The sequence below is a fragment of the Antennarius striatus genome, chromosome 21, assembly GCF_040054535.1.
Source record: "Antennarius striatus isolate MH-2024 chromosome 21, ASM4005453v1, whole genome shotgun sequence".
Lineage (NCBI taxonomy): Eukaryota > Metazoa > Chordata > Actinopteri > Lophiiformes > Antennariidae > Antennarius > Antennarius striatus.
Window position 1 is genome coordinate 60,001 of NC_090796.1, and position 112,500 is coordinate 172,500.

Genomic DNA, 112,500 nt, shown 5'->3' on the forward strand with positions numbered 1-112,500 from the left:
GATCTGAGCGCACACTACCGAAAACTCCATGACAGCATTCTAAACAAGATACGGAATCGCTTTCAGGACCATAACATGTTGATGTTTCTCTCCCTCTTCGACCTCCAGCACTTTTACACTTACAGGGAAAAAAGCAGCCTTTTCCAGCTTAATGCAGAGCCATGGAATACTGTTTGATTTCCCTGACTTAAAACAGAACTGTCTGATTTTGAAGGGAAAAGTCCCGCTGATCTCCGTGATTTTCTACGGATCAAAAATCTAAGTGCGAGTATGGGGAAATTAACGCATCGGCCTCTTTGGCTGTAACCATTAATTAAAAGTCATTGAGGTCCAGTTATAAAAATTTGCTCTTAGTAAAAAGTCCTAACCCAAGTCCAGTTTGTGTCTTACAGCCGGTCTCTATGTCCACATTATCATTTATTATCAGTTTGCAATGCAGGATATGTTTAAGTGAGTAAACAGCTAGCTCTTTGACCTCACCATAGATAAAAGTAGACCCAGGAAAATACATGTTAAGCCTTTATGTTAGACTGAAGAACACACAAAACCTCAGGTATAAAAATTAAGTGCAAAAAGAGCTGAATAATCCTTTTTCTCGTAAATTAAAGACATCCCAGCCTGAAGAACTGAAGGACGACACTTCAAGTAAAAAAACATGAACATGTTCAGAAAGCATGAATAAACAACAGCTTTTAAGCACTTCTTCACAACTGCCCCATCACTAAAAGATGTTTCTGTTGCCCCAAACTCCACCATGCCTTTAGCGAACATCCGTTTGCATTTTTCTGGGTCATTTTGCCCTCAGCTCGGACTTCAGGGGATAATACTGCGCAAAAGCTCTGTGCTTTGTTTCATAGTGACGCTTCATGTTATTAATTAATTCATGCTACGTGTTCAGACCACATGAGGTCAAATGTTTTGAACTGCCTGATGGAGGAATAAACATAAACTTGGTCCACTCATTGTTAACCAGAGGTTTTCCTCGTTCACCTCCTTCGTTTGGAGCTCTGCTGTCTCCCTTCCTCTGTGCTCCTGTAGCGGTAAACTCACAGCGGCAGAGAGCTGTCTCACTTCCTGGTACGCTGTAAGCAGGTAGACAAACGATCTGATTGGCTGAACTGAGTGGAGCTATTACCGTATTAACTGGAGGAGCAGCGCCCGCCGTCTGTAGCCGCGAACTGCAAGTAAAAATGCACCAAGAAAATCTACTCTGATGAATTTATCATGGAGTGGTCACGGGTCTGGACAGAACCATCACGTGGTCCGGATCCGGACCGCGGTCCGCCTTTTGGTGACCCCTGGTCCACAGTGACAAATGACTGTGATGAAATGGTGAAATGATTCATGTTTAATGCTTTTTGCTGTGTCCACTTTTACCATACCTCACACGGTCTTGGCAACAAAAACTACTTCTAGTTTCAATTTTCAAGTTTCAAGTTTATTTATTCTTATATAGCCCAGATTCACAAAGAATCTCTCAAAGGGCTTTACAATCTGCACATGGACGATATCCCTCTGATGTTTGTGCACTGCAAGCAGTGCGACCCTCACATCGGATAAGGAACAACTCCCCCCAAAACCCTTTTAACAGGGGAAAAAATGGATGGGAGAAACCTCAGGAAGACTAGAGGAGGGACCCCTCTTCCAGGAGTGGACAGACGAAGCAATAGATATGACATGTACAGATTAATAACACAGTAATAATAACAGTAACAATAATAAATGTATGATAAAGACACGCTGATCCATCCAGTAGAGAGTCACCACCAGCCGATGAAGCACACAGAGGTCACCGATTGCCGAGGATCCACCACTCTGAGGACAGACCAAACAGTGCCTAAGTCATTCAGCTCAAAAAAGTTATAGTTTAAGGTTACTCTGCCAAAACCCCAAAACCACAGCAGAACCAAATGAGGCAGAACCAGCACTCTCCTAGTGGATGGTGAAACAGGACCATTGTGCAGCTTGTTTTATCGCCAGCCATGGAAGCAGACAGAGGTAGCCGATTGCCGATGATCCACCACACAAAGGCCTGTGAGAGAGAACAGCAGAAGAAGGGAGAGAGACAGAGAGAGCAGGGGGAGAGTGGTGCTAGAGGGACCAGAATAGCAGAGGATTAATGGGAGGCAGGGGCCTAACTAAGAAATCCTATGACTCGTCGGCAGGACTAGGCTAAACCTAAACATTGAGACCGCCATCCCCGATATTACTTATATGTTAGGTCGAACAGATATGTTTTGAGTCTAGATTTAAAGACATTTACAGATTCAGACTGTCTAATACCTATAGGGAGGTTATTCCACAAGAAAGGGGCACGATAGGAGAAGGCCCTCTGGCCAGCTGACTTCTTTTTAACTCTAGAATTATGTGGAGGCTTAGCTCCCTGACCTTAATCCCCCATCCCCTGAACTAAACTCTGATTCTGACCTTTGAGTGTACATTTTCTGTTGCTGTTGGTGAGATGATTGATTAGGATGATACTCTAAGACTCACAAAGTGAAACTAGGAGATAAGAGAGGCTAAATGACTTTGAGAACAGCAGAGTTTTAGTAATTCTCAGGGGTCCCGACAGCGAATCAGTTGCCTCCAACTAACCCTGTCTTCTGCATCCTCTTCAGAATGTTTATTTGGCCCATATCAACCATGAGAATGTCTTCACACTGTAGGACATCTTTGTAGGTTCTCATTTATTCAGGCCATGGTTATTCACACTATATTTACAAGATGAGACTGAAATAATGAAATAATAATGAATTAACAAAGAAAGCTGCTGTTGAGGGTTGAAAGATGTGCTGCAGATGATGTGTTTTAAATTTGTACATTTATGTGGTTTAGAGCAATCACATTTATCAATTAGAATAATTCATGAACTTAAATGACCACATTAGAGTCAGTTTTGTCCCCTAAGATATTATAAACATTACATGCAGGGAACTGGTTTCTATTAGCTGGATGAAAGGAAAGACAAGTTAACAAGGTGAAATATCTTTGTAGTAAAAACATGCATTGGGAACACTGCACATTATATTCTAAATCAAAACATGAAGAAAAAAGCAGAAATTCTTTAAGTGCTTTACAGAAAATGAAGAAAAATGAACATTGGGCTGTTCAAAAAAATAGCAGAGTCTGCATTTTACTTTACAAACTCAAATATTTACTGTATAAACTGAAAAATATCCAAGATTCAGCATTCCTATGAATCACTAAACTAATATTTACTTTTATAGCCACTGTTTCTGAGAACCGCTTCACATCTGTGTTGCATGGAGTCGACCAACTCCTGGCATCTGAACAGGTATTCCAGCCCAGGATGATTTGACAACGTTCCATAGTTCCTCTGCATTTCTTGGTTTTGCCTCAGAAACAGTATTTTTGATGTCACCCCACAGTTTCCTATCAGATTAAGGTCCGGGGATTGGGCTGGCCACTCCAGGACTTTAATTTTGTTGGTCTGGAATGAAGAAGCTGCTGGCTTACTGGTGTGTTTGGGGTTGTTGTCTTGTTGAAACACCCATTTCAAGGGCATTTCCTCTCCAGCATAGGGCAACATGACTTCTTCAAGTATTTTGATGTATCCAAACTGATCCATGATCCCTGGTATGCGATAAATAGGCCCGACACCATAGTAAGAGAAACATCCCCATATCCTGATGCTTGCACCACCATGCTTCACTGTCTTCAGAGTGTACTGTGGCTTGAATTCAGTGTTGGGGGGTCGTCTGACAAACTGTCTGCGGCTTTAGACCCAAAGAGAACAATCTTACTGTCATCCGTCCACAAAAGGTTTCTCCGTTTCTCTTTTGGCCAGCCAATGTGTTCTTTGGCAAATTGTATCCTCTTCAGCACACGTCTTTTTTTTGACAGTGGGACTTTGCGGGGGCTTCTCGCTGATGGATTAGCTTCACACAGGCGTCTTCTAATTGTCACAGTCCTCACAGGCAACTTCAGACTGTCTTTGGCCATCCTGGAGCTGATCATTGGCTGAGTTTTCACCATTCAGGCTATTCTTCCATCCATTCCAATGGTTGTCTTCCGTTTTCTCTGGTTTTGCTTCCATTTTAAAGCGTTGGAGATCATTTTAGCCAAGCAGACCATCATTTTCTGCACTTCTTTATGTTTTCCCTTCATTAATCAACATAAATTGTTCTTCTGAAAAATGTCTGGAACGACCCATTTTTCTCAGGTTTTCAGAGAGAAATGCATGAGCAACATGTGCTGGTTCATCCTTAAATCAGGGCCACCTGGTTGACACCTGTTCTTTCACAGATTGAATGACTTGACTAATTGAACTCCACACTGCTATTTCTTAACACGCCCCTTCAATTCATTATTCAATTACACAGACTCAGGAGTATACATATCATGAATGTTGGCTCTGTTGGTTTTCTATGACCCTACTACAGAAACTGGTAAAATATTTGCCATACAGTAATATAATTCTTACCAAAAACAGGTTTTTCATGTTGGACTGCTATTATTTTGAACAAAACTGTACGTGATGACACTTACTGTAATCGCCAGAATCACAGTCAGACTTCATTGCAACTGAATGTATAATATGTTTCAATAAATTGTGGAGCTTCTTTCCATCATGTGTTGCTTCATGGGTAAACCTGTATAAATCCTGTCAACCTGACCATAAAGGATTGGTTCAGACTCTGATTGTTGTTCAGGTGATTCCATCAATAAACTTATGTCGCTCTTATGCTTGTACATCCTTTATTTTGTTCAATACAAATTTTATGCTGGTACAGTGGTACCTCTACTTACAAAATTTCTTCCAGAACCAATTATTTTCGTAAGTAGAAAATTTTGTAAGTAGGGACGCGTTTTCCATGCAAATGCCCTAATCTGTTCCAAGCCCCCCAAAAATTCAGACAGAAATGTTTTATAAAGCATAAAAATGCATCAAAACATGTAACAAATACGTTACAATTAGATTATTACACAATAAATGAGAGTTGTGCATAATGTAAAAAACAGAATAAAAATGGTCATTTACCTTTTAACTGCGGTCCTCATTGTTTTTTGCCCTCTTTGGTTCATGCCTTCTTGCCCCCCCATGAACAACAGAGTGAATTTCAGTCCTCCTTCTGAACTTCTCCAACCACCCACGCGACGCCTTAAACTCCTTAAACTTCCTTTAGTTTTAATAACGTGGTGATTGTAGATGCATTACGGCCATATTCTTTGGAGAGATCAACCAAACGCATCCCTTTTTCAGGCTTTTCTATCATCTCTTGCTTTGTTTGTACGGACAAAAAAACTCTTTTCTTCATCTTTTGTTTTCCTCTTTTCTCCGTCACTTTCTTGGGGTCCATAGTGAATACTCTAAAAGTTAATATATTTACGTAAAACTATCAGAACACCTCACGGGTCGAGGGCCGAATGACGAGGACGCTACATAGACACCTTTCTAGCTCCACACAGAGGTCCCTCTGAGCCAATGGGATGCTAGGAAGATGCCAGGTAATAGCCAATGGCAGAGCAGCTGAAAGAATGTTGCGTTCAGGAAACTTTGGAAGCTGCGAGTATCAGCCCATACTGTATTTTTATCTTTCGTATCCTGGAATTTCTTTCGTAATAAGAAGCAATATTTTCCTGTTGAGGCGTTTCGTAACTTGAAAATTTTGTATGAAGAGACGTTAGACAGTAGAGGCACTACTGTACAGTGCTACATGCATGTGCACGTCATTGAGATGTCAGTACAAGTAGGTGAAGAATAGATTAAATGGACTCAAAAAAGGAGTGTGTGGAGAAAAGAGGAAGGCCGACAAAAGCTTCAGAAAGGCACAGGGCTTTATTTATCAGAACATACCACTAAAGATATGCCTCTCCACAAATAGACAGAGGAGGAAAGAAAAACACAAGATGGAAACAAGGGTAAAGAATATTTGGTTAACTGGTTAAACCAACACAAGTAACCCAACAGAGTAAAGCTGTGTGCTACCACAGGTTTACAAAGTCATATTTTTGAAGGCAGGTTTTTTGCGCAGCTCCCTGTATGTGATGTTGGTGGCCCACCTCCTCTTCTGATTGGCATCCAGAAGAGGAGGTCTTTGTCTCAATAGAAATGTATGTGGTGGAAACTCTGATTTTATATTGTGCATCATTTAAACTTACATGCATGTTTAGCAGCCTCATTGAACTGTTCTCCATATTTCTTTTTGAATTATATGCACTGAATTAATACTGAATTAGTGACACACTTTAGTTAGAACACATGCATCTATGTGTGTGTGTGTGTGTGTGTGTGTGTGTGTGTGTGTGTGTGTGTGTGTGTGTGTGTGTGTGTGTGTGTGTGTGTGTGTGTGTGTGTGTACAGACCCTGAACACAGAAAAACACACACATAGAGGACCTGTAAGCATGTAAGCATGTAGAGGGAGGTAGAGTGGAAGGCAGCTCCTTCATGGTGCGCCCCAAATGAGCAACTTGTAAGGGGAAAGGCACCTTGCTCAAGGGTGCCGTGGCAGTGCTCCGGAAGTGAGCTGACACCTCCCACTGTCAGCTAACACTCCAGGTGTTTTTGGGCGTGAATAGGGATTTGATCATCTACGGTCTGTAATATCATCAAAAGGTCAAGAGAATCGGGAGGATTTACTGCACCTAAGTGGTAAAGCTGAAAACCAACATGAATGCCAGTGACCTTTGATCCCTCAGGCGGTAAGGCATTAAAAACCATCATTACTGCGTGAAGGATATCACCACATGTGCTCAGGAACACTTCAGAGGAACCACTGTCAGTAACTAGTTTGTCGCTGCATCAATAAGTGTTAAAACTCTAGTTAAAACTCTATTATGCAGAGCCAGAGCCACTAAACAACACCCAGACGCTGCCGGCTTCGATGGAAGCTCATGTAATAAGGACTGATGCAACATGGAAAAGTGTTCTGTGGTCCGACGAGTCCACACTTCATTGTCTTTGGAAATTATTTTTGTGGAATAATCTCCCTATAGATATTAGAAAGTCTGAATCCATAGATATCTTTAAATCTAGACTCAAAACGTATCTGTTCTCCCTAACATATAACTAATATTGGGGGGGGCAGTCTCAATGTTTAGGTTTAGCCTAGTCCTGCCAACGAGCCGTAGGATTTCTTGGGCCCCCGTCCCCCATTAATCCTCTGCCATTCTGGTCCCTGTAGCACCACTCTCCCCCTGCTCTCTCTATCTCTCTCCCTCCCTCTCCTGTTCTCTTTCTCAGGCCTTCGTGTGGTGGATCATCTACAATCGGCTACCTCTGTCCGCTTCCTTGGCTGGCGATATCAAAAGCTACACAATGGACCTGCTTCACCATCCACTAGGGGAGTCTGGTTCCATCTCATTGGGTTCTGCTGTGGTTTTTGGGTTCTGGGGGTAATCTTACACTAACTTTTTTGAGAACAATGACTTAGGCACTGTTTGGTCTGTCCTCAGAGTGGTGGATCCTTGGCAATTGGTGACCTCTGTGTGCTTCAACGGCTGGTGGTGACTCTCTACTGGATGGACCAGCGTGCTTTTGTCATACATTTATTATTATTGTTACTGTGATTGCTATTGTGTTGTTAATCTGTACATGCGATATCTATTACTGCATCTGTCCACTCCTGGAAGAGGGGTCCCTCCTCTAGTCTTCCTGAGGTTTCTCCCATCCATTTTTCCCCCTGTTAAAAGGGTTTTGGGGGGAGTTGTACCTTATCCGATGTGAGGGTCGTACTGCTACAGTACACAAAGGTCAGAGGGATATCGTCCATGTGCAGATTGTAAAGCCCTTTGAGACATTCTTTGTGAATCTGGGCTATATAAGAAAAAAAACTTGAAACTTGGAAAATGTGGTCGTCTTGTCCTTCGGACCAAAGACAAGAACCACCCGGACTGTTATAGGTGATAAGTTCAAACACCAGCATCTGTGATGGTATGGGGCTCATTAGTGCCCCAAGCAAGGGCAACTGACACATCTGTGATGGTATGGGGTTGTATTAGTGCCCCAGGGATGGGCAACATCTGTGAAGGCACCTTTAATGCTGAAAGGTACATGCAGGTTTTGGAGTAACATGTTTCCATGCAAGCAGTGTCATTCCTCATAATCATGACCACCAGAATGGTAGACCAGCAGATCGTCCCATCCATGACCAGCAGAATCCTGGGCCAGAAGATCTTCCCATCTATGTAATCATCTGGGACAATGTTAGTTTCCACCGCACCATCCAGGTCAGAGAGTCGTTCAACATCAACCAGCAATTTATCAATGTGTGTCTGCCACCCTACTCTCCATTTCTAAACCCCATAGAAGAGTTGTTTTCATCATGGCGGTGGAAGGTCTATGACGGCCAACCCTCATCAGAGAACCTTCCCACGGCTATGGACCTGGCCTGTGATGATGTGTGTGTGGAGGCGTTCCAAGGCTGGGTGTGGCATTCCAGGGCATTCTTCCCACGTTGCCTGGCCATGGATAATATTGTAGATGGGCTATTTTCACTAATTCTTGCTGTAAGCATTTTTTAATTTATGGATATTTGATTTTGTTTTGTCTCAAAGTATGGTCCATGGGTGTTTTTTGTGTAATACTGTACAGTAAAATAAAACACATTATACCCTGAACATTGTGTTTTCAATTGTTGTATGTATTGTGTGCAATGGATCCTCCATGGTGTTTACAGTGCTATACATTTACATTGAGTTTGCATTTTCTTCATTATGTAACTATTCCTATTGTAAACACACAAATCTAGAGTACATGCCCAATACATATTTGAAAATATACGTATGTACCAGTTTCTAAAAATATGTCCTGGCAGTTGTGAAACTGTAGAAAGAACAGTCGCACACTCTGAACATTGTGTTTTGAATGTTTTTGGTAGTGTGTAATGATGCTCAGTAGTGTTTACATTTTTGCAGGACTTGAGAGGTATTGTGTTCTCAAGGTTGACTTTTAAGAAGATGTGAGACTTTTGAGCATAGTTACAATTGTTTTGGTGTGCTTGTGTGACTTTGAACATTTAGGCAACTGTTTTGGAGTTTATGGGTTGGTTTTGAAGACACTGCAGTTGTGTGAATAGTGCTTGAGAAAAGTGTTTTGTGTTTAGAGTTGTAGGAAAATAGAGGGCAGTATGGTAAAATGTGTTTTAGCAATAGAGAAAAACTGTAAAGGTACTAAGTCATGATTGCAAACTCCATCTAGTGGACGGATAGCGCAACTACAGCTACAGTTTTTCTATTATGATTTTTTTATCGCATGCGACTTATAATCCAGTGCGTCTTATATATGGAATAAATTATAAAATAAACAATTATTTAAAAGGGGCACCTTATAGTGCCTTATAGCACAGAAAACAATATGTAAAATTTACTGTTAGAATGAAAATAATTTCAAAAATTCGAAAAATCACGAGGCAGATTATTTTTACAATTTAAATTGAAAAGTGAAATCATACTAATTTCCAGATTTAAATCAGGTAAATTATTTTACAACCTTAACTGACTTATTTCTGGCATCCTGAAATTGATATGGGGAAAATGTCATCTGCACAGAGACGGTGAGTGGATGGAGTTCAATGAGGCTGCTGAAAATACGTGAAGTTAAATGATGCACATATAGATTATTAAATTTCCATTTCTCAACTATTGAGACTCACTCCATCTGGTACTGCTGCTTCCTCAGTTCTCTCACCTGGTCCACCCTGAAGCAGGGGGGAGGCGGTGATTGGGGGTGGGGGGGTGAAGGCAGGCTGTCTGAAATAAAAAGGGGGGGGCTTGGAAGAGGGAGGGGGAGCTAGGATAGGTGGAGGGGGGGTTTTGATGGAGGTAGGAGGTAGGGTGGGAAGAGGAAGGGGGCTCATGGGTGGAGAGGTTGAGGGAGGCTGCTCCGCCGCTGCAGAGGGGAGGTCGGTAGGTTAGGAGGGGAAGGGGGGGCTGGGGGGAAGAGGGATGGTGGGGGGGCTGTTTGGTTGTTGCGGATGGGAGGGGTGGAGAGGGGTCACTTTGCTGCTCTGGAGGGGGGACGAGGGGGGTGATGGAGAGTGGTGTGTGGGGGCCTGGCTGAATCTATTGGTTCAGGTGGTTGGCTCTCTGTCCCCCCCATGCTGGTCCAGGCTTTGTGTCCAGTGATGTTTCTCACACCACTTTGGCTCCCTTTAACACATTTAAGAAAAAAAATAATGAGACAAATCTGATATGAACTTGTACTGTACAGTGGTATGTATACATATGATATGTGTATATACAGTGGTGCCTCTACTGACTAACGTCTCTTCATACAAAATTTTGAAGTTACGAAATGCCTCAACAGGAAAATATTGCCTCTAGTTACCAAAGAAATTTCAGGATACGAAAGGTAAAAATACAGTATGGGCTGATACTCGCAGCTCTCACAGGTTCCTGAACGCAACATTCTTATAGCTGCTCTGCCATTGGCTGTTACTGATCATCCTGGCATCCCATTGGCTAAGAGGGACCTCTGTGTGTAGATAGATCGGTGTCTCTGCAGCGTCCTCGTCACTCGGCCCTCGACCCATGAGGTGTTCTGATAGTTTTACGTAAATATATTAACTTTTAGAGTATTCACTATGGACCCCAAGAAAGTGACGGAGAAAAGAGGAAAAGAGGTTTTTTGTCCAAAAGAATATGGCCGCAATGCATCTAGAAACACGTTATTAAAAGAAAAGGATGCCATAAAAGCTATAACTCCTTCCAAAGGCCTCGCTATAATTTTGAAGAGGAGGTTGGCAGTGAACAATGAGACGGAGAGGTTTTTACTCGTGTGGATAAAGGAGAAAGAGATGGCTGGTGACACAATGACCGAGGCCATAATTTGAGAAAAGGCAACTGTTATTTTTCATGACCTCGTGAAGGAGGATTCAGGCGAGGGAACGTCAGCGAAAGAACACCGGGAGTTTAAGGCATCACGTAGGTGGTTGGAGAAGTTCAAAAGAAGGACTGGAATTCACTCTGTTGTTCATGGTGGGGCAAGAGGGCATGAACCAAAGAGGGCAAAAAATAATGAGGGCAGCTGTTAAAAGGTAAATGACCATCATTTTTATTCTTTATTCTGTTTTTTACGTTATACACAACTCTCATTTATTGTGTAATAATCTAATCGTAACATGTATTTGTTACATGTTTTGATGCATTTTTATGCTTTATAAAACATTTATGTCTGAATTTTGGGGGGCTTCAAACGGATTAGGACATTTGCATAGAAAATGCGTCTCTACTTACATAATTTTCTACTTACGAAATCTATTCCAGAACCAATTAATTTCATAAGTAGAGGTACCACCTTAGATGTAGTCACTCAGTGGTAGGACATTTAAATCACACCTAGACACATTTCTGACACCATTTTACCTCAGCAAAGGTAACTTTGCAGCTGTAGTCACTCATTGTTCCTGATGGTCATCTCCCCACAGTGTTTGATCCGTCGACTTTCTTTGTGGAGTTTGCGTACACGTGTTTCCACTTTGTTCCACATGTAGTGCTCATCAAAGCTAGAAATACACAAGATGATAAAAGCGAGGGATGTATAGATATTCTTCTTCAGTCAACTACAACATCTCAACCTGTTCCAGGGATGAAGGAGGTTGAGTATCATTCAAGCATCTCATTCAACAAATCTAGATATGAAGCATTTCTGCAAACAATTTGGTGTGGTATCAATAGCACTGACTCCTCCCCAAACCTCATTATCAAAGGTATTATTCATGAGTCAGAGCCCCTATAGGTTCATCCGACACACATGGTCGCCATAAATATTTGTCTCTGCAAAGAGAAAGCAGGAAGGACCTTCACTGTATGTGGGACACCATGAAAGGAAATTCGTTTGAAAGACATAAACTGTCATGTAAGTTCTTCAGGATTAATAAGTCATTAATCCATTAATGCATTAATATTAGTTCACAAATAAAGAAAAAGTTAGCTTTCAAAAGCTGGTTGTGTAAAGGCAATAACTCTGATAGCAGCCTCCTCTGCTACAACAGTCTCTATAATGACATTCACTAACCAGGAGCGTTACCTACCCTGCCAGAAGGTGGAGTTCTCTGACTGTGACAAGCGGAGATGGGAGGCTGGTAGCTAACCTTAAGATCAAAAATGAACAATGTGACAACTGTTGTTGTTGACATACACCACATACAGTCTGGGCTTGCGCTAGCCATTCGCCACTTCGCCATAGGCGAAGTAAATTCCAGATTGGCTACAAGGTTTTTAGACTGTGTAGCCACAGTGGCGTTCTTATTTTTATGGAAAAAAGGCTAAAACTTAATACTTTTTCGCTCGCTAGAGCCGCTATTTCCGCCAGCACCACAATTTCCGCATGCCGACCAAATTTAGCCGAAGCATGCCGACGGAAATAGCCGAAGTGACCCGAACGCTCCCGATCATTAAATATGCACTCGGGTCATGACCTCCTCTTGTTCAATGAAAAACAAAAAGATCTGCGAATTGGTGTACGACAAGGCGAGGACGATCGATTGAAAGAAATTGAAAATGGAGTGTTTTATAGTAGATTTTGTGTTAAAATTCTAATTGAACAACAAATGGTGAATGCTGAGGAGGGAGGAGTGGTGACAGACCGATCAGAAGGTCAATGAAAGATATTATCAATACTTATTAGTAGTCTTAGACTTTTGTTCCCTCTGACCAGCAGGAATAACCAGCGATGATGTAAATGTGTTTTCACCTCGCTTGATGTTTTATATGTCTTTTTAAATTGAAATGAAAAATAATATTATCGAATTTAAAAAAAAAAAAACTATGACATACCAATGGTGTTGTCTAAGTCAAAGTTCAAATGTCTTCTAGTCTCAGTAAACTACCAGTAAACACTGAGTAATATTTTGTATGACTGTATCTTCAGAGTAAATGAAGTTTTCAATGGTTGAATCTCACATTCATTCCTGCATAAAGTAGGACAGAAATAAAGAGAGTTCAGCTCCAGCTGTTGGCTTTAGTGGATTTTTGTAGGTAAACTGAACACAAGATTTTGTCCTCAGAATGCAGGAAAACAACCCCGTTTTCTAAAAAATTTCCCGGGGGGGCCCCCGATCCCCCACGGGGGGTATCCCTCCCACGCACTCCTATGACAAGTGTGGTTTTACACCCCCAACAGTTGAAAAACTTGCATTCACGATGTGAAGATAGTCATGCAAAATATTACTCAATGTTTACTTGTAAGTTTTACTTGCTATTACAGCAAGCCGCTGTCTTGGACACAGAATGTGGCTTTTTGTGGCTTACCCAATTATTTTACACTGAGCCACAGTGGCTTAGTCACACTAGCTCCTGGTGTAAGACCAGACAGTTATGTCCATAATAATAGAAACGTGTCTAAATACGTGAGTAAACCTCAAAATTCCTCAAATAACTTTGATTTTAATGCACACAAATGCATTGGAGACACTCCACATTCTATTTCAAAGCAAGAAATACATTTTATAATATTTCACAGAAAGTCAAGAAATGTAATTTTAATTTGGCATTAAAAACCTTGATCACATCGTTGTCCCAGTGGAGTTTTTGTATTGTAAATCAAATAATTTATACATTTAACAAGCTTACTCTATAAACATTTCAGCTTGACATTGTGAACCATGTAAAATCACACGAACTGTATATTTAACTATGCTACATTTTGATGAGTAAATCTCCTAACTTATACTTACAAATTCTATGTTGCCACACGGAGGTGAGAACACAGGATATGAGGACAATGAGAAAAATATCCCGAGTTAGGTATCTAAAAATATGAGAATAAAACATCTAACATTAAGTTCAGTAATCCAAGCCAGTATTTAAATATAGAACTCACCCAAATAACAGTCACCCAGATAAAACCATATTAGGGTCCAGATTTTTTACTCAATTCAATTCTTGGTCATTTTGTACATAATTAAACAAAAGGCTTGGTGGCATTTTAATTTTTTTATTATCAGCAATGGGGACTTAGAAAGCCAGCCTGGCCACAGCAGACTGGATGAACATCTCCAACATCGTCCTCCGTACATTGAAGGATCTCAGCTTCCTCAGGCAATAGAGTGTCCTCGTCTCCCTCTTGTGGACGGCGTCGGTGTTGCATTTCCAGTCCAGTTTGTTGTTGATCTTCACGCCCAAGTACTTGTAGTCCTCCACCTCGTCCACAACCTCTCCCAGAGTGCACAGTGGGATAGGTGGGTAGATAGGACTTAAACCACATCAGTGCTGATCCCGTAATACCAACCATTTTGTCCTGTCGTTTCAAAAGAATATTATGATCGATAGTATCAAGAGCTGCACTAAAGGTCAAACTACATAACTTAATAACCCTAACCTGCTGCACATCCTTCCCATCTCAATCCCTCTGTCTGGCTGACCTGTAGCTCCTTCATGGGACCAACACAGCAATGACTGACTTGTCAAATCAAAAATCCTTACAACTTGCATTTTTGTATACTCAGGTTACATTTATTTTAAATTTGTATAACTCAGTTCAGTGTGAGATACACACAAAAATAACAATAGTCCACTACTTTTTCATAGCACTGTATGGATGAGTTTTTTGTGTCTTTGCATGCTATTGAGCTTTGAGAAAGCCTTGTCACAGATATGGCAGACAAATAGTTTCTCTCCTGAGTGTATTTTAGCATGTGAGCTGAGAATACACTTCTTTATGAAGCCCTTTCCACAGACATCACATTTATATGGTCTTTCTGTTGTATGGTGTATAAGGACATGCCTCTTCACTTCAGCAGTTGACTGAAGTCTTTGTCACAAACAGGTTCTGTACATTGGAAAGGTCTCTCTCCTGTGTGTATCAGTTTATGTCTAGCAATGCTGGATGCAGAGATCATCTTTCCACAGTATGGACACAGATAATGAAACAATTCATTTAAGTGTTTTGTCCTCTGGTGTTTTTTAAGGGCTCCTTTCTGTTTAAAGGATTTCTCACACTCAGAGCATGAATGCTTCTTCTCATTTCAAGACCCACTGTGGATGAAATGCAAGTGGCGCAACAGGTTGGACTTATGGGAGAAAGTCTTACCACAGACAGAACACAAGAAGGGTTTCTCCCTTGTGTGGACTCGTATGTGGGTAATGAGATCTGCATCAGTTTTGAATCTCAAGCTGTAATGAGCGCACTGGAATGGTAAATGACCATTGTGTTTCCATTCATGAGCAATTAACATGCGAAGCTTGGAAAAGGTTTTTGGACAATGGTTACATTTAAACGGTCTGCTGATTTTATGGATGTTCTGGCAATGTTTTAGCAAGGGCTTGAAAAGTATGAAGGACTCCTCACATCGGTTACACTGAAACCGGGTGTGAGAAGCCTGGTGCCTTTCCAGCATTGCTTCATCTTGTAACACTTTCCTACACACACTGCAGTAAAGTTTGTTGTGGGTCCATTTGTGTCTTTCCAGTGCAATTTTGTACCTGAATGCCTCCTCGCATTTATCACACCTGTAAAGATTCATATTCCCTTGAGGCTTCTCCAGATCTACCTGGAGCTGGCTGTACTCAAAGCAGGTTCTGTTCAAATGCAGCTTAAAAGATGAATACAGCTTAAACCTGCTGTCACATCGTGGGCAGGCAAAATCACCAGTGGGAAAGTGGGTTTTCATGTGAGTTCTTCCCTGAGTATTCACATACTGCTTGCAGATAAGGCAATGAAATATATGAGTCTTTCTTGTAGCAGTAATGTGGATGCCCTTCTTTTCGGTGGGCGCTGATACATTTCTAGGACAAACAAGAGTAGGCGTTTCATTTGAACACCCCAACAAATCATCTTCAGACTTGGTCCTGACTTGAGTTGCAAATGAACATTGATTTTTTAAGCAGTTGGACCATGAATCAACCATTGCAGGACTACAACTAGCAGTCTTTTTGAAAGACTGTTCATTTGAACAGTCAGTCAGGTTTGAGTCTTCTTCACTGCAGTCACTGACAGGAGCCATGAACGAGTCCCTGCTGAAGCAGTTTGGATCCACTTTGCTCTGGGTAATGCCTAAACTGGCTCTTTTCTTCTTTGAAGCTGATTTACACTCAATGAAGCCAACTTCACAACGACCCTCTTCATCAATCAAAAGGACTTTTTTCATCGTCAGGCCTCTGTTTGGTCTCACAGGTCGGGACCGCAAAGATGATGGGATGTCAACTCGTTGTAATTGAACACTGCATTGTTTCAGACTGCCGGATGTAATCTGCACTTGACTTTGAATAAAGCCTCCATTTTCCATGTGTCTTGTGGTACCATCCAAAAGCACAGCTGTTTCATTTTCGCCCCGTGTACAATTAATTTCATTTACCTTTATCGCACCTATGTGATATTCTACGATTGAGTCTGTTTTCACTTGTATCACATGAGGCAAAACTAGGGAAATATTATCCACATCTGATGTAAATGACCCTAAATCACTTCTGATGTTTGCTTGTGTTTCTTCAGTATCTTTCTTCATCTTTCCAACAGAAGGAAGTCTGAGAGCAGAGTCAATGCAGGCACCATACCATGGACTATCTGGAAAGAGAGAATACATCATTCTAAAATGGTTTTAAATAATACTCTAAAATAATCTGAAGTTGTCTTCATCAGTGCCATGTTTTGTTTCCAATATTGAAAAAATGTGAAAAGTTTCCTTATTTCAACTTCGGCTAATCTTTTTCAGATGTTAAAATAATTTTTGGTCATCAAGAGATCAATGACTATGATTTTCAGATTAATAGACAATTAAAACAATTATTAGCTGCAGCCAGAATGTAATCATCCTAAGGCTTGTGCACACCAAAGGTGTCCACAAAGTTGAAAGAAAATATTTGCGAGGAGGAGACCAAAACATTTGCAGTTGAGTCGCCAGATGAAGTTGTAGCATGTATCAGATAGACAAACTGTGGAGGATGAAGTTGATTTGGGCATGCACAAACAGAGCTGTAGTAAATGTAGTTGTTTACAGTGGTGTTGTTCCCACACTGCATTTAAACAGTGGTGATGAGGATTCCACCCATACCACTGAAAGCAGCACTCAGTCATCTGTCATCTGTTCAAACTGTGAGGCATTCACTCGCTCCATTGAAAAGGTAGTCATTTATTTAGAAAAAGAGGGCAAAAAGAGCAGGGTAATAAAAGAGCACATGTGGTGAAAAGAGCAATGCCTAAAGTGATGATGAGAGCTTGTAGAATATCCATGCAGTGCAAAAGGTGAGAACCAAACAATGTCTTCAGGTGCTCATTTGAGAACCTGAGTAAAAATAGTAACCCTAATCCTCAATTCAAACAAATATCTGGTCTGGATGCCACTGAAATAGAAGAGACTGAAGGTTACTGTTAACATTTGAATAACATGTTGTGTTTGTTGTATACAACACAGTGAATTTGATTCACCAGGCATCTTCTACAGCTTCAGAATGTTTCAATGACTCTGAGTACTCTGACGCTGAAACATATTCTGCTATCATATGTAGTCCCCTCCTTTTTGGACAGCCACTGTACTGTACCTTCTAGCACTGAGCCAGATTCACGGACCGGTTTAAGGTGTGTGGTTTTTTTTTTTAATCTTACAGTGCAATGGTGAGAAGACAGCAATGAGAAAATGAGTTATTTAAGGGAATTAGTAGCTATGCAGACTTGCCATTGTGATCCAGTTGGTTCAATTCTTTTTGATACCGCAGCAGAGTTTTGAGGTCCTCATGCTGAATCATCATAAACTCCTCCAGAACTGAAGACTCCTCACCCAACATGGTGGAAACCTAAAAAGGGAAGGAAACACATCTCTATGAAACTAGAAAAAGTGCCACCAAAGTGTCAAGTTTCACCAAAATGTGTATGCACCTGTTGGAAACTTTGAAGAGGAAGAAACCGTTCAAGCCTGGACAGAAACATCCACATCAAGGTATGAAGTGCTTCATCGTAGGTGGAGCCAAACTCCACAGGGAATATGTTCTGTAAATGTATTTAGTCGTTAGAAACACCTGGAAGCCACAACAACTGACTTCATTCCAGGACCAGGGGTCAAAAGATGTGAGGTTCACAAACACTCGCACCACATGGGGGAATGGGGAATGTACTCAGTGGCAGAGCACATGCTTCACATGTAAGCTGCCCCGAGTTCAGTCCCCGGCATCTGCAGCCCTACTGTAGGCCAGTCCCAAGCCCACGTGAATGCAGAGGGTTGTGACAGTAAAAATCAACATTGCTAAAGAAATATTCATTCATCTAAAATGGAAAAAAATGGCACGCTTCTAGCTTCTTCAGGAAGTTACTTCATTGCATCCTACCTCATGCTGTTCAGCAGCAACGACTGAAGTTACTACAAGACCACTGACCTGAAAGAAGTGCTCTCTTTCATCGGGACAGTTCAGCATCTTCTTAACAAGATCCACAAATTCTGACTGTGGCGCCTTCATACTTGCAGCACCAACCTGCACGGCATGACAGGAGTGTTATAAAGCAGCCAATACTCGTGATTGACGAGTACAGGTCACTTTTAATCATAGTCTTTTTACTGCAGATTCACTGCTTAGAAGCAAGCAGACATACAGCAGAGACAAAATTTGTAAATGACTTATAAGGTTGTCAGAATGCAGGTACTCTCAAAGCAGGTCCTTTAACTTCTGTTCCTCTCTAACTTGAGTTATTGCCTCATCTCACTGATACGAGAATGAATGAAACAAATACATTATTAATGGAGTTGATCAATGTGTACGCAGGAGACAGAAAGCCTTTCTACTTGAACGTCACCTGCTTGACAAAGTGCAGAAAGTCACTGAGTTGCATCTCCAGTTGTCCAAAAGTACATTCTGTGAAACAACACCTTGCAAAACAGGACAATCGGATGCAAGAATATTTTGTACGTGCTCGCACACAGTCTATTTTACGTCTCACCCAAACGTGAAGACAAAAGTGTGGAAGGCTATCCGTGGATACATACTGAAATGAGAAATTGGGACGTTAAATTTGCTCCCATATTGCCACAAGAATGTATTTTTTTCATGTCATCACACTTTTAACCCCAATGCCAGAGGCTCTGTCTAATGCTGATGAGGGGGGGGGACTACAGGGGGCAAAAGGCTTCCTGCAGTGATTTCAGCATCTTACTGACTGTGCAACAAACAGAGTGGATGGTATAATAAGACTTAAACCACTTGGAATGTGAAGCCAGTTAGATGGTATCAAGCTGAGCCCACAGAGAGCACTACTGCATGAGCACAGATTTCTCTTCTTCAACTTGAAGTAAAAAATACTTCAAACTCACCTCCTCCACCCACGCATCGAAGAACATCTGCATTCTCTCCAAGTATGACTGCACAAGGTCAAAGTTCGCAGTGCCGTCAAACTGACACAACTCCAGAATTAGCTATAACAAAAGGGTGGATATGTTCTCACACACACACACACACACACACACACACACACACACACACACACACAAAAATGAGGTGATATCATGGACAACAAGAGTGAAAAACACGATAAAAATAAGAGTGAAATACGTAGTAATGAAGTTATTGAAAGTTAAAAAAGTTCCAGACTATGGCAATTGGTTGGCAGAGCATGCGTTCACATGACGCATGTAAGATAAACGCATGTGAACGTGAGGTAGGGTCATTGATAGAGGGAGGTCAGAGCCACACCCATTAAAGCAAGCCGTTCAGGGGCAGAAGTGATTTTATCAATTTTCAATCAAAGATATTGAGGACCACGGATCAGTTTGGGGAAGACATTTCAAATTCAGTGTAGCTGGACATCTGGCAGCTGAGTAAAATGAATTTAAAAAAGCAGAATATGGGACGTCCGCGGTGCACTGGCGTCGTGCCTGGAGTTTCCCCTGCCTCACGCCCTCAGTCAGCTGGGATAGGCTCCAACTCCCTGCCACAGCGGATGAAGTAGTTGAAAATGAATAAATGTAGTTGAAAATGAGTAGAAATATGTGACCTTCAATAAGTTAAAATATTATCTACATTGTCCAGTGGTAAAGTGTCAGATCCAGCAGCCTGTGTGAACCCACTGGGGGCTCTAGTGGCTCCTCACCCGTCCCCTGAGGCCCAGGATCAATTGAGTCCTCTGGTGAGTGGTGAGAAGCTCTGGGAGAATGTCTGTGACCATGGAAACAAACTCCTCAAGCATCCCATAATCAGCCACAACTTTCTGCTGGATGGTTTTCCAGATCGCTGCTGAGACAAATCGGATTGGTGGAACCAGAAGTTTCAGGGCAGAGAGGGGAAGAGGGCTACCTGGATCAGAAAGCAATGGAGTTCTATTAAACACTGACTGATTTACTTTGATGTCTTTGTAAAGCCTGAGACAGATCATCGAACACAGACCACCAGACGCTCTCAGTGAACTCCTGTCCATCATGTTGTCCTGTGTGATTCAGTTCTTTGGTTTAAAACGTGGACCCGATATCTGGAGGTTTAGCATCACATCTACACGTCTAAACTGAGCACACACCTTCCTGACAGCGTCTCAGTCACAACTTCTACCACTGCCGACTTTACAAGGTGTATGTCGGATTCATGTGTTCATATTAAAACTTGTTTTAATAGTGACATCCTTGTTGCTCTAGTCTTCATTCACGTGGAGACAGCCCTGTTCTTAGCGGTGTCAATGAACAGCTGTCATATACAAGAGCTAACGCTAGAGCTGCTGATGTTTTATTTTACAGTAAGGTTAATGCTGAAGTTTTATTTTACAGTAGGGTTAATGCTGATGGTTTTATTTTACAGTAGGGTTAATGCTGATGGTTTTATTTTACAGTAAGGTTAATGCTGATGTTTTATTTTACAGTAGGGTTCATGCTGATGGTTTTATTTTACAGTAGGGTTAATGCTGATGGTTTTATTTTACAGTAGGGTTAATGCTGATGGTTTTATTTTACAGTAAGGTTAATGCTGATGTTTTATTTTACAATAGGGTTAATGCTGATGGTTTTATTTTACAGTAGTGTTAATGCTGAGGTTTTATTTTACAGTACGGTTAATGCTGATGTTTTATTTTACAGTACGGTTAATGCTGATGGTTTTATTTTACAGTAGGGTTAATGCTGATGTTTTATTTTACAGTAGGGTTAATGCTGATGGTTTTATTTTACAGTAGGGTTAATGCTGATGTTTTATTTTACAGTAGGGTTCATGCTGATGGTTTTATTTTACAGTAGGGTTCATGCTGATGGTTTTATTTTACAGTAGGGTTAATGCTGTTGGTTTTATTTTACAGTAAGGTTAATGCTGATGTTTTATTTTACAATAGGGTTAATGCTGATGGTTTTATTTTACAGTAGTGTTAATGCTGAGGTTTTATTTTACAGTACGGTTAATGCTGATGTTTTATTTTACAGTACGGTTAATGCTGATGGTTTTATTTTACAGTAGGGTTAACGCTGATGTTTTATTTTACAGTAGGGTTAATGCTGATGGTTTTATTTTACAGTAGGGTTAATGCTGATGTTTTATTTTACAGTAGGGTTCATGCTGATGGTTTTATTTTACAGTAGGGTTAATGCTGATGGTTTTATTTTACAGTAAGGTTAATGCTGATGTTTTATTTTACAGTAGGGTTAATGCTGATGGTTTTATTTTACAGTAAGGTTAATGCTGATGGTTTTATTTTACAGTAGGGTTAATGCTGATGGTTTTATTTTACAGTAAGGTTAATGCTGATGGTTTTATTTTACATTAGGGTTTATGCTGATGTTTTATTTTACTGTAGGGTTAATGCTGATGTTTTATTTTACAGTAGGGTTCATGCTGATGGTTTTATTTTACAGTAGGGTTAATGCTGATGGTTTTATTTTACAGTAAGGTTAATGCTGATGTTTTATTTTACAGTAGGGTTAATGCTGATGTTTTATTTTACAGTAGGGTTAATGCTGATGGTTTTATTTTACAGTAGGGTTAATGCTGATGGTTTTATTTTACAGTAGTGTTAATGCTGATGGTTTTATTTTACAGTAGGGTTGATGCTGATGTTTTATTTTACAGTAGGGTTGATGCTGATGGTTTTATTTTACAGTAGTGTTAATGCTGATGGTTTTATTTTACAGTAGGGTTGATGCTGATGTTTTATTCTACAGTAGGGTTAATGCTGATGGTTTTATTTTACAGTAAGGTTAATGCTGATGTTTTATTTTACAATAGGGTTAATGCTGATGGTTTTATTTTACAGTATGGTTAATGCTGATGTTTTATTTTACAGTACGGTTAATGCTGATGGTTTTATTTTACAGTAGGGTTAATGCTGATGTTTTATTTTACAGTAGGGTTAATGCTGATGGTTTTATTTTACAGTAAGGTTAATGCTGATGGTTTATTTTACAGTAGGGTTAATGTTGATGGTTTATTTTACAGTAGGGTTCATGCTGATCGTTTTATTTTACAGTAGGGTTCATGCTGATCGTTTTATTTTACAGTAGGGTTAATGCTGATGGTTTTATTTTACAGTAGGGTTAATGTTGATGTCTAATGTCGGATAAATGTGATTTAATCTTTAAGACAAACCAGCCAGTCATCTGTGAGAATGAGTGATCTGATTGGTCAGCTGTCTACATATCAGTGAGTTAACTTCCTGTTAAACACGTGATAAACGGTAACTACTCACAGCTAACCCGTGATAAACCCGTGATAAACAGTAGCTACTCACAGCGGTCCTTTGCCGACAAACCTTCCATCCCGTTAATCCACCAGACACTACCCGACTCCGGGGGGACACTTCCGGGTTGTCACGGAGATCCTTCTCCTGAAGACCCGGATGCGGACTGTACCCGAGGGGCGTGGTCTGATGGTGTTTACAGATGTAATTGGATATTGTTTTCACGTGACTTTGCAGTTGGTCTCTATTGGCCAGGCCCGTCTCGGCTGACGCAGCAACAGACGGATTGAGCTCCTCCCGTCTGGAGGTGTTCGGTTCCACCTGGAGCTGATTCAGATTGGAACGCTCCTGATTGGAACGCTCCTGATTGGAACGCTCCTGATTGGAACGCTCCTGATTGGAACGCTCCTGATTGGAACGCTCCTGATTGGAACGCTCCTGATTGGAACGCTCCACTGAACGTTTTATGAAGTATCGTCGTTGTCCTTGATGCCAGTTCCGTGCCTGTCACGTAGGGTCTTTAAGATTTATTTCAGAATAAATAACCATAAGCAAACAGTGTACAATGACTGTGTAGCAATCACCGGGGGGTAATATACCAGAACATTACACATTCAAATAATTTTTAAGTGATATTAAGATATTTAAAGTTTTTAACACCTTTTTTTTCAGTGAACCACAGATTAATTTTATTCATGCCAATATATTATTTAAAAAGTCTGAATGCAAGTCTTAATTAATCTGCTGATTAATTTTTACATATATGGCTTTCCCCTCTGCCAAAACCACTGAGAGGTTTATAATAAAACATTTTCTTTGCCTTCTAAAATAGCAAAATACTACAACATTTTCTGATTTTAAGGAGTTCTACTAGAGTTCATGAATGATGACCTGCTGAAGTCCTTCCATGATATAGAATGTGTGCAGATGCAGAAGAGGTGCTGAGGGCTCTCTGGACGGTTTCTGCACAATGAACAGTTTACATCAGTGTCTGTTGAATTTTCTTATAGTGATTTGTAGGGTAATGTTTATGAATAATTCTAGATGAAATTTCTTTCACTTTATTTGTCACCAAAACGTTATTGAGAAGTGTCCATAGTTGATATAATTTACAAAAACTTATAGCATGAAATGACTTGTGGAACAGATACAGTCTTTTTGAAATAAAGAGTGTGTTTTCCTACTCCTGTTTTTAGGATGAGTCAAACAGATTTTTCCCAACTGTTTAGATGAAGGTGCTTCTCTGTTGGGAGAAGGTGGTGTAGGGGGGGGCTGGTGTTGTTCATGATTGCCTTAACTTTAGATATGGTCCTGCTCTCCAGAAGCGTCTCCACAGAGTCCAGGCTCAGACCGACCACTGAGCCCGCTCTGTGGATGAGTCTGTTCAGACGGCCCATATCTCTTTTCCTGGCCCCCCACCCCAACACACAATGGCGTATGACAGCACACTGGAGACTACGGACTGATAGAACATGAGAAGGAGCTTAGGACAGATGTTGAAGGAGGCCAGCCTCCTCAGGAAGTACATCCTGCTCTGCCCCTTCTTGTACACACAGTCCCAGTTGAGTGACCAGTCCAGTCTGCTGTCTAGCTGCAGTCCCAGGTACTGATAGTTTCCTACCACCCCCACCTCACTGCCCTCCATGATCACTGGCTGTGGAGAGGGAGGTGCCCGCCGGACATCCAGCACCATCTCCTTTGTCTTGGAGACGTTGAGCTCGAGCTGGTTCTGTTGGCACCACTCCACGAAGTCAGCCACCAATGCCCTGTACCCCCCCTCATCACCCTCCCGGATACATGCCACTATCGCGGTGTCATCGGAGTACTTCTGTATGTGGCATGTATCCGAGTTGTGCTTGAAGTCTGATGTGTAGAGGGTGAAGAGAATGGGGGAGAGAACGGTCCCCTGTGGCGCCCCCGTGCTGCTGGTCACCATAGAAGACAAACAGTCCCCCATACGGTCGTACTGGGGTCTGTCCGTTAGGTAGTCCGTGATCCAGCTCACGAGGTAGGGGTCCACAGCCATGGAGGTCAGTTTATCCTGCAGGAGCCGGGGCTGGATGGTGTTGAAGGCACTAGAAAAGTCAAAGAAGAGCACTCTGACGGCACAGCCCCCGGCGTCCAGGTAGGAGAGTATGCGGTGGAGAAGGTACAAGACAGCGTCGTCAACCCCGACCTTGTCCTGACAGGCGAACTGGAGAGGGTCCATAGCACCCTGCACTACGTGGGAGGTAAGAGCGACCGGTCGGTGGTCATTGAGCTCAGTAGGGCGTCCTTTCTTGGGTACAGGGACGATGCAGGAGGTCTTCCACAGTGACGGGACCCTCCCCAGCCGCAAACTGAGGTTGAGCAATTGTTGCAGGGGGTCCCCTAGTTCCGAAGCACAGGCTCGGAGGAGTCTTGGGGAGACCTTATCCGGTCCAGCCGCCTTATAGGGACGGAGCCTCCTAAGCGTTGTCGTCACCAGGTCTGCAGTGATGACGGTCTCCGTCGTGGTGGGAGCAGGAGGTTGTGGCAAGTCCAGTGGTTGAGGTGGGGCCGTTGAGCTTCGCAGTTCTTGGAGTGGGCTCGGGAGAAGTGGCAGGGGTGGAAGGAGAGGAAGCACAGGAGGAGGGAGCATAAGTGGAGCAGTTTCTAGGACCGGAAGAGGCCTGGGACGAGGAGCCGGGAGTGGTGGGGGAGCTGAACCGATTGAAAAAGCTGTTTAGTTCATTCGCTCGTTCACTGTTCCCCTCCACAGTGGTGCGTCCTTTCCCGTGTCCGGTGATGGTTCTCATCCCATTCCAGACCTCCCGCACCTGGTTGCGCCCCAGCTGCTTCTCCAGCTTCCTCCTGTACGCCTCCTTGGCTTCCCTCAGGCAGAGTCTCACTTCCTGCTCGGCCTTCCTCATCTCCTCCTCGTTCTTGCTCCTGAACGCCCACTTCTTCCTGTTTAGGACAGCCTTGACTTCCTTGATTACCCATGGTTTGTTGTTGGGGTAACACCTGATTGTCCTGACAGGGGCCACGGTGTCCACACAGAAGTTCTGTAAAACACTGAGCTGCCCCCTCAATGTCCTCCCCATGTGAGCCCACAATAACATCCCAGTTGGTGGTCTGGAAGCAGTCCCTCAGCATCTCCTCTGCTTCCGGGGACCACCTCCTGACCTGTCGTGTTGTTGCTGGCAGCCGTTTCACCAGCGGGATGTAGGTGGGCTGTAGGTACACTAGGTTATGGTCTGATTTACCTAGTGGGGGGAGGGGGGTGGCGGTGTATGCCTCCTTAGCATTAGCGTAGAACAGATCGATGGGTCTGTTCTTCCGTGTGGGACAGTCTACACACTGGACCATTGTGGGGAGAGATGAGTCCAAGGTGACGTGGTTTAAGTCACCGGTGATGATGACGAGCGCCTCCGGGTGCCGGTTCCGAAGAGCAGAGGTGGTCCCACAGATGGTCTCTCGTGCAGTCTCTGGGTCCACACGTGGAGGGATGTAGACGGCGAGGACAATGACGTGTGAGAATTCACGCGCCAGGTAGTAGGGTCTGATGCTAACAGCTGTTAGCTCCAGATCGCGGTTACACAGTGTTGATTTCACCGTCACATGTCCCGGATGGGGGCGGCACGGTGGCGCAGTGGTTAGCGCTGCTGCCTCGCAACACGGCGGACCCGGGTTCGGGTCCCGCTCTGTGCGGAGTTCGCATGCTCTCCCCGTGTCTGCGTGGGTTTCTCCGGGTTCTCCGGCTTCCTCCCACCTCCAAAAGCATGCGCTTCAGGTTGATTGGCCAGTCCCAAATTGACCATAGGAGTGTGTGTGTGTGTGAATGGTTGTTTGTTTGTTTCTATGTAGCTCTGCGGTACACTGGCGTCGTGCCCGGAGTGTCCCCCGCCTCACGCCCTGAGACTGCCAGGTTAGGCACTGGCTACCCCGCGACCTGCGTTAGCGGATTAAGCGGGTTGGAAAATGGATGGATGGATGGATGTCCCGGATGGCACCATCTATCGTTGGTGTAGATGATTAATCCACCTCCTTTCTTCTTACCGGCGGTGTTCGTGTCCCGGTCCGCTCGTACGGAGGAGAGGCCGGTTAGTCCGACGTTAGCATCTGGCACGTCGCCAGTTAGCCACATCTCAGAGAACACCGACCAGCTGGCCTCCCAGTAGCGCTGCTCAGTCCTGCACAGCGCCATTAGTTCGACCAACTTGTTCGGTAGCGAGTTCACGTTCCCCATGATGACGGAGGGGACGGAGGGCTTGACTCTCCTCCGGTTAGCGGCTCTAGCCGTTAGTCTAGTCCTTTCAACGCAACCCGCTCAGCATCTGCGATATCTCCGTCGGAGCTCAGGGGGATGAGATCGCGTGTTGCTGGGTCTCCTTTGGCCCTCATGGACATCAACTCCTCCCTGGAGTACACCAGCATATTACTATGCATTATCTAAATTTATGTTAAAAAAATACACGCAGAAACATAGAAAAAAAACGCAAAATTATGCATAACAAACTCGCTCTTAGCAGAGGAAATTGCAGCCTGCTCTCGCATGCGCAGATGAACTACATCTGTAGATGTTTGTACAGCATTGGGGAGAGGAACAGTGCCTTTTTTCTGACCTCTCACCTGTAATCTGCCCAGTATGGATGAACCTGCCAGGGGTTTAAAAGCCCCCCCCCCCCCCAGTTTAGCCTACAGGGTCCTTGAGGGATTGAAGCCTCCCCACCACCACAAGGTGGCAGCACAGGGACAGTTTTGGTTTGTTTTGGTTTGGTTTTTATCAAGTATGAACCAACAAAACATTCCTAAAACCTCACATTCTGATCATATTTGCTCAAAGATCAAGAATATTTCAGTTTGTGACACCAAACGTTTCCATCAAGTTGTGGGAAGTTGTTGGCTGGTTGTGGAACTCTTTCCTGTCAAGCACCTGTCTGCCCCAGGAGGAGATTCCAGTGTCAGTGTGTAGCTGATGCCTCCACCTGTGCAGACTGAACCCCGGGTCTCTGAACTGGATTCATTTCATGTTTTTCTCTCTCTTGACTGCAGCAGAACAACACGGTAACCACACAGGACTGGTCTTTGGTCACTCTGGAGCCCGAGTCTCGTCCCACTCAGTGTGGGATTCTGATGGTTCACCATATAGATGCTGCAAACATTTTTCATTTGATGCTCTCCCCAGAACAACTCTCCACCCCACCTCATGAAGATGAAATTGAATTTTATTGTAATTTAAAATGTGCATGGTCTCTCACTTTCAGTGAGCCTGGGTTGAAAGATGATTAAATGATATTTGTTCTCCTGTTGGGCAAAGAATCCTGCTCAGGTGTTTCACCTGAATAATGCCTAGGCTGGTGGGGAAAGTAAGTCAAGCCCAGAATGCTCAGGGCCATCTTAGTGGCTGAAGGAAATTCTCAGGTTTGGTAACAACACTAGTCAAACATGTGGGTGGGTATAAAATAAATTACAGCACCTTACGTAGTCCCTCAAGTTCCCACACCACCACCTCCAGAGATGAAGACACAACTGGACCTGAGGGAGAACTGCAGTAACTGGAGCTCTGGTCTTTCTGTGTGTCATCTTGCTGACTACTGTATACAGTACATACATTCTTTGTTTGAAATTGTGATAAACTATATTATATGTAACAGTACTTGGTTTGGTGTTCTAAAGTATTTTTTAACATAAAGAATAAATAGTTTGTAATAAGCCAATCTCTGCAGCCACCAGATCAGTCATCTCACATACTGATTAAACTTTTGCAGTAAGATTTTTATAGTAATGTGCTTTTGCAATTTCACGTAATGACTTGTGACACACTGCTGTATAATCAATACTTTTGTATGAATGAAAAGAGGCTACATAGTGTGTGAATTTAGAAGGGATTAAATGTAAACTGTCTTTTCTACACTTTTACATTGAGCCCCTGATGCATAAACATGTGTCTTGTGGGTATAGTGATTTTTTTTCTGAAAAGTGATGTGCTCGTGTGCATTCTGTGGCATCACCATTTAGTCTTGCACTGAGATCACAACTGCACTGTCATGACTGCTGATCTGTTTGGTGCTTTTGTGTAAATTTAGAGACTGCACATCAAAATACCAAGTTATTCTCCTGATTCTCAGGTTAATGTGTGAACACATGAAGCCACTCGAGGTTTCCACCCCCAACTGACAAGCCTTGCCCATTGTCCAGGTTCAAATGCAACTAACCCTGACCCTAACCCAACTAACCCCTAACTCACTGCAAACGAACGCCCAACTATCCATAGTGCTGTGAATTTAGATAAAGGAATTAGGATGTTTGGAGTAAAGGTTGCGCCTCTGGTTCTGTTACACTGAGGATTTGTTTGACAATGACAAAGTACCATAACATTAAAAACTCAACACCCAACTATTTATTCCCAAAATGTCTTTATTGTAGCGGCTTCATCATGCTAAAGCTCTACAGAATTAAAAGGAAACCTGGAACGATGAGAGAACTGAAGCAGGTATGACATGTACAGGTAACAGCGTTTGTAGATTGTGCTCAGGGAGTTTTATTTCTACAATTATCCACAGCACCCAGACACTTCTACAGACCATTCAGTGGAAACCAGATCAAAATAAATACATTGGCACCAGTCGTACAACTGAAAGCTTTCCATTTGGGTTATGATTAACATACAGCACATCACCAGTGGGTTCGCTCATCTGAATGATGAAATGTGTGGAAAACCATGTTTACTTACAGGTGACATAATGTTCCTATCAGAGAGGTGGGAAAGATGCCATTTACAGCAACCAGAGCTCAAGTATGTCCTTTCAAACCTTTGCTTCTGTTGTGTTATTTCCAAGGTAACACAATGCAGACTCGCGCTTATCAATTCTGAAGACATTTAACAAAAAATTAACTCTTTTTTTGTAAAGAGAATCTTAAATGATGGTGTATAATTTTTTTCTCCAACATAGGTCTGGAACCGTACAACAGACTGTCTTTATGCATAGTACTAAAATAGAACAGCAAAACATTAAACCGACCGCATACTTATGAGGATTAAACAAATTATTCCTAAAATTGATTCAGGAAAATCAATGTACATTTATTTTGATGGTGATTACTATTACAACGCTCGGGTCAATAATATACCACCACAAGAAGTCCGCTTCAACATCATACTATGCCAAAGCAGAGGCAATTTTATATCTTCAGCGTACATTTTCTGTAGAAAATGTTTCTCGCACTTTTCTCCTTCCTTTATACAGAGCAATAAAAAAGGTGAGGCAAGATGCATCAAACAGAAATCCGAAGGCCGTGGACTGGAATCTGCAGGATTCTGATTCCACCGAGTCTGGATCAGAAGGAAGCCAGCAGCTCCCACTCGCTGTCTGTCTCAGGCATCTTACGCTCAACGGAGGAGAGAGGAGGCGACAGTGGAGGGGGGGTGGCAGGGTCATCAGGTGTCCGCTACCACTTGTCCTCCACTCTGACCCCCCTCTACCAGTCTGGGAGAACACTCCTCTTTGGCACTTAAGCTGGCAGACTCAGCTTCTTTCCTTTCAGCACTGAAACGAGACAGAACAGCTTCATTAAAAGGGTTCAATCTGACAGCGACCCATTTCCCACTGTTTTAACATGAATCCAGGGCTAGCAGTAACAAGATAATCATGATAACCCTCTCCAGTCAGTGAGGTGACCTTTTTTGTGAGTTACATATATATTATTGAGAAAAACTGTCTAACATTAATGCTTTTCTCAATGCAATGTGTTTCCATATCCATGAGCTTCTGGCAGTTCAACCAGTTAATAATAACAGTTAATAATAACTACCCACTGCACAGTGGGTAGTTAGTGCAGTGGGTAGAGCTGTTCATACCCGGCCTGCTCTGTGGGTTCTGTCTGGTTGTCTCTAGGTAAACGTGTACAGCAGAAATATTTCTCTTCTAACAACCAAATCCAAGTTTGTGGTGCTCTCTACATGTTTGCAACACAACCCAAAACCAGCCAAAACTCACATAGTCACATGCTTATTGGACTGATGTCAGCTGGGCTTTCAGTTGTATTAAAATAGGATATTATATCATATTGATGTGGTCTGAACTTCAAGATTCGTTCAGGATAAGAACCGCTAGAGACGGATTATCATCAGGACCCAATCCAAAGTTAAATTCTGAAGTAGCAGCAGTTTACCCAGAACACACACATGGTTACCAGTTTAGTTTCACAAAGAAAAAAGATGCAGCCCTCACCTTTTGTTACGTACAAATAGAAGAAGTCGCAGTAAAGGATGGTTTGCACCACCCCTGCGACAATGGCGATCATATCAAAGAACCCCTCGAAGTAGAACCTCCATATCCAGTTGATGAGGTAGAGGGCTCTGTAGAGCCCCAGGAAGAACAGGTAGTGGGTGGTGATGGTCTCGGCCTCGCCCGTCTTGCTGATCATGAACAGCTGGGGCAGGATGGCCACCGACTCCAAGTAGATGGAGAACGTCCAGAGGATCTGAGGGAACAGGTGTGACTGTTTGAACAGTGCTGACAAAACCAACTATGACTTGTCTTGCAGGTGGCTGACTGTCATGTCATTACTACTGAACACTTCAAGCCAACGAAAGCGGTTCATTGGTTACTATGAGCTTATTAGTTTTGCTGCTGGAACCAAATCCAGTGTGTGTTTAACGTTCACCAAACAGACGCTGTCTGAGGAGATGTGAACCGGGAACAAATCATGCAACAAGTGGTAACCGTTTACTGCAGGAATTAAATATGATCGTCTCATTTATTTTTAGTACATGGTGAAATTAGTTGAATCTGTTCAATTTATTGCATAGTGTGAAAACATGACAGGTAGTTAGGCTGTGTAAAACTGATTCTTATAAAACAGTGATTAAGTTACAAAGGAATTATCAGCTAAGTTTAAAATAGGACGTTTTATTCCTAAAATTGTTGTGTGAATTAATGAGACAGAATGCTGTGTGAATGCAGACACAGAACCAGATGTTAATGCAGATTATCAGCGGCACAGCAGTGTTTTAGTCCTGACCTCCAGGGGGGAGAAGTCGTGGTTAACCAGGAAGGCCAGCCCCCCAACAGGGACAACCAGGAACTCCACTCTGAAGGTGTCGTGGTTCCCATCATAAGTGGCCTTGAATTTAAGGTAGATCAGGTATACCGTGGCATACGCACATCCAATGTAGATGATCTGAGAGACAGGTGACACACAAAAATGAAACATGAATCTGCACCAATCCCAGTATGTACTGGTCTGTTGTTAACCCCAGCCAACGCTGGTCTGTTGACTTTGTCTGAAAAGTGTAACGTGAGTGTGTCACCTTCATGCTGGTGTTGTAGAGGGAGATGAAGGAGGTGAGCAGGTCCAGGTAACGAGTGGTGAACACCAAGGCAAACAGGATCTGACTCTTCCCAGAAATACCTGGAAAGGACATGCAAACACTTTTAAAAACAATGTTTGCACACGGCATCAGAGAGGTGTTCTGTCGTTTCATTATAATTTAACACGTGTCTTTTGCTCAACCAGGTGCAACACCCAGAGCGATGTTTTTTTTAACTGTGATTAAAATTCAAGTCATTAAAACTTTACTGTCATGTCTTTACACGTACCAACAGAAAACCACTGAGGTCATTCACATCACATATGCTATTCCACCTTTGAATGGCGTAAACAAGACTCATTCATTTATCAGTCACATCCCTCAGTCAGGCTACATACACACCACTACGTACACACCACTATGTACACACCACTACGTACACACCACTAGATACACACCACTACGTACACACCACTACATACACACCACTACATACACACCACTAGATACACACCACTACATACACACCACTACATACACACCACTAGATACACACCACTACATACACACCACTACATACACACCACTAGATACACACCACTACATACACACCACTACATACACACCACTACATACACACCACTAGATACACACCACTACATACACACCACTACATACACACCACTACATACACACCACTACATACACACCACTACATACACACCACTAGATACACACCACTACATACACACCACTAGATACACACCACTACATACACACCACTACATACACACCACTACATACACACCACTACATACACACCACTACATACACACCACTAGATACACACCACTACATACACAACACTACATACACACCACTACATACACAACACTACATACACACCACTGATGAACACACAACACCAGAAACTGGAAAAATAAGTAAATTTAAAAAATAAAAGAAACAGAACCCAGTTTTACTGGACTGTTAGCAACTTTCAGACTTCACATAAACTTATTACCATTTCCTTCCAATTATTAGCAATGTAGGTCTGAGACAACTGCTCAGAGCCATTGATCAGGCAAGAGCCATTGATCACAGTATCACCACCATCAGTCTATGATCATGTACTGCTCTCCGTCACAACACAAAGGAAGCAGACTGAAAAACTCAGTGACACACAGGCCCAACAAGCAGCGCTTAGGAACGGGGTTAGGGTTAGGGTCTGGTTTATCTCTGAAAAACGGGGTTAGGGTTAGAGTAAGCCTGACTCAGAGCAGTCTGGTTTATCTCTGACAAACAGTGATAATGACTCCAGACGTGACCGATGGAGACCCAGAACACAGACCCATGCTGACAGCTCTTCGGGCAGATGCCCCCGCCTCGGGTCCTGACTGTTTCCATGGAGCATTCAGAGCTGCCACGTCACAAGGTCAGCCCAGGCTGCTGTGAGCGGGCTACCGGAGGGAGTACCGGGGGGCTGCTAGGGATGACGGCTCCGGTTTGTGACGTCGGGGCTCCACACGTTAACCGAACAACCCTCTGGTCCCCCGGAGCAAGTTAGTTTTACCGCTGCAGGGGCCTGTTTCCGGTCAGCTGGCGAACAGTCAGTCCTTGTTAGCTGGTTATAACGTGTCCTCATTCAGTAAGACACACTAATAATAATGATAATAATAATAATAATAATAACAATAATAATAATAATAATGCTACATGTCCACACTTAATGACGTTCTCACCGGTTTAAACACCCGTCAGTGGCTACTGCTACGAGCTAACCTGCTAACGTTAGCTACTGCTACGAGCTAACCTGCTAACGTTAGCTACTGCTACGAGCTAATCTGCTAACGTTAGCTATTAATACGAGCTAACCTGCTAACGTTAGCTACTGCTACGAGCTAACCTGCTAACGTTAGCTATTAATACGAGCTAACCTGCTAACGTTAGCTACTGCTACGAGCTAACCTGCTAACGTTAGCCGAGAGCTAGCTAACGAGCTCCAACTTCAGAATAAGTTAATCTAGAGACGGTTCCGGTGCCGGTAACGTCTCCCGGTAAAAGGAACAGAAGCCTCCGTGTTCACCGGCGGTGGAGACGCGCGGCTGACTTACCGGCACAGGAACGGGTTTTCCATATCTTTAGCAGCAGGATGATGATGGCTGCTAAATGGGACAGATCGCCGGTTAGCCTGAAAATGTTCATGTTTCTGTGAGGCCGGAAACTGGAGAACCGGGATTAAAGTCCTGAAGTGTCTCCGGTTAAACACGTTGCCGATCCGAGTGACCACCGAACACTTAGATCGACTATTTCTGTATTAAACAGGAAAATGGCGAGCAGAGAGCGACGTGGCTTGGGGACGTGGCCAAGACAACAGCGTCCAATGCGAACCCGAAGAACTGTCGTGCAGGCAGCCAATCAGGAGAGAGGAAGTTTGATTTGCATAGATGACGTAGAAATGCTGCCTTCAAGGCCCACGACTAAAATCGTATCTTGTGAAGTTTTACTAAACGCCAACATGTGTAAGAAAATAAGTTGATGTAGAGAAAACTGATCACACACGAAAAACCATCTTTAAGAACCGAGTGTGAAATCAAACCAACTTAAACCATCACCTTCATATAAGATTTATCAGATTTATGACAGATGTCACAAATGTTGTTCATTCATTTACTGTATATATTCTATTTATTCTATACTCTACATCATACTCTTTCAGTATGATCTACTCCAGCGGTTCCCAAACTTTTCAGTCCGCGCACCCACTTCTACCTCCCGACTTAGCTGACGCCCCCCAATGCCCAAAACACGAAAAAAGAGAGAAAGAACAGGCGTAGTCTTTATAGCCATATAGGTATCAAGTTTAATAATATAGGCTCCTGTTAACACAGAATAGATTGATCAATAATGGGCCTAATGATCTCTCACTTTAGAAACGGTGAGGAGAATAATAGTAACAATATAAAAATGACAATAATATTTTAAGTCAAAATGGTCGCCGAGCGAGGAGACTACAGATGAGTGATAACAGCAGTTATTACTATGCAGGGCTCCAAATTAACTTTTTTTTCTTGGTAGCACTGGTGCTCCCAGACGTAGAAGTTAGTAGCACCAGCAAAGACCTCAGGAGCACCCCCCCCAAAAGCAAGGCAGTGACGGAGGGAGGGAGACGCTCCGTCCATCTCCGTTCCTCCTCCCTCCCCCAGGAGAGCAGCCGCAGCTGCGCTCTCATTGGTTCCTGGCAGGACCGCAGGAGCGCCGTCTCACAAAAAAAGGCGCTCCAGATTTTTCCCCTCGTCGCACCGGTGCTCCCAAATATATTTAATAGTCGCACTGAGAACAATTTGGGCGCATAAGCGACCAAAATGGGCGCAAGTTCGAGCCCTGCTATGTAACAAATAGGCCTATTTAACAAACTAACAGTTATTAAATGCTAACAAACATGCTACTCTGCCACAAAGAATCAAAATAACATAGGCCCAAGATCAACATCATGTTTTCTCTTTGGAGTACGAGTCTCATTGTGTTCTTTACCCCCTTCTCCCGATGAAGTGTCCGGGTGAGTTTTCTGTGTTCTGTGCTCCTCGTTTTCAGTTTCCCTGTCTCGTCATCATCACTCTCTGTTTCCTGCTGGATTTCTTCATCCTGGTAGACCTCACAGCTCTCAGTTGGGCCAAAGTATCCTGTCCTCTTTCATTTCTCCCTGATTTAATCCCCGACAGACTGCCCGTTTTCAACCAGTTATGCATTTCAGCATATTATTGTTGTTGCTATCACAACAAGCTAGCACGTAGCTAAGAGAAAGCCAAGTGCATTTTAGGTATTTTTTTATTTATTTAAAATTTTCTCAAAACTTTTTTTAATTGAAAATTACAAATGATTTACGTGAATGAATGTAAATACTTAAACTGTTAATCCTCCATTAAAAAGTTTAAATTATTTATTTAATTATTTATGTATTTCAAGGTGCTCAGCTGCCATTACACTCGCGCACCCCCTAGCGGCAGCTCGCGTTCCACACTTTGGGAATCCCTGATCTACTCGATTGTTTCACAATACTGTACTGTACAGTATAGTCCTTGACTGTGTAAATACAAAATTGCAAACCAGTTTGTTAGGTAATTTCTTTACTTGTTTAATGAACTCCCTTGATATGTCAGTATTTTTTAGCCTGCAATATTACCTTCTCACAATACTGTAATATAACCCAAATGTATCTTTAAATGTAATACAATAATAGTCACTGATGCACACTATTGGACAAATTCCACAGACTTTCCAGAAGGTAAAAGGGCCTCCTAATATTTTATCATCATAATGGGGTGTCAGATAAAAGCCTCACACTCATCCTGTGTAGGGTCATGGGGAGCAGAACCTTTACCTGGACAAACTGGCACACAACCAACAATAATTCACACCTACAGTTACTTTAGGCACAGTTCACTTATATCACGTGCTTTTGTTGGTGGGGAAGTCCGACAGCCCAAAAAACAAGTCCTAGGTTCTAATGTGGATTTGACCCAGCACCCCTGTGCTGTGAGGGGGCAGCACTCCCCAGTGTGCTGCCCAGCATCTCAAAATATTAACACATAATCTGGCCAATGTAATCTGGCCAATCGCTGCCTATGTGCCATCAGTGTAACAACTATCCAAATCACAGGTCGGGGTTGGTGGATATCGGGGCACATAGTGCATAAAGATAGATAGATAGATAGATGGATGGATGGATGGATGGATGGATGGATGGATGGATGGATGGATGGATGGATGGATGGATGGATGGATGGATGGATGGATGGATAGATAGATAGATAGATAGATCATTAATAAAGGTGGTTAAGTTTCTGCAGAGCCGTTGTTACTGACCTCTCAACTTCAGAATCGCTCAACAACAGTGTGTAGAGAGCCTGACAGCTAATCAGCCGCATCCTCACCGTACATCACCAGTCACGCTTCTCCATTCAGCCGTCTCTGGACTAGCCTGGGTTTGGCGGATGCAAAGAGGACGATGACAGTTGGACTGCCAAGTGTAAAGTTTGCTGGAGGGGGGGTTGTGGTCTGGGGTTATTTTTTTAACATCCTTAGTTCCAATAAAATTAACTCTTAATGGTTCAGCATATCATTGAGAATTTCATGCTCCCAGTTTGGAGATGACTGGTTCTTTTCCAACATGGCTGTGAGCCAGACCCAGACTCGGCTGAGATGGAAGAGTTACTGGTCTGCACAGAGTCCTGACCTCTACTGGGTGGAACACCTTGAGGATGAATTAGCATGGAGACTTCAAGCCAGGCTTCCTCATCCAATAATGTGTGACCTCACAAATGCTCTGCTGGAAGAACGGTCAAAAATTCCCACAAACACACTCCTAAACCTTGTGGAATGTCATTCCAAAAGAGTTGAAGCTGTCAGAGCTTTAAGAGTGGACTGACATGACATTTATTCCTGTGTTTTAACGATGGGAATACCACTCAAGTTCATTTGCATGTGAAGGCAGGTAAGTAAATCTGGTGTTTCCATGTCTTCAGTACTACAAATATTGAGCTATAGCCGCTCAAATACTCCAGCATTCGTGTCAAGAGCACAAATGAGCAACCAGCGGGTCATTTTGTGTGGAAAAGGTCACTGGGTTTTCCTGGTTTATACGAACATAGGTTAACTGGGCTTGCACTAGGAGCTAGTGTGACTAAGCCACTGTGGCTCAGTGTAAAATAATTGGGTAAGCCACAAAAAGCCACATTCTGTGTCCAAGACAGCGGCTTGCTGTAATAGCAAGAGAAACTTACAAGTAAACATTGAGTAATATTTTGTATGACTATCTTCATATAGTGAACAGAAGTTTTCAATTGTTGGGGGGTGTAAAACCACACTTGTCATAGGAGTGTGTGGGAGGGATACCCCCCATGGGGGATCGGGGCCCCCCCCGGGAAATTTTTTAGAAAATGGGGTTGTTTTCCTGCATTCTGAGGGGCAAAATCTTGTGTTCAGTTTACCTACAAAAACCCCCTAAAGCCAGCAGCTGAAGCTGAACTCTCTTTATTTCTGTCCTACTTGATGCAGGAATGAATGTGAGATTCAACCATTGAAAACTTCATTCACTCTGAAGATACAGTCAGACTAAATATTACTCAGTGTTTACTGGTAGTTTACTGAGACTAGAAGACATTTGAACTTTGACCCCCACCAACACCATTGGTATGTCATAGTTTAGTTTAGTTTATTTATTTTAATTCAATAACATGATTTTTCATTTCAATTTAAAAAGACATATAAAACATCAAGCGAGGTGAAAACACATTTACATCATCGCTGGTTATTCCTGCTGGTCAGAGGGAACAAAAGTCTAAGACTACAAACAAGTATTGATAATATCTTTCATTGACCTTCTGATCGATCTGTCTCCACTCTCCCCCCCCCCTCTCAGCATTCACCATTTGTTTATTAATGAGGACTTTAACACAAACTCTACTAGAAAACACTGGATTCTTTTGATCGATGGTCCTCTCCTTGTCTTACACCAATTCGCGGGTTCAGCTTGTAAAAAAACAATATTTTGTTTTTCATTGGACGAGAGGAGGTCATGACCCCAGTGCATATTTAATGATCGGGAGCTTTCGGGTCACTTTGGCTATTTCCGTCAGCATTCGGAGCCAGCGGAAATGGCGGCGCTGGTGAGAGAAAAAGTATTAAGTTTTACCCATTTTTCCGTAAAAATAAGAACTGTGGCTACACAGTCTAAAAACCTTGTAGCCAATCTGGAATTTACTTCGCCTATGGCGAAGTGGCGAATGGCTAGATCAAGCCCAGGTTAAGCTGTTTCTGAATGATCCTGCAGAATGGAAAACATTTCCTCCTTGACAAAGCGGTCCAGACCCCCATTTTGTTTGGATAAAAGAAATTTCAGGGATCTAGGTAATCTCCTTTTATTTTATGTTCCTCCAATATGATAGGAAAGTCTGACCAACTCATGTTTGTCAATATGTAACACGAAAAAAGAAAAGCAAAGGCTCAGGTTTGTGATGATATCGGGCTCTAGTCCCACATTATCTATCAACAAATGATTATTTATTACTTTTAATCACAATGTTAACAACTGTGGTAACATTTTAAGCTCTGCAACCCCTCTATCATTCATAACTTTAAATAATCATTGAATTAAAATAGAAGCCCTGTTTAAACTGATTAAATTGTATGGACGCTCATAAAAAAAAATCATGTCACTGACAGTCTTTGAATGATTAAAACACTTCCAGCAGAGACTGTAGACTGCACAGAACAAGCACTTACAAATGGTGACACATATGTATGTCACAAGACGGAATCTTCAGTGCCATCCATTCATTTATGGCAGCACTACTGTCACTCGAGTCAGGCTGGGTAATGTTAACCACAGGACCTGAGCTTTACACCTGACTCAAGAAAGAAAGAGTGTTTTACAAATGAACACTATGAGAACTGCAGTGAACCCCCCCCCCGGAACAAACCAATGAGGTGCATCAGCATCAGACTGAACTACCCTCTGAAGCCTTGAGAACAAACACGGCATCATCAAGAACATAGTAATCATTGTACATGTCGCCTTCACAGAGATACGGCAGCCGGGTCACCGCCTCCACCTCAAACCCCGCCTTCTGGAAAACCTCATTGGACAGGACGGTCACTTGCTCCTCCCATGTTTTCCCCTTTACTTTCAGGTATTCTTTGGGACGCTGCCATCGACCTCCTGAGAAAAAGACAGAAGATGGCATGTACAGGATGTAAGATACACCGTATGTGTACACTGTGTACAGATACACTGTGTACAGATACACTGTATACAGATACACTGTGTACAGATAAACTGGGTATAGATACACAGTGTATCTATACACTGGGTATAGATACACTGGGTATAGATACACTGGGTATAGATACACTGTGTACAGATACACAGTGTATCTACACCCAGTGTATCTATACACTGTATAGATACACTGTGTATAGATACACTGTGTATTGATATAGATACACAGTGTATCTATAGTGCTCAAATATACACAAGGGGCGGGTCACACTGGTTCACCACTGACCCACTTCCACGTAGGGCTGGAAGGGCAGCACGGCTGCCAGCAGGAGCCTCCCCGTGTCGGGAACCAGCGAGCTCCTGATGTCCCCCAGCAGACGGAGGGGGTCGTCACAGCGGTCCAGCAGGTTCAGACAGCTCACAACATCATACTGGAAACCAGTCTGCTGCCACTCATCTGCGCTCAGAACCCTGAGAACGACAAAACAGCATTATGGGATGTTACTTCCAGTGGGTGAGAAAATCTCTTTGTTTTGTACATTGTAAAAAAAATGATTTTATCAGTGAGTAATCCTGAGTGTTGTTACAGAATGTGTTCATTTATTATTTCTACTAACTGCTCATTTAGTGACTGTAAATCAAACTCAATGCTTCCTGCAAATATGAAGAACAGATAACCGGGAATCAGCTAGATTATACCAGTGGAACAGGAATCAGCCAGATTATACCAGTGGAACAAGAAACAGACAGATTATACCAGTGGAACAGGAATCAGCCAGATTATACCAGTGGAACAAGAAACAGACAGATTATACCAGTGGAACAGGAATCAGCCAGATTATACCAGTGGAACAAGAAACAGACAGATTATACCAGTGGAACAGGAATCAGCCAGATTATACCAGTGGAACAGGAATCAGACAGATTATACCAGTGGAACAGGAATCAGCCAGATTATACCAGTGGAACAAGAATCAAACAGATTATACCAGTGGAACGGGAATCAACCAGAATATACCAGTAGAACGAGAATCAGACAGATTATACCAGTGGAACAGGAATCAGACAGATTATACCAGTGGAACAAGAATCAAACAGATTATACCAGTGGAATGGGAATCAACCAGAATATACCAGTAGAACGAGAATCAGACAGATTATACCAGTGGAACAGGAATCAGACAGATTATACCAGTGGAACAAGAATCAAACAGATTATACCAGTGGAACGGGAATCAACCAGAATATACCAGTAGAACGAGAATCAGACAGATTATACCAGTGAAAAAGGAAACCGCTAGAATATACCAGTGGAACAAGAATCAGACAGATTATACCAGTGGAACGGGAATCAGACAGATTATACCAGTGGAACGGGAATCAGACAGATTATACCAGTGTAACGGGAATCAACCAGATTATACCAGTGGAACAAGAAACAGACAGATTATACCAGTGGAACAGGAATCAACCAGATTATACCAGTGGAACAAGAATCAAACAGATTATACCAGTGGAACGGGAATCAACCAGAATATACCAGTAGAACGAGAATCAGACAGATTATACCAGTGGAACAGGAATCAGACAGATTATACCAGTGGAACAAGAATCAAACAGATTATACCAGTGGAACGGGAATCAACCAGAATATACCAGTAGAATGAGAATCAGACAGATTATACCAGTGAAAAAGGAAACCGCTAGAATATACCAGTGGAACAAGAATCAGACAGATTATACCAGTGGAACGGGAATCAGACAGATTATACCAGTGAAAAAGGAAACCGCTAGAATATACCAGTGGAACAAGAATCAGACAGATTATACCAGTGGAACGGGAATCAGACAGATTATACCAGTGGAACGGGAATCAGACAGATTATACCAATGTAACGGGAATCAACCAGATTATACCAGTGGAACAAGAAACAGACAGATTATACCTGTGGAACGGGAATCAACCAGATTATACCGATGATTACCCATTTCTTCCTGTATGACATTATTAACGAACTGTATTTTATTCATCCTCCAATGAAGTCATGGTTCTGTCAGATTAGTCAAAAGATGATCTTTATTTTCTCCAAGAATCACTGAAAGGTGACCGGGTGTGTCCTGTGTGTCCAACAATGATCTGAACATGAAAGAACCAGCCCATAAACATCTTTAAACTAAAACTGAACTCAATAACACAACAGAAATCTGACACAAAGCTTTAGTTGCGAACAAAGGCTTCAGTAGAGCGCTGCTGCATGATCATCTCTATAAATGGTTATTTGGTTATTTCTTGGTTATTTCTCAAAACCAAGATTAAGTGCAACAGTGAAGTATACAGTCCATGAATGTAGTGCTACTGCAGTGCAAATCTGGATCGATCAGTTATTTTTGTATAATAACTTATTAAGTCATCCTGTCCATCCTGTCTTTATTATTACACGGCACACACAGATTACACAGTATCTAGTGAAAACATTTTGAATGTAAATCTAAATTGCTCAGGTGCTGCACCTCCAGACTGAACGAGTGTCTCGTCTGTTCAGGTTTGTTCAGCGGGTCTGACCGGACCTGAAGAAAAGTCTAGAGAAAGCATCGCACGATAAACACACAAATGGTGCCATGCCTGAAAAAAGGCTTTCAAACAAGGGAGAACATTAATGGCCTGTCTCTTTTGTGACGGTTCCCTGTATATTATATTATATTTATATTATATAATATTATGGTATGGTATGTATGGGTAGAAAGCTAGTATTGGGCGGTCTTTGGTAGTATATGTAATTTAAGAATTACTTTGGTTAGGGTTGGTTTGGTTATGTTGTATTTGAATATAATTTCTGGTCTCCCCGTTTCCTTTAGTTGACTGGGGAGCAGAGCACTTGATGACGCCAATCAGCCAAGTGTCGGCACCTGGGCCCTGTGCCGACGCCCTATATAAAAGCCTGCTTCCCCAGTCCCTGAGGAAGGAGTTCTGTTCAGTTTGGTTTTCTCTAGCTTTGGTTCGGCACCGCTCCCTCATGCACCTTTTTCCAACATTTGGGTTAATACACTCAACATGCACCCACATAGAGTACATTCCACTCATGCATGCACACAATACACCACTGATTATTGACTTCCACACCTCATCTGTTTGTTTTGCTTTGATTAATTTGTTTGATTCATTCTTTTTGGCATGTTTAATAAATTAATTTACTATTTGTGCACTGTGTCTCCCCTGTTTTGTTTGTTGTGTCTTGGCACCCCTAGACCAAGGTATAACACTTGGGGATTCCAGTTCAGATGCTGTTCAACATGTAACACACATGTTTGTGTTGTACCTACTGATTCATTCATTATCATGACAAAACAGGCTTTGAAATCAACCATCCTGAAATCACCTTACACAAATATAATACACACAGATGAACGAAGCCAGGTGGTATTTTCTTAAGAGGAATTAATATATCAGTGTTGTGACTGAATGGATATTCATGGTTTTGTTTTCTTCTTGCAAGAAATCGAAACGGTCACAAACAGACAGTTTAGAGCTTCTGGAATTGAAGGGGATGAGCGTTAAAGCACCATTGTCGTCACTCGTGTCACTGATGTGTCGATGTATTATTTTAATTATTATTGGCAGATTAACTCAACAAAACAACAAATGCATGATTCAAACTCAACTGTGACGTTCTACTCACGTGTAATTTCTCCTCTGAAGATGCCACTTCATGGGCAATGAGATCTCAGTGGCATAGACCTCTCTGAAATGGGCTCCCATCACTTCTGTGACCCCCCCATCCCCTGCTCCGAGGTCCAGGAGCCTCTCAGCCGTCCAATCAGGTTGGATTCTGAGCAGACGTTGGAACTGCTCCGAGGAAAACACAAACATAGAGCCTCGACCGAGAAACCTGAGACAGGCAGCTCATCAGAGGAGGACACGAGACAGGTGAAGCACCAGCAGGTGTGTCGCACCACTCACCCGTTGATGGACGTGCGAGACACCAGAGGACTGAGGACGGTTGCAACAAAAGAATGGTAGAGCTGAGTGAACAACCAGGTGGACTTCTCCACGCTCTGCTTCAGGAAATCCTGGGTGTCTGAGTCCAGGTGGCTCTGGATGAACAGAGGCTGCACCGACTCTCCCAGCAGGTCAGGAGAGCAGCGGTACCACTAGAACCCCAGCAGAACATTAGTTACTTCAACGGTACCACTAGAACCCCAGCAGAACCCCAGCAGAACATTAAAGTTACTTCAACGGTACCACTAGAACCCCAGCAGAACCCCAGCAGAACGTCAGAGAAAGGAACCTTCTAGAGGGGGAAATTGATGAGCTGACATGTCTTTGGACATTGAGGTCTAGTTGCTATTTTTTCACTCATCTCTTTGGATTACAATAATCTGGATGAAAGGGAACATATAGAGATAAATCAAACTAATAATGATACCAATGTAGTAAAAAATGCAGTGAAAATTCCACAGTTTGAGCTTGTAATGAGGAATGAACTCCTGTGATTGGGTGGTACTGCGTCTCACTGCAGATAATAGAGGGGAGTGAGTGGGTTTGTGTTCTGACTGACGGCTGGGTCTAATTCCAGTGATCTTTACATAGACGACCTTAAACCAGATTCCATTTAAAATGAGACAACGAGCCTCTGATCGGACTCAGCCTGGTCTGCACCAGCTGATTGTCTTCATGACTGTAAAACACTTTAACATCTTAATAAATGAAATTGTTCTTCATTGACTTGTGACTAATTCCCACCTCCTGTGTGTCAGTGGTGTCTCTGTCAGTCACCATGTTCACCAGCAGAACCCGGGCCACGGGGCTCCGGACACACCGGCCCCTCAGCATCCTCCTGACGGACAGCAGGACGGACACGTAGCCCAGGAGCCAGGCGGCCAACAGCAGGGCCCTCAGCTGGGGGGGGAAGGGGGGGCACAGAATAATAATAATAATAATAACAGCAGGGCCCTCAGCTGGGGGGGGAAGGGGGGGCACAGAATAATAATAATAATAATAATAACAGCAGGGCCCTCAGCTGGGGGGGGAGGGGGGGGCACAGAATAATAATAATAATAATAATAATAATAATAATAACAGCAGGGCCCTCAGCTGGGGGGGAAGGGGGGGGGCACAGAATAATAATAATAATAATAATAACAGCAGGGCCCTCAGCTGGGGGGAGGGGGGGTACAGAATAATAATAATAATAATAATAATAATAATAATAATAATAATAACAGCAGGGCCCTCAGCTGGGGGGCGGGGGGCATAATAATAATAATAATAATAATAATAATAATAACAGCAGCGCCCTCAGCTGGGGGGCGGGGGGCATTATAATAATAATAATAATAATAATAATAATAATAATAATAACAGCAGCGCCCTCAGCTGGGGGGCGGGGGGCATTATAATAATAATAATAATAATAATAATAATAATAGCAGGGCCCTCAGCTGGGGGGGGAAGGGGGGGCACAGAATAATAATAATAATAATAATAATAATAACAGCAGCGCCCTCAGCTGGGGGGGCATTATAATAACAATAACAATAATAACTAAAGGACAGTCCTGACACACACACGGTCCCGGTGCTGTCGGTGAATTAAATACTGTAAATGTGACCATAGAGAGGCGGAGGGCAGACAATTGTAAAGCAGCACGTCAGACCCAAACAACAAACAAACAAACAACAAACAAACAACAAACCCGAACCCACACACCTGCGGTGTTCTGAACGAAGCCAGCTGTTATTGATTCTCTTATGATCCCCACGGATCCATCGTGTTTCTGTCTGATCAGCCTTTAGCTGCGTGTTTTCCGCCCATTTTAACAACACACACTTCCGCATTGCTCATTTCCGCATTGCTCACTTCCGCATTGCTCACTTCCTGTACCAACCAACGTGTCCGGAAGTGATGAAAGAACCAGCCCATAAACGCCAGTGCACCGCGGAGCCACACAAAGACACACACACTCACTCCTACGGCAATTTGGACCGGCCAATCAACCTGAGGTGCTTTTGGAGGGGGGAGGAAGCCGGAGAACCCGGAGAGAACCCCCCCAGACACGGGGAGAGCGTGAGAACTCCGCTCCGGGACTCGAACCCGCATCCGCCGTGTTGTGAGGCGGCAGCGCTAACCACTGCGCCACCGCGCCGCCCTGAGCTTTTTGTTTAATAAAAACAGATTGAAATAAGGCGATATGATGACCTGTGAGCAGGATAAACTGTGTTTTGTAAAGTGCGTCTGTGATGAAACTCAGCGATTTCCTATTTTAAGAACGGTATGTGTATATATATGTATATATATGTATGTGTATATATATATATATATATATATATATATATATATATATATATATATATATATATATATATATATATATATAAATATAGCATTACGACAGCGTCAGTTTAACAGTGTCCAACATCAGGAGATCAATAACCAGCTTTCACACCTGCAACTGTTTCTCTGGGATTCATTTCAAATGTGAAGAATTTACATTTACAATTTTAAGAACGGTATGTGTATATATATGTATATATATGTATGTGTATATATATATATATGTATATATATGTATGTGTGTATATATATATATATATATATATATATATATATATATATATATATATATATATATATATATATATATATATATAAAATATAGCAATTTACTTTATAGCAATTTACTTTACAATTCACATTTCTCTGGGATTCATTTCAAATGTGAAGAATTTACCCTCTCCAAGGAACCATCACCTTACCGTGGTGGAGAGGTTTGTGTGCCCTAAGGATCCTGGGAGCTATGTTGTCGGGAGTCTTGTACTCCTGGTAGGGTCACCCAAGGCAAACAGGTCTCAGGTGAAGGGCCAGACAAAGAATGGTTCAAATATCCCATGAAAAACGGAAAAGGGAAAACTGTGACCCTGCCCGGAGGAAGCCCGGGGCCCACGTCTGGAGCCAGGCCTGGACGGAGGGCCCGTCAGCGAGCGCCTGGTGGCCGGGTCTGCCACGGGGCCCGGCCGGGCTTAGCCCGAAAAGGCAACGTGGATTCTTCCCACCCCTGTGGACCCACCACCCGCAGGGCAGACCGATGGGGTCGGGTGCGCTGCCATATGGGTGGCAGTGACGACAGGGGGTCACGACGGACCAGACCCGGGCGGCAGAAGTTGGCTTTGGGGACGTGGAATGTCACCTCACTGGCGGGGAAGGAGCCGGAACTTGTGTTGGAGGTGGAGCGCTACCAGTTGGATCTGGTGGGGCTTACCTCCACGCATAGCCTCGGTTCTGGATCCAAACTCCTGGATAGGGGTTGGACCTTGTTTTACTCCGGAGTTGCGTCAGGCGTGAGGCGCAGGGCGGGTGTGGGGATACTCACAAGCCCCCGGCTGAGCGCCGCTGTGTTGGAGTTTACCCCGGTGGATGAGAGGGTCGCTTCCCTACGCCTTAAGGCTGTGGGGGGGAAAACTCTGACTGTTATTTGTGCATATGCACCAAATATCAGTTCAGAGTATTCGGCCTTCTTGGGGTCCCTGAATGGGGTCCTTGAAGGGATCCCTGCAGGGGACTCCATTGTTCTCCTGGGGGACTTCAACGCACACGTCGGCAATGATGGAGACACTTGGAGGGGCGTGATTGGGAGGAATGGCCTCCCTGATCTGAACCCGAGCGGTGTTGTGTTGTTGGACTTCTGTGCTAGTCACGGATTGTTCATAACTAACACCATGTTCGAACACAAGGATGCTCATAAGTGTACCTGGTACCAGAGCACCCTGGGTCGGAGGTCAATGATTGATCTTGTGATCGTATCATCTGATCTTCGACCGTGTGTTTTGGACACTCGGGTGAAGAGAGGGGCAGAGCTGTCAACTGATCACCACCTGGTGGTGAGTTGGGTCCGTTGGCGGAGGAAACCTTTGGATAGACCTGGTAAGCCCAAACGAGTAGTGCGGGTGAACTGGGAACGTCTGGAGGAGGACTCTGTCCGTGAGGCCTTCAATTCACACCTCCGAAGGAGCTTCTCGTGCATCCCTGTGGAGGCTGGGGGCATTGAACCTGAATGGTCGATGTTCAAAGCTTCCATTGCTGAAGCTGCAGCTGAGAGCTGTGGTCTCAAGGTCTTGGGTGCCTCAAGGGGCGGTAACCCTCGAACACCGTGGTGGACCCCGGTGGTCAGGGAAGCCGTCCGACTAAAGAAGGAGGCCTTCAGGGGCATGTTGTCCCTGGGGACTCCTGAAGCAGTTGCAGGGTACCGACAGGCCAAAAGGACTGCAGCCTCGGCTGTGATGGAGGCAAAACAGAGGGTGTGGGAGGAGTTCGGAGAGGCCATGGAGAAGGACTATCGGACGGCACCAAAGTTGTTCTGGAGGACTGTCCGACACCTCAGGAGGGGGAAACGGGGAACCATCCAAGCTGTATACAGCAAAGATGGGACACTGTTGACCTCGACTGAGGAGGTTGTCGGTCGGTGGAAGGAACACTTTGAGGAACTCCTGAATCCAACTACCCCAACTGACCCGTCCTCTGTTGCAGAGGCAGAGCTGGAGGATGATGGGGGATCAGAGTCAATCTCTCGGGGCGAAGTCACCGAGGTAGTTAAACAACTGCACGGTGGCAAAGCCCCGGGTATTGATGAGATTCGCCCGGAAATGCTGAAGGCTCTGGGTGTTGAGGGGCTGTCGTGGATGACACGCCTCTTTAACATTGCGTGGAAATCTGGGACAGTGCCGAAAGAGTGGCAGACTGGGGTGGTGGTTCCTCTTTTTAAAAAGGGGGACCAGAGGGTGTGTGCCAATTACAGGGGCATCACACTCCTCAGCCTCCCTGGGAAAGTTTACTCCAAGGTGCTGGAAAGGAGGGTCCGGCCGATTGTCGAGCCTCAGATTGAGGAGGAACAATGTGGGTTCCGTCCTGGTCGTGGAACAACGGACCAGCTTTTTACTCTCACAGGGATCCTAGAGGGGGCTTGGGAGTATGCCCATCCAGTCTACATGTGTTTTGTGGACTTGGAGAAGGCATATGATCGTGTCCCCAGGGATATACTGTGGGAAATACTGCGGGAGTATGGAGTGAGGGGGCCTCTTCTCAGGGCCATCCAATCCCTGTACGCCCAAAGTGAGAGCTGCGTTCGGGTTCTCGGCAGTAAGTCGGACTTGTTCCGAGTAGCTGTTGGCCTTCGCCAGGGCTGCGCTTTATCACCAATTCTGTTTGTGATTTTCATGGACAGGATATCGAGGCGTAGTCGTGGTGAGGAGGCTTTACAGTTTGGTGGCCTGAGGATTGCATCACTGCTTTTTGCAGATGATGTGGTCCTGTTTGCGTAATCAGCCTGTGACCTGCAGCGCTCACTGGTCCGGTTTGCAGCCGAGTGTGAAGCGGCGGGGATGAGGATTAGCACCTCCAAATCTGAGGCCATGGTCCTCAGCAGGAAACCGGTGGAATGCCTTCTCCAAGTGGGGAATGAGGTCCTTTCACAAGTGAAGGAGTTTAAGTATCTTGGGGTCCTGTTCACGAGTGAGGGAACAATGGAGCGTGAGATTGGACGGAGAATTGGGGCAGCAGGAGCGGTATTGCAGTCGCTTTACCGCACTGTTGTCACAAAGAGGGAGCTAAGCCGAGAGGCAAAGCTCTCCATCTACCGTTCAATCTTCGTTCCTACCCTCACCTATGGTCATGAGCGATGGGTCATGACCGAAAGAACGAGATCACGGATACAAGCGGCTGAAATGGGCTTTCTCAGGCGGATAGCTGGTGTCTCCCTTAGAGATAAGGTGAGAAACACTGCTGTTCGCGAGGAGCTCAGAGTAGAGCCGCTGCTCCTTCGCGTGGAAAGGAGTCAGTTGAGGTGGTTTGGGCATCTGGTGCGGATGCCTCTGGGACGCCTCCCTAGGGAGGTGTTTCTGGCACGTCCAGCTGGGAGGAGACCTCGGGGCAGACCCAGGACCAGGTGGAGGGATTATATCTCAACACTGGCCTGGGAACGCCTTGGGATCCCCCAGTCAGAGCTGGTGGATGTGGCCCGGGAAAGGGAAGTTTGGGGCTCCCTGTTGAAGCTGCTGCCCCCGCGACCCGATTCCGGATAAGCGGTGGGAGATGGATGGATGGATGAAGAATTTACAACACTGTCTGTCTGTTGGTGTGTGTCTGTCTTTCTGTTGGTGTCTGTCTGTCTGTTACTTCCTGTTGGTGTGTGTCTGTCTGTTTGTGTGTGTCTGTCTGTTGGTGTGTGTCTGTCTGTTGGTGTGTGTCTGTCTGTTGGTGTGTGTCTGTCTGTTGGTGTGTGTCTGTCTGTTGGTGTGTGTCTGTCTGTTGGTGTGTGTCTGTCTGTTGGTGTGTGTCTGTCTGTTGGTGTGTGTCTGTCTGTCTGTTGGTGTGTGTCTGTCTTTCTGTTGGTGTGTGTCTGTCTTTCTGTTGGTGTGTGTCTGTCTTTCTGTTGGTGTGTGTCTGTCTGTCACTTCCTGTTGTTGTCTGTCTGTCTTGCTGTCTGTTGGTGTCTGTCTGTCTGTCTTGCTGTCTGTTGGTGTGCGTCTGTCTTTCCACCCCAGTGGTAACGTCTGACTGTTAACCAGTGTTTTTGATGGTTCTTGTCATGGTTTGTCTGTTCTTGAACCAGTCTGTTTTTCACTCCACCTCCTCCAGCTTCTATATATCTTCTAGCTTCTATATATCTGAACATTACATTGTTCAACAAATCTGTTAGACCTTCTTTCACATCTGTCTCTGATTGGTCATAACCTTGTCAAACGCAACACTACAGAATGAAGTAGAAATCATTTTGTATGTCCAACTTTGAAATTATTTATTAGTTAAAATATTAATTTTCATATTACCAAAAGGTTTAAACAAAGCTGTGTCCAAAATAATTTCATTCTGTTGCCTCAGACCTTGTGTAAAATGTGAAAATCTCTACAAGTAACTCTGTGTAGAGTATAAACCTAAAAAAATAAGATTGTGTTTGAATTTAGATGAGAATGTGTTTGACATGTTACTTAAGGTAAGAGTAAAGTTTGAGTTTAATTATTAAAACACCAGGAGGCTTACACATTAGCCCATCAGATGGATTGACATCAGTAGTGAAATGAACGCTGATTTTTTTTGTTCTGTTCCAGAAATAAGTCGTGGCCACCCATAAAGCCCACTATTTATATTGTTAGAATTACTGACACAATGGACAAAACAGACTAATAAGATAATGGATACACATACAGTAGCAGGAGAGCATACACTGGCCTCATTTGTAGATTATATTTTTGTGCATCTTTCAAATACAACATACCTATCACTCCAAGGTTAAGCAGGAAATAGACTAACTGTGTTTTACACACATAGAAAGAAGAGAAAAACTTTGAGCTCCAATAATAACAGGGTTAACCTTCTGTCATAGAACAAAGTAATATCTAGGTTATAATGTGATATACATTGTTGTCTCTCATACTAAAGTATTACTTATTTGTTATTTACTTATCTTTTTTTGTCTCTTCACAGTAAGTATCTACTTACTAGACACTGAATTAATCTGCCATACTGGGACTTATTGCTAGCTACATGATGCTAGTCCTCTCCAGCTAATCTAGAAAAATGCCAGATCAGTTGGTTTGTATGAACCTGAACACAAACATAATGTACTAAAATGTGTGTTCTTCTGATTGTCTGCTGTACCAGCAAAAAGGAGTGGAATATGACATAAAAATCAAAATTATCAGTCCCACAATTTTTGGTGGATCATGACTTGGTAAATGGAGCGTGAGATTGGACGGAGAATTGGGGCAGCAGGAGCGGTATTGCAGTCGCTATACTTCACTGTTGTCACAAAGAGGGAGCTGAGCCGAGAGGCAAAGCTCTCCATCTACCGTTCAATCTTCGTTCCTACCCTCACCTATGGTCATGAGCGATGGGTCATGACCCAAAGAACCAGATCACGGATACAAGCGGCTGAAATGGTCTTTCTCAGGCGGATAGCTGGTGTCTCCCTTAGAGATAAGGTAGAAACACTGCTGTTCACGAGGGGCTCAGAGTAGAGCCGCTGCTCCTTCACGTGGAAAGGAGTCAGTTGAGGTGGTTTGGGCATCTGGTGCGGATGCCTCCGGGACGCCTCCCTAGGGAGGTGTTTCTGGAACGTCCAGCTGGGAGGAGACCTCGGGGCAGACCCAGGACCAGGTGGAGGGATTATAACTCAACACTGGCCTGGGAACGCCTTGGGACCCCCCAGTCAGAGCTGGTGGATGTGGGGGGAAAGGGAAGTTTGGGGCTCCCTGTTGAAGCTGCTGCCCCCGCGACCCGATAAGCGGAGGAAGATGGATGGATGGATGGATGGACTTGGTAAAACAATTTTTGTTTCTTTAAATTATATTTTTTAATCCCACACAAACTTATATTTGACATCTTTCATTTTATCTTTGTAAACTGCATTAAAATACTCTGCCTCCGCTGCTGACAGCTGGTTTTTCCAGTCACCCACGATTCCTGAAACACAAGAGGCAATAAAAATGATTAAACAATTGAATGGATGGATTGTGTAAATCTATCCTCGTTTTATCACCATGATGGTCTTGATGTTTAGAAATACAATATGTGACCTGCTGCACCATGTACAGCAGTAAACAATGTAAACAATGTCATTTCCTGTTTCCATCCTGTTTAACTGAAACACAACTACAGGATTAATTTAAACTCACCTTTCCTGAGAAATTCAGACTTTGTCTGGTCCATGATTTCACGAGGAACTGAAGAATAATTTGACATGCTGTTCTTCTTCATGTTTTTGAACAGACATCGGTTTGCTATCTTCCCCACCACCTCAGTGTCCAGAGATTTCTCCAAGAATTGAGAAATTCTGGACACAGAATCCTTCAGGTCCTGCAACATGGAGAAACACACAGCGCTTTGTATTCCTGCCATGATTTGTCAGATGTTAGTTTGGCAATTTTGAGGGTTAATCTCACCATTTTCATCTCTTCATAGGAGATGTACATGATGTGTTCTTTGTCCTCAGCATTCAGCCAGCTCTTTACATGATCAAACCATGAGCCAAACATAACTAGAAGAATGTAAATATACAGGAAGTCTTTTATCATTTCAGAATCAGAATTAGAGTTTAATCTCTTTCTGCGATGTATATTTCATAAGTAAAATGAAGTAAAAGATGCAAACCACCTTTTCCGTCGAGGAACTTGTGGAGGAAGTCACTTTGGGGGCCTGGGGGCACTGTAAAAGATGCCATCCCATAATAGTGAAAGGCAGATGTGAAGACATCTTTAGGGTTCCTCATGACGTAGATAACCTGCAGTGATAATTTGTGGAACATTGACCATTCAAACCTTTCTTTCTTTAAACACAAGATTGAAATAGGACTTTTTGTTATGGTGTGTATGCATTCGCTGGTCACCTTATTAGGCACACCTCTCCATCTGCTCTTTAACGCAAATTTATTATGAGCAAATCACGTGGTTGCAGCTCATTATACTTAGGCCTGTAGACATGTCACAATCCGCTCCTGGTTTTCCTTTCATCTGCCCAGCTCTACCTGCCTTCCACTTCCACCTCATTGGTGCAACTACCTTCACCTGTGTTTCCTCACCTGATTATCACCTGCCAGTTCAGTACATATACCCTCCCATTTCTCTCAGTCTCTGCCAGATTGTCTTTGTATCATGCAAAGCTCTCTTGCGTTTATCTCCGGACTGCTCCCTCGGTTTCAACCCTGCCTGTGTTCGACCCGTCTTCCTCGTCTCTGCCCCGGTGTTGGACTATTCCTGCTCTGGTCTCAGTCTGTGCTGTACTTGGGTCCAACCTCAGACTGGTTACAAGACATGGTGAAGACGATCTGCTGCAGTTCAAACCCGAGCATCAGAAGGGTGATTTAAGCGACTTGTTTTCGGTGCCACACGGGATTGTCGGAGTATTTGAGGACTGCTGATCTATTAGGATCCTTACACACAACCATTTCTATGGTGTACAGAAAATGTTCCAAAAATATCCACTGAGTGGTGGTTCTGTGGGCGCAAATGTCTGCTTGATGGCAGCAATCGAAGAAGAACCAAACTGGTTTGAACTGATAGAAAGGCAACAGTAACTCAAATAACCAGTCGTTACAACTGCGGTACGCCGAAGAGTATCTCTGAACACACAACACGTGGAAACCTTGAGTCAGATGTTCTCCAGCAGCAGAAGACCATCCCTGGTGACACTCCTGTCAGTTAAGAACAGAAAACTGAGGCTACAACTCACACAGGATCACCAAACTAGGACAATAGAAGATTGGAAAAACGTTGCGAGGTCTTGATGAGTCTCGATTTCTGCTACAAAATCTTTGGATGGATCAACAACATGAAAGCATGGATCCATTCTGCTTGTGTAAATGGTTCTTGGCACAGTTTGGGCCCCTGAGTACCAACTGAGCATGGTTGCAATGCCACCACCTTCCTGTGTCTTGTTTTTGATCAAGTCCACTCATTTATGTCCACAGTGAACCATCTTCTGATTGTTACTTCCATTAGCATAATGCATCATGTCGTAAAGCTCCAATCATCTCAGACTGGTTTTCTGAACATGACAATGAGTTCACTGTATGTAAATGGACACCACTCTCACCAGATCTCTGTCCAATGGAGCAGCTTTGGGATGTGGTGAAACGGGAGATTTGCATCATGGACGTGCAGCCGACAAACTTGCAGCAACTGTCATGGACCAAACTCTCTGAGGAATATCTTGTTGAATCTATGCCATGACGGATTAAGGCAGTTCTGAAGACAAAAGGGGGTCCAACCTGGTAATAGCAAGGTGTACCCAATCCAGTAATTGTAGAGGCTCTGCTTTTGTAAGGTTGAAAACCACGGTGTAGAGTTTTTAGTGTGAAATAAGCAATCGCTCTTTTTTTTTTCGAGAACATTATTGAGAGATACGTTAACAGGGTGACTGGAAAGCATTCATGACGCCCGATCAGAGGGTGGCGCTCTCGCGCTCCTGTGGATCAAGGGAAGTGGCTTCTTCCCAAACTCTAGGTTGCACGAGTCAGTAATTGGCTTGTTGAGACACTAATCCTGTGTGTCTCCTCATTGACCTGCAGGTACAGTAAAAACACTTTGAAACTCTCTGGTTTATGGCCACACAAGTGTAAAGAGTGACAGACGACTGTTCTGTGTTAGGACGACTGATGAATAGAGACTGTTTTGCTGAGTAGTCGGCTGTGCTTTCCTGCCAAGTGCATAAACGCAGTTGACATGATAGTTCACATGCCTTGTGCAGTAAATGTGATGCAGTTAACTTAACTCTGTTTGCAACTTGTTGTGCAATTGTTTATCTGTTATTTTGCACATAATTGCTTGTTTTTTGTTGGTGAGCATTTAAATATTTTTGATGTTATGCAGAAATAAAACTGCTTGTTAAGACGCTGTGTCTCCTCATTGATTCCCAGCCAGTGCACCACCGATTCCCAGTGCTTTTAGCCTGTGATCACATGTGTCGGTCCAGATACCCTATGTCTGGCGTCAGTTACACTTTCATCTGGAACTTGGGCATCACTCACTGGTGTTCACTGGGACAATGCATTAGTGGAGCCGCCTCAATGATAGATGTTTGCTGCTAAAAACGGGGTTTCCCTACTGGAATAAAGAAACAAAGAAACATGGAGAGAGCTAACAGCAATAGTTGTGTATTTGTCGGGAGAAAATTGTCTTTTCAGTATGCTAACAACTCCTGCAGGACACTAGATCTCCAGCAGTCTGCTGCAATACTACTACAACCTCCATGGTCGGCCCGAGCCTGAACAGCTGCTCGTCATTAAAGTTCAGTGTTTATAGATCAATGACATCTCTGAAGCGACACAAGGGAGAGCCAAAATACTATTGTGATCATCCAATGGCTTCTACTCCACAGGTATAAAGAAATGACTGTGCGGTACTCTGGTCTGTTGAGGTCAACCATCTCATTGCCTTGAATGTCTTATTGATCACACACACTACATGACAGACTCACCTTTGGCTTGACTTCAGAGAATGATGTTGGCATCATGTTGTACTGGTAGTGTGTAGCAAACATGCGCGGAGATGGCATCTGTTCAAGGATTAGTTCAGCTGACTGGACCTCCAGCCAGGGAACACGTTGCCAGTTTGGGAGAGTCTCAACAGAAGCTGGATCTCCTCCACTCATGACCAGGGGGACAATCTCCTGCATCCAAGTTGTACCTAGCCACAAGGAAAACAGAGTTTTCTAAGAATGTGAGTATTTTATTTAAATGTTCTTATTACTCCATAGGCCATTGTTATATTGTGCCCCGTTTTTCTGATAAGGTATATACCATTCAATATCTAACTTCAGTTAGGAATCGATCCCTGTTCTACCAGGGTCATCGAACCAACCAACGGGAACAACCAAATCTGTCAACGTTAAAAAAAGTGTAAAAACTAAATCTTGGGATTTTCTCTCAAACACAGCACTTTATGTTTGATTACTCTGTTAATCCCATTGAGTTTCTCAGTTAACTCAACCAGTAGTTACCATCAAATAGCAAAACATTCAGAATTCACCATCAAGCTCTTAATGCTTCCCAGCTGTCACCTAACCTGGTCAACATTGGTTCCTCCATCATTTAGTTCCTACAGGAGGACAACCCCAACAATAATAAAATATAAACCTGTTTTAGCATTAAATAAGAATGTTAATCTGGTCAGAATTTAGGCTCATAGGTTTATTGATTGGTATGGATTTAAAAAAGGTCCTCCTGTTCATTTTGACAAATTGCACCTGACTATATAGTATGTCTACCAGCTCAGCTTGGTTCCTCATGTGACGCTTAAAGAAACTAATCTATATACAGTGATCCCTCGTTCCTCGCAGTTAATACGTTTCAGAATACGTACCTGAATGCACTCATATCTGAGACAAAGTCCAAATACTAGCGTGTCTTGTGACCAGTTCAAAGGTGACAAGTAGGTTCACTATTCTCCTACTGTATAAGCAAAAGTGTAAAGTAAAACTTGAATGCACATAGAAAAAGCTTTCCTTGTTTTTTTAATTACACTACAAAAACGGTTAGGTTTTTAAGGAAGCAGTTGCAAGTAAAAACAAATAAAACACTTCAACACAAAATTTCTCTGGTGAACATAAATTTCTATAATACACTCTTGTCTTTCTTTTCTTCCAGCTTGTCTCACATTAGTTCAGCTTATCAACTTTTATATTAACCAAGCCTCCCTCTGCACACAGTGAAAGTGTCACATTGCAGTGACATCACCTCTGTTATATATTACTAGAGGAACATTTATATATGACGTTCCATAAAAACGAGCCAGTTCTGTGAATAACAGGATTATAAAACAATTAACAACAACACGTGTAACTCAGCTTCATACACCGTAAGGCTTACCAGACTTGGGGTATGTTGCAATGATAATGTCATCAGGGCGAAAACAAAACTCCTCGTAGTACTTCAGGTGGTCTGGAGGGTGCAGACTGGACAGCATGTAGACTCCCTTGTACAGCGTGTAGAGTTCAGCCTCAGTCATAGTGAACAGGAAATGAACCAAACCTCTGGCTGGACTGACTCCTGTACACGCTGTCCACCGACCTGCAGCCAATGAGGAGCCCTCGTTCTGTTTATGCTCTCTCTCTCTCTCTCTCTCTCTCTCTCTCTCTCTCTCTCTCTCTCTCTCTCTCTCTCTCTCTCTCTCTCTCTCTCTCCCATCCCCCCCCCCCCTCTCTCCCCCTGCACAAACACATTTAGCAATCTGTTGTGTAATATAATATTCAGCAGCACAAGTTGGAGCCAGCTGATCACCAGGGAGGATCTCCACACATGTTTACTGTTACATTCTGATCATCTCTTACACCAGGATTTCAGGTTAAGAATAGTTATACTCACTGGTATAGTCAGTCATTCAGTCAGTCAGTCAGTCAGTCAGTCAGTCAGTCAGTCAGTCAGTCAGTCAGTCAGTCAGTCGTGGGCAGTTGAGGCCTGTAAGACCTTCTTGTATTGTAATGCATTTATCTTACATATAAGAAAAATGCATTCATATCTGTGTATACAGTATATACATACTGTATATAACTGATCTACTGCGGTACACCGGCGTTGCGCCGGGAGTTCCCCCCGCCTCACGCCCTATACCAGCTGGGATAGGCTCCAACTCCCTGCAACCCGTGAAGGAACATGAATGAATGAATAAAAATAGAATTTTCAGTGCAAGATATTTAAAATAGCTGATTTTTAAAACATAAACACATTAAACTTTAACTTTTTATATACAGTCTTTTGTGTTGGAAATTTTTTTCCACAAAAATAATATTCAAAACAGTTTAAATTGTGACACAAAATGATTCTGACTTTATCAAATTTTTAATATGAGCATTTGACCTTCGCTTTCAAAATTTCAAAGCAATATTATTAATATTATTAATTAAATTCATTTGTTTTCTTTCTATAGTTTTTAACACACAGGCTTTTAAGGTTATTGGGTCTTAATGCCGCAAAAACGCAACGTCGTTTTTTAGTGAGTTTGAACTTATTTTTATGTTGAAAATACAATAAAATTTCTAATTTGTTCATTTTTGTGTTCTGCGCTTCAAGTATGTTTTTGGGTTTTTTTGGAATTCACAGCTAAATTTTACACAATTATATGTAAAATTATATGGCAAACATCAATTTCCTGTTGTTGTTTTTTGATTCAAATGCACTGGTAATATGTCTTCCAAGGGTCACAACATCAGTTCCAGGTATTTTATATAAATCTAAGCATCATGCGGGAGTTCATTTTACCTCCAGAAAGCAGTACATCCTGGGATGCACTTCAATAAATGTGTGCATCCCAGCATGACGTTTATGCATCCCAAAAGTAATAACAGAATATACAGTAGAAGCTACATGCAAAGATTAAGTTTTGCAAATAGGACAATATAAAATCTAAAAAACTGTTAATTTGAATTTTTTCATTAATTTCATTTAAAAAAAAGTTTTAAATTTTATACATCGTTATAATCCCCGAAAGGAAATTAAGAATGCTGCTCTAGTTTTTGTTAATCACACGCATGCAGTGTGTACAGGCCCCTGTAATACACACACAATGTCATAATGCTGTCATAACTGTTAAAGTTAGCTTCAGCCTGCGCCTCTGCCTCTGCCTGCCTGCCTGTTCGTTACCAGGCTAAGTCGGTAAATTTCCTCCTCCTTTCTGCTCGGCTCCGCAATACTGACAATGAAATTCTTTCTTGTGTTGTTTATTGTGCCTTTGCTTAGGAGATATGGATCAACTTTTTATCGTTGGAGATGTGTACCAGAGGAAGAACATTCTCCACCGGTTGTGCCAAACGCACATACCCCATACCTTGCCTCATGAATCGCATGGACATATGCAGAAACGTTTTCATGCGACTCCTTTAAATTCCTTTGAGTTGCTTCGCCTTTTGTGCCTCACCGTTCTGAAAAGTTGTTTTGTGCTTTCTGAGAATTCTCTTGTTGAGTTTGTAAATATAGTACATTTTAATAATGAATCTCCCTCTAGGGTTACAAAGCAGAGATACTTGATTGTTCTTTTATTGTTAATCTCCGGTAACATACAGCCCTACCCTGGCCCAGTTGATGCTGATATTAGGACTTGTAAGACTCCAGCCGATTTTAAGTGTAGGTCTGGTTTGTGTATTATTCATCTGAACATTCGTAGTGTCCTTTCTAAAATTGATTCATTCATTCATTCATCGTCTAACCCGCTTAATCCGCAAACGCAGGTCGCGGGGGAGCCGGCGCCTATCCCGGCAGTCTCAGGGCGTGAGGCGGGGGACACTCCGGGCACGACGCCAGTGCACCACGGAGCCACATAGAAACAAACAATCATTCACACACACACTCACTCCTACGGTCAATTTGGGACCGGCCAATCAACCTGAAGCGCACGCTTTTTGGAGGTGGGAGGAAGCCGGAGAACCCGGAGAAAACCCACGCAGACACGGGGAGAGCATGCAGACTCCGCACAGAGCGGGACTCGAACCCGGGTCAGCCGTGTTGTGAGGCGGCAGCGCTAACCACTGCGCCACCGTGCCGCCCCTTTCTAAAATTGATGTTACGCAAATTTCCTGTCAATGTTGTGCTTTCTAAATCTGTCAGTAAACAATTGGAGTTCCTTGCCCTAAATATTGTGGTTTCGAAAGGGTGTAATATTACTGTAGTCGGGTGCTATAGACCACCATCAGCAGTTGTTGGAGCTCTCCCAACACTGTGGCAGGTGCTATCACAATTGCAGTACAGTGAGATCATTCTGACAGGTGATCCAAATTGGGATTGGTTAAAGCCTATATCCAATGATTTTAAAGACTTCTGTAGCTCTCTGAATCTTACTCAAATCATCAAGAGCCCTACACACCCTTACCCCAAGTATCCAGAGAAATCCTCTTTAATTGACTTATTTTTATGAAATGCCCCCCACAAGTACTCTGAGACTGGTGTCTTTGTAAGTGATGTGCTGCAATTAGAAATGCCAAAATTCCCAAGTGCAAGCCCCGTTTTATTATCAAACGTGACATGAAGCACTTTTCTGACCAAGGTTTTCTACATGAATTATTCTGTTATGATTGGGAAAAAATTGATCTTGTTGATGACGTTGAAAATTCTTGGAAACTTTTTTATGATTGGTTCTCGCATATTTTAAATAAACACGCACCTGTAAGGAGATTTAGAGTAAAAGGTTGAGCTAATGCTTGGTTCTCCCCTGACCTTACAAAGTTACTCCGCAAGAGAAATCCGGCTTGGGCAAAGGCTAGAAAAACAGGAACAGAGGCAGATTGGCTTCATTTTAGGCAACTACACAATTGTTTTGCTTTATTTTTTAGACGAGCCAAATCTGAATTTTATTTGTCTGCAACAACCGATAATTTAAATAACCCTAGAAATTTGTGGAAAGTTATTAAATCCATTTCATCTACTGTTACTCGTAATGAATTGCCCCTTTGCATTATTAAGGACAAAGTATATATCTCTGAAAGGTCTGTCATGCTCAAATGTTTTAATGAACATTTCATCGCCTCAGGTTCTCTGTTCAACCAGTCCCCACCCTTAAAACACTCGCCTTCCTCGGATATGACAGATGAGTTTATTTTTAATGGTCAGTCCTTCCATTTTGTTCCTTTTTCTGTGGATGAAGTTCGTAGAGCTCTCCTCTCGCTTGACACTAAAAAACCTGCAGGTCCAGACAATTTGGAACCATGTTTTTTAAAACTTGCAGCTGATTTTATTGCAAAACCTTTAACAAGCATTTTAAACCTCACTCTCACTCAAAATGTCATCCCAAAAGTGTGGAAATCTGCCCATGTACAACCGCTATTAAAAGGAGGGGACCCTACTTCACTCAACAATTATAGACCTATTTCCAATCGATCTGCTCTGTCGAAGGTTATTGAAAAGTTGGTAAGTAATCAATTGAAGGACTTCCTGAATGCTAATAACTCTCTCCCCGTACCAGTCTGGATTCAGAAAACAACATAGTACCATCACGGCATCCTTAACGGTTGTCAATCATATAATTGAGGCATTGGATAATAAGAAATTTTGTGTTGCTCTTTTCATCGATCTTTCAAAGGCCTTCGACACTGTTGACCACCTCATCCTAAAGCAACAGCTGCTCAACATTGGGCTGTCCGAGCAGGCTGTTGGCTGGTTTGAAAATTACCTCTCTGAGAGAACTCAGTGTATTAAATATGATAATATTCTCTCTAGTGAATTACATGTCACATCAGGGATCCGCCAGGGTTCTGTCCTGGGTCCACTTATATTTACTATTTATGTTAATAACCTGGGTGATAAGAAGCTTAAGCTTAAACTAGGCTTCTATTTTAGAATAAAATCCTGTTTTTCCTATGCTGCCAGGAACAAATTGATTGAGGCGACGTTCCTCCCTTTGCTTGATTATGGTGATCTGCTATAGATGGATAGATAGATAGATAGATAGATAGATAGATAGATAGATAGATAGATAGATAGATAGATAGATAGATAGATAGATAGATAGATAGATAGATAGATAGATAGATAGATAGATAGATAGATAGATAGATTGATACTTTATTAATTTATTAATCCCGGAGGAAATTGTATATATCCACTGCTCAGGCATTACATAACGAATAATATTGGATAAACACCAGGAGAAAAGGAAACACTGACATCACAGGACATACCACAAGACATACATTACACTAACAGACAGGCACATGCAGCACTAACAGGACTTATATACTAAACTATAACTAAAATATTAACAGTATAAAATTAAAATATAAACAGTATATAATGTAAAAAAATATAACAGTATTAAATTAAAATATAAACAGTATAAAATTAAAATATAAACAGTATAAAATGATTTTTTTTTAAATATATATATATATATATAAAATATATAAAATTAAATTAAATTAAATCCATTCAACCTCGTGCTGACCTCGCCACCTCCCCCCCACTCCTCCTGAGAGAGTCATTGTACCCCCTGATGGCACGGGGCACGAAGGAGGACCTCAGCCTCTCTGTGGAGGCGCTGTGTGACAGCAGTCTGCCGCTGAAGGTGCTCCTCTGCTGGGAGAAGGTGTGTAGGGGGGGGGGGGGCTGGTGTTGTTCATGATAGCCTTAACTTTAGACATGGTCCTGCTCCCCAGAACTGTCTCCACTATCCTACCTCTGCGAATGAGTCTGTTCAGACGGTCCATATCTCTTTTCCTGGCCCCCCCACCCCAACACACAATGGCGTATGACAGCACACTGGAGACTACGGACTGATAGAACATGAGAAGGAGCTTAGGACAGATGTTGAAGGAGGCCAGCCTCCTCAGGAAGTACATCCTGCTCTGCCCCTTCTTGTACACACAGTCCCAGTTGAGTGACCAGTCCAGTCTGCTGTCTAGCTGCAGTCCCAGGTACTGATAGTTTCTACCACCTCCACCTCACTGCCCTCCATGATCACTGGCTGTGGAGAGGGAGGTGCCCGCCGGACATCCAGCACCATCTCCTTTGTCTTGGAGACGTTGAGCTGGAGCTGGTTCTGTTGGAGCTGGTTCCATATATGCATGCCCCTGCTCAATGCTCCCATCGCCTGGACACTGTGCACCACGGTCCTTGAGGTTTGTCACACGATGCACAGCTCTCACTCACCATTGCACCCTGTAAGCCAAGGTTCAGTGACCCTCCCTGACCATGCACAGACTTACACATTGGTACAATTTTATTTATAAGTCTATCCTTGGTCTGTGCCCCTCTTACCTTTGTGGGTATATTTTATTTAAAACCAGTAACTATTGTCTGCGCTCCAATGACATCCCTTTATTGACTGTCCCTAAGGTTCAGACTGAACTTCACAAACAGGCTCTTATGTTTTCTGCTCCTGCAGCCTGGAATCATTTGCAGTCAGAACTACAGCTTCAAGAGCTGATCCCGATCAGGGATTTTAAAATTTTGGTGAAGGGTATGGAGGCAGATTCCATTGGAATCTGTACCTGCTTTCCTTCTTAGACTTTGATTATTTTTCCCTGTTATTGTATGCTTTATAATGTATCTGTTTAATTTAATTGCTGTATGTAACTGTAACTGCTGCTGCTGCCGTCTTGGCCAGGGCTCCCTTGATTTGTAATCTCAATAGGATTCACCTGGATAAATAAAGGTTAAATAAAGAAATAAATAAAATAAAGTAAAAAGAAAGAAGTAAAATTATATATTAGTTTACTGTAAATGTGTGTTCAGTTCCTGATCCGGTTCCTGTAATCATCTGAGGTGAACCATACCACCCAAACAAGACATAAAGAAGGTCATTTGTTCTTAGTTTACTGAGTTATATAAATATTCATTATCAGTATCCACTTCATCCACTGTCGTTGGTTGTGGCGTTGCTCGAGCCTGTCCCAGGTGACTGGGGGTGTGAGGGCATAAGGCCTCAGGGGACACACCTATGCACAACTTGAGACCGGCCAATTCACCTGAAGCTCATGTTTGTGGAGGTGGAAGCTGGAGAACCTGGAGAGAACCCACGCAGACACAGGGAGAACATGCTAATTCCACACAGAGCGGGACTCGAACCCAGAACCTCCTTGCTCTACAGCAACAGCGCTACACACTGCACCACCGTGTTATATACACACACCAGTTATATTAATAACAGACTGTAATTTATCTTCACTATGTACAGGCAGGATGGAACGGGTGGAGGAAAGTGTCAGGTGTGATGTGTGATAGAAGAGTTTCAGCTAAAATGAAAGGAAAGGTGTACAAAACTGTGGTGAGACCAGCAATGTTGTTTGGTCTAGAGACAGTGTCCCTGAGGAAAAGACAGGAGACAGAGCTGGAGGTAGCAGAGATGAAGATGCTGAGGTTCTCTCTGGGAGTGACCAGGAAGGATAGGATCAGGAATGAGTACATCAGAGGGACAGCACATGTTAGAGGTTCTGGAGATAAAGTCAGAGAGGCCAGACTGAGATGGTTTGGACATGTCCAGAGGAGAGATAGTGAATATATTGGTAGAAGGATGCTGAGTTCTGAACTGCCAGGCAGGAGGCCTAGAGGAAGACCAAAGAGGAGGTTTATGGATGTAGTGAAAGAGGACATGAAGGTAGTTGGTGTGAGAGAAGAGGATGAGAAGACAGGGTTAGATGGAGGACACTGATTGGCTGTGGAGACCCCTGAAGGGAAAAGCCCAAAGGAGAAGAAGAATAATTTATCTTTACTATCCTACCTATATCTGATGTTGAGCTAGTTTTAAAATTTACAATATCAAGCCATGCTGCTGAGTAAACTGATTTATGTAGTTATTGACTTACAAGAAAGTATTTGAAATTAAGTTGAAATGAAATTTGGAATTAAACAAATGAAAATATCAACTTTTGTTTCAGTCATCATCTTCGTCCTCGTCCTCATCCTCGTCCTCATCTGCGTCCTCCTGGGAATCGTGTGGCTCCTCCAAAGACTCCTTCAGTTCCTGCTCTTCCTCTGGTGATGGGTCCACATCCTCTGTGATCTCAGGTCCACTGGGGTATTCATTCTGGGGTAGGGGAGGGACAGACGGACTGTACCCACCCCCAGTGTACTTCACACCCCAACCAATATATATGTTCTCAAATTTCCTAAATGGGCACATGAGAACATTTGATTGTGAGCAAGATTATTTTCTTTAAGAAGTCAAACACGCACGTTGCTTGAACACTTTGACTTCTCCACTTACTTTTCACAAGCGTATGCGTACGCCCCCGGCCAGAGGTTGGAGCGCAGCACAGCTGCTGCGTGCTGACCAGTGAGGTTTGAGGACATCCTCAGACTCCAGGGAGGGGTGTTGAAAATTTCTAAGGGACAAATATGAAGCCATGGATGAATGTCTATGGATACATCTATAGTTAATTTCTATGAATACACCTTCGACCCCCCTCAGAAGGAGCGGGGTCGAAGCGGAAGCCGCAGGGTCATCAAAGTCTGCCGAGAGGGGGTAGACTAGGGGGCCTGGGACGCACTGGGGATGCTTTGTGGGATACTTTGTGGGGTCCTTCATGTCAGTCTACAGTTCGGTTCATCCACGTGTTCTTATCTTATATCTTCTTATACATCTTCTATATCTAACGTTTCTTTCAGGTTGCTATGCTTCCTTTTTTATGTTAGGTTTTTCTGTTGTTGTAATTATGTCATTATGTTAATTATGTAATTTATGTCATGTCTTTTTGTCTGTGTCAGTCAATGTTATGTGTATTTATTTGTAACTTTTGTGAGCAGATGTCACCTTGAATTTCCCTTGGGATTATTAAAGTGTGTATGTATGTATGTATGTATGTATGTATGTATGTATGTATGTATGTATGTATGTATGTATGTATGTATGTATGTATGTATGTATGATGTATGTATGTATGTATCCATCCATCCATCCATCCATCCATCTATCCATCCATCCATCCATCTAGTTTAACAAATGGCTGTCATCTCACAAAGTATATCTTAATACATGATTTTTTTATTGAGACTTTTAATTTGAAAAGCCTGTCCACGGTCCAGAGTAGAAACAGTTTATCCAACTTCCCTCTTTAAAGCTATGCTACTGCTAAAACACATTTGTTCACTCATTATTTTGTTATTGCGGTGAAAACATCGTATAAGAAAAAGCTTTTTATTTTCATATTGGTAGTGAATTCCTGGAACCAGTCCAGGAAGACAATTCTCAAGCAGTTGATTCGTCCCTTAATTAAGGATTAGGGTTAATCATTAATCCCTTCCACTTTCTCGTGCCAGACTTTTGTCAGAGGACACTGACAGACTTCAGAACATAAACCAAACTGACACTAAGTGTGAGAATTTGGATTTTAATATTTTTAAAGAGGGGTGGGGTAACATATCCCTCCTTTCTCATTGGACATTACAGTCTGTTAGTTTTTAAAAGCAGGCATAATTTGTTTGGTTAAGTCATAGACTGACCTTGATCTTGGGAGAGAGGTGTGAGCAAAGGAGGTCCAATTTCTGGTTCAGGCTCATCAGGCTCCTCTTCGTCCTCTTCAGCCTCCATTTCTTCATCAGAGTTTTCACCTTGTTTTACAGCCATGTTAACCCACGTGCAGCGGCCCTGAAACAGTCCACATGTATGCATTAACATTTGCAATGCATTAGCAAAAATACAGCACAGTCCTGCTATGATGAAAATGGTACCTGCGGAAGGATGTGCTGAACATGATGCACCCATGTGGACAAAGACTCAGCCATCTCTGCGACTGGAACACCTTCAAAATCTGGATTCACTTCATAGCTGTCCCTGGGTGCCTCATCTTCTTCCTCACTTTCTTCTTCCCCCGCCAGGAAGAAGCCCCGGGGGCTGACCTGCGTACCAGCAGAGATCCGAGCAATCTGTGCTCTCAGATAGTTGGTTTCATTCCCAGGGAAAGGTGGGAAGCTCACAACTGGAGCGTCTAGCCTCCCAGTGACAAATTTACAAATTTGACGAGCAACAGCGATCTGGGTCGGGGTAACTGAAGGAAGCTTTACCCAAGGAAGACCAGGCTCTTTGCACACGTAGTAAACATACTTGTTGGCACCTGTTCCTTTGAGTTCCTTTGGCACCACTGGTTGGGGTTTATAGGTTGACTGGGGAAGTGGATCCGCCTGTCATCACAAGACAAATCATTTAGCATGTTTACCAAGTGTACATGAGATAATTTTTCCTTATTCCTTTCATTTTATACTTCACATGAAAATACATTTGATCATTATTGCAAAGTGTAACAGGATGATGAAAACTAAATAAACAGATAATGGGCAGTGGGAACTAAAATGGACAATTTCAAATTGTTTAATGTTACTCGTTGATTTTATCAAACTAATAACCAGACAGCAGAGAGCATGAGACAAGGCAGCTCATGAGTCCCCAAGAGGAACCTGCTTCTTCCACCGTGGCGGGTCGTGGAGCCTATCCTAGACAACTCCAGGTGTGAGGCAGGGTACACTCCGGGTGTCACGCCAGTGCACCGCAGAGCCACATGGGCACAGACAAACGGACATGCACACGCACACAAACACACACGCACACGCACATGCACACGCACGCGCACACACACACACACACACACACACACACACACCTACAGACAATTTAGAAGGCTCAATCCACCTGAAACACATGCTTTTTGGAGGTGGCAGGAAGCCGGAGAAGCGGGAACCACCTTGTTGTGCAGAAACAGCGCTACACACTGTGCCACTGTGCCGCCCAGTTTGAGTTCACTGTAGTTTTATCAGATTCAAAACTACTTAAGAAAAGCCCTACCTCACTTTTGGTGTTTTCTTCAGGATCTGGCTTTAAAATTCAATTACCTCTTCCATAGCACATGCTTTTTATCAAAAGATTAGTTAGATAGGTAGCTATGTTTGTCATTATAAAAGCGTACAGCAAAATTACAGGTTAGTGTTGGTCTCATGAATGTCAATGTATGTCACAATGTATGTCCCACTGTGCTCAAAGACTTCCGTTAACAGGGAGGTCCGACGAAGACGAGCGTCGAAACAAATCACACAGATCAAAATTAACAATGATAAAATGACATAAACATCTGTTTGGATGTCATTAATAGTTTTGAACTCCTTTCAGCCTGATTTTAAGGTCAGACTGTAAACTGTTCAAAGTAGCAGGAGCTGAATACTGAAAAGTCCCTTTCCTCGTTCTGACACCATTCTTGAACAGACTTGATGGGAAGTTAACTGAGTTTCAGAGGGCAGAGACCAAATTTTTGGCTTTTCAGAATTTCTTTGGATTGTTCAAACTCATACCATTATTCAGCTTAATTTATATGAGGAGTTATTTTAGATGCTATTCCAGTTCAATACCATTAAAAAATTAAATTCTAACCCAGTTAAAATGACCCAAATCATAACAGAAAGCCTGCTTTGCAAAAATATTCTTTTTTTCAACTGTAATGACCATCACACATTGATCACTGAGATCATTTAGAACCACTCGAAGCAACAAATTCAAAAGTCAATAATTACTTAAATTAATAATATAACAATCGTCAGTTTCAACATTGACCAATGTGTTGTAACTATATTTCGGCTGGGTTCATGAGTCACTGTAAATATAGCTCTTAAGACAGGACACTACTGTAAAGACAAGTCCATTAGTGTGAGTTGATAAATAGAACCAAGAGCAGAGAATAAATGCAATACATGAGAACGAACATGTAAAACTGATTAGAAGGAAGTTGTCCATCTGCAGCTTCAATCTGTGGAAGTGTGACTCTCTTGTATAAAGGGAAAATATTTTAATAAAATATGTCCTTGTTGGACATACAATAAATATACAAGCAAGAGTAATTTGTGCCGAGGCTTTGTCTGAAGTCACGTCCCAGTGTGAAAATGAATGAAGATTATCTTGTACACTGAATGTGTCTCACGTGCTCACCTCACTGTCATTCTGTGGTGACTCGATCTCTTTCTCCTCTTCCTCAGCATTCTCCTCTTCCTCTTCCTCCCCCTCTTGGTGGTCAGCTTCAGCAACAATGTAGTTGCTCTCTGTTCCCAGGATCTTACCCCAGAGTCGGCAGCGCAGCAGTGATTGTGACTCAACCAGCTGTTTGAGTGACAGGAAGATCCTCTGCATTTCCTCTCGTCCCAGGCCCACGCCAGCCTGCTCCAGGTAGAACCCGATCTCACTCACGTTAGGGAAAGCTGTTTCCACCTGACGACAACCAGGAGACAGCCGTAAACACAGACTCATCTCTCTACATCGGACAGATGCTTCCGAATATGGTAGATAGATCTGCTTCGTTTGTAAATCTTTTTTTAAATGAATTAAGTTTTTGAAAACATGTTCAAACTAGGGCAGCATGGTGGCGCACTGGGTAGCGCTGTCGCCTCACAGTAACAAGGTTCTCCCCATGTCTATCTGGGTTCTCCAGCTTCCTCCCACCTCCAAAAACATGCAACTGATGTGAATTGGTCACTCCAAATTGTCCATACGTGTGAGTGTGTATTTGTCTTTCATGTGGCCCCACAATGAGTTGGCGCTTTATCTGGCATGTACCCTGCCTTTCACCCGTAGCTGGCTGGGATAGGCTCCAGAAGACCCGTGACCCACAAGACAGATAAGTGTCTGTAGACGAGACAGTTGTGACCATTTTGCCTACAAGATAATGGATGGATGTTCAAGCTAATCTTTAATTACTTATTTTCAGGTGAAAAAGAAAATAACCCCCTTCCTTGAGTGGTCACCTTATCGTGGTGGAGGGGTTTGTGTGTCCCAATGATCCTAGGAGCTAAGTTGTCTGGGGCTTTCTGCCCCTGGTAGGGTCACCCATGGCAAACAGGTCCTAGGTGAGGGACCAGACAAAGGACTGCTCGAAGACCCCAAATGACGATTAAAAACATTGGAACACGTTTTCCCTTGCCCGGATGCGGGTCACCGGGGTCCCCCTCTGGAGCCAGGCCTGGAGGTGGGGCTCGAAGGCGAGCACCTGGTGGCCGGGCCTGCACCCATGGGGCCCGGTCCGGCGCAGCCCGAAAGGACAACGTGGGTCCCTCTTCCCATGGGCTCACCACCTGTGGGAGGGGCCATAGGGGCCGGGTGCATTGTGAGCTGGGCGGTGGCCAAAGGCAGGGACCTTGGCGATCCGATCCCCGGCTACAGAAACTGGCTCTTGGGACGTGGAATGTCACCTTTCTGGCAGGGAAGGAGCCTGAGCTGGTGTGTGAGGTGGAGAAGTTCCGACTAGATATAGTCGGGCTCACCTCCACACACAGCTTTGGCTCTGGTACCAGTCCTCTCCAGAGGGGTTGGACTCTCTTCCACTCTGGAGTTGCCCATGGTGAGAGACGCCGAGCAGGTGTGGGTATACTTATAGCCCCCCGGCTTGGCGCCTGTACATTGGGGTTCACCCCGGTGGACGAGAGGGTAGCCTCCCTCTGCCTTCGGGTGGGGGGACGGGTCCTAACTGTTGTTTGTGCGTATGCACCAAACAGCAGTTCAGAGTACCCACCCTTTTTGGAGTCCTTGGAGGGGGTGCTGGAGAGCACTCCCACTGGGGACTCCATCGTTCTGCTGGGGGACTTCAATGCTCATGTGGGCAATGACAGTGAGACCTGGAAGGGTGTGATTGGGAGGAATGGCCCCCCTGATCAGAACCCGAGTGGTGTTCAGTTATTGGACTTCTGTGCTCGTCACGGACTCTCCATAACAAACACCATGTTCAGACATAAGGGTGTCCATACGTACACTTGGCACCAGGACACCCTAGGCCGCAGTTCGATGATCGACTTTGTGGTCGTGTCATCGGACTTGCGGCCGCATGTCTTGGACACTCGGGTGAAGAGAGGGCGGAGCTGTCAACCGATCACCACCTGGTGGTGTGTTGGCTCCGATGGTGGGGGAAGATGCCGATCCGACCTGGCAGACCCAAACGTATTGTGAGGGTCTGCTGGGAACGCCTGGTGGAATCCCCTGTCAGAAGGAGTTTCAACTCCCACCTCCGGCAGAACTTCACTCACGTTCCGGGGGAGGCGGGGGACATTGAGTCTGAGTGGACCATGTTCCGTGCCTCTATTGTCGAGGCGGCCGACCGCAGCTGCGGCCGTAAGTTGGTCGGTGCCTGTCATGGCGGCAACCCCAGAACCCGTTGGTGGACATCAGCGGTAAGGGATGCCGTCAAGCTGAAGAAGGAGTCCTATCAGACCTTTTGGGCCTGTGGGACTCCTGAAGCAGCTGATAGGTACCGGCTGGCCAAGTGGAATGCAGCTTTGGTGGTTGCTGAGGCAAAAACTCGGGCATGGGAGGAGTTCGGTGCGGCCTTGGAGGACGACTTCCAGATGGCTTCGAAGAAATTCTGGTCCACCATCAGGCGTCTCGGGAGGGGGAAGCAGTGCAGCATCCACACTGTATATAGTGGGGATGGGGAGCTGCTGACCTCAACTCGGGACGTTGTGACTCGGTGGGGAGAATACTTCGAAGACCTCCTCAATCCCGCAGACACGCCTTCCCATGAGGAAGCAGAGTCTGGGTTCTCTGAGGCGGGCTCTCCTATCTCTGGGGTTGAGGTCACCGAGGTAGTTAAAAAGCTCCTTGGTGGCAGGGCCCTGGGGGTGGATGAGATCCGCCCGGAGTTCCTAAAGGCTCTGGATGTTGTGGGGCTGTCCTGGTTGACACACCTCTGCAACATCGCGTGGACATCGGGGACAGTGCCTCTGGATTGGCAGACTGGGGTGGTGGTCCCCCTTTTTAAGAAGGGGGAGAGGAGGGTGTGCTCCAACTACAGGGAGATCACACTCCTCAGCCTCCCTGGCAAGGTCTATTCAGGGGTTCTGGAGAGGAGGGTCCGTCGGGAAGTCGAACCTCGGATTCAGGAGGAGCAGTGTGGTTTTCGTCCTGGCCGTGGAACAGTGGACCAGTTCTACACCCTCCGCAGGGTCCTTGAGGGGGCATGGGAGTTCGCCCAACCAGTCTACATGTGTTTTGTGGACTTGGAGAAGGCGTTTGACCGTGTTCCTCGGTGGGTTCTGTGGGGAGTGCTTCGGGAGTATGGGGTACCGAACCCCTTGATAAGGGCTGTTCGGTCCCTGTACGACCAATGTCAGAGTTTGGTCCACATTGCCGGCAGTAAGTCGGATTTGTTTCCAGTGAGGGTTGGACTCCGCCAAGGCTGCCCTTTGTCACCAATGCTGTTAATAACTTTTATGGACAGAATTTCTAGGCGTAGCCAAGGCGTTGAGGGTGTCCAGTTTGGTGTCCTCAGTATTGCGTCTCTGCTTTTTGCAGATGATGTGGTGCTGTTGGCTTCATCAAGCCGTGATCTCCAACTCTCACTGGAGCGGTTCGCAGCTGAGTGTTAAGCGGTTGGGATGAGAATCAGCACCTCCAAATCTGAGACCATGGTCCTCAGTCAGAAAAGGGTGGAATGCCCTCTCCGGGTTGGGGATGAGATCCTGCCCCAAGTGGAGGAGTTCAAGTATCTCGGGGTCTCGTTCACGAGTGAGGGTACGATGGAACAGGAGATCGACAGGCGGATCGGTGCAGCGTCTGCAGTGATGCGGACTCTGTATCGGTCCGTCGTGGTGAAGAAGGAGCTGAGCCGAAAGGCAAAGCTCTCGATTTACTGGTCGATCTACGTTCCTGCCCTCACCTATGGTCATGAGCTGTGGGTCGTGACCGAAAGAATGAGATCCCGGATACAAGCGGCTGAAATGAGTTTCCTCCTCAGGGTGTCCGGGCTCTCCCTTAGAGACAGGGTGAGAAGTTCGGTCATCCGGGAGGGACTCAGAGTCGAGCCGCTGCTCCTCCGCATCGAGAGGAGCCAGATGAGGTGGCTCGGGCATCTGGTCAGGATGCCTCCTGGACACCTCCCTGGTGAGGTGTTCCGGGCACGTCCTACCGGGAGGCGGCCCCGGGGACGACCCAGGACATGCTGGAGAGACTATGTCTCCCGGCTGGCCTGGGAACGCCTTGGGATTCTTCCAGAGGAGCTGGACGAAGTGGCCAGGGAGAGGGAAGTCTGGGCTCCCCTGCTTAAGCTGCTGCCCCCGCGACCCGACCCCAGATAAGCGGAAGAGAATGGATTGGATGGATGGATGGATGGATGGAAGAAAATAACCATCAGTGGACTGAAAATGACTGAATCACCCGTGGAGACAGACATCTGTCTATTAACGCCAGAACAAACCGGTTAGATTTACATGTAATAACAGGTCAAAGGTTGTCCACCTGGAGAGGGATGGGCGCCGCCAGGTTCAGTTTCCCAAGATGATGACAACCGTGGGTCATCCGTGGTGCCCCAACGACCCTACGGGGTTATGGGATAGACTAGGCTAGGCTAGGCAAAGGTTTTCTGGAGCTAGCAGTACATTTCAGAATAGTCTTGGCTGAACCAATTACCACTACTGAGTATTAACATGAAGCTGATTTGTGTCAGACCTCAGTACCTGAGTGCTTCCATTGTTATGCCGATGATACGCAATTATATCTCTTGATTAAACCTGACGAAGTCAGCCAGTTGTGCAAATTACAGCCATGTATCAAAGGGATTGAAGATTGGATGACGAATAACTTTTTGCATCTCAATTCTGATAAAACTGAGGTCATTGTGCTCGGCCAAAAAACTGTTAGAGATGTAGTGCCCAGTGATGTAATAACCTTGGATGGCATCACGTTTGAGGCCAAAACCACTGCGAGGAACCTTGGTGTCATCTTTGATCAGGATCTCTGGTTTAACACACACATTAAGCAGGTTTCTAGAACGGCCTTTTTTCCATCTCCGAAACATTGTTAAAATCAGGAATATTTTAAAACGGAGTGATGCAGAGAAATTAATCCACGCTTTCATCACTTCCAGACTAGATTACTGTAACGCACTTTTTTCAGGCTGCCTAAAAAAGTCGCTGAAGAGTCTTCAACTAATTCAGAATGCTGCCGCCCGTGTTCTGACCAGGACCAGTGCCAGAGACCAGGTTCTGACCAGGACCAGTGCCAGAGACCAAGTTTCTGACCAGGACCAGTGCCAGAGACCATATTTCTCCTGTGCTGGCTTCTCTGCACTGGCTTCCTGTGAAAGCTACGATAGATTTTAAAATACTTCTCCTCACTTACAAAGCCCTTCGTGGCCAGGCACCAACCTACCCTGAAGGAACTTTTAGTTCCTTATAATCCATCTAGAGCAGTGGTCCCCAACCCCCGGGCCACAGACCGGTACCGGTCCGTGGGTCATTTGTTACCGGGCCGCTCAGAAAGAAGAATTTATTTACATTACTTCCATTTTATTTATTTCGGAGTCTGAAAGACGTTAAATTTGAAAAGTGACGTCTGTGTGGAATGACCCACTGACAAATTCATGCATCTGTCCCACTTGACGGGTCTCGGTCACGTGACAGGTCATCAACACACACAATGAAGCGCCCATAAACGCACCAGTGTTCTGGATTAAAGTCCAGGCAGATTATCCTGAGATCGCCCAAAAAGGATGGAAAACCCTGCTTCCATTTCCAACCTCCTGTCTTTGTGAAGCGATTTTCTGCTGTGACCGAAAACCAAACCAAACTGGAGTAGAGCAGACCTATGGAACACACTTCAGGGGTCATTGTCTCCCGTTACCCCTATACCAGGGGTCCCCATCCACTAATTCTCATTATTGTAATTACTATTATTTGATTGACTTGTTCACCCTTCTATTGGAAATGATCAATATTTCTCCTGCGTTGAATGCACTGATTGTAAGTCGCGAAATTTCAAAATAAACCTCATCAGTGCAGACACTTCAATCGGGTTTTTAATGTAATTATTTCGTTTACAGAGATGAAATAGAGATGTTGATTATCAATTTATGAAAAAAAGTTTGTTTATTGTCTGTTGATGTCTACATTTTACATAAAACCACTGCGTACGATTTATTATTAGACTACAGCTGTCCTGGTGACATTAACGATTATCGAGCAAATGAAGACCGGTCCGTAAAAATATTGTCTGAGATTAAACCGGTCCTTGGAGATAAAAAGGTTGGGGACCGCAGATCTAGAGCATTACACTCTCAACGTACTGGCCTACTGGTGGTTCCTAGAATTTATAAAAGTAGGACGGGGGCTAGAGCCTTTTGCTATCAAGCCACTCTATTGTCGAACCACCTCCCTACCTCAGTTCGGGGGGCAGACACCCTCTCACTAATTAAGACTAGACTTAAAACTTTTCTTTTTCATAAATTTTGCAATTAATGGCACCTTAGGTTACTACGTTTATTTTCATATAGACCTACACTGGTGGAGACTCAACATCCAGACTCACTGAGTTCCTCTCTCCTCCCCCTCCTCTCCAACCATCTCTGTTACTCCTCCTCTTCTCCGATCTCACTCTCCAAGTCTCCAATCACACCCTACTAACTAAACTTCTTCCCTGGAGTCTCTGTGCTCTATGTTCTCCCAGGTTTTTCTCAGGTTCACCCCTCATCCACCCATCTGCTATGGACCTGCTCTTCCCATCCCACCAGTACCACCCCTAACCTAATTATCAGCTGGGGTCCGGCTTCCTTTTTCCTCTGCGCCACCATACTGCTCCACCCCTCATCCACCCATCCGCTGTGGACCATCTGCTGTGGACCTACACCTCCCATCCACCAGTATCACCCCAATCTCTCCATGTGCTGTGGACCTTCTCCTCCAAGCCCACGAGTACCACCCCTCAACTATCCATCGGCTGGGGTCCTGCTTCCTTTCCTCCTCCTTCCTCCATACAGTCATCCACGCAGCTGTAATTGTGCCTTGACTTTATCAACCTTAACCATATTGATACTGTCTCTCTCTGGCCTGTCTCACTCTCTCTCTGTCTCTTTCTCTGACCCTGTTCTTATCTTCCTTTGATTTCTTTTCCATCCAACCAGTCAAGGCGGATAACCGCCCAAAAGAGTCTGGGTCCTGCCCCGAGTTTCTTCCTAATCAAGGGAGTTTTTCCCCGCCACTGTCGCTTATGCTCTGGAGGGTTCTGTTGGGTTTCTCTGTCTGTTAAAGCGCTTTGAAATGTCTGCTGCCATGATTAAGAGCTATATAAATAAAACTTGATTGATTGATTGATTTAGTGTGTACAGACAGAAACAAGCCACACCTGCAAATCTTATCCACTTGTTATCCACTGTTGTTAACTGCTGACATTTTGTCTCAATCTTACATTGTTGAGGAAGTCTTGTTTTCAGCACATTGACATTGAAGTTGTATATTGTAGGGTATGTAGACTTATAACAGATACCTTTGATTGCTAGATTGCAAGGTCTAAGCCAGTGGATAGACAGAGTTGAACTCTCACCTGCCGTTACCTTACAGTAAGACAGCTGTGGTTCTAAACCAGAGGTGGGGAAAACTTTATGACTGGTGGCTACACAGAGTTCTAAAATTAGACATTTGGGCCACTTACAGAATAGATGGATGGAGTGATCGTTTGTAGTACTGCAAATGACATGTAAAAACCAGTATATATATAGGGTTTTGGCTTTAACAGGAAGCAAGGTCTTCATCCAGCATTATCACGAACATCGGCTCACCCGTGACTGTGTAGCCTTTCACAAGGACAACATCATCTTAAAGTATGTGGACAACACCGCTGGGATAGGATGCATTACAGGTGGAGATGAGGCAGCTTACGGGAGGGAGGTGGACATGCTGGACACATGGTGACCACATCCTCACCCTCAACACAAACAAACCTAAAGAGATTATCATCAGCCACTAATCATCCAGGGACAAGGCAGAGAAGAGTCTAGGGGTTCACATCCATGAGGACCTCACCTGGTCACGGAAAACCACTGTGCGAGTGAAGAAAGCACAGCAGCTGTACATCTTACGGAGGCTGAGGAGGTTTGGCATGTAGTCAAAGATCCTCAACAGCTTCTAGAGCTGCGTCCTCGAGTCCACCTCGACCAACTGCATCATCATGGGGTACGGCAGCACCACCAACATGGACTGCAGATGTCTGCCGAGAGTGGTAGGGGCTGCATGTAAAACCACCAGGACTCCCCTGCCCGCTATGCAGGGCATCTACAGAGACAGAGTCCAAAGGGGCCACATCCATCATCAGGGACCTCAGCCACCCACAACACAGACTATTCACTCTCCTCCCCTCAGGCCGGAGGTGCAGGATTTCCAGATTTAGGAACTCTTTCTTTCCCTCCGCTATCAGACTCAACAGTTTTTAATGTTAGGTTCAACCTCTGGCAGTTTTGCACACTTTATATTTATATCCACTAGGGGAGTCTGGTTCTGCCTTATTTGGTTCTTCTGTGGTTTTGGGGTTTTGGCAGAGTAACCTTAAACTATAACTTTTTTGAGATCAATGACTTAGGCACTGTTTGGTCTGTCCTCAGAGTGGTGGATCCTCGGCAATTAGTGACCTCTGTGTGCTTCATCGGCTGGTGGTGACTCTCTACTGGATGGATCAGCGTGCCTTTGTCATACATTTATTATTGTTACTGTTATTATTATTGTGTTATTAATCTGTACATGTCATATCTATTGCTTCGTCTGTCCACTCCTGGAAGAGGGGTCCCTCCTCTAGTCTTCCTGAGGTTTCTCCCATCCATTTTTTTCCCCTGTTAAAAATGTTTTGGGGGGAGTTGTCCCTTATCCGATGTAAGGGTCGTACTGCTCGCAGTGCACAAAGGTCAAAGGGATATCGTCCATGTGCAGATTGTAAAGCCCTTTGAGACATTGTTTGTGAATCTGGGCTACAGAAAAATAAATAAACTTGAAGCTTGAAACTATATTGAACCATTTGCTGATATACATTGTGCAAATAACTATTAATATGTAAATTCAGTACTGGTGGAAGTTGTTTTTATATATACATGGATGTTTTGACCTCTGATCGAAGCCAAACAATTTTGCCGGGCCGGATTACGTTGTTTATGGGGCTGTATATGGCCCGTGGGCTGTAGTTCTTAACCCACCTGCTAGCTGGGAGATGTCTCAGGGGTATCGAACCTCTGACCCACTTTCAACGAAATCAATGTGCCTGATTTAATCTGTCAAGGCCAGAAAAGTCAATAAGACTCAGTTTTAGAAGAATAATGTTGTTAAGTAGCTCATGTTACAGAATGCGGTGAGATGAGATCATATCAGGTGTTTCCATTGATGCCATGTCTCAAGGCTAGAGTCTCATTCTAAGAAACCACTGCCCCTCCATTATTATTTAAAGAACAGTGATAAAAGCATTCCTGTGCTGTGTCACACAGGTATGCCACATTGCCTACATGCCCCCTCCCCTACACAAGATGAAAGTGCATTTATAGTCAGTAGTACCTCCTCCTCCTCCTGGTCGGCCTCTCTTGGGCGGTTGAACAGCAGACGATGCTGCTGGGCCAGCAGCTCAGCGGCTGAAGCCTGTGAACTGTCTCGCAGGGTGCTCTGTTGGTCCTCAGATAAAGCCTGCTTCAGATCACGGCTGATGTCCTCAATAACATCCACAGCATTGTGTGGACGCTCATCAATCACCTTGAGCAGCACCTGTGTGAAGTGGTCATACCTAAAACGTTTAAGAATGACATAAGTCAAGTGTTCCTGTGAGAATTTAACCACCATGTTTGCATGGCGAAGAAGAGTCTCTGCTAGAATGAAAGGCAAACTTTATAAGACAGTAGAGTAGTGAGGCCTGTCACGATGGGTAGATTAGAGACAGTGGTGAGGACAGCCATGATGGATTAGAGACAGTGGTGATGGATTAGAGACAGTGTCGAGGAGTCATGATGGATTAGAGACAGTGGTGAGGACAGCCATGATGGATTAGAGACAGTGGTGAGGACAGCCATGATGGATTAGAGACAGTGGTGATGGATTAGAGACAGTGGTGAGGAGTCATGATGGATTACAGACAGTGGTGAGGACAGCCATGATGGAATAGAGACAGTGGTGATGGATTAGAGACCGTGGTGAGGACAGCCATGATGGATTGGAGACAGTGGTGAGGACAGCCATGATGGATTAGAGACAGTGGTGATTGATTAGAGACAGTGGTGAGGAGTCATGATGGATTAGAGACAGTGGTGAGGTGTCATGATGGATTAGAGACAGTGGTGAGGACAGACATGATGGATTAGAGACCGTGGTGAGGACAGACATGATGGATTACAGACAGTGGTGAGGACAGACATGATGGATTAGAGACAGTAGTGAGGAGTCGTGATGGATTAGAGACAGTCGTGATGGATTACAGACAGTGGTGAGGTGTCATGATGGATTAGAGACAGTGGTGAGGACAGCCATGATGGATTAGAGACAGTGGTGATGGATTAGAGACAGTGGCGAGGAGTCATGACGGATTAGAGACAGTGGTGAGGACAGCCAAGATGGATAGGAACAGTGGTGATGGATTAGAGACCGTGGTGAGGACAGACATGATGGATTAGAGACAGTGGTGAGGACAGCCATGATGGATTAGAGACAGTGGTGATGGATTAGAGACAGTGGTGAGGACAGCCATGATGGATTAGAGACAGTGGTGATGGATTAGAGACAGTGGTGAGGACATACATGATGGATTAGAGACACTGGTGATGGATTAGAGACAGTGGTGAGGACAGCCATGATGGATGAATTAGAGACAGTATCCAGTCCAATGTCACAGCAATAAACTTTGTAAAAGTACAGGACAGTGAAACTCATATAATTATGTTGCTCAGCAAAATTAATTTTCTTCCAGTCTAGACATAAGTAGACAAGATAAAATATAATATAATCTCCCTACCTATATATTTGAATAAACTCACTTGAAAACATCACATTGTCACGTTTTAACTCCACCCACTACCTGCCAACCAATCATGGCACACCCGTCAGAATGAATCACGTAAACTTGAGCTCCTGACAGCATCGTGGAATTAAATAAATGGCTGTCACCACAAAAAATACTCTATTTTCTGTTTAATGTCCATTGACATAGTATTATGTCAATGTTCTTGTGACGGCGAAGCAAAAAAGAAAACAAACCAAGTCTGATATTATTGTTTTATCGTAGAATTCCCACAGATTCCCGCTAGTATTATATGTAATATAATATAATATAATATAATATAATATAATATAATATAATATAATATAATATAATATAATATACTCTAAGAGCTGCGAAGCTCAACGACCCCACCTCAACCACTGGACTTCCAACCTCGCCACAACAGAGACCGTCATCACTGCAGACCCTGGTGAGGACAACGCTGCGGAGGCTCCATCCCTATAAGACGGCTGGACCCAAGACTCCTCCGAGCCTGTGCTGAACTGGGGGACCCCCTGCAGCGATTGTTCAACCCCAGACTGCAGCTGGGGAGGGTCCCGTCACTGTGGTAGACCTTCTTCATCGTCCCGGTACCCAAGAAAGGACGCTCTACTGAGCTCCACAACCACCGACCGGTAGCTCTTACCTCCCACTTAATCAATAATATAGTTTAATAATAATAATATTGGTTAAACCTTACACTCCGATGAGAGCTCTCCGCTCTCAGAATACAGGTCTCTTGTGTGTTCCCAGGGTTAAAAAGAAATCAGGTGGCCAGAGGGCCTTCTCCTATCGGGCCCCTTTCCTGTGGAATAATCTCCCCATAGATATTAGACAGTCTGAATCCGTAGATGTCTAAATCTAGGCTCAAAACGTGTCTGTTCTCCCTCACATATAACTAATATTGGGGGGGAGGGGGCAGTCTCAATCTGTAGGTTTAGCCTAATCCGGCCAACGAGCCGTAGGATTTCCTGGGCCCCTGTCCCCCATTAATCCTCTGCCATTCTGGTCCCTCTAGCACCACTCTCCCCCTGTTCTCTCCATCTCTCTCCCTCCTCCTGTTCTCTCTCTCAGGCCTTTGTGTGGTGGATCATCTGCAATCGGCTACCTCTGTCTGCTTCCTTGGCTGGCGGTATCACAAGCTACACAATGGACCTGCATCACCATCTTCTGGGGGAGTCTGGTTCCATCTCATTGGGTTCTGCTGTGGTTTTTGGGTTTTGGGGGTAATCTTACACTATAACTTTTTTGAGATCAATGACTTAGGGACTGTTTGGTCTGTCCTCAGAGTGGTGGATCCTCTGCAATCGATGACCTCTGTGTGCTTCATGGGCTGGTGGTGACTCTACTGGATGGATCAGCGTGCCTTAGTCATACATTTATCATTGTTATTATTACTGTGTTATTAATCTGTACATGTCATATCTATTGCTTCGTCTGTCCACTCCTGGAAGAGGGGTCCCTCCTCTAGTCTTCCTGAGGTTTCTCCCATACATTTTTTCCCCTGTTAAAAGGGTTTTGGGGGGAGTTGTTCCTTATCCGATGTGGGGGTCGTACTGCTACAGGACACAAAGGTCAGAGGGATGTCGTCCATGTGCAGATTGTAAAGCCCTTTGAGACATTGTTTGTGAATCTGGGCTATATAAGAATAAAACTTGAAACTTGAATAATAATAATAACAACAACAAAAACAACAACAATAATAATATAATTTAAGGGTTCTGTGTGGTTGTGTAATAAAATAACACTCAAGATTGGTAGATTGTATTTTATATGAATTGTTTTATAGCATTCTTAGCTCTGTATGATTGCATGGTTGTAGCAGCAAACAAAAGGATGCAGATACATTCTCCAGCCCCCCATGGTGAGTCCTGCATTCCAGGGGGGGCACCCACTTTTGAACTTTTACAAGGGTCGTGTGTCATGTATCTACTCAGCCAATGGTATGGTTAGTTAGTTTAGGAGACACCAAACATGGAGTTAGATGTACCTAGTCCTTAGAGAATAAAATACAGTATATTATTCTATTTGGTGACAATGACAGCCGCCTGTTCTGTTCTTTGAGGAGACCATCTTGTGATCGCTACCGAGTGACCGGAGCTGGAACCCCAGATCTTGTATTCTGTGTTCAACTCTGACCAATAAACCATCTGTTTGAACTCTGAGGTAAGTTCTTTCTTTCTTTCTTGGTTCTGTTGGACGGACAGTTTTACTGTAGTTCAGTTTTATAAAAACCTCCATATTTTAGAGGTATTTTAGCTCTATGTGGCTCTGTGGTGCACTGGCGTCGCGCCCGGAGTTTCCCCCGCCTAACGCCCTAAGCCAGCTGGGATAGGCTGCAGCTCCCTGTGACCCGTGACAGCAGATAGAGGGGTAACAGAAATGGATGGATGGATAATTAAGTTCTATTAATTTTTTAGCACGTAGAAATTTTCTCTGAGACGAAAAAGAGTTTCATTCATTCATCTTCATGTACTGCTGCTGTATCCGCCGCAGCGGGTCACAGGGAGCTGGAGTGTATCCCAGCTGGCATAAGGCGTGAGGGGGGGGGCACTCCAGGCACGACGCCAGTGCACCGCGGAGCCACACACAAAGACATACAAACACGCACACACACACTCACTCCTACGGGCAATTTGGAACGGCCAATCAACCTGAAGCGCATGTTTTTGGAGGTGGGAGGAAGCCGGAGAACCCAGAGAGAACCCCCCCAGACACGCGGAGAGCATGAGAACTCCGCACAGGGCGGGACTCGAACCCGGACCTGCCGTGTTGTGAGGCGACAGCGCTAACCACTGCGCCACTGTGCCGCCCAAAGGCGATTCTAACATAATTTGATAATATCAAAAATCTGAAAAAATGATTTTGCAATTATTTTAGGAAGGCGTTGTTATGAAGCATTCACTCCTGCAATTCATTCTAAAATTGTTTCTTCAGACACGCCACCAAGCAGCCAAAACATCAACGCCAAAAAACATACGGTATTGGCCCGAATATAAGACGACCCTGATTATAAGACGACCCCCTTTTTCAAGACTCAAGTTTGAAAAAAGACTTTTTGAACACCAAAATTAATTTTATGCAGAAAATAATTACAGTACATCTGAAACAAATGATTATAACAATATATTCTAGAGAAAAAGCATGTTATTTTGACTCATTCAAATCATGCAAAAACTGTAACACATCTTAATATCTGAACATTTAAATATGTAAACTAAAGTGCAATCACATTTGTAAATGAATGGTTTCTGGTTTTTGAAATGTAAAAAAAACAATCTACTGTGATAAAACAACAAAATTGCAATAACTGCATTAACCATCAAAGTGAAGTCTGACTGTAACTGTAGTCTTGAAATAAATCTTCTCTCCAGATTGTCGCTACGTTTCTCCGTTTTTCTGTTATCTCTTCTCTTATTTTCTTCTCTTTTCTTTCTTTCCGCTATTTTTATTTTTCTTCTTCGTGACAAGTTCGATTTGGACTGGGGAGATCAGTTCAGCATTCGCTTTAAAGATATCTAGTGCCATCTAGCGTTGTGAATGGGTATCATGTCTAGACCCCGAATGTAAGACGACCCCCACCTTTTCAGTCTTATTTCAATGCAAAAAACACCGTCTTATATTCGGGCCAATACGGTAAATGCCACTGGGCATTAGTGTGTAATATATCATCCATTCATTCATCTGCATTGCCCACTTAGTCTGCAGTCGCAGCGTGCTGGAGACTATCCCAGCCGACTGGGGGGGTCGAGGCAGGGTACACTCCGGGCACAGCGCTAGTGCACCACGGGTAATATAATATAATATGATGATATGATATGATATGATATAATATAATATAATATAATATAATATAATATAATATAATATAATATAATATAATATAATATAATATAATATAATAAGCATCTACGCACACCACACAAATCATGAACACACACACTGAACTGAGCGGCGCTCCATATCCCTTCACTCCTGTTGATCCAACAAGGTGAACCCAACCGGCGTCTCTACCTGGCGGCTGGCCTTCCACCAGCTACCAACACTTGAGAAGCTCTGAGTTACCAGTTAAATCACTGTGGACTCAGCTAACAATTAACAATGTTAGCTAACGCTGTTAGCTCAGGACTCACAGGTTCATGTTGCTGTCCGTGCTGCTCTGCATCATGAACGACTTGAGGCAGGCGGCCTCCACAGACGGGTCCATGTTGGCTTGGCAGCGGTCCGGTTGCTCCATCGTTCACAGGTCACTAACTTTCTCTACCATGTTTTATATCTAGATGTCAGGGTGGCAGACATGAAAGACATGAAAGTCATGAAAGCCGTGGAATCTGACTAAACATACTGTAATGTCTCCTATGCCAGTACAAGATGATTTACGCTTCCCTTCTGTCATTGGACATGTTCTGAGAGGAAAAATACTAAAAAAGGCTCTCCAACTTTTCAGCCACTCAGCCAGATTTTTCAAGCTCACTGCTGCTGCTCACCATCTGTAGTTTGCGTTTGCTTTCACACGCTCATTACTGATTCTCTGAGCTGAATATATATCTAAAAGTCTAATCCCAGAGATTGAAATAGTGTCATTCTATGAAAATCCAAATCTAATTAAAAAACTAGAACCAAGGCAGTCACAGGCGTGGCAAATAATCCTGAAGTCCGCTTTCCCCTGAATTCAAAATGTTACACTGAAGCATAGGTCAAAGATCAAAGCTAGTGCTCTGACCTACTGTCATTAATCAAAGCACTAGCTTTGATCTATGGTCTTACTCACACTGGCCTTCTCCCTCGTCTTTCTATCTTATCCGGTTCCTGAGTGTACAAAAGTTGAAATTTGACCTTGACCTAGTTTTCTCAAGGTCAAGGTCATCATCTCATCTTCATCCTCTTTGCTGCCTGAGTCATGTGCTTTTAGTTTCATCTCTCTATCTGAATGGTTGTGGAGATATTTGGTGGACTAACGGACGAACGCACCAACACTGACATGACAAACATCACCGCTGTGAAGCGGGATGTAACGACACCGTCACAATCAGGTCATTTTTTTGTACAATATTTTAATCTTTTGAAGCTATATGTCAAAGGTTACCTTCATGCTATGGATATTCTCTGGAAAAAAAACACTAAAATGCAAGACACTCTAATGCTTCTCATAAATGCTTTAAGAGCCTGTAACTTAAAACTATATTAAAAATATTCATAGTATAAAAGAAAACTTGGCTTCACTAAATATACAGATACAATATGAACAGCCGAGGGGTTAAAGAAACTTTCAGGATTGGTTGAGTTTATATGGTCGGATGCAACATGCAGTTGAGTTCAATCATGTCAGCGGTACAGTATGTCGGTCCGTCTGCATACTGAACCTCATCACTGTTCACATCCTCCAGCATGTCCAGAGTCACGTCTCCATGACGACACGTTCCCTGTCTCCACGGTGAAGTTACAGCACAGCCCAACATTCCTCCTGGCCAACGGTTCTGCCTCATGTGAGACCGTAGTCTTCTCTTGTGGACACTTCAGGACACTGCACACGAGGCTGTCGCTGCTGCTGGAGACCACATCTGACCCAGAACATCAACCTCATGACGGAACAAAGCAACACCCAGGGGCTGCACAAATGTTCCTCCTCACTGAAAATCACCAAGCTTTATTTCATATGAGAGTACATGGCTATGTCACAGAGGAGCAGGCGTACTGCTCCAGTGCATCTGGAGATGAATGTAGATCACATGTCATCAGGTGGGACCCCATACACATTAATGGGGACCCTGATCAGGATAGTTTAACCAAAAATAACTGCTGATGAGAGACATTTTTGACCCTATCTCCGTGTACATACCAGAAATGTTTTCTGGGTCCTGCTGGTGTCGGGTGTCTGCTATGTCCTGACAGCATAACCCTGCATAAGGGACATCTTTAAGCTCCAGACACACTGAACTGACACGAGGACAGCCTTAGTGAGTAAGACTCACAAACGCTTCACATCTCATGTGACAGGACAGAAACGATGTGCATGCTGCAGAGACTATACAGGACAACATGACTGCAGAACTCCTGCTGTATTCTGTTGTTGTTTTTTGTAGACATTACTCTCCGCACCAGCAGGTGGCAGTAGTATACAGCATTTAAAAGGGAAGCAGAAAGACCAAATAATTCATGTGGCCTACTGCTGCATTTATCGGCCATTTTCAACCTGTTCGTTTTCGTTTGCTTTTTTCCAGATGACAAAGTCATTGTGAAAATGTTCTTAATGGAGTCATCGCTCTCTTTGTGTGCTCACTTTACTGTTTGCTTTCCTCAGTTCCACATGTCACCATCAACTGATTCTCCTTTAGCTGAAGAAACACTCCATCTACCCTTCAAACAATGTGTTTAACTGTCTTCAAAAACTGGATGATATTTCTAATGAGTGCAGTTAGTGACAGTGTTCTCTTTGCTTTGGAAGCTTAATGTAGTAACTGAGACAAACAATAAAGAGGCATTCAACAGATGTGTTGGAGGTCAATTCAGTTTTAAATCGCTGTTTCTTTTTAACAAACATCACTTATGTTTAGTTGACTGTAAAGAGTAACTGGCAGCGCGGTGAGAGTTGGTTCGCAGAGATGTTCTGAATGTGGAATTTCAAAAAGACCTAAGAACCGTTCTGAATACAGACAGTCCTGTCAGGAGAACTGACAGGTTCTGCTGTTAGAGGTAACCTTCATGGACCGTTGGCTTGTATTTGAAAAAGTTGGTAGATGTTTGTCTCCATGAAGAGCTCTTGTCAGCAGGACTAGAAGCTTTAATGGGCCTTTAAGTGTCTCTCAGTGTTTAGTTTACTTAGTCACATTCACCAATTACTAACACACACACACACACACACACACACACACACACACACACAAACAATTGTGCTCAGTAGACATAAACCTCCAAGAAGCCTTCAGCCATCTCGCCTGTCACACACTTCTTGTTCTTCACTTGTGTCTCCTGAATGACTTTTGTCCATCACGCATTAAAAAACTAAAAGTCTAAAAGTGTTTCCTCCCTTTCAAATATATAAGATTGCAATCTTCAAGGAACTTCATTAACTCTTAACAAACTTAATCTCACAAATGTGTTATTTTAAGATTTCATCTAAGGTGTCAAACATCTTTGTGTCGTGATCAATTGTTTTGAATGGCTGGCATTTCCTCAAGCTGAAGGTGTTCAATGGTCATCATTGATGAGTCTGTAGTTAAATTGTCAGTAGTGTATAATCAAATAAAGGTAAAAAGTCAGTTTCGAGTAACTTTTATTTGGAACAGAAACAATTTGGACATAATTTTTGCGTCTTGATGTTGGCTCTCGGCTCCCAGACGGGATTATTTGCAGGATCGTTTTTCTGTCGGCATACTGGTGGACTCTTCTTCACCTGTTCCTCTGAATGAAAAGGTCAATGCCATCCTGTATCTCAAACAGCCAGAAGACAAAGTCAAACAAAGATAGTGGTCTCCCTCTCCATTTGGGCAGCTCACTGCTGAGTTGAAAAGATTCAGGTTGTTGGTTTTCAGATAAATCTTCACATCCGTTTGAATTACTGTGAAAAACCTGATTTGTGAAGCTTGATGCAGAAAAGACAAGCAGAACAGCAAAAACAATGATTCACAACCTTAATAATACACAAAATTATACAGGACATGATGGGCACCATTAGGATTGCTCATTGAATACAACAACAGATTGATGTAATTTCAAGGCCGTGTTTTCTTTACCTTTATTACAGTTTTACACATTTCCATTAACACTAAATAGAAGGTTTAAAATTAGGTAATTTTAAAGTAATTAAATGCTACTGCTAGTTGAATTTGTAATAATAAACAGAAAAAGGAGAATAACTGCATCATGTTTTTGTTTGAGTTGGTTATTTCTCGATTTACCGGTCAATCTACGTTCCTACTCTCACCTATTGTCAGGAGCTTTGGGTCATGACCCAAAGGACAAGATCCTGAATACAAGCGGCTGAAATGAGTTTCCTCCGTAGAGTGGGGGGGGGTGTACCCTTAGAGACAGGGTGAGGAGCTCAGTCACCAGGGAGGAGCTCGGAGTAGAGCTGCTGCTCCTCCACCTCCAGCGGAGCCAGCTGAGGTGGCTCGGGCATCTGTTCAGGATGCCTCCTGGACGCCTCCCTGGGGAGGTGTTCCGGGCACGTCCTACTGGGAGGAGACCTGGAAGAAGACCTAGGACATGCTGGGGGGACTATGTCTCTGGGCTGTCCTGGGAACGCCTCGGGCTCCCCCCGGAGGAGCTGGAGAGGGAAGTATGGGCATCCCTGCTGAGACTGTTGCCCCCGCGACCCGGCCCTGGAGAAGCGATTGATGATGGATGGATGGATGGATGGATGGATGGATGGGTGGATGGATGGATGGTTATTTCCTGTATTATTTTGTTTTGGAAAATTTTACGTGTTGCTTTTTGTGCAACTCTGTCTTTTTTAATCTTTTTAACCTGCTCCTTACAAGCCCCCCCTCCCTTGGATATCTGATAGTCTTATAGTGTTATTATTCAGGGGCAGAAGGTACCCAGTGTGGCTGACAGATGAATTTGGCATTAAGGGACCTTGAAACAAGCACTGTATCACAATCTGTAATAGTAACTGATCAGCATCAGACTCAGTTTCATTAACACAGCCCCTCACCAAAACAAAAGTCTTTCCAAGAGTCTAGACCACATTTATTTTTCTTCTACTGGGATGCCAGAGTTCTCGACACCTGGTGTCAGTGGTGACAGTATAATTATGGCTCTGTATTTGCATCGTGGATATTAAGGGGAGGATTGTGATTCAGGGTGAGTGACGATCAGGTCACCTCGGCTTCACTTTGTTAAAAAATAAATAATTGTTTATCCAATAAGGTGACATGCCATGTCACTGTCATAGGATGTGTGCCAAACTGTGATTTGTCACGTGGATACTTATCCCTTATCAAATCAGTGTATTGCCTTCATTATAGTAGAACAGTAATCCCTTGCTTATTCGCTCTTCAAGATGCATGACTTCACCTCCTCGCGGATTTTTAGTAGGTAGTCACGTGACACCGTATGCTCATGCTATTGGCTGAAGGAAAGAAAAAAATGGAAAATGGAATAAATAAATTAAATGCTAATTTTTATCCGGCAATGTGTATTAAAAACATATTTTCCGTTTAACGTCACCAATTTTAGGTTATTTTTACTCAAAATCGCTGAATTTTCACATTAACCGCTGCATTACAGAGCAGAGACCTGTGGTGAGACACCAGCCAGCCGAGCCTCACCAGGGATCGATCAATAGCTCAGATAGCTGTGCTGGTAGCTACACAGTGAGACCGTAATGCTATCTCTCTATACGTCACTATTAAAATGTTCAAACACGTTTGCTCTATAAACTAAATTCCTGTAATTTAGCTAATGTATATAATGTACAGTGGGGTTTTTTAAACGGCTGCATGAGTGTAACGTCTTCATTGAGTTGAGCGGCCCTGAAAACGCTGTTTAAAAAGCACTGGGTGAGGCACAAAAATACCCGGCCTCATGGATAGGGGGCGCTGGTGATCCCAGGGATTTGTCTTGGGACTCCTCAGCCGAAGAATAAGTGAATGCAGGCTACGATCTACATTAAGTCAAGTGCAGCAATTATTTGTTTTTCCGCTCGTCTATTCAAATGGAGGATTACATATTACAGACTGAAGGACGATACGGACAATTTCTACAAACAAGTTATTGACGCGTTTGTTCAGAAGGAGCGGCGCATGGACTTCATTTACAGGTAAACCTAACATATTAACAGGTAGGTAACAACATTACGTTTATTTAATTAAATACGCTGATTTGTGTGTTACAGTTTGTAGATGATTCTGCAATGAGACTTTAACATAACCCACTCACTGTTGCTACTTAAATGGTGAATAAGCTACACTGTACGTTCATATTTTTGTAAATCTGATCACGTGATCATGTGCAATTTCCTCGGGGATTATTAAAGTATCTATCTATCTATGATGACGTCAGTGCCTCACCATCCATGAACCTCACCGCACGTCGCTGGCTGAAGGCATCGGGAAGAGCGCTACGTTCCGAGACTCACGGAGTGCAGTGCACATCCGTGAAACACAAAAGTGCTTCAAACAGTCTATCAGAGTGTTTCAAAGGTAATACAGATAGAAAGTGGTTTAATATCAGTATGGGGGGGTTCACAAATGTTTAAATTACAATAAATAATAAAATACATAGTTTGTTGCTATTTTGCAGAATTTTATTTTTCACAGGTGGTCCTGGAGCGCATTAACAGCGAGTAAAGAGGGATCACTGTATATAGTTAACCTTGTTATATAGAAAAACCTGATGGTCTGGATGGAAGCTTCTTGACGTTTGGATTGGGCCAGATAGGTGACCCCTGGACTTGACATTGCCCAGTACCCACACCGTGCCCCTCCTCATTCCTTCATCCATGTCCTTTCCTGTCTCTGTGATCGTCACTGTTTTCACAGTTGTGTGGTGTGGCTGAAAAAAGAACACTCCATTGTTCTTGCAACTCACATTATGCAGTGGAAACATCAGCACAGCAATAGCTTCCTGAAACCACAAACCTAATGGCTACTTAGCAATAGCCCCAAACCACTAAGAAAATAGGCCCCCACAGGCCTAAAAGAAAGGACAAATACTCACTGTGTAAAGGCCGGTATACTTCATTAATATTGTTAAAGTGGAACCCAGTGGTGTTTTCAGTCATCCCAGGAGGACGACTGAAAACACACTTCGCCAGCTCTGTACCACAATGACGTGTTTTCTGACAGTCAAAGGCCTGAACAACGGTTTGCAGGACGAAAGCCAGAGTTGGGGAACACAAAAACTAAATTGTGAGCACACTGCTCGACTTCTGTACAGTAAAATACATTCTAGCGCTGCAAAGCATTTTCTGTGTCTGCAGAAGAAAAACACTGTTGATTTTTATCACAGTTAGTATTTGTATTTTCCAGCAGGAACAGACCACATGTAAGGATGTCCTTTAATACGTTGCTTAAATGGCCCTTGTGCCTTAACAGCGCCTTAATGCAGTCGGATGTTTGCAGCATTTGGCCATAACTATTTATTATCTGTGTGTGCTCTGCCAGGGCAGCTTGTTTGAGCAGCTAATTGTTTAAATGGATTCTATCTAAATTGTATGGTGAGGCAGAAAATCCAGTGGTCTTTAAACTACCATGTGAATGCTTTTAAAACCTCCCTATCTCCCATTTGTATATGACCTAATTGAAAAGTAAATAGTACACTTGAGTGCACCGATGAATTGGTGAGTGATATCTCCTTAGCTGCTGGAGGAATGAACCTCTCCTCTGGGTTCCCTTTTGACATCTGTTTTCCAACAAATGGCTCCTTCATGCATAATCCATTGGATTATTGTTTTAGGGATTAACGTCTCAATGTGCATTATTCTTCACACATACAGTTGGCTGTTTCTAGGACGTTGTGCTGACTGTTGCTCAGGTAGAGCCGTCATCCACTTGAGAGCTGCTGGTTCAACCCCAACATTAGCGGTCCGCGTGATAACATGTCACCAATATAATGGACTATACTTGCTCCCAGTGTGTTTTATTGGTGATTGTGGTGATGCTGATGGCCTCAGATGAACAGGTGGTCATCAGTTGTGAAGACACCAGATCGGATTAAGTGGATATTTTTATTGTTTGAACGGTTATATCATCAACTCATTGGCTTCTGCATGTTATTCAAGACTAGATTCTGTTACGGTCTGTTCATTAATATGCACACACACACACACACACACACACACACACACACACACACACACACAAACACACACACACACACACACACACACACACACACACACACACACACACACACACAAATTGGTCCAACTGCTTGGAACCACATCTAGATGAATGAAGTGGTTCTAACGCTGTTTGGTGTGTTTACACTACGCCACCTGATGCAAACAGACAAAAGACGACAGCTCACAGTTCTGTTTGAGAAACTCAGCTGCAGTTATAACCTGCAATAATAACAGTACTGTTGACCAGCTGATCCGTCCAGGTACTGGTTTATGTGATGTCCACTATGGAGCAATGTCACGTTGTGATCCTCAAACAGCTGAATTTATTTAAACTTTTTCTACAAGACAGCTGCAGATTTTGTTGGAACCTCTGCCCCCTGTGCCCGCCTCCCCACACTCCACACATTCCAGATAGATTGGACAAATGGTGTTGGGTATGATGAGGCAAGTCAAGTCAAATTTAGCCAAAATCTCATACACTCAAATATATGGATCTAAACCCAACAGTCAGTTAAGTAATGGTCTTACTGCAACACTTTCATCATCATCATCATTATTAAGAAGCATTTCACCTCCAATAAGCTTTTGTTTGCCTGTTTGTCTGTGTGCTTGTTTCCAAACTTCACAAAACCGAGGGGATGGTTGGGTTTATGACAAGAATAACCATATCCAGAAAGAGTAACGGAGCTTAGACATTAGTAATTAGGTAAACCTTATTTTAACAGATCCCCATAAAAATAAATCAATTTATTTATGAATTAATAATACAAACAACAACAACTATATTAATACTAATCACCACCATCATCATCATCACCATCATCATCATCATCATCACCATCATATTGACCATCACAATCATAATCTTGTTTCATTATCCACACCTATAAGTCAAAAGAACAGAAAATCCTGAGAAGAAGCCAGGTTATGCTGGGCGTACAGCGTCCATTGAAGAAATAAATAGCAATATTTATCCAGGGATTCGACCGAGGATTCTTCTTCCTCGGCCGTAGGAGTAACAGTAAACCACAATCTATGGTCAGCGAGTCAAGAGCAGCCATTCATTAGTTTCCCTCTCACCTCGCCTTACTATAAAAATGGAGGATTACATATCTAAACTCAAAATGTTTTTGATTCTTTTGTTCGGAACGAGCGGCGCATGGACTTCATTTATAAGTAAACGTTACATATAAACAAACATGTAGGTAACAACATAACTTTTTTTTAATCAAATGTGCGTATTTGTGTGTTGCAGTTTATCATGTTAATAATTTTGCTCTGAGACTTTAAACATAATCCACTCACTGTTGATAATTAAAGGGTGAAGATAAGATAAGATAATTTAAGATAAGATAAGATAAGATAAGATAAGATAAGATAAGATAAGATAAGATAAGATAAGGTAAGATAAGATAAGATAAGATAAGATAAGATAAGATAATAATCCTTAATAAACTACTACTAAATCCTTAATAAACTACGCTGTAGGTTCATATGTTTGTAAATCTGATTATGATGAAATCAATGCCCCCCCAGCCATGAACCTCACTGCACGTCACTAATCTGAGATCCTAACTCTAACCATAAAGGTATTTAATCTATCTGGCCTATCTGACACTCTCTCTCTGTCTTTCTCTGACCCTGTTCTTATCTTCCTTCTATTTCTTTTCCACCCAACAGGTCAAGGCGGATGGCCGCCCAAAAGAGTCTGGGTCCTGCCCAGAGTTTCTTCCTCAATGGGAGAGTTTTTCCGTATTTTTGCACTGGAGGGTTCTGCTGGGTTTCAAAAGCGCTCTGAAATGTCTGTTGATGTGATTAAGTCCAATGTTATCCAAACAATAAACCATGGATAACCAAGGAGGTCAAGGCTGTCCTGAACAGGAAGAACAGGTATTCATGAGTAGGAACGAGGAGGAGATGAGGAAAGCCCAACAGGAAGTGAGACTGAGGGAGGCCAAGGAGGCATACAGGAGGAAGCTGGAGAACAAGCTGGGACGTAACCAGGTGCGAGAGGTCTGGAATGGTATGAGAACCATCACCAGACACAGGAAAGATCACAGCATTGAAAGAGAACACTGAACTGAGCAGCTTTTTCAAACAGTTCAGCTCCCCCAACACTCTCTGCTCTTCACCCCAGACCTCTCTCGGCCCTGAAGACCCCTCTGTCGAATCATCCTTTGCTTCCTTTCCTTTCACCCCTATCACTCTTCCAAGGCCCACTCCATGAGCCGCTGTGCTTAATGGCCCCCACCTCAAACACTTGTAAGTTGGACTTATAACTTCACCAGATCCACCAGGACCCCCTGCTTCCACCTCAACAGAGACCATCACTGCAGACCAGGTGACGTCAACTCTGCTGAAACTCCATCCTAAGAAGGTGGCTGAACTGGACCAGGTCACTCCAAGACTCCTTTGGGCCTGTGCTTCTGAACTAGGGGATCCCCTTCAGCTACTGTGCAAACTCAGTCTGTGGCTGGGGAGGGTCCCGTCACTGTGGAAGAGCTTCTGCATCGTCCCTGTGCTCCAGAAAGGACGCCCTACTGAGTTCAACGATTGCTGACCAGTTGCTCTTACCTCCCACGTGATGAAGACCCTAGAGTGACTGGTCCTGGAGCTAGTGCCTCCCCAGGTGCAGGGTGCAATGGACCCTCTCCAGTTTGCCTATCAGGCCCAGGTTGGGTTGGACACCTTTCTGTACCTCCTCCACCATGTACTCTCCTACCTGGATGTGAACCCCTACATCGTGAGCTGGATCACGGACTACCTAACGGACAGACCCCAGTACGTCTGTATGGGGGACTGTTTGTCTTCTATGGTGACCAGCAGCACGGGGGCACCACAAGGGACCATTCTCTCCCCCATTCTCTTCACCCTCTACACATCGGACTTCAAGCACAACTCGGATACATGCCACATACAGAAGTACTCCGATGACACTGCGATAGTGGCATGTATCCGGGAGGGTGATGAGGGGGGGGTACAGGGCATTGGTGGCTGACTTCGTGGAGTGGTGCCAACAGAACCAGCTCCAGCTCAACATCTCCAAGACCAAGGAGATGGTGCTGGATGTCCGGCGGGCACCTCCCTCTCCACAGCCAGTGATCATGGAGGGCAGTGAGGTGGAGGTGGTAGAAAACTATAAGTACCTGGGACTGCAGCTAGACAGCAGACTGGACTGGTCACTCAACTGGGACTGTGTGTACAAGAAGGGGCAGAGCAGGATGTACTTCCTGAGGAGGCTGGCCTCCTTCAACATCTCTCCTAAGCTCCTTCTCATGTTCTATCAGTCTGTAGTCTCCAGTGTTCTGTCGTACGGCTGTGTGTCGGGGTGGCGGCCCAGGAAAAGACACATGGGGCGTTTTAACAGATTTAACGTATTCTGTGTTACAGAGTGAGCATCCCCTTTGAGACTACTATCTGGGGGAGATGAAAAAGAGAGTCCACACGAGAGCTGAGGGATGACACACATACATGCAAACACTATAGACACTCTCCCCTTGTCTAACTAGGTCTGTTTATTTATGCCCTTTTATTCCTATGCCTATTTATGCCTTTCTATTTGTATATTCTTGATGGGTTATTTATTACTCTTTCTATTCGGTGTTGGTACTACTTTCTATGTGCTGGCGCCTTCTGTGTGCTTTTTCTGTTTTTTATGTACTTACTGTGCTGTGTGTGAAGGAGATGATAATTTCCCTGACGGAACCTCCTTAAGGAATCAATAAAGTTCTACTCTAATCTAAGAAGGTAGTCATGTGACCGAGGCAAGCATCTTCCCTTAAACTTGAAATGCTTCTCATCAGAAATGATTTTCCGCTCCATGTACTATTGTCCTTATAGCATTTGTATATAGTGTTGTGTCTAGCTTTATCTTTCCTTCATTTTATGCCTAGAAATATAATTTATCATGATTGTAAGTCTTTAGAAAGCTATTTGCTCCCCAACCAACAGTGTACATGAGCCAGTGTTCAGTTCAGTTTCAACACAAATCAGTACACGGTCAATTTAACTTTTAGGTCCTTTGCACTGAAAGCTGTGCACATGACTAAGTGCCTCCCACCTGAAACAATTATTCTGTTAGCTATAGTGTTACAGCTGGGTCACACTCTGGGCTTTGGAGCACCTATAACATTCAATCGACATTAGTAGTTGAGGTGTAACTGATTTATGTCTCAATAAGGCTTCTACACATAAGCCTGCAGGAAATCAATGTATGAAGTGTCTTTCTACCCTCTGCAAGATAACAAGCAGTAGGATGAACATTATACACCAGTGTTAAACTGCTTCATGATTATGTCCAGTTGTAGATCGCTTCACAACTTGTCTGAAGCTCATATTCATGAGTTATGTGTCTTGGGCTCACCTTTTTCGGTCAGTTAAGCTGTGTGACCTCCACTAATGTTTTATATTTTGTCTGTTTGAAAAAGAAAAAGAATGTGAAATTTTCTGTACCCAAACGGAACATAAAAACAATAACTAAACATCCGCTGTGGACCTGCTCCTCCCATCCCACCAGTATCACCCTCATCTATCCATCCGCTGGGGTCCTGCTGCCTTTCTTCCTCCGTGCCACCATACAGTCATCCATGCAGCTGTGACTGATGTGTGCCGCGAGGCAAAAGCAAGGCCAGGACCCCGGATGCAGAGTACAAGAGCGAACAGTTTATTAAGAACAAAGTAGCAACAGAAAATCACTTTCTAAAGAAAGGCTAACCTAAAGAAGTAACAAAAAGAATCATCTTCTAAGGAATAACTAGCTAACAAAGTAACAACAGAAAATCACGTTAGTCAGGGAGTAACTTGTGAAGACCGAAAACAAGAGAATCACTGGAAACAAAAAACTTGCAGCAGGAAACGAGGAGGAGACGAGGTCAGTAACGTGACGAGACACAGGGCAAACTGTGGTGGGCTCATAGGATAGCCCTGTCTGGTGCCCCTCTCCAGGTCAAATGAGTTTGGCTCCATTTACTTTTATTCTTGCTGATTGATTATTATGCAAAGCTTTAATAATACTAATGAAGGTCTGGTGAAATCCAAAAATACATAAATTCCCCGTTGACCCAATCAAATGCCTTTTCGATCGGGTCAATCTTTTTTTTATTTTACTGCAATCTTTTTTCAATTTTAACTTACTGTAATGATTCCAGCGGGTTTTATCAATCCACTCTAGCACACTTGGTTATATGTTGCACGCATGTACAGTGGTACCTCTACTGACTAACGTCTCTTCATACGAAATGTTCTACTCACGAAATGCCTCAACAGGAAAATATTGTCTCTAGTTACGAAAGAAATTCCAGGATACGAAAGGTAAAAATACAGTATGGGCTGATACTCGCAGCTCCCACAGATTCCTGAATGCAACATTCTTATAGCTGCTCTGCTATTGGCTATTACTTAGCATCCTGGCATCCCATTGGCTAAGAGGGACCTCTGTGTGTAGCTAGATAGGTGTCTATGCAGCGTCCTCTTTATTCGGCCCTCGACCCATGAGGTGTTCTGATAGTTTTACGTAAATATATTAACTTTTAGAGTATTCACTATGGACCCCAAGAAAGTGACGGAGAAAAGAGGAAAAGAAAAGACGAAGAAAAGAGTTTTTTTGTCCGTACAAACAAATCAAGAGATGATAGAAAAGCCTGAAAAAGGGATGCGTTTGGTTGATCTCACCAAAGAATATGGCCGTAATGCATCTACAATCACCACGTTATTAAAACTAAAGGAAGTTTAAGGAGTTTAAGGCGTCGCGTGGGTGGTTGGAGAAGTTCAGAAGGAGGACTGGAATTCACTCTGTTGTTCATGGGGGGGCAAGAGGGCATGAACCAAAGAGGGCAAAAAACAATGAGGACAGCAGTTAAAAGGTAAATGACCATCATTATTATTTTGTACTCTTCTTCTTCTCCTTTGGCTTTTCCCTTCAGGGTCTCCACAGCCAATCAACTGCCTCCATCTAACCCTGTCTTCTACATCTTCTTCTCTCACACCAACTACCTTCATGTCCTCTTTCACTACATCCATAAACCTCCTCTTTGGTCTTCCTCTAGGCCTCCTGCCTGGCAGTTCAAAACTCAGCATCCTTCTACCAATATATTCACTATCTCTCCTCTGGACATGTCCAAACCATCTCAGTCTGGCCTCTCTGACTTTATCTCCAGAACCTCTAACATGTGCTGTCCCTCTGATGTACTCATTCCTGATCCTATCCATCCTGGTCACTCCCAGAGAGAACCTCAGCATCTTCATCTCTGCTACCTCCAGCTCTGTCTCCTGTCTTTTCTTCAGTGACACTGTCTCTAGACCAAACAACATCGCTGGTCTCACCACAGTTTTGTACACCTTTCCTTTCCTTCTAGCTGAAACTCTTCTATCACACATCACACCTGACACTTTCCTCCACCCGTTCCATCCTGCCTGGACACGCTTCTTCACCTCTTTTCCACAGGTTTGTATTGGTTTGTGGGTAGGTTTCTATTTGTGGTTTTAAATATAATCGGAACAGAAAAGCCAGGTTTTAAACTTTTAGGACAGGCTAAGATGGCAGTGAATGTAAGCAGGAGGAGGAAGGTGAAGGAAGACCTGAACATTGATGTGGTTTTATTGTGCAAAAAGATGATCAGGTAAAGAATGATGGAGGACTTCTGTTTTTATAAAGCAGCTAGTGGTCTGGACTCGTTCCAGCAGGACTGGGGGGTCTAGAAAGTTCTCTGTACTGTAGCAGATGGACAGTTAGTGTACGCTGATGTGATTGTTTGGTTGTGTTTGTATTTATGATGTTTATTAATTTAAAGTTATCATTAGTCCTTTTTACCGATGCACAATGGAAAAAAACAACTAATAAAAGTTTTTTCAAAAATAAAAATCTCCTCTGTCGGTTTTTTTTTAACTCCTTGTTAACATATGTGGTTTATAACTGGGCACATTGAATGTGAATGGAGCGGGGAACATGGAGACAAGAGCCTCTGTTCTTAGTTTGATGTTAAAAGGTTCGATGCTTTCTTTGTCCATGAAACACACAGCACTGTTGAAAATCCTACCATTGTTTGTTTTTGAGATATGAGTTCCTTTTTGCGTAAATCTCTTTTAGATTTTGTGCCAATTTGATTATCTTGTCATTTGACTGTTATGAACAAACGATTTTTTAAAAATCAAAATCAAAATCTCTCTCTCTTGATTATCTTTTAACTTGGCTTTTATGAATGAATGTGATTTTAAAAATCAAAACTCTTCTCTCTCTCTTTTGGATTTTGTGTCAACGTGATTCTCGTTGGCTTTTGTGAATAAATTTGATTTTGTAAATCAAAAATCATTAATGTCTTCTGTTGTTCTCTGTTTCTCTCTCCCCCTCTCTTCTGTCCGTCTCTTTCGCTCTGGTCTGTGACTGCTGGCGACACCAGTATTGATGTAAGCAGTGTTTTCTCTCATTAATTTATCAGTTCAGCAGAGGAGGGAGGCCTCACTCGGGCAAGAGATAATGGCTTCCATTTGGCCACGGTCAACAGTCAACACATTCCTCAGTCGTTTAAATATAACCACACATTAACTCATGTCCACTAATAACACACAACACACACACACACACACACACACACACACACACACACACACACACACACACACACACACACACACACACACACACATTGTTATTAAAAAAAACACTTACATTTTTACTTATACAAAAAAAGTTAAAGATAAAGTGCAACTTTTCCTGTTTGTTTTTTTTAAATCATCCAGTAAAAATATCTGATTTTCAACAACAGAGCAGATAATGTTTTAGCAGCACCAAAGCTGTTTAAAAGCATCTACATTTCCTATTTGTTTAAAAAGTCTCTTCTAGTGTCCGTCTGGTCCTGATGTGACAGAGCCAGACTGAGCTTCTGTTCTCCACCCGGTTTGTCCTGCTGATGTAAATCATCATTTTTGCTTCTCCTGAGAGAAAATTTAGGAGTTGCCATTTTTCTTTGTTGATTTTTTGTCGCCAGCTCCCATGATAAAAATACTTTCAGTAAAAATGACATCAAACAGATTAAAAACCACAGTTAAAAGGGTGACGAACTCAGTGAGTCTCCGGCATTCTGTAAAAACATGAAACACAGTTTCACAAAGTTTTGTCCACATAGTGGGGGGTCTGTTGCTCAGTTCATTTTTGTTGATGGTTTTTACACAGTTAATATAATGTCTTTTTGTCAGCACCAGGTAAAGTCACATTTTCAGTGTTGGTGATGTTGAGCAGGGGACCGGTCAGATCTCCCAGCCCTGGGCTCAGGCTGACCTCTGGTCACATCTCTCCACATTAATTCAGCTAAGCCCATCAGACACTTCTGTATGAAAGAGTCTAAAGGCTGTACTGGCCAGGTGGATGAGGCCCTGTCCCCTCTCCTCTCTGGTTCAAAACAGAACCCCTTTTGGCACCCAGTGTAGAGCATCCCAAAAGAAATCTACTATTTTCTTTTGCATTGGTGTTAATAAGCCTGATGGGGGGGTCTACATATGTCATATTCTACCACAGTTGTGATGCCACAAGATTGTTTAAAACCAGAACCCTAACTTTCCTAGACATCACAGGGAGCACTTCCATTTGGGGAGTTTTCTTTTGATTTTCTCCGTGACGCCCTCCCAGTTCCTCTCGACCATGTTTTCATTGGTCAGGTAGATTCCCAAGTATTTCAGGCTGTCATTTTTCCAGGCCAGGCTCTGGGGAAGAACTGGGAAGCCATCACACCACTCCCCAACAGCAACAGCCACACTTTTTTTCCAGTTCACCTTCGCTCCTGATCAATAAAAAACTGGTTAATGACATTGGTTAAAGTGTCTGCTTCCTTTTGGTTTCCAATAAAAAGGATGACATCATCAGCGTATGCTGATTAAACAATGCTTCTATTAACACCTGGTAAAATCAGTCCTTGGATACGAGAGCGTATTTTGTTTTGGTGGGGTTTGGGGGGGGGGGGTGTAGAGCATCCTGGAGAGAGCACAGCCTTGGCAGAGCCCTCTACACACTCTAAAAGAAGCACATAGATTACCATTAACCGTCAGCACACTCAACTTCACTGTACAACACCCTAATCCATCCATCCATCCATCCATCCATCCATCCATCATATACCTCTTATCCGGGGCCGGGCTGCAGGGGCAACAGTCTCAGCAGGGATGCCCATAGTTCCCTCTCCCCAGACACCTCCTCCAGCTCCTCCGTGGGAGCCCGAGGCGTTCCCAGGCCAGCCGAGAGACATAATCCCTCCAGCATGTCCTAGGTCTTCCTAGGACACGCATCCTGGAGGCATCCTGAACAGATGCCCGAGCCACCTCAGCTTGCTCCGCCCGAGGCGGAGGAGCAGCAGCTCTACTCCGAGCTCCTCCCTGGTGACTGAGCTCCTCACCCTGTCTCTAAGGGTGTGCCCCCCCACTCTACGGAGGAAACTCCTTCCAAAAAGCCCTGTGGTGAGAAAAATATCAAGGACCGAATTAGGTAGACATTGTTTGCCATGGACCTGCCATGTTCTTTTTTGACATTGGGATTGCATTGTAGAAAAAGCTGCTTGATCTAAGCCCTGCCCACATCCCACCAATGTTGCAGAGAGCTGTTGTCTGAAATTACTCCAAAAGGATTTTAAAGCCTTAAAGAACCTTTGTCTGCTAGCAGTCTGGTGTTAAAGCGCCAGGATGTGCTCTTACATTTAACATCTCCGACATACAGCATACAGTACACCAGGGAGTGGTCAGACAAACCCACTCATGGCTCGTGGAAACACCTTTAAAAACACTGTCCAGTTTGGCCAGAGACATCCAGTAGTCTCTGCTGTGGACCTAGGTGAGCTCCCCCCTCTACTCCTTCATCATGTCTGACTCCTTATCAGGAGTGCTGTGGGTCTCCAGGAAAACCACATTTAGTCCTGAATAAGACTGAATAAGAGAGAAGAGAGCAGCGCTCTTTGAGTCTTGCACTGTTAATATTTGAAGAGCCAATCTTGACCTCACACTTAATCCGGCTGGACATGAATGACAATAAGACAAAAAGGACAGAAGAAGAGGGAGAAACAGCTTCATCTCAGCCATCCTTCTCTATCTGTGCCTGCACATAGTTTTAGCAACAGTTTGACCAACAGTTCTTCATATCTATGAATGTTCGTAAGTGGGATGTATGTCGTATGTCGGGAAGCACCTGTCAGACTCTGGCAGCTTCCAAGGACTGTTTGCCACCACTGCAATGCTCTTCTGGGGCAACACAAGGTTTTCTGACAATCTCCCCGCAAGGCAGTTCAGTATCTGATTACTCTATTGGTTTTTTCGCTCTCGTGGAGAACAACTGGAACGGCGCTTCCTTCTTTGATACTTTTTAAAGTGGACTGTCAAGGCATATCAAGGATGACCTGGTGGTCCAAGAACCTGTCCCAGAACCACAGAAAGTACCAAAATTCACGTCTGATCTACCAAAACAACCAAAATTTGTGGCCAAGTCTGAACCACTATCTGAAAAAGTCCAACTCCCTGTGACTGAACCTGAGCCCGAGTTTGAACCTGAAATTGAACTTGAGCCTGAACCTGAAACCGAATCTGTCCCAGAGCCCAAATCTGAACCTGTTCCCATCCTGGAACCCAAATCTGTCCCAGAGCCTGATCTTGTCCTGGAGCCAACCCCTGAACCTTCTTCGGACACCGACCAACTAATCCTAGATGCCCCAGCCCAATCAGGTCTCGGTGATGGGGCAGGGGCATCTAGTATCTTGTGAAAACTGGGAGGGTATGGCCCTGAGGGACATTCATGGGTCCTAATTCACAACATTGTAGGCCCATCTGTCCTCTGTCATTTTCATTGGGACCACGCTGAACAGCCTGGTGGAACGGCGGGGGCTGTTCCGGGGGGGGGGGGTGTAATTAAAAGCTCCTGTATTTTCTGGAGCCCCAAAAATCCAAAACCTTTTTCTTTTTCTGAATTTCATCAGTCATCTCTGCTCCCTCCTGAGCTCCACAGTTACAGCCTTGCGTCTGCAAATTTGTCTCCTCTCGTTATGCTTTGTCTACGAACACCTCAGGAAACTCCTTTTCACTCCTGTCGGGCTCACTGCTAACCACGGACGCTGCCCGTCAATCCACACTGTGTAGCATTAATGTGTGGGTGAAATCAGGCTGCCACCGTGCTTTAGCCAAATGTTCAACAATGGAGAAAAAAGTTTCAGGATCTTTCTCATTAAATGTACAAACCAGCCTCAAATCACACAAATCATATGACTTATGTGAGACAACACCTGAACAGACCATCATTAAAGAGGACATCTACAGCAATTTTATCTTCACCTGTCAGAAATAACTTCTGCCTCAGCAGCTCCAGATTTGCACACTCTGTCTCCTGCCTCAACTTCTCTACGACAACTTCCTTCTCAGTTTCTGATTTCATCCACAACGAAAGAAACTCCTTCTGCTCCAAGGACAAACAGGTCCAGCCCCCGGTGCGCGTGGGCCGAGACATAGCCTCAGCCCAACACTTCCATTTTAAAACAGCTTCATAATATTAAGCAATTTTTAACCAGCTGATCCTTTATGAAGTCACCCAGAAACTGTTTGGATGGAGCTTCAACAAATATTTTTACAGTGTCCTGCTTAATCCCCAAATACATTGGTCCCCAAGACCAATGTGTGTGTGTGTGTGTGTGTGTGTGTGTGTGTGTGTGTGTGTGTGTGTGTGTGTGTGTGCGTGTGCGTGTGCGTGTGCGTGTGCGTGTGCGTGTGTGTGTGTGTTACAGGCTTGTACCCACATATATATGCATGTGACTAACAACTAATACAGTGGTCCTTAACCTGTGTTCGAACCCTCGGGGTTCGGTGAGACGGAGGTCAGGACAAAACACCCAACACAATGTTTTGTCTTGACACAAACACACACGAATCACCGTGTACGTTTGACACGTCATGTCAATTGGTGATGACACGCCCCCTTAGCCATCACTGGCTGCAGGTGATCACATGACACTACATCATTAGCCTACCTGTGCTACAGGGGATTTTGCTCATCAGTAGTGGATTTCTGCCTTCATGATGGTACGTCATCTGATCGATTTCTTAATATTTTAATCCATAGTAACTATGTTGAGCAAAAAAAGAAAGTCGTCTGACGAACATGTGTAACCTGAATTTACCTGTACTGTATAACGGAACGTGATGGGAGTCAGGGTTCTGCAGGATCTGAATGTCAAGGTGAACACCTCTAGTCTGGTGCTGGTAAAAATAAAGGAACACTTCCTGAAGCTGATGGAAAACAAGAAACAGACTTTGGTGTAAAATGACATCAGAGTAACACCTGTCAAGGTGAAGCCACGCATATCTGAACTGGTCTCTATGACAACAGCAGGAGTCACACTGATTTACAGGTAGGTCATTTCATGACAGGTCATGCACTGTCCTGGTTTAGTTCTTTGAAAAAGGTGACATTAATGCACAATTCATTAAATACACCAGTAAAACATATGCAGTATTTTTCGCACCTAAAAGCCTTTAATTTTCTCAATTTCTTATAATCCAATGTGCCTTATAAATGAAAAAAGTTTTAAAATAGACCATCATTGAAGATGAGTTCTCAGATGCGTTTATAATCCAGTGCGCCTTATGTATGATTTTTTTTTTTAAATAGGTCATTTATTGAAGGTGCGCCTTATAATCTAGTGCGCTTTATAGTGTGGAAAATACTGTACTTATGTCTTAAATTTGAAAGAAAATATTTTTTTTTACTAAAGGGTTCAGTGAGTGAGCACATGAAACCAGCAGGTCAACCAACAAGGTCAAGAACCACTGAACTAATATGGACTAGAGTAGACAAATTTCCCCTGCAGAGGGATTAATAAAGTTAATTTTATTCATTCTTTTCATTCATTCATTCATTCATTCATTCATTCATTCATTCATTCATTCATTTCATTACTTTCTATTCATTCAAATGCAGCCACTAGCAACCACCCTGGAACCACAGAAGTGCCAAAATTACGATGTCATGACAAACGGTGCGATGAAACATACTCAGGGTACATCTCCATGAGCAAAGTGAAGAGAACAAAACACGGGGAATCTCCCTGATTCAGACGAGCATCTGAGCCGGCTCGTAGGCTGCAATAAATAGGGGAGATGTAGACCAGGTGGCTCCGAAAGTTTAACAAGAGTTCATAAAGCAACACAAGGCAGCAGCGTGGCCTTAGGAGGGAATCGCAGTAACACAGCAGCCACCACATCTGCAGCCCAGCGTCTGCTACTGAAAGTCACACGCTCTAGGGCTTTCTTCTTTCTTTTTTCTTTCTTTCATGATGCCCACCTTTTCTTTGCATCACTGGACCTCATGACAGAAACTTTTCTGTAGCTGCTCCCACCTTCATGATCTCCCTGATCAAATACATCTGAATCTGCTTTAACTCCTCTACATTTAAATCACCACTCAAGACTCATCTGTTCAAATGTACTTTTTGTTGTTTTCTACACATATTTTTCAGCTATTTTAATTTCTATTTTATGACATTGTCTTCTTTTTCTTCAATGTTTTCATTTTGTGTTTTTGAGTATCATGAAAAGCGTTCTATGAAAATATATCATATTTGTATAATTATTATTACTAGCAACAAGCTACGTTATTCTTTTTTTTTCATCTTATACACATTCTGTAACCCCTGCTATGAAGTCAATGAAATTCCATTTTTTAAATGTTAGAGGTCTTGCTTTTATCTTATATCTTGCCTCTTGCTGAAGAAGAAAACATTTATTTATTCCCCATAGGGGAAATTATTTTTCTTTATCTTTTTTTATCACCCCTGAGAAATGAGAGGAATTTTTAAAGTACTTATGTAACAAAATTGCACTGAGAATGAGACTCAAATTCAAGCTCACTGTCATGGACCGGATTAAGACACAAACGCAGGACACCGGTAGAGAAGTTCTCCTCCATACTTTAATCAGTCAATGCAAAAAAATACAGCAAACACAAGAAGACTCAAGAATTCCAAAACAGGACACGAGGATGTGAGAACAACACAAAAAGAGAACCCGGCTTAAGAAGCCTCACGCTAATCAGTCTGGTCAGGTCCAGGTGTTAAGATGAGGAACAGGTGGAGATGTGAGACTCCGCCCACAAGTTCGGCCTCTGCTCCTGCCACGCCCCAGCACAGCAGAGCAGCAACACCGAACCGTGACACCACCCGCAAGCCGAACCCAATTTACTCAAGACTCCATACCTGGAACAAGTCCTCCACCTGCCCTTCAGACTGCATTTCCACTTGGTTTTTAAAGCTGTATTTCAGACAGTCAGTCCAGATATTTTAACTATATTATATTCCTAACTGCTCCTTATCCACTGACATTCCCTCCCAACTTTAGGCCTTTTGTTTTAAGCACCTTTAGACCCACCTCTAGGCTGTCCCTTTTGTTATACGTGTAGAAAAGGTCTCCATACAACTAATTCAGACATTTAAGAAAAAAAAACATTGAACACATTTTGGTCAGTTTTCCATTCTCAGCACAGTACTGAGACTGCCCTGGTCAAAGTTCTGAAGGACCTACTGCTGTACAGCAGCAGCCAGTATTTTAGCTTTCCTTGATCTCAGCTCAGCCTTTGACACAGTGAACCAAATAATCCCAACCAGTGATGTGGCTGTGAAAGTGTTAATCTGTCAAGTAGAGCCTTCACCACCGTACACAGAGATGCCTTCTCTTCCTTTGTTCCTGTATTTTGTGGGGTCCCCCTTTATCAGAAATATACAAGATATGTTACCTCAATGGCAAATAATGCATGTTCATGGTATTGATTTTCATTACATCACATTACAGATGCACCCACAATTACATTCACTATGTCTTGCTTCAGTGACATTAAAAATTATCCTCAACTTAAATGTCTCCAAATCCAAAGTAATTCAGACAAACGCCCTGTGACTGAAGCATTGGGAACATCACCAACCCCCCAGTAGTCTGGGGGTCTTATCCTTTAATGTTCAGGAGGAGACAGGTAACCTAAGAGTGATGTTGGAGATCGTATTTGTCCATTTCACTCATGTGATCAGAGTTATAGTCCATTCCTCTCATTGTCTGACTCAGAAAAGGTCGTCCACACTTTCACTTCCTCCAGACTACGTTACTGCAACGTCTTTTATTCTGGTGTTAGCAGACTAACAGAAGTTACCAAATCACATCAGTCTTTCACACCCTGCCCTAGTTGAGATTTAGAGTAGATTTTTAATTTTTCCTGCTTGCTGTAAAAGCCTTGATTGATCTGGCTCTGTCCTATAGGTTTCACAGGTCTGAGATCCTGGTGCAGGAAACAGAGGTGATGAGGAGGTGATGGGCAGGTTTGGTGTCCAGGAGAGGAACGCAGAAGGACAGATGGCGGTTGACTTTTCAAAAAGGATGTAAATGGCTGTAGTGAATACTTTCTTCCAGAAGAGGCAGGAACATAGGGTGACCTATAAGAGTGGAGGTAGGAGCACACAGGTAGACTACATCTGGTGTAGACGGTGTAACCTGAAGGAGATCAGTGACTGTAAAGTAGTGGTAGATGAGAGTGTAGCCAAACAGCATAGGATGGTGGTGTGTAGGATGACTCTGGTGGTGAGGAAGATGAAGAGGGCAAAGGCAGAGCAGAAGACGAAATGGTGGAAGCTGAAAAAGGAAGAGTGTTGCATGACTTTTAGGAAGGAGTTAAGACAGGCTCTGGGTGGTCAGGAGGTGCTTCCAGATGACTGGACAACTACAGCTAATGTGATCAGGGAGACAGGTAGGAGAGTACTTGGTGTGTCATCTGGAAGGAAAGTAGATAAGGAGACTTGGTGGTGGAATGAGGAGGTACAGGAGTGTATACAGAGAAAGAGGTTAGCTAAGAAGAAGTGGGACACTGAGAGGACTGAGGAGAGTAGACAGGAGTACAGGGAGATGCAGCGTAAGGTGAAGGTAGAGGTAGCAAAGGCCAAACAAGAAGCTTATGATGACTTGTATGCTAGGTTGGACAGTAAGGAGGGAGAGACTAATCTATACCGGTTGGCAAGACAGAGAGATAGAGATGGGAAGGACGTGCAGCAGGTTAGGGTGATTAAGGATAGGGATGGAAGTCTATTGACAGGTGCCAGTAGTGTGATGGAAGATGGAAAGAGTACTTTGAAGAGTTGATGAACGTGGAAAATGAGAGAGAACAAAGACTAGAAGAGGTGACTGTTGTGGACCAGGATGTAGCAAAGATTAGTCAGGATGAAGTGAGGAGGGCACTGAAGAGGATGAAGAGTGGAAAGGCAGTCGGTCCTGATGATATACCTGTAGAGGTATGGAAGAGTCTAGGAGAGGTGGCAGTAGAGTTTCTGACTGGGTTGTTCAACAGGATCTTAGATAGTGAGAAGATGCCTGAGGAATGGAGGAGAAGTGTGCTGGTGCCCATTTTTAAGAACAAGGGAGATGTGCAGAGTTGTGGCAACTACAGAGGAATAAAGCTGATGAGCCATACAATGAAGTTATGGGAGAGAGTAGTGGAAGCTAGACTAAGGGCAGAAGTGAACATTTGTGAGCAGCAGTATGGTTTCATGCCAAAACAGAGTACTACAGATGCAGTATTTGCTTTGAGGATGTTGATAGAGAAGTACAGAGAAGGCCAGAGGGAGCTGCATTGTGTTTTTGTAGATCTGGAGAAAGCTGATGACAGGGTGTCCAGAGAGGAACTGTGGTATTGTATGAGGAAGTCTGGAGTGGCAGAGAAGTATGTTAGAGCGGTGCAGGACATGTATGAGGACTGTAAGACAGTGGTGAGGTGTGTGTAGGTGTGACAGAGGAGTTCAAGGTGGAGGTGGGACTGCATCAGGGATCAGCTCTGAGCCCCTTCTTGTTGCTATGGTGATGGACAGGCTGACAGACGAGGTTAGACAGGAATCTCCATGGACTATGATGTTTGCAGATGACATTGTGATCTGCAGTGAGAGCAGGGAACAGGTGGAGGAGAAGCTAGAGAGGTGGAGGTTTGTCCTGGAAAGGAGAGGAATGAAGGTTAGCCGCAGTAAGACAGAGTACATGTGTGTGAATGAGAGGGACCCAAGTGGAAGAGTGAGGTTACAGGGAGAAGAGATCAAGAAGGTGGAGGATCTGAAGTACTTAGGGTCAACAGTCCAGAGCAATGGAGAGTGTGGAAAAGAGGTGAAGAAGCGTGTCCAGGCAGGATGGAACGGGTGGAGGAAAGTGTCAGGTGTGATGTGTGATAGAAGAGTTTCAGCTAAAATGAAAGGAAAGGTGTACAAAACTGTGGTGAGACCAGCGATGTTGTTTGGTCTAGAGACAGTGTCCCTGAGGAAAAGACAGGAGACAGAGCTGGAGGTAGCAGAGATGAAGATGCTGAGGTTCTCTCTGGGAGTGACCAGGATGGATAGGATCAGGAATGAGTACATCAGAGGGACAGCACATGTTAGAGGTTCTGGAGATAAAGTCAGAGAGGCCAGACTGAGATGGTTTGGACATGTCCAGAGGAGAGATAGTGAATATATTGGTAGAAGGATGCTGAGTTCTGAACTGCCAGGCAGGAGACCTAGAGGAAGACCAAAGAGGAGGTTTATGGATGTAGTGAAAGAGGACATGAAGGTAGTTGGTGTGAGAGAAGAGGATTCAAAGGACGGGGCTAGATGGAGGACACTGATTGGCTGTGGAGACCCCTGAAGGGAAAAGCCAAAAGGAGGAGGAGAAGAAGAAGAAACACTTATTTTACTGTTCCAGCAGATAAAAGGACATGATCTATGTCCTATGGGCCAAAGAATGTAGTCTTGACAAATATGATACGAGTCACTCAAAGGATTTTCTTGAACTCCTTACATCAAGAAAGAGCGAAATAGCATTGTCTCCTCCTATCAGACGCCATCATGTGGCACCTAGCAAAGCTGTTTCAGTCCTGGTTTTGGTTGCTGGAGAGCGAATGGTCAGAAATGTTTCATCACACACTGAGCAGCGCTTCCAAGCTGTCGTCGAAACAACATGTTAAAAAGATAAAAGACCTTGATTTCTACTAATGGCCCTTGCTGCCAAAACTCTGTGTGTGTGTGTGTGTGTGTGTGTGTGTGTGTGTGTGTGTGTGTGTGTGTGTGTGTGTGTGTGTGTGTGTGTGTGTGTGTGTGTGTGTGTGTGTGTGTGTGTGTGTGTGTGTGTGTGTGTGTGTGTGTGTGTATGCGTGTGAATTGATTGGATCAGTGGGCACTTTGGAATCATCTCGTCATGTCAGGAATATTTTACCCACCATCTGTGTATGCAATGCGTCCAAATGTTGACTTTACTTTGTACAATTTGTGAACTGTTACACAATGCGGAGGCTGGGATCAATGTGCATACTGTTGGTTTTGGAATGGCCTTCTATGTGTGATGCCATTGAACTTTTGAAATATAACGCAAACAAGCTTCTGAGAGCAATTAGCTTTAGTCTTCAAAAAAATGTGAATCAGCCCCTCACCCGGTCATATTAACAACTCTCACCAGTCGTTCTCATCTCTTCCGAGAAAATGTGTAGTGGAAATTCTGAACGACCATACAAGTGCTGCCTTTATGCTGTCCCTATCATCCTGAAGGTTCACTCAATCATTAACCTAATCTGCTTACAGAAAAAGTCCTACTCACAGTGTTTACTTGAGAGCTCAATGAGAAGCTATCTGGAGTTGAATGTGGTGATGGGCCAACCATTAACATGGACTAAACTGTTTGCTGATCTCTGGCCGCCTGTGTGTCCTCAGGAGATCAGGAGGCCGTCAGACGGCAGAACGGACAGCAGCGGTTCGGTTCCAGTCTGTGGACCTTCGAGGATCCCCAGACAGCAACACGAGTGTTTTCCTAACAGAGTGTTTGTCTACACAGTTCATTCATTCAGTTTGGAGCTCAGAGTATGGCTGCTGTTATCTGTGAGGGGGAAGCAGCCATGAAAGGACACCAAAACATGCACTCATGAAGGCAGCAAAGCTTTTTAAATTTAGCTGAGATGTAGTCACCTGTAAGTCAAGTAGGAGATCATTTCTACCCAATGATATCATTGATATCAACATATCAGTGTGGAAAAAATAGAACCGTGATGGGATGGATTATCATATGAAAACAATTCTCAATTTCAAAATTTTCTTCTTAGAAGCATTTAGTAGATAGTTAGCTACTATTAAAATACTGACTACACATTAACTTACTTATTATTCAAACGACTCATAAACTACTGTATATAATATAATATTCTGGAACGGGAACATTTGAATTGTAAGTTTTTCTGACTCCTAAAAGTTAACTCTTGTCACTAAATAAACTGCATTTTTTTTAAGGTCAAATAAATTTTATAAAATGTCTTTTAAGTTAATTACATACTGTGGTAAAATGCCTTTAACCAATAGCTGCTTCAGAAAACAAATCTTTAAAGTCCCATGCTTTGTAAAACATGCAGTGTAATAATTAGATCACAAATATTAAAAACAGAACAGCCCTGGGTTCTCCTATGAATTATCCTCTAGGATTATATCGGTCAGTTTTTAATATCCAACATGCATTTTGTCATTAAATTACAGTTTTTATCACCTATACAGAAAACTATTTTTCAAACCTCATCACACAGTCTTCATCTCCAACATCTCAGATCAATCAGTGTTTCCTTACAGAATAAGATCTATGTACTTTATGGAGTCAATATTTTATGTTGCCCGCAAATTTAATCATCAGTGCAGTAATTCCATCTCCTGTATGTTTTCTATATCTCTTCTATAGCAGGAGTTAAAAGAAAAATATGCTAACTGTAAAAAAAACTCTACAGGTGCAACAATCAGGAGAGGAAAACAGAAACACGTCTAGTAGAATCACGCGTGTCTCTCTGGGGTCTCGTCTCCCTCTCTCCTGCATTGCATCATGGGTTGACTCTTTAGCCTACTGTCAGCTTCAGTAGAATCATCTCCACGTCCTCCACCCATGACGTTTGAGGGATGAAGCTGGACGTTAAACCGTCCTCTCAGAGAGAGTCCATGCGTGACCACATGGTCGTTGTTGTGTTCTGCTCTCATCAGACACCACAGCTCAGGCTCTTCCTCTGCTGACACTCTTCTCTCTCCATCCTGTCTTCTCTGGTTCTTATCTAATTATCTCATTCTGTTATCTGCTCACTGCTCCAGCCCAAACACAGTCACCTGGTGTGCTTTCAGCTGACTGAGAACAGACTGTCTGGATTTCAAACAAATCTCAGTCTTCAAATGTCCACAAACGTTTCCTTCTCAGCTTCACTGCCAGCAGAACAAACTGGAAAACGTCTCCAGAGTCTGAGCTGCATCGACTGGCTGTGTTCAAGTACAGTCCATTTGGTTTTGTACAATATTCAGAATGTACACGTGTGGCGACCGCTTTATATCAGGCAGTTGTGTGTGCCAGACTGAGTGTGTCGTGTTTGTCGGTGGTTGTGTTTGGAAACTTGATCAGTTATCAGATAGTGTTTGTAGCTTTCTTTCAATTTACTATTTTACAAATATCAAATTATTGTTTTTTTTTCTCTTGTAAATTCTAAAAAATATTTTGCTGTTTATAAAACATGATCTCACTTTTTAAGATTTTTACTTTTTACAAATAGTGAAATGTGAGTCGTCATTCGGCTGAGGCCCCATCTGTTACTATATTTACTATAATGAAAAAACACTTCCTGTATTTTCATGTCATGAATAAATGAGTCCAGCTCATCATGTGTCCAACTGAAAAATGTATTTATATCACAACTAAATACCACAAAATATTTTATTAGATATAATCAAACAAGAAATAGTGTGATTATCTAAGGAATGTCACATTTTAAGGCAATGACTCCTGGAATTAAGAACATCAGAACAACACGTCGCCCGACGGGACGGACTAATCTATAGACCCGGTGTTCACCAGAGGTGAATAAATGCACAAACACACAGTAGTGCATTCTGAAGGCACTGCAGGACGGGGGAAATAGAAGCGATACACAACAGGAAGTAGTTTATCATCCTGTCTCTCATTCTATAGGTAATCCACCCCCATGGTGGCGCATTAACCAGCAGCAGGGCTCCGGGCGTCACGTGATCACCATCATCATCATCATCATCACAACGCTTCAGTGTGAACTACGCGTCGTGCTCGATGTCCAGCTCCTGGTCCGTGTCATCTGACATGTCATAGTCCAGCTCCGTGTGGGGGGGCCCTGCAGACACAGGCAGCACACAGGGGCCCACTGGCCCCCGCTCCCCCGCCGCCGCCACGCGTCTCTGCTCCGGACTCTGGATCCTGGACGCCTCGGTCGAGTCGTCTTTGTTAGAACTGTCCTCCTCCTCCAGCTTCCCCCCCTGAGGGTTCTCCTGAGGCGGGAGGAAACACAGTCCCTCAGGCAGTGGGCCCAGTTGAACCAGAACACAAACCAGTTCCACACCCTCTCACCTGTTTTAATCTGCGCCACTTTGCTCGTCGATTTTGGAACCACGTT

General features: G+C 43.6%; 6 protein-coding genes and 1 pseudogene across 6 annotated transcripts in view; all 7 read right to left on the reverse strand.

The window, feature by feature from the left end:
- Positions 1-13,918: 13,918 nt before the first annotated feature.
- Positions 13,919-16,181, reverse strand: LOC137588813 (zinc finger protein 135-like; annotated as a pseudogene).
- Positions 16,182-17,560: 1,379 nt separating this feature from the next.
- On the reverse strand, positions 17,561-26,739 carry LOC137588814 (uncharacterized). The gene is made up of 8 exons (XM_068306104.1): positions 26,581-26,739; positions 24,817-24,868; positions 24,639-24,749; positions 19,974-20,176; positions 19,198-19,299; positions 18,269-18,364; positions 17,775-17,885; positions 17,561-17,692 (listed from the first exon to the last, which is right to left on the reverse strand). Exons 1-8 carry the CDS (start codon positions 26,737-26,739, stop codon positions 17,561-17,563), a joined length of 966 nt encoding a protein of 321 aa, XP_068162205.1.
- Positions 26,740-28,898: 2,159 nt separating this feature from the next.
- LOC137588273 (ER lumen protein-retaining receptor 2) lies at positions 28,899-34,193 on the reverse strand. The gene is made up of 5 exons (XM_068305236.1): positions 33,921-34,193; positions 31,807-31,907; positions 31,518-31,676; positions 30,725-30,977; positions 28,899-30,040 (listed from the first exon to the last, which is right to left on the reverse strand). The coding sequence occupies exons 1-5, from the start codon at positions 34,009-34,011 to the stop codon at positions 30,006-30,008; spliced, it is 639 nt and encodes a 212-aa protein (XP_068161337.1). The 5' UTR covers positions 34,012-34,193; the 3' UTR covers positions 28,899-30,005.
- A 3,818-nt stretch (positions 34,194-38,011) lies between these two features.
- Positions 38,012-45,443, reverse strand: mettl9 (methyltransferase 9, His-X-His N1-histidine). The gene is made up of 6 exons (XM_068305318.1): positions 45,294-45,443; positions 44,328-44,483; positions 43,545-43,735; positions 43,264-43,473; positions 39,873-40,057; positions 38,012-39,526 (listed from the first exon to the last, which is right to left on the reverse strand). The coding sequence occupies exons 2-6, from the start codon at positions 44,415-44,417 to the stop codon at positions 39,306-39,308; spliced, it is 897 nt and encodes a 298-aa protein (XP_068161419.1). The 5' UTR covers positions 44,418-44,483; positions 45,294-45,443; the 3' UTR covers positions 38,012-39,305.
- A 6,459-nt stretch (positions 45,444-51,902) lies between these two features.
- On the reverse strand, positions 51,903-57,121 carry LOC137588528 (sulfotransferase 2B1-like). The gene is made up of 6 exons (XM_068305657.1): positions 56,938-57,121; positions 55,548-55,756; positions 52,728-52,854; positions 52,517-52,611; positions 52,250-52,430; positions 51,903-52,037 (listed from the first exon to the last, which is right to left on the reverse strand). Exons 1-6 carry the CDS (start codon positions 57,074-57,076, stop codon positions 51,928-51,930), a joined length of 861 nt encoding a protein of 286 aa, XP_068161758.1. The 5' UTR covers positions 57,077-57,121; the 3' UTR covers positions 51,903-51,927.
- A 7,302-nt stretch (positions 57,122-64,423) lies between these two features.
- LOC137588815 (radial spoke head protein 6 homolog A-like) lies at positions 64,424-83,516 on the reverse strand. The gene is made up of 7 exons (XM_068306105.1): positions 83,413-83,516; positions 77,812-78,034; positions 68,459-68,734; positions 66,220-66,669; positions 65,992-66,136; positions 64,757-64,874; positions 64,424-64,658 (listed from the first exon to the last, which is right to left on the reverse strand). The coding sequence occupies exons 1-7, from the start codon at positions 83,514-83,516 to the stop codon at positions 64,424-64,426; spliced, it is 1,551 nt and encodes a 516-aa protein (XP_068162206.1).
- Positions 83,517-111,732: 28,216 nt separating this feature from the next.
- hhex (hematopoietically expressed homeobox) overlaps positions 111,733-112,500 on the reverse strand; it is a 7,829-nt gene continuing 7,061 nt past the window's right edge. Inside the window, exons 3-4 of the mRNA XM_068305263.1 lie at positions 112,455-112,500; positions 111,733-112,375 (exon numbers count right to left, since the gene is read on the reverse strand). The exon at positions 112,455-112,500 is cut by the window's right edge and continues 5 nt beyond it. Coding sequence (XP_068161364.1) covers positions 112,145-112,375; positions 112,455-112,500 — 277 coding nt within the window. The 3' untranslated portion in view covers positions 111,733-112,144. The remainder of the gene's footprint in view (positions 112,376-112,454) is intronic.

Coding starts and splice junctions, on each gene's coding strand:
- LOC137588814 (XM_068306104.1), bottom strand. CDS start 26,739: ATGGGGAACGTGAACTCGCTACCGAACAAGTTGGTCGAACTAATGGCG. Junction 24,750..24,816: donor AGACCTCCTGCATCGTCCCT/GTACCCAAGAAA, acceptor CCTCCCACGTAG/TGCAGGGTGCTATGGACCCT. Junction 17,693..17,774: donor CTCTTCAAAGTTTCCAACAG/GTGCATACACAT, acceptor TTCCCTTTTTAG/GTTTCCACCATGTTGGGTGA.
- LOC137588273 (XM_068305236.1), bottom strand. CDS start 34,011: ATGAACATTTTCAGGCTAACCGGCGATCTGTCCCATTTAGCAGCCATC. Junction 31,677..31,806: donor TCTACAACACCAGCATGAAG/GTGACACACTCA, acceptor CCTGTCTCTCAG/ATCATCTACATTGGATGTGC. Junction 30,978..31,517: donor ACGACTTCTCCCCCCTGGAG/GTCAGGACTAAA, acceptor CTGTTCCCTCAG/ATCCTCTGGACGTTCTCCAT.
- mettl9 (XM_068305318.1), bottom strand. CDS start 44,417: ATGCTGAGGGGCCGGTGTGTCCGGAGCCCCGTGGCCCGGGTTCTGCTG. Junction 43,474..43,544: donor TCTCGCACGTCCATCAACGG/GTGAGTGGTGCG, acceptor TGCCTGTCTCAG/GTTTCTCGGTCGAGGCTCTA. Junction 40,058..43,263: donor CTTCAGAGGAGAAATTACAC/GTGAGTAGAACG, acceptor TGTCGTTCTCAG/GGTTCTGAGCGCAGATGAGT.
- LOC137588528 (XM_068305657.1), bottom strand. CDS start 57,076: ATGACTGAGGCTGAACTCTACACGCTGTACAAGGGAGTCTACATGCTG. Junction 52,612..52,727: donor CAAGTTCCTCGACGGAAAAG/GTGGTTTGCATC, acceptor ACATTCTTCTAG/TTATGTTTGGCTCATGGTTT. Junction 52,038..52,249: donor GTCTGAATTTCTCAGGAAAG/GTGAGTTTAAAT, acceptor CTTGTGTTTCAG/GAATCGTGGGTGACTGGAAA.
- LOC137588815 (XM_068306105.1), bottom strand. CDS start 83,516: ATGGAGCAACCGGACCGCTGCCAAGCCAACATGGACCCGTCTGTGGAG. Junction 68,735..77,811: donor CCGACCAGGAGGAGGAGGAG/GTACTACTGACT, acceptor GGTTGTCGTCAG/GTGGAAACAGCTTTCCCTAA. Junction 66,137..66,219: donor TTCAGCACATCCTTCCGCAG/GTACCATTTTCA, acceptor GGACTGTTTCAG/GGCCGCTGCACGTGGGTTAA.